At 45.8% G+C, this 124,271-nt stretch overlaps 2 protein-coding genes and 1 non-coding gene across 6 annotated transcripts; all 3 read right to left on the bottom strand.

Moving 5' to 3' along the window:
* Nucleotides 1–31,522: 31,522 nt before the first annotated feature.
* On the bottom strand, nucleotides 31,523–56,557 carry Ythdf2 (YTH N6-methyladenosine RNA binding protein 2). Its single transcript, XM_028888121.2, has 5 exons — nucleotides 56,312–56,557; nucleotides 55,839–55,863; nucleotides 55,176–55,255; nucleotides 48,575–50,158; nucleotides 31,523–32,409 (listed from the first exon to the last, which is right to left on the bottom strand). Exons 1-5 carry the CDS (start codon nucleotides 56,336–56,338, stop codon nucleotides 32,386–32,388), a joined length of 1,740 nt encoding a protein of 579 aa, XP_028743954.2. The 5' UTR covers nucleotides 56,339–56,557; the 3' UTR covers nucleotides 31,523–32,385.
* Nucleotides 56,558–66,961: 10,404 nt separating this feature from the next.
* Nucleotides 66,962–111,904, bottom strand: Gmeb1 (glucocorticoid modulatory element binding protein 1). Of its 4 annotated transcripts, XM_028888133.2 has the most exons (11): nucleotides 110,190–110,204; nucleotides 103,523–103,625; nucleotides 102,820–102,977; nucleotides 93,050–93,132; nucleotides 89,748–89,872; nucleotides 86,623–86,726; nucleotides 83,701–83,858; nucleotides 80,347–80,478; nucleotides 79,269–79,406; nucleotides 74,351–74,473; nucleotides 66,962–70,431 (listed from the first exon to the last, which is right to left on the bottom strand). In XM_028888133.2, the coding sequence occupies exons 3-11, from the start codon at nucleotides 102,945–102,947 to the stop codon at nucleotides 69,734–69,736; spliced, it is 1,689 nt and encodes a 562-aa protein (XP_028743966.1). In that variant the 5' UTR covers nucleotides 102,948–102,977; nucleotides 103,523–103,625; nucleotides 110,190–110,204; the 3' UTR covers nucleotides 66,962–69,733. The 4 variants fall into 4 exon arrangements, with proteins under 4 accessions (XP_028743966.1, XP_028743965.1, XP_028743968.1 ...); XM_028888132.2 differs by lacking the exons at nucleotides 103,523–103,625; nucleotides 110,190–110,204 and adding an exon at nucleotides 111,801–111,904; XM_028888135.2 differs by lacking the exons at nucleotides 103,523–103,625; nucleotides 110,190–110,204 and adding an exon at nucleotides 111,801–111,902 and having other exon boundaries at nucleotides 102,820–102,974.
* A 9,107-nt stretch (nucleotides 111,905–121,011) lies between these two features.
* On the bottom strand, nucleotides 121,012–121,146 carry LOC114706021. Its single transcript, XR_003736468.1, has one exon. It is a non-coding gene; the product is annotated as a U11 spliceosomal RNA (small nuclear RNA).
* Between the last annotated feature and the right edge of the window lie 3,125 nt (nucleotides 121,147–124,271).

Below are 124,271 nucleotides of genomic sequence, written 5' to 3' on the forward strand. Positions count from 1 at the left end.
TTTTGGTGTTTGTTTTCTGTTTTGTTTTGTTCCTATTTTTCCTAAGATTTAAAAGAAATTATATGTAGGTGTGTGTGTCTATGCATGAGTACATGCACACGAGTGCAGGTACCTACAGAGTCCAGAGGAGGGCGTCAGATCCCTGGAGCTGGAGTTTCAGGCAGTTATGAACCACCAGTATACTCTCAACCACTGAGCCATCTCTTGACCCCCTTGTTCCTCTTAAACAAAACAAAAAAAAAAAAAACAGGGCGCCGGGCAGTGGTGGCACACGCCTTTAATCCCAGCACTTGGGAGGCAGAGGCAGGCGGATCTCTGTGAGTTCTAGGCCAGCCTGGTCTACAGAGTGAGATCCAGGACAAGCACCAAAACTACACAGAGAAACCCTGTCTCAAAAAAAAAAAAAAAAAAAAAAAAAAAGGCATTGCCAGGCAATGGTGGCACACGCCTTTAATCCCAGCACTTGGGAGGCAGAGGCAGGTGGATCTCTGTGAGTTTGGACAGCCAGAACTGTTAAACAGAGAAACCTTGTCTTGAAAAACAAAAACGAAACAACAAAAGTGAAGTAGAAGCTGGGGAGATGGCTCAGTGGATTAAGTATTTGCAAAAGAGGAAGACCTTCAAACCCCAAAAAGACACTGGAAAAGAGCAGAAAAAGATAAGATGACTAAGGGCTTGAGAGACAGAGAAGCACTTAGGAGCGTGTACTGCCTCAGTTTCTAGCAGCCCCATCAGGTGGCTCACAACCATGTGTAACCGAGTTCCAGGTGATCCGATGCCCTCTTCTGACCTCCATGGGCACCTGCACTCACGTTCACAGACGCACACATATACACAGAATTTCACAAGTAATAATAATAATAATAATAATAATAATAATAATAATAATAAAGTAAAAACGAAGAGTAGTCTCATGTTTGTAGTCTGCTGGAGGCCTCGCTCCAGATGGGTTCAATGACCTGGGACAGATGTGTGAAGTCTGTGCCAAGAAGGGGTTGTGACCACCTGTTGTTGTTCAAGTGGCCCCAGGGTTTGCATGAACAGTTTTACAACCAGGTTTTACTTCCTACGTTTCCAAAAATGGTTACAATAATCACCAATTTGTTATCACCTTGCCTCTTTCCCCTTCCATCGCCCAGCTCTCCCTCTGGCAGCCTCTATCTTTTTTACCTATAGCTCTCCTGTCAGAAGCATAAGCAGTCTAGTAAGCTACAAAGGAACTTTCCTGAGTAGGCACACCTACAGGAAGAACAATGCGCCCACTTGGCAGCGTATGTATGCAGTTACAGCATCGTGCAGGATGAGAGAGTTTTGTCTTTGTGGCTAACATTTACATCTGGTAGGGTCTGGGTTCTCACAATCAATTCACCAGTCAAAGCTGGATCAATCCATTCTACATTCTGTACTATTCTATCGTCTCTGGGGATCTACCAGGTTTTTCCACTTATCCTATAGGAAACATAACTTGGAAATGAATAGTTGGTACTGCTTGTTCCTGGGTGTCCTAATGTCCATCTCTCTTAACTTCTTAGGGTATTGCCACAGTTATCAGAAGTGAGGGAACTGTGGTTCTCTATGATTTTGCTTCATTCCCTGTTCCTTGAATGTTCCCATTAACTTTTTTGTTTGTTTGTTTGTTTTCCCGAGAGAGGGTTTCTCTGTGTAGCCCTGGCTGTTCTGGAACTCCCTCTGTAGACCAGGCTGGCCTCGAACTCAGAGAGATCCACCTGCCTCTGCCTCCCAAGTGCTATGATTAAAGGCGTGCGCCCCCACTGCCCAGTCTCCCATTAACTCCGGATACCATCTATTTAATAGCATTTCTTTAAAGCTCTTACGGCTAAAAGTCATTCTTTCCAGAACAGTTATGTAGATATATAATATTGCAGTTCATGACCTACTGTGACTCACTGAGGCCAGCAGCGTGGCTAGCTTAGTGAGAGCAGGGAGAACAGGTAGCAGATACGCTCCTGGGGTCATACCCAAAATTACGAAGTGAACTGTCCACAGGCCCAGTGGTCAGGGCCTCCGGGGTCTTGCCACAGGAGAGCCGTTCTTGCTATTCTCAGGCATTGTCTGCTGCCAGTAGTCACAAACTCACACGATCCAGTTGGCTCCTGTTTATGGAGAACTTGCTTTGATCAAGTGCATTGTGGGTGGTGTCACTTGGTCCTCAAGCAGTCCTGTCGCCATGAGCGTCTGCTACTATCATTCCATTGGGCGGAGGTTACGTCTGCTTCCTGCCCAAGCCAGCTTTCACATCTATCTTGCTCCTGAGCCATGGATATATTCAGCGACATAAGACCTGCCTGGCGACATGAGGCCTGAGTTCAGTCCCTTGTGCCAAAAGAAGAAAGAAGAGAGAAAGCGTGAGCTCACTCTTCTCATCTCGGGTTTTCCTGGGTGGCTCTGAGGAATCTGACATCATTAGGTTGGCTGGATTCGGAACACAGCTGCCAGGTGTGTGTGACCCAACACTAGTCTCCTGCCTCCCAGAGCAAAGTCTGGAAAGTTCTCCAGATTTGCCACCTGCCCATCTCTTCCTCCATACTTAGGGGATCACTCTTTTGCAAATCAGGAACTTCTGGAATCTATCACCACTCTTTTTTAGGGGATGAGAGAATGTCTTGCTATGTAGCCCAGGCTAGCCTCGAACTCACAATGCCCCTGTCTCAGTCTCCTAGATGCTGTGAATGTAGGTGTGAACACCACACCTGTCTCCATCTCCACCTCTGCGACAGTACAGAGCAGACCACGCCCTCCACGTCTAACTGGAGAATTTGGTCTGGACTTGGTGTTTAACCCTATCCCTGCCTACAGGAGCAAAACCGAAACTGGATGGGAAATCCGGGGCCACCCCAGGGCATCAGAAGGCGTCAGCCATGGAGCAACAGAAATCACAGAAAGAGTCAGAACAGAAAGGAGACTCCCCAGGGAAGCTATTAGCAATTTAGTACGTGGGAATGTGGCTCCCACCTGCCAGAGAGACGATCTGCCTGATGAAAAATACAGCATCTGGCTTGCCTCTCGGCAGCTCCCCTGGGCTGCCTTTCAGTCCGGCTCCATCTGCGAGCCCCAGGAGGGAAGAGGAGCGCAAAGATAACTGTAAAATAATAACCACTTTGATTTGCAAAGTACTTTTGACTCCACAGAGCACTTGCAGATTAGCGGCTGCAACTTCTCTCGATGCTATCCCTGACACCGAGGTCAGGTTTTCTTATTTCATCTTACGGCCAGAAAGACATCTTCAGAACCCAGATGAGGTGCTGAGAGCAGCCAACAATAGAGAGTAAGAATTAGGATTGGCACCCACCATCAGGTTGCTGGCTGCAGGAGCTGAGACTCAGGGAGCAAATATGATCAAGATCCATGGCATACACGTATGAAATCCTCAAAGAATTAATAAAAATATTACATTAAAAACAAAACTGACCTGAGGCTCATTCTTTCTTGTTTTGTTTTATTAGTGCTGGGAACTGAATCCAGGGCCCCTCGCCTACTAAACATGCACTCTACCATTGAGTCACACTTTCAGCCTCTGGGACTAATTTTTCTTCTTTAGATTTTATTATTATTTTATGTTCATGGGTGTTTTACCTGCTGTATTTCTATCCACCATATGTGTGCCTAATGCCTATTAGAGACCAGAAGAGGCCATTGGGTCCCCTGTAACTTGAGCTACAGACAATTGTGGTCTACTCAGTATGTGGATGCTGGGAATTGAACCCACATCCTCTGGAAGAGCGGCCAAGGCTCTTAATCACTGAGCCATCTCTCCAGCACTGAGAATAATTCTTGACTACTCCCTTTTTCCATCTTCAAAAATTGTTTTAATTACATCTTATTTGTGTGTATGTACATGTGTTTATGTATGGTGCATGTGTGTACATGTGTTTATGTATGGTACGTGTGTGTGCATGTGTTTATGTATGGTGAATGTGTGTGTACATGTGTTTATGTATGGTGCATGTGTGTGTACATGCGTTTATGTATGGTGCATGTGTGTGTACATGCGTTTATGTATGGTGCATGTGTGTGTACATGCATTTATGTATGGTGCATGTGTGTACATGTGTTTATGTATGGTGCATGTGTGTGTACATGTGTTTATGTATGGTGCATGTGTGTGTACATGTGTTTATGTATGGTGCATGTGTGTACATGTGTTTATGTATGGTGCATGTGTGTGTACATGTGTTTATGTATGGTGCATGTGTGTACATGTGTTTATGTATGGTGCATGTGTGTGTACATGTGTTTATGTATGGTGCATGTGTGTGTACATGTATGTATGTATGGTACATGTGTGTGTACATGTGTTTGTGCATGGTGCATGTGTGTGTACATGTGTTTATGTATGGTACGTGTGTGTGTACATGTGTTTATGTATGGTACGTGTGTGTGCATGTGTTTATGTATGGTGCATGTGTGTGTGCATGTGTTTATGTATGGTGCATGTGTGTGTACATGTGTTTATGTATGGTGCATGTGTGTGTACATGTGTTTATGTATGGTGCATGTGTGTGTACATGTGTTTATGTATGGTGCATGTGTGTGTACATGTGTCTATGTGTGGTGCATGTGTGTACATGTGTCTATGTATGGTGCATGTGTGTGTACATGTGTTTATGTATGGTGCATGTGTGTGTACATGTGTTTATGTATGGTGCATGTGTGTGTACATGCGTTTATGTATGGTGCATGTGTGTGTACATGCGTTTATGTATGGTGCACGTGTGTGTACATGCGTTTATGTATGGTGCATGTGTGTGTACATGCGTTTATGTATGGTGCATGTGTGTGTACATGCGTTTATGTATGGTGCATGTGTGTGTACATGCATTTATGTATGGTGCATGTGTGTGTACATGTGTTTGTGTATGGTGCATGTGTGTGTACATGTGTTTATGTATGGTACGTGTGTGTGCATGTGTTTATGTATGGTGCATGTGTGTGTACATGTGTTTATGTATGGTGCATGTGTGTGTACATGTGTTTGTGTATGGTGCATGTGTGTGTACATGTATTTATGTATGGTACATGTGTGTGTACATGTGTTTGTGCATGGTGCATGTGTATGTACATGTGTTTATGTATGGTGCGTGTGTGTGCATGTGTTTATGTATGGTGCATGTGTGTGTACATGTGTTTATGTATGGTGCATGTGTGTGTACATGTGTTTATGTATGGTGCATGTGTGTGTACATGTGTTTATGTATGGTGCATGTGTGTGTACATGTGTTTATGTATGGTGCATGTGTGTGTACATGTGTTTATGTATGGTGCATGTGTGTGTACATGTGTCTATGTGTGGTGCATGTGTGTACATGTGTTTATGTATGGTGCATGTGTGTGTACATGTGTTTATGTATGGTGCATGTGTGTGTACATGTGTTTATGTATGGTGCATGTGTGTGTACATGTGTTTATGTATGGTGCATGTGTGTGTACATGTGTTTGTGTGGTGCATGTGTGTGTACATGTGTTTATGTATGGTGCATGTGTGTGTACATGTGTTTATGTATGGTGCATGTGTGTGTACATGTGTTTATGTATGGTGCATGTGTGTGTACATGTGTTTATGTATGGTGCATGTGTGTGTACATGTGTTTATGTATGGTGCATGTGTGTGTACATGTGTTTATGTATGGTGCATGTGTGTGTACATGTGTTTATGTATGGTGCATGTGTGTGTACATGTGTTTATGTATGGTGCATGTGTGTGTACATGTGTTTATGTATGGTGCATGTGTGTGTACATGTGTCTATGTGTGGTGCATGTGTGTGCCAGGTCAGAGGAGTTGTGGGAGTTGGTTCTCTCTACCCTGTTTGACCTGGGGTTCAAACTTAGGCTGTCAGTGGCTTCTAGCTGCTGAGCCATCTCGCTGGGCCTGTTTCCCCCTCTCAACAGCCGCCAGCTGCTGTCCATACCCTTCATTTCTCACTGAAACTGTTACCATGGACGTTGTCCCTGCATGCGGACTTGCGGCCTGTTAGGCAGTCACCTGACTAAGAGGGCCCCATGGTTTCACCTCTTTCTACCTTTAATGTCTGACACTTCTCAGAGGACACCGTGAGCAACCATCGGCTCACCTCAGATAGGCAACAGACCAAAGTAACTGTGCCACCGACATCCTTCTGGGTGAAGCAGTGAGTTTTTGGGGTTACCGATAGGAATATGGGTGAAGGGTTACTCACAGGAGTATGGACAACTCCGAGGCATCCCTGACAGCCACCCAGCATGAGGGACGACTCTCAACTCCAGATCGCTGGAACTCTCTGTGAGATTGCAGTCAAATCACCGGGTCCGAGAGCTTCTCCCAAGCCGCGCCGCTGATCTCAGTTTCCCCCAGCAGTCCTTCCTGCGTATAGAACCTTGGAGAAGGAGGGGGCCTGTGTGCTCAGGAGTCGGTGGCCGAGTGCAGTGTGGAGGTGAGAGATACGCAGGAGTCGGTTCCCCCTTCCCTCTTGTGGCTCTCAGGGACCAGATCCTGACCATGACACTGGGCAGGAAGTACCTCTACAGGAGCAAGATCCGGATTGTTGGCTCTTTTGTTTGGTGTAGGGTGACAGGGCTTGCAAGGAAGGGACAGCCTGGGAGCAGAGCATCAGTCACAGACCTGCCAGCCCTGGGACTCACTGGCGCCTCTGGGGGTGGAGGCCTAGGTGCCGTGTGCAGAAGGTAAGGCGCCCTGAAATTGAGCCCAGCAACCCAGGCCGCCATGTGTGGGGAGAAGAGCCTTCTCTAGATTTCTCCATGGAAACAGTATCTGAAGTCCCCCTAACAGCCTCCTGGGGCAGCAGGCAAGCAGCCTGAGGATGGAGGGAAACACGCCTCCCTCCAGCCCCTGGCTTTTCGGTTTTCGGCTACAGAAAACAATTCTCTCCCTTTCTGGGTCCTTTCTTTGTGGATCCCCTTTGGCTTCCCGACCCTCTCTGCCACATTCGGGGATTCCTGTCTTCCCTGCTGGGATCCTAAAAGGGCGTGCCGCTCCCTTCTCTCGCCTTCTTCCGTCCGGAGTGGAGTGTGGATGTGCCCAACCTCTGATGTCCACGCTCTAATGCGCCAGGTCTACCGGAAGTGCTGGCTGTTGGCCTTGTCAGCCAGGTCCTCCCAAGACACTCTTCTTTCCTTCTTCCTCAGCCCCTTCCGAGGGAGCTTGCGCAGGGCCCCAGGCCTGAAGCAAACACTAGGAAGTCAGATGATAGACACCCCAAGTTGACTTCCTGCCTTTGGTCGGTCCGCTCCCAGTCCCGGCAGTGAGCCAGGGTGGTGTGCCACAGTAACCATAGTGCTAGAGACCTTGGGATTCGTGTCCCGTCACCAGACACACGGAATGGCAGCATCAGAAAACGAGCTCGGGCAGCATCCAGCGCCACATTCCTTCGGCCTCCAGAAACAGAGGCTGAGGTCCAGAGTGTTAGAGGTACGCGCGGTACATGGAGAATCAGCAGAATACAGAGGACAGGTCCCCTGAGTCTCATATCTGTAGTGGGTAGCCATTCCAGCTTGGATCTGGAAGTTCCAACCCCCATTGAGACTCTGGCAACTGTCACGCCTACGAGGTGGGGCCAGGGGAGGCGCCTGGAGACCCGAGACCTGGATGGGCCAGCGCTCTCTGTTCCGGGACCCTAGACGGTGGAGGTTGACCGAGCAGAGCTCCAGAGAACACCGCTGGACTTCGATACACCTACCTTTCTTTTTTTTGAAAGTTACCCACTAAATAAATCTTCCTTTTAACTACGTGGAGTGGCCATAATAATTTCACCAATACATATCACTGTGCCTGACACTGAGTGGGGTGACGGCAGACAATTGTACATCCTTACCAAAGCAGCAGGCAGTCTGTGAAGAGCATGGTCCTCACTCAGAGAGGAGGAATTCTGGACCCAGACCTTCAAACTTCTTTCTGCTCTGCAACACCACACAAGAGTGGAAAGTTCCCAATAAACACAAGAATGTTCCCATGCATACAATAGTTGAACTGAGGGCTTCTAAGGGGCTTGGCCACATGTCACATGATCCCTACAAGGGCTAGATTCGAACCCAGATCTCTAGTTCCATAGATCCTTTTGGCCAAGGCATAAACCATTTTGGGAAACACTGAGTACCTGGGGCCGTGGTTTCCTCTCGTGGGGAATGATAGCATCTGGACCCCAGCCCTTGGGGCCCACCTGCAGGGCCTTGGGAGGGATTCTGAGATTAGGCTGTTCTTTGATGTTGGAGCCAGCATCAGCAGGAGAATTTTTCTGTTTTCCCTGTTTGCTTCCAAACAGCTCGCCCCCAGGTTTACACGGAGAGGTACCCAGGAAGGTGCCATGGCAACTGTAGCGACTCCAGGGAGCTGGAATTGCCTGACTTGGCCAGACTGACAAAGCATATCACCCACAGCCTACTCTCTTACAAGAGTGTCAGGCTGGATCCCAGGCTGGTCCAGGCAATCAGAAGCAGACCGTCTTGTTCTGGAGCAAATCACTTTCTCTGAGCCTTGAGAGTGCTCCCGCCCTCCTCACCTAGCACAGAAAATATAGACAAAAGAAAATATCCTGTATTATGATTAATGGAATCCAAATTCTGAAGAATTTGATGCCCAAACGATAATGAATTTGAAAATGTCATCTGTAGTGCCCCACTCTACCGTGTGAGAGATTCTTGCTGCTTAGTAAGAATTTTCACTGTCCTTGGGTGTGCAGACCTCTTTATATGCATAGAATAATTGGCCCTCGCACTTCCTGTAGAAAGGGTACATTAGACACCATGGGGAGCGATTCAGTGAATCACACAGAAATCTGGACAGCCTGGAAGACACAATGGTAGCTGGTGGATTAGGAGACCCATTGAGAAAATTGCTGGGACTTCAGAGACTGAGACAGACCACGGATGGAGTCAAACAGTTGTGGGGAGGTTTGCCTGGGGAAGAGCCAAGTGGGCAGGAAATTGATCCCATTGCCACAGCTGTACCCCCGATACAGCCGCCTCCGGGAAGACACACACTTCCTGGATTCCAGTTATTTATGGCTATTGTCAACTGGGACTCTGGTAACACAAGCTAGAAATCCATCCAGCTAATTTAAACAGACAAAGGGGCTGTGTTTATTGTAAGGGAGCATGTTTATGAATCCCCAGTAGGGATACAGACCCAGAAGCAAGAAGAACGTCTCTGCTACTCACCTGCCCATCCCCCAGCTCGACCCTACCCCGCTCCACTTTGCACAGGCCAGCCCCTCTGCACTGTAGACACAGTGGTGCGTGGTGCATCTGACCCACAGCCGGGGGTTCCCATTCAGCCCTCGCTCAGGAGGTAGGATAACCCATCATGGTTGCCCAGGGCTTTCCTGGGGTTCCCACGGAGCCTTCTCAGCCCTGAAAACCAGGGACAGTCAGTCATCCTGTCAGTGCTCAGGACAAGTTTAGCCAATAAGTATTCAGGGTAGGATTTGAACAGCCACTTCAGCAGGCCGGGGCCCGAACTAAATCCCAGCCACCCCACTCTACGCTGTCTTTCACTTCCTGTGTGCAGTCTTCTCTGGCTTCCTTCCCAACACCAGTTACCTCGAGATTATCCTGGTCACTTACAAGCTTCTGCTCTTTCCCCGGCACCGTCATGTGAACCCAGAAAGACAGGATCTCGTCCCCCTGATTCCCCACTGTGTCCCCAGGACAAAGATAAAGAAGGCCTCCTCATAGATATTTAAGAAATTCCCATTGGCGGAGGCTGGAGACACAGCTCAGTGGACGGGAGCTCTGGCTGCCCAAGAGGACCAGGGTTCAATCCCAACAGCCACATGGAAGCTCACAACCGTCTGTAACTCCATTTTCGGGGATCTGACGCCCTCTTCTGGCCTCTGATGACACCAGGCACATGTGATGCACAAGACGTAAAAGTAACCAAACACCCATACACAAAACATAAAATTAAATTTTAAAAAGCAGGGCATGGTGATGCACTCCTTTAATCCCAGCACTCCAAAGGCAGAGGCAGGTGGATCTCTGAGTTGGAGGCCAGCCTGGTCTACAGAGTGAGTTCCAGGACAGCCAGGACTACACAGAAAAACCCTGTCTCAAAAAACAAACAGGAAAGGAGGGGGGGGAGGAAGGAAGGAAGGAAGGAAGGAAGGAAGGAAGGAAGGAAGGAAGGAAGGAAGGAAGGAATGCTTGTTGGATGGGTTAATGTAAATGGAAAAACTGAGCAGAAGAGGAAGGGAGTCCCATGTGCTAGAGCGACAGCAAGCAGAACTCACAGAAGGGACTCGGGGATAGTGGCACATGTTTGTAATCTCAGCACTTGGAGGGCTGAGGCAGGTGGATTCGAAGATTTGGGCTATCTTGGGCTACATAGTCAGTGTGAGGCCAGCCTGAGTAATAGAACAAGAACTCATTTCAAAAGAAATTAAATTGAGTGGCTGAAGAGATGGCCCATTGGTTAAGAACACTGCCTGCTCTTCCATAGGATCTGGGTTCAATTCCCAGTGCCCACATGGCAGCTCACAACCTTTCTCTATATTTCCATCCTCTTCTGGCCTCCTCAGGGCACCAGGCACACAAGTGGTGCATAAACATTGTATGTAGGCAAAACACTCATATACATAAAATGGATAAAAATAAAATAGGGTCAGCCATGGTGACATAGGCCTTTAATCTCAGAATTTGGGAGGCAGACAGAGGTGAGTTTAAGCCTAGCCTGGTCTACATAGTGAGTTCCATGACAGTCAGGGCTATGTAGAAAGATTCTGCATAAATTAGAAACTAGATGGATAGATAGACAGACAGACAGATAGATAGATAGATAGATAGATAGAGAGGAGGGAGGGAGGGAGGGGGGAGGCAGAGAGAGAGCTAATAAAATAATTTTTTTTAGGGCTGGAGAGATGGCTCAGAGGTTAAGAGGACTGGCTGTTCTGCCAGAGGTCCTGAGTTCAATTCCCAGCAACCACATGGTGGCTCACAACCATCCATAATGAGGTTTGGCTCCCTCTTTGGCCTGTGGGGACACATGCAAACAGAACACTGTATACATAATAAATAAATAAATCTTAAATAAAATAATAATAATTTTTTGAAAAAGCTACAGCGCAGACATAAATATTACATAATGATTTCATGTGCTATTGCAGACTTTTCTTTTTTTTTTTTTTTTTTTTTGAGACAGGGTTTACTCTGTGGAGTCCTGGCTGTGCTGGATCTCACTCTGTAGCCCAGGCTGGGCTAGAATTTGGAGATCCGCCTGCCTCTGCCTCCCAAGGACTGGGATTAAAGGCGTGCGCCACCACACCCAGCTTTGCAGACTTTTTTTTCTTCAGATGTATTTTTATTTTATGTACATGAGTGTTCTGCCTGCATGTGTGGAAGTACACCACGTTTGTGTCTGGCGACTGAAAAAAACGTAACACAAAGTAACACCGACTTATGTGGCAACTTGGCTGATGGCCAGAAAGGAAGAACTCCTACCCCACCCCCACCCCTGGCTTTTGAAACAAGCCTTCCCTGTGTTACTGAGTCTGGCCTCAAACTGTGTGTCCTCCTGCCTCAGCCTCCCCAATTCTGGGGTTACAGGCATGCACTCCTCTATCAGACCTGCTCTGGATGGTACTGTGCTTCAAATAAGATTATCGTGCAAATCAGAGGCTTCTGGGTAAAGCATGATGTGGTGGGCCTCATCAGTCACGTGAAAGCTGCCAAGAGCAAATGAAGTCTGGCTCAGACCGACAGACAGACAGCTAGCCTCTGGACTCAGACTTCTACATCAGCCCTTCTCAGGGTCTCCAGCCTACTGGTCTACCTCACAGACTTGGGTTTTGGCAGACTCCATGATTTCATGGATCAATTTTTAAAAAAAGATTTATTATGTGTATGTGTATGTGCCTGCATGGGTTTATGTGTTCCATGTGTGTGCAAGAGTCCATGGAAGCCAGAAGAGGGAGTCAGATCCCCTAACCCTGGTATTACAGGTGGTTGTGAGCTGCCATGTGGGCGCTGGGAATTGAACCCAGGTCCTCTGCAAGAACAGCCAGTGCTCTTCACCATTGAGCCATCTCTCCAGGCCCCTGAGCAGTTCTGTTTCTCTGGGAAGCCATGCCTAACAGAACTTACTACGCACTCGATCCCCAAGACAGGCCATCCATCGAGCAGGACAAATGTGCCCAATCCACATTAAACACACTAGTGCTGAATGGCTGCAAGCATGCTGAGGGGTAAACCTCCCACTGACCTGATGCCAGGGGGGAGGAACTGAGCAGAGAGGCCTTGAGAGAAAACCGAGGACTTCACCTCCGTTTCTTCGTTCTTAAAATGGAGAGAAAGAATCCGAGCTCTGGTTGTCACGGAGAATGCATGGGATGAACCCATTTTTGTTTAAAACAAGGGGTAGGGAGGGACTGCAGATGTGGCTCGGTTGGTAGAACACTCACATGAGCATGCATGAAGCCCGGGGTTCAATCCCCAGCACCAAACAAACTGGGTCTAGTGGCACACTCCTATAATTCCAGAACTTGGGAGGTGAAGGCAAGGAGGGTCCCAAGTTCAAGGTCATCCTTGCCTATATCGCAAGAGTTGAGTCCAGTCTAGTCTCTATAAGACCTTGTCTCAAAAAGAAAAAAAAAAAAAAAGAAAGAAAAGAAAAGAAAAAAAGTGTGCATGGAGGGCAGGGAACTGAGTGGTAGAGTCCTCGCTCAGCATACCCCAGGTTCTAGCCTCCATCCCTAGCACTGGCACAAACAAACAAAACCAAATAAATGTGTGAAGGATGTGTCTAGTGAGCTGGAGGGGCCCGGGGACTTATATTTTTTGAAATTCACTTTTGATGTGAGCATAGAAATGTGTGTGTGCATCTCCTAACCCCAGGCATGCCGTGGCACACGTGGAGGTCAAGGACAATTTTCAGAAGCCAGTCCCTCCTTCCACCATGTGAGTCTCAGGGGTTGAACTCAAGTTCAGTCTTTGCAGCACGCACTCACCAGATCACCAGCCCAGGGCCTGTGTCTTCACAGCCAGGCACAGCCTCTTCAGGGATGCATTGTCTGGCTTTCAGATAGCATTCTGACGAGCGTGCCAAACCAGGGCACCAGCTCGGACTGCTCTCTGGTTAGAAACAGCATGAACTGAGTGGGGCTGTCTGGAAGAGAGAAAGCGGGGAGGACAAGGCACAGCATGCCTCTGAACAAGGACCTAAGAACTTTCTGGAACAGTGATGACCAGTTTTAAATTGCTAGCATTTTTCAATGAGGCAATCTGGTCCTCCCTTGCTTTCTACCCTAGCGATGTTTGTAACTCTTGTTCTTCCTGCTAAAGCATTTTTTTTTTTTCTGCAAATGGAGGAAGAGAGATGAATTCTGAGTCTCCATTGAGCCCAGGCTGTGTGGCACCTGAGCCACATAGCAGAATAGTGGGCGGGCTGATGAGCTGACTGTTAGGGTGAGTTAGGATGTGGCAGCTGGGGGCAGCTATGCCAACTTGAGCCCCTTGGAAATGCATGCAAGTTCCCTTTTAAAATATCTTTATCGTGAGTTCAAGGCCAGTCTGGTCTACAGAGTGAGTTCCAAGACAGCCAGGTCTGTTTCACAGAGGAACCCTGTCTTGAAAAACAAGAAACAAAAAACAAAAACAAATTAAAAAAAATTATTAGTTTTTTTTCATGTTAGTGTACAAATAACTGGGCTTTACTGTTACATTTTCAGGCATGGCATTTTCCTCACACTTCCCCTTTCCCTCCCTCATCCCCTCTCTCCCAAGTAGTCCTCCTGCCTTTATGTCTTATTTATATATTTATCTCAAATTTTATTTTTATTTGTGTGTGTGCTTGAGTGTATGTGCATATGTGTATGGTAGCGCACCTGCAGAGGCAAGAAGAGGACATGGAATTTCTGAGGGCTGGAGACACAGGAGTTTGTGAGACACGTGGCTGTTATGCGGAGGCTGGGGTCTGAACTCCGGTCCTCATGATTGTACAGCAAGCACTCTTAACCACTGAGTTAAGAGTTCTCTACCATGCTGTCCTTCATTCCTACAATCTCTCTCCCTCCCTCTCTCTCTCTCTCTCTCTCTCTCTCTCTCTCTCTCTCTCTCTCTCTCTCTGCCTTTGAAATGGGGTCTCATATAGCCCAGGGTGATCTCAAACTTGCTAAGTCAGCAAGGATGATCTTGAATTTCAGATCTGCCTGCCCCCACCTCCCAAATGCTGGCATTAGAAACGCCTACTTCTTGTGGTACTGGTGACCTAGCCTAGGGCTTCGTGCATGCTTTTTCATTCTACAGTCATCCCAATGTGAGAGAAAATGCCCTATTTCTTCCCCCTTATTCTCGTTCCCCCTTCGTCCCTCCAAAAGTCCCCTTCCTGAGGAGACAGTGGGAATCCCCACTGAGCAGCAGCAAAGTGACAAAGACAGATCTGGTCACATCTTTTTTTTGGGGGGGGGGTTCGAGACAGGGTTTCTCTGTGTAGCTTTGCACCTTTCCTGCAACTCACTCTGTAGCCCAGGCTGGTCTCGAACTCACAGAGATCCGCCTGCCTCTGCCTCCCGAGGGCTGGGATTAGAGGTGTGTGCCACCACTGCCCAGCTCTAGTCACATTCTTAAGACCCACCTGACACACACACATGCACATACACTCAAGCACACACACACAAATAAAGATAATAAATGGAAAAAGAAAAATATATATAAATATGACATAAAGGCAGGAGGACTACTTGGGGGAGAGGGGATGAGGGAGGGAGGGGGAAGTGTGAGGAAAATGCTGTGATAAACTCTGGGAGCCCTGGACACCAACAACCCTAAGAGAATGAAGTATGGAAAGGCACCACTAAGCAGCAAGCAAGCTCCTTCTGGATAAAGCAACTGTATGTGACTTGTTTGGTTTTCGATACAAGGTTTCTCTGTGTAGCCTTGACTGTCCTGGAACTCCCTCTGTAGACCAGGCTGGCCTCAAACTCAGATATCCACCTGAGTTCTTTTCCTCTTTTAAAGAAATAGAGGCATAAATCTTCACATGGCAGCATCTTGTGGGAGGGCTGAGATGCAGGTCCCTCCTCACCAGGAGCAGATGGCAAAGGGGCCGAGCAGAGGGTCTGGGCTGCGGTCCTTCCCGCATTTGGAATCGTGACTCACTTCAGACTTCCCTGAAAAAGACAGGCAGGCTCCCAAGGCGACTCCAGATGGCTCATCTCTCCCTTCTGTTTCTACAGTGAGAGAGACACAGACTGCCCAGTCCTCCCCTCCACAAAGCTCACTCCACCTTCTGTCTCAGCTGCCTGAGGCTGCCCTCAGGGCCAGGCAAGTTAACATCCCCTGGCCTGGGCTCCTCCCACCTCCCACCCCACATCAGTCTTTGCTGACTCTGGGCCCTCGGCTCAGGGAGGACAGAGAAGCCTCCCTCCTAGAAATCCAGACCTCAGCACCAGCCCGACCTTGGCAAGGTCCCGGCCACAGTCAGGTTCTTGAGGCTCGCCCCTCACTGTGTCCACAGTCACTCTGGCCGAGAGTTTGAATTCCTGGCCTCCACTTCCCTGGGATCTTGCACTTGCTTTGCATAACCAGAGCCCGGGTAGTTGTGTGGTCCAGGAGAGGCAGCTTCCCTGCACAGGTAGATGCTCACTGTGGAGGATGTCCTCAGCTTCCTCCTCTTCTTCCTCCTTCTTTTCCTCCTCTTCTTGTCTTCTTTTATTTATTTTTATTTCAAGTGCATTAATGTTTCACCTGCATACATGTTTGTGTGAGTGCCAGGTCCCCTGGAGCTGGAGTTACAGACAGTTGTGAGCTGCCATGTGGGTGCTGGGAATTGAACTCAGGTCCTCTGGAAGAACAGCCCATGCTCTTAACCACTGAGCCATCCCTTCATCCCAAGGTGCTTCTTTTTTAAAAGTCAACTATATGTAAGATTTACCACTTCAGGCAGCTTTTTAAAATAATGCTCTTCGAATCTGCATTAGTCTGTTTTCTGTTGCCAATAACGCAGGAGCAGCCTGGAAGAGTTTCAGCAAAAAGGTTGTTTTGTCTCACAGTTCTGACTGTGTGAGATTGAAAGGCTGCGTTAGGTGGTGGCCTTCTTGCTTGCAGGCTTTGCTATTATCATCTTTATCTTTCTATCTGTGCTCGCTCTCCAATTTGAGCGCATGTGTGCCGTGGTGCTTACATGCAAGGCAGGAGACAACCTCAGGTGTTGTCAGAGACAGAGTCACGTGATTTTCCCAGTGTTGACGCGAGGGCTCCTGATGCTGCTCCTGGCTTCACATGGGTTTTAGGGAATCAAACGCCATCTCCCAGCCTACCTGCCTACCTGCAGACCTTGTAGGCAGTGCAAGGCATTATGTGAAAGGAGACAGGGAGTGTGCATACATGTGTGTGTGCGCGCGCGCGCGTGCGTGCGTGCGTGCATGTGTGTGTGTGTGTGTGTGTGTGTGTGTGTGTGTGTGTGTTCTGGTAGCTCCACCAGGATCATCAGGGTCAATCTCAGGCCCCACCCCCAGAGCCATACATCATTCCACTCATCTCCCAAGGCCGCAGCTCTAAAGCCCACATTCATATTTGATTTCTACTCCCACACAATGGGGATTAATTTTCAACTCCTGAATCCTTGAGGGACACTCAAACCATATCCAGACCACAGCACCATCCCCGGCTACAGGGTGAACCAATCAGAAACATGAAGTCTAAGCAGGGCTGAGGCCAGAGGGACTGCGTGCCAGGCAGAGGGTTCTCCGTGACCCAGAGGTGGCAAGCACTTCTCCCTGGTACTTTCCTAGTTACTAATTTCTAAATTCCGCCTCCGTAAGTACTTACGTATAAGGGAGAAAACAACAGCAACAGTGTCTGTGAGGTGTGGTACCCTGGCTTCAGACACTGACTGGCAGTCTGGGAATGTATCCCTGGAAGATGGTGAGCGGGGAGATGCAGGCTGTATTCACAGCATCTCCTGGAGCCAGCTGCAGGCTGAGCTAGAATTCTCCCGAGAGCTGCAGGGTCCGAGGGGACAGAGGACTGGCACAGAATCTTTGCTCTATGGTTTCCCAGAGTGGCGGTCTCATGCTGAGCACTGTGGTGCCTCGAGGGTCAGGCACAGGGTCACAAAAGCAGCCTCAGTGACAACAAATCCCCAGTGGGCACCCAGGCTCCTGCCCTGCTCTGTGCATCCTCCATCCTGGACCCAGAGGTTCTCCAGCAGAGTCCTACAAAAGGCTCAGGAGGAGATGCCAAGGCTGAGGCTGAAATCGGACGGTTTTTCTCCAAGTTGCCAACTGAGGAATTTCAAGTCTGCCACAAGGTGGAGGACTCAGTTGTAAGGGAACTTGCATTGCAAGCCAAAAAAAAAAAAAATTTGAATCAGCCAGTGAACACATGATACAACAGAATACAGACACACCACTACACTGTAAACTAACCAACAAAGGGGGCTGAGTCAGGGATGGTGTCTCAGAAGAGCTGTCTCTCACAGGGTTATCTCAAAGACCCCTGGGTCATAGAGAGGGAACAGAGCATTACTGGCTGTAGGTCCTCATCAACCCTTCTCCTGCCTGAGCCTCCTCCTTCACATTTTAAAAACATTATTTTAAAATTTTTAGCCAGGAGATGGTGGTACATGGCTTTAATCCTAGCACTTAGGAGGCAGAGGCAGGCGGATCTCTGAGTCTGAGGCCAGCCTGGTCTACAAAGAGAGTTCCAGAACAGCCAGGTCTGTTACGCAGAGAAACGCTATCTTGAAAAATAAATAAATAAAATAAAAATTGTGTGTGTATGATTGTTTTGTATGTATGTATGTATGTATGTATGTATGTATGTATGTATGTGCACCACACGCATGCCTGGTGCCCACGGAGGCCAGCAGAGGGCATTGGAATTTCCAGAATTGGAGTTACAGAAGGCTGTGTGTTGCCATGTGGGTGCTGGGAACAGAACCTGGGTCCTCTGGAAGAGCAGCCAGTGCTCTTAGCCACAGAGCCATCTCTCCAGCGTCCTCCTTCACATCTAATGTCCCTTCAGTGTCAGACTGAAGGACAGGCTCCGGGAGATGGGTCCCAGTGCAGAGTTGAGCTCTGAGGAAGGGCATCCATGGCAGAGGCTGGGCACCAAGAAGAAAGACCACAGGGTCAGGGAGAGCCTGTTCCTTGACACCTTGGTCTCATCCCCACTCAGTCCCTAATTTGCAAATGGACTACAGCCAGAGGACACCCCAAAACAGCTTCCTCTATGAGTGACCCAGCCACCAGAGCCCTTTCCTGGTCTCACTCTTCAGCCCCTCAGGAGCAACTGACATTGTTGCAAAAAACACTTCCCAAGAAGGACACAGCGGCAGTGGTACACAACTGTAATTCCATCACTAAGGAGGCTGCGGCAAGAGGCTGTCAAGTTTGAGGGTAGCCTGTGCTACAGAATTCCTGGCCATGTCATTATTGAATAGGGCCCAGCCTTCCACCTGCTGGCCTGCCAGAAGCATGGAGCCACCGCCTACAGCATGTGCTGCTCAGCCTGCTGGGAAGAGGGGAGCCCAGGGCTGCAAGCACTACAGTAGGTCCAGGTGAGCCTCGGGGCGGCTGGAACCATGGGCAGGGAGGTGTGTGGTGGCCCAGAGCTCTTCCAGATCCCGCCCTTGGACACCCTGCCTAGCTACAAGATCAGCCTGGCTTGGGGCTACCTGAGAATAGTCTCTGCAGTGGTCCAGTACTTATGGTACTTCAGAAACCTTGAACCAGACCAATGACTCGTTGCAATGACTATTTTCATTAAAGCTGTTTGGGGGGGGGATATATATATGTATATGTATACACACACACACACACACACACACACACACTGTGCGACACACTGCAGTTTGCAATACCACTTTGACTAACAAATATACAATGGAGAAGTGGGAAAGATGGAAGAATGGGGCGGCAAGTGTGCAGTGGAGAGAAGAGGAACTAGGGATGCGGCGGTGACAGGTGTGGAAGAAATCTGTCATGGGTGGGGGAGTATGTCGCTGCCAAGTAGGGCTGGCAGGGTGGTGTGCAGCCGCCTGAAGCTTGTGCAAGCTCTGCCCCAAACACGCTGCCCAGCCCCACAATCCCCTTGGCTCTGAACAACAATAGGATGTCCAAGATGGAGAATGGTTCGATTTCTGGATCGGGATTCCTCGAAGAACCTCCAGGGTCCCCCGGAAGCCATGTTGGTATCTGTGATCTGTGCTACGGCCTGAGGACATGCTGCTTTCCGTGATCCATGCTGCCACCCCAGGCCACGTTGATGCCCAGGACCATGTTAATGTCCATGGCCTGTACTGTTGCTGAGGGCCATGGCGGTGTCTGTGGTCCGTGCTGTGGCCAGAGGCCATGTGGATGTCCTGATCTGTGTTACCACCAAAGGCCATGTGGATATCTGTCGTTTGTGCTGCCAACAGAAACCATGTTAAGGTCTGTCATGGTCTTTGCTGCCACCAGAGGCTATGTGGCTGTCTATAGTCTGTGCTGCCACCTGACGTCATGTTGACGTCCTTGGGCCCTGTTGCCGCTGGAGGCCACGTTGATGTCTGTGGCCTGTACTGCCACCAAGAGCCATGATGTGAAACAATCCTTTTCTACACTATGAATATGTATTACTCTCACTGGTTAATAAAAAGCTGACAGGGCAAGAAGTTAAGTGGGAAAGCCAAATTGAGAATGATGGGAAGAAGGATGGCAGAGTCAAGGCAGATGCCAGCCAGCCGCCAAGCAAGCAGGACACATAAAAAATGAGGTAACAAGCCATGAGCCACGTGGCAAGGCATAAATAGAAATATGGGTTAATTTAAGGGTAAGAGTTAGCTAGTAACAAGCCTGAGCTATCAGCTGAGCATTTACAATTGAATATAAGCCTCTGGAAGTGGATGGGAAAACTCCGCCTACAATGGTATCTGTGGTCCGTGCTGCGAACAGAGGCCATGTGGCTGTCCATGGTCTGTGCTCCCACAGGGAAACCATGTTGCTGTCAGAGGCCATGTGGATGTCCATTGTTCATACTACCACTGAAGGCCATGTGGATGTCCATGATCTGTACTGCCGCCAGAAACCATGTGGAAGTCCATGACCCACGCTGTCACTGGCTGTAAAGAGCAAGGAAGCTTCTTTTGCAGTGATATTGATGACTGCAGACTCACAGTTAAGAGTGAGAGACATTGAAGGCTTCTGTGACAACCTCTTCCCCACCCCTCAAAAAAAAAAATAAACAGTCTAGACAGGAAGCCATTGAAGAGAAGTCTTAAAAATTGTGACAGGGATGCTGAGGTGTAGCCCTTCATGGTTGACGATGTCTGATGGGGGTAAGGTGGGGAAGTTATCTTTATAGGGCTGGACACTGGGAGTTGGACCACGCTCCAGTGAGTATAGGGAAAACAGAAATTGGACTTGGTGGGATTTTTTTTTTTTTCCTTTGGAGGAGGTCACAAGGGAAGTGGGACCTGGGAGGACTGGAGAGTTAATCCAGATGCATTGTGTGAAACTCCCTATAATCAATAAAAATATCATGATGGGAAAACATTAGCTTAGGAGCTGGAAAAATGGCTCAGAGGTTAAGAACATGTAATGCTTTTGCAGAGGACCCAAGTTCAGTTCCCAGCAACTACATTTGGTCATTCACAACTACCTCTAACTGCAGCTTCAGTGGATGTAATGCCTCTGGCCTGGGGGTGGCCGGGGGTCACCTGTGCTCACATGAGCACACACCCTGACAGACACACATATACACACAATCAGGAATAAAAATAAATCTTTAGAACTTTACTGATTTTAAAATGGTCCTTCCCGTGTTCAAATCCTCCTTACTGCTACTGTTTAGGTGCAAAGTCTTCACGCAGAGCAAAGTTCTTTGGCAACAGGGCCTCCAAGCCCCCAAACCTACCCCAAGTCGTGCCCCAGCCACACCCTGGCCACCTCCTCCAACTTCCCCCCTTTGCTCATGCATCAATTCTCTCTTAAACACTCTTCCCTCTGCTGATCAAACTACTCCATCATCCAGGTCCATGCTACCATACCACATCCTTAAAACTTGGATTGGAGCCAGGCATAGAGGCACACTCCGGTAATCCCAGGGTTTGAGAAGCAGAAAGAGGAAGATCAAGAGTTTGAAGCCAACCTGAGCTACACAGCAAGATCTATCTTTTTTGTTTGTTTGTTTGTTTGTTTGTTGAGACAGGATTTCTCTGTGTAGCTTTAGAGCCTTTCCTGGAACTCACTCTGTAGCCTAGGCTGGCCTCGAACTCACAGAGATCCGCCTGCCTCTGCCTCCTGAGTGCTGGGATTAAAGGTATGCACCATCACCACCTGGCCTGCAAGACCCATCTTTAAAAAAAAAAAAAAAAAAAAAAAAAAAGGAGGGAGGTGTTCTAGCGGTGGGTCAGAGGTTAGGACCACTGAAGTGCAGAACCGTGAGTACTGGGGTTTGGATTCCGGCACGCAGGAACATGCTAAGCACCCTGAGTGCGCCTGTGGCTCCGGCTCAGCTGAGCAGAAACAGAAGGATCAATGCGGCTTGCTGGCTTCCAGACCAGGAGAGAGAACTTGAGCCCCAGGTTCAGGGAAAGCCCCTGCCTCACGGGAATAGTCAACGATAGAAGACATCTGACACTCTTCTGGACTCTATGTGAGTCCAGATATACACAGACACAGATGCACATACACTCACATAGGCAGGCGGGCAGGCAGGCATGCAGACAGACAGACAAGAAGACAGACAGACAGAAAAAGTCTCAAGGGCTAGAGCGATGACATGATAGCTCTTCTTCATGATAGCTCTTCTTCTACAGGTCCTGGGTTCAATTCTAAGCACTCACATGACAGCTTACAACTAACTGTAGTCCCATGAGATAGATCCAGTGCTGCCTTCTGGTGCACAGATATACATGCAGACAAAACACTCATATGCATAAACAAATAAATCTTAAAAGGAATTTTTAAAAAAGTCTTGATCATGCTGAAACCTAAGTGTAAAATGGGTAATTTGGGGGTTGGAGCAGGGCTCAGTGGTAGAGCACTTGCTTAGCATACACAAGGTCCTAGGTTTCATCCCTAGAATCAGAGAAAATAAAATTAAGGCTGGAGAGGTGGCTCAGTGGTTAAGAGTACTGGCTGCTCTTCCAGGGACCGGGGCTCAGCTCCCAGCACCTATATCGTGGGATGGACACCCTCTTCTGCCCTCTGCAGGCTCCTGCATGCATAGTACACATACATACAAAACACAATAATAGAAACAAATCTTAGCCGGGCAGTGGTGGCGCAGGCCTTTAATCCCAGCACTTGGGAGGCAGAGGCAGGCGGATCTCTGTGAGTTCAAGGCCAGCCTGGTCTACAGATTGAGTTCCAAGACAGGCTCCAAAGCTACAAAAAGAAACCTTGTCTGAAAAACAAAACAAAAAATCTTAAAACTAAAAAAGGATAGGATAGGTAAGTTGCAGAAACAAACAATACAGGGGGCTTAGTGAAGCCTGCTTTTCAGGCCTGATTCCAGTTTTCTCTTTGATTTCGTGATCTCTTGGACAACCTCTCTTCTCAGGCTAAGTTCCTTAGTGGCCTCTTCCATGTTGCGGTTGGGAGCCCTGACGGATGATGCCTTGCCTCCCTCCGACAACGGTGCTCTGTGCATCGCACAGCCCGGCCGAATAGTGACTCCACATCCCCTCCCCACCCCGTCCACTCTCCATCTCCCCCGTTGGTGTCGCCTCCCACCATCCAGCCGCCTCCCACAGAAAAGGTCCAGCAAAACAAGCCGCAATCACATTAGCTGAAGGGGATGAGGGCCAGAGAGCCAGCAGTAAGGCCCCAAAATAGAACACTCCTGTTACACTTGATAATCACCTCGCTCCCCACCACTTGGGCAATCATGTAATCCCAAAGTTGTTGGCTTTTTTCTCACACTGCAAACAGACGGCAAACACTCCAAAGCCATTTACTGCTGACTCCTGACTCCATTACAGGACCTTTAAATGCCGCCTCTAGCTCCTTGTCTCAACTTCTCCCTGCAGTTCCTCCGCCCACTATGGGTCTGTCCTGTTGTTTTTGAGCTAGAAGAAATCATCCCTTTCTAGAAACTTCTCTAGCATTTTTTTTTTCTGACATAATTTCTAAACAGTAAATTACACACATCTTAGACAAACTTTTTTTTCTTCCAAATGCTCGGAATTGAACCCGTGGCCTGAAGCATGTGTGTTAGATACGTTTTTCTCATGCTTTGCATATGCTCAGCTGTCCTCTCTCAGATCCAGACCCCAGAAAAGTCCCTCTGCCTCACCCCCCAACTCAGTGTCTGACTGAAACCACCCTTCCCCCTCTGTCACCACAGATATTTTTGTCGGTTCTAGAACTTCACAAAAAATGAACTGTGTAGTATCCCAGTGCTCAGAGACTGGGACAGGAGGATTGCCTGATTTGGGGGCCAGCTTGGATCACTGGGGCTCACTAGTGCCAAGTTCAGTGAGATACCATGTCTCAAGTTCAGTGAGATACCATGTCTCAAGGAAATAAGGTGAAATAAGACAGAAGCGATGGAGCAGGAGACCCAAAGGTCTCTGAACACTCACTGGTGTGCACATCACTCAAGCACACACACACACAAGTGTACATAACACGCACATAAATTCTCCACAGCAGGACTTTTTCTCCACTTTCATCTGCCCCAAATTCAGGCTAAACCAGGCATTCTTCCCAGTTCCCCCAGTTTCTCAGGAGTCTGTTCCCTCCACCTAGAATATCCCCCAACCAGATAAAACCTCCCGGTTTCTAGGCCCTCTGAACCACGATGCTATATCCCCAGCCCATTTCTAGGCGCAGTTCAAAGGTCACTTCTGTGAACCTTTCCCCAAATGCCAAGTGGAACCTGCCTTTCTCCAGCTCCTAGCGGAGAATAGCATGCGTGCTCTTCTAGAGAGCTGATCAACCTCTAGGGTTACAGTCTTCCTGGCCGGCCGATCTGGGTCCCTAATTAGAAGTCAATGAATGGGGGCTGAGGAGGGCTCAGTGGTTGAGACGCTCCCCGCTTGAGCCTTGACTACCTGAGATCCATCCCTGGATCTCGTGGTAAGAGGACCCGCCCAAAAAATGCATGTCTGAACTCACAGGTACAGAGCGTACACAGCAATGAGATCAATAAATAAAATAAAAATGGCCAAGCAGTAGTGGCCCACGCCTTTAGTCCCAGCACTCAGGAGGCAGAGGCGGGTGGATCTCTGGGAGTTCGAGGACAGCCTGGTCTGCAGAGCGAGTTCCGGGACAGCCAAAAATACACAGAGAAAATCTGTCTCAAAAAGCCAAAATAACAACAACAACAACAACAATAATAATAATGATGAAATAAATGTGTGAAAAAAGAGCTACTGCACCTCAGACTGCAAAGCCAGGGCCGAAGGGCTCAGAAATGCTACCTTAGTGCCACCTACTGGCCTGCTGGTGCATAACAGTTCTTGGTTTCTCTGGAGTCCAGGAAACTAAAAATCTTTTCATTTTCTTTCGTTTTGAGTGTGTATGTGCATGCAAGTGCGCGTATGTGCACGTGTGTGGGCATGTGTGTAGAGGCCAGAGGTCAATCTTGAGTATCATTCCTTAGGAGCTGTCCAGTGTTCTTTTTTTTTAATTTCATTACACTAATAATATGTGTGATTGAGAGAGCAATAGAAAGACAGACCGACAGAGAGGTGGGTGTGGCTCACATGCCACAGCACACACGGGGAAGTCAGAGACAACATCTGTGGAGTGAGTTCCTTCCTCCTTTGTGTGGATTCTGGGAATTAAACTCTGGTCATCAGACTTGCGGTATCGGGCTCTAAGCATCTTCAGCCAAACCGCCGGCCCCACTTTGATCTGGGAGACAGCCTCTTTCCTGGAACTCCCTCTGTAGACCAGGCTGGCCTCAGAACTCACAGAGATCCACCTGGCTCTGCCTCCCGAGTGCTGGGATTAAAGGCGTGCGCCACCACTGCCTGGCTTTATCTTCATTTTTTGTGTGCTGCATACATGTTGTGCCAGAGTGTGCATGTAGGGGTCAAAGGACAACCTTCAGGAGTTGGTTTCTCCTATCATGTGGGTTCCCAGGGTCACACTTGGGGTTATCGGTTTTGGTAGCCAGCACCCTTATCTGCTGAAACATCTTGCTACTGGCCCTATTTTCTGGGTTTTCCTCACATATTTGGAGCCTTATTGTGGTCCTTTGCTGCAGCAGAAGCCCCAGACCTTCCTCCAGTACAGGGAGCGCCCCACATGGCCCCCAACTTGGATCTCAGCTAAACCTAGCTAGCCAGAAGTCAAGAGGAAACTAAATTCCACTGGAGAGACCCAGACCCAGGTTGAGTGATACAAGACCCTAGCTCAACAAAATCCAAAGGCTGGAAAGACAGTGGGTAAAAGCATTTGTCACCAAGGTTGATGACTGAGTTCAATCCCTGAAACCAACATAGTGGGAGGAGAGAAGCTCCACTTCTGTGACATACAGCACGCGCATCCACCCACACAATCAACAAATGTAATTTTAATTTTCTGTTTGTGTTTTTCAAGACAGGGTTTCACTGTGGAGCCTTGACTGTCCTGGAACTCACATGTAGAACAGGCTGGCCTTGAACTCAGAGATCCACCTGCCTCTGCCTCAGGGGGCTGGGATCAAAGGTGAGAACCATCACCTAAACAAATGTAATTTTTTTTATTTTTTTATTTTTTTTGGTTTTTCGAGACAGGGTTTCTCTATGTAGCTTTGCGCCTTTCCTGGGACTCACTTGGTAGCCCAGGCTGGCCTCGAACTCACAGAGATCCACCTGCCTCTGCCTCCCAAGTGCTGGGATTAAAGGCGTGCGCCACCACCGCCCGGCCAACAAATGTAATTTTTAAAAGGCATGTTTAGACTGCTTCATCTATCACATGCATGCAGTATCCATGGATGCCAGAAGAGGGCGCCAGATCCCTTGGAACTGGAGTTAGATGGCGGGCGCTAGGAATCAACCGCAGACCCTCGGGAAGAGCAGTTAGAGCTCTTAAACAGTGAGTCATCTCTCCAGCCCTCCATAAAGAAGTTTTAAAAACGGCCAGGAAGAGCTGTGGCTGCCATTGGTAAAGGCAGCACCCGTGAAACTTCTTAGTCCTAATGACCCCTCTGCTTATTATTTCTGTCTTCTTTTTAGACTAAGGAGACAAGGACAGGTCTCCAAGATATTTGGGATTAGAGTGGATTTTTGTATGGTAAATTTCTAAGGTTATAAAGGTATACTCAGGTTAACAAGAATTAACTTAGAGATGTATGTCTAAAACTGTAAAATCCTAATTTTATACAAACTAATAACTTGCTGTAAACTGTTAAGGATAATTAAGACGTGCAAATGAGTGATTACCTTATAAATGATAAAAATTTCTTAATGTGCTCAAAACTAAATTTGTAGTCATACGAAGTACAAATATAATTTCATTTAAAGAGAAAAAAGAAGTTTTAAAAACGTCCCTCCACACCTCCCCAAAGCTGGGACCCAGCTTTTTGCAGGTGCTGAGGACTCTAACTCAGGTCCTCACACTGGCATATCAAGTAATTGTCTCAGCCCCTAAAATTAAAGCTCTACAAAAGATATCACAAGCGAGTGCTTCCAGGAGCCATTTCCTTTTCAGTGATGAAACTTATGCAGAGGCTTGCCCAGGATCACTTAGCACAGTGAGGATGGAGGGTAGGAGCCGAAGCTGTGAAAGATGAAAAGAAGCCGCACTGTGAAGTCCAACTGTGAACAGTTTGTGGGTAGACCCCTCTCCACCCCGCCCCTGCAATCCTGGGGATTCAACTTCGGTACACTGACATGCTGGGCAAGTGCTCCACCCCTGAGCACTTCTTTACTTTTTCAGACCCGGGAGGTGAGTGTATCACTAAGCTGCCCGGGCTGACCTTTGAACTTGTGATCCTCCTGCCTCCACCTTCCAAGCAGCTGGGTTCCAGACCTGTACCACGTTCATCTTTTTCAGCACTCAGCATTCTCTCCCAGAACTCTAAGCTCAGTGCATTTCTTACTTCTTTGCCCCGGTGCCCAGCAGGAGCCAGAGGTGCACAAAATGCAGGCTGGATGACTCATACGGGGAGAATTGAAACAGCTGACCGCAAAACTAGGTAAAGCAGCAAAACTGGGAGTTTCGTGAGGGTGCTGCTCATTTAGAGGGCAACTCGGCCAGCAGGTGGAGCCTTCCAACCTGAAGCGTTGTGGAGAAGGCTGAAAAGCATTTGAGAATGTCATCTTTGGGGGCGCAAAAGACAGTTCGGCGGGTCTAGGGGTCTGCCAAGACCGACAACCGCAGGTCGATCCCGGGGCCCACATGGTGGGAGCAAAGCACCTACACCTACACGAAATAAACAGAGGGAAGCAAAGACAATCTTTGCCTTGCAAACAAGGTGAGTCATTTGGCTAGAAGAGACTGCGCAAGCGCAGAAGCAGCGCGGGACAGCCCCACAGAACTGTGCGGCTAGGGGTGAAGTGGACAGCGGCAGAGTCTGCAGAGCACGAGGGAACTGGATCAGGGAGAGGCGGGCACCAGAACCCCGCGGAGTTCCAGGGTCATTCCAGAGCCAGCCGGGTGGAATCCCCACCTCCCTTAGCCTAGCCCAGGGCGCTCTAGCAGTCACTCGTTTTCTGGTGCAAAACCAACAGCTGTTGAGCGTCTTGCGTCTATTCCAGACGCTTCAGGGTTAAGGAGTCTCACAAATGGATCCCAGCCTGTGGCAATTCAACTCAGTGCAGGGTAAAAAACTTCGATGGACTCATCTGATCCCAGGTCTAAGGACCTTTTACCTACACTGTCCTCTTCAGTACATTTCTGACCAACCGTTTTTGAAGAACCAAAGTACGTGATAGTATTCACGTGCTCTCCGAGCACCAAGATGGAGCAAAAAATTACTGTATACACACACACACACACACACACACACACACACACACACATATAATGAAAACCAATGCATGCTTCCTGAGCCCTCTCCTAGAATAAGGCCAAATAAAAGTACCCTCCTAACCAAACCCACTCACACAGGTAGGAAGGTGAGAAGTGTTCTAAGTGTCTCCATTAGGCTAAGAAATTCTCTACCCTACCTAGGATCAACTGATTTAAAAATGGAAAGGAAAAAAAAGAATTTAAATCCCAGCACTTGTGAGGCAAAGCTAGGTGGAACTCTGTGAGTTCAAGGCCAGGCCTGATCTACAGAGTGGGATCCAGGACAGGCACCAAAAACTACACAGAGAAACTCGGTCTCGAAAAACAAAACAAAACAAAAAAAAAAATATTTTCTATTTTATGTGCACTGGCGTTTTGCCTGCAATATATGAGGGTGTCAGATCTTGAAGTTACAGACAGTTGTGAGCTGCCGTGTAGGTACTGGGAATAGAACCCAAGTCTTCTGGAAGAACCAGCCAGTGCTCTTAACTGCTGAGCCTTCTCTCCAGCCCCAAGCTGAAACAATTTAACAATATAAACTACAGAACTGATATTAATCCATAATGATATAACGGAATAAATAAATGGGAGTAGCACCACATCCTCCTTACTGATTATAATTAGTAAATGACAGAATAGAAGTAGCGAATTAACATTTGGCCAAATCCACAGTAGTTTGTTGCATTCAGTAGCAATTCACAGATGCCAAAATTTGGGTCAGAGAACACAGCCTTAAGTATATCCCTCCCTGCAAGTTACTCCAAAGGGAAAACAATTTACAGTGCAGAAGTCGAGCAGACATCACCTTACACAAGCCCGCTAGGGTTCTCATTGGTACTAAGTCTAATCAGCATCATGAAAGGGATACAATGCACAGAAAGACAATGGAGCTGCATGACTCAATCTAATAACGCAAGTTATCAGGTGAATAAACACAAACACAACTTAAAAGGCATTCTGTAATGCCAGGCGGTGGTGGCACATGCCTTTAATCCCAGCATGCAGGAGGCAGAGGCAGGAGGATCTCTGTGAGTTGGAAGCCAGCCTGGTCTACAGAGAGAGTTCCAGGACAGGCGCAAAGCTACACAGAGAAACCCTGTCTCGGAAAGGAAAAAAAAAAGGCATTCTGTAACTGGCTACCACTCCTCCAAGTGTCAAATCTGGAAAAAGCTGACTAAAGCCAGCTGTGGTGATATCTATCTGTGTAATCCCAGTTACTGGGGTAGCAAGACAGGCAGTCTTACAAATTCAATGTCAGGCTGCACAATTTCAACCAAACCATCTCAGGATAAATAAAAGGGGTTAGAGAAGTAACTCTCTGGCAGGGTACTTACACACATAAGGTCCTAGTTCAAGCCCAGCTCTGTGGAAAAAGCCAAGGACTAAAGAACAGCCAAGGCTAAAATGTAAAGGCAACAAAATGCATTGTGGGATTTCTAGATACATGCCACACCATAAAAAGGCAGCAGGCACAATTCAAGTTCTGTCTGTAGTGACTAGTGCTTTATAAAAATTAAGTGGCCTGGATAACTTTATTATGGTTATGCAGAATGTTAACATTTAGAGGGAAGCTGAGTCAACAGAAGAAACTTCTATTATTTTTTGAAGGAGTAAGTTTTAAACGATGGGACATGCTGGGAGTACACAGCTAAAATTCAAGTGAGCAAATTTCAGAGATTCATGCATTTTGTTTATATTCAAATTTTGAAATTCTCTGAACTCTGACACTAAATTGCTTTCCCTCGTTTCAACAAAAGTAAGTAAAATAGCTACCCAAAGCTGTGACAGTCACAGAAGACAAAATACAACCAAGCTGTGCAAGTAGTCAGTGAAAATTTGTTTTTAATGGAACTACTTTCTAGACCAGCCTCTTCAGCACTCAGGAAGCAGCACCATCTCCTCCCCAGGGTTTCACATAGCCTAGCTAAATCCCCAACCCAACCTTCAGTTTCTGATCTTCCTGCCCTCACCTGCAGTGCGGGGATTACAGGTGTTGCTACCATGCTGTTTATGTGGTATTAGGAATCAAACCCAGGGTCTTCAATTACTAGACAAGTACTCTGCCACTGAGCTTCATCTCCATCCTGAGTCTAACATTTTAGATGGGAAAAAAAAAGGTCAATGAAAGGCTTTGGAGACTTTTTTTAAATAGACAAAACATAAGCTAAACTCCTCCAACATCCAGCAATCTTGAGGCCCTCAATACTCAGGAAGGTTGTAGAAGAGTCACCTTCTTGGGAGCATCCAAAGCCAGAGACACTTTGTATGTGATATGAAGAGGGGGAAGGAACAGCTTAAACCACCGAAGAGCTAACGTTTCAATTGTAAAAGGTCATCTTGAATAATCTCATGTCCAACTTAAATAAAGTAGGGGAAAACACGGGTAAAACTGCCTTTCTCTGGATATTTTCCCACTTGAAGGCAAATTACTCAACCAAGTGACCGGTGAGAACCCTGTTCAACCAACAGGACTTGAGATAAATGTGGGGCTGGAGAGATGGCTCAGCGGTTGAGAGCACCGGCTGTTCTGCCAGAGGACTGGGGTCCAATTCCTAGTAACCACATGGCAGCTCAGTTCCAGTGGATCCGACTCCCTCACACAGACATACATGCAGGACAAACACCAATGCACATTTAAAAAAAGTTAAATGTGAAAAAATGTATATATTCAAACTAATGAAAACACTGAGAACTCTAATTGGGGGAGAGTTTATAAAAAAAAAAAAAAAAAGTTTAGCAGGAAAAAAATATCCAGAAGATTCTACTGTGCCTTTGATATACAGTGCTGACTATAATGCTAGGAATCAGCCCTGACTTTCCTTCCTAGGGACAGGAAGCGTCTACTAACTGAGCTATATCCCAGTGTTATTGAGCTCGCCTACTTAGCAGCCTGGATGTGTGGAACAAAGCAGACCCTAGTAATACTGTCCACAGTATTAACTCCATTTTCAGAATCCTCTTAGTGTAGTTTTTACACATTTATTTCTCTAAAATTGGGACATCTTAAGAGCAAAATTCTCTAAAGCAGAGAAGCCCTTTAAGTCTTAGGGAATAAACAAATTCCACTGTGGTCAAAGTGTACAAAGAGCTAACCACTGGAATTTCACTTTTGAGACCCAAATCCCTGGGGAATGCTGTCTAAACTAATCATATATTGGATTAGACACTTACATCCTTGGATACTGGGTGCTACCTCTTTTTGTAGAGTGAGGTTCCTATGGAATTAGCTCAGTAGCTGACACCTGATGAAACACAAATACCACTGAGTGGTTTAGCAGTGCTGTGCTTGCTATACGAAGAACCACATGGCAGCTCAGTTCCAGTGGATCCGACTGGATACAGATACTGTCACACCTTGGTTTACAGAAGTCAGGACTTCCAGGCCTTAGGTACAAAGCAAGTCCCAACTATGTCCTTTCGATACAAACTTTTTTGATGACTGGCCTCAAACTTGCTATGTGGTAAGGACAAGCTCTGACTTGCTCCATCCTGGGCCCCCTCCTAAGTGCTGGGAGTATAGGAATGCAGCGCCATGCAGTGCTTTAACAACTCTCTACAATGAGTTGTCATTTCACCTCTCAAAACTCCTTACATGCCAAAATCTTTCCCCAAAATACAGCAGACAAATAATACTAAATGGTACTAGAAATGATGCTCAACAGGATCTCACGTTTATTGAGAAGTGATTAATGGTAAAAAGAAAGGCAATGCCCTTTCCTCATTGGCTGAACAAGAAACTGAAGAAACATTCACTACATGTTTTACAATATTTTCTCTTCCAAAATGCATTTCTGAAAACAAGTTTTTACCACTGTTCTTAGCTTTGAAATCAAATTAATCCTGACTTAATCAGTATAATGTACAAGAACAGAACATTTCTTAGGACTCCTAGTACTTTACTTTGAGTAACAAAGGGTCAGAGAAAATGAATCACCCTTACAGACACAACCTTGGGTAACACTGTTATTAACCTCTCCTAGACAAAAATTCTTCATAAAAATTTTCTTCCAGTTCGGAAGGGAAAAAATCAAATTCCCACTTTCTGGGGTGGACACCCAAAATCTGTGTAACTCAAGTGTTCTCCAAGTGCAAATGTCAAAATGGGAAGAGGAAAGGGTTTAAAAATTAGAGAAAAATTGTATGCACTTACGGACTTAAAAATCCGAAAAAATAGTAAAAAGACAAAAAAAAAAAAAAAAAAAAAAAAAAAACCAAAGCATTATGCTCTGAATCACAACCAAAGCCAAAATAAAAGGGACATTTTTTTTTTTACCTAAACTACCTAGAGGGAATTTTTGTTTAGGTTTTTCTTTTTTTTTTTTTTCCTTTTTTTCCCCCATTTTCCAGTTAAGTCCTATGTCTTTTGTGAAATTCCAATACTTAAACTGCAAGTCTGCAATCGTCTCTGAAGTCAATGAAATTAAGAAAGAAGTCCTAATTTTCTTGAAGGTCATTGTGTCCTCTTAGGATAAGCAGATGCAACCGTTGCTGCCGTCTGTGCAGAACCGCTTTTTATTTCCCACGACCTTGACGTTCCTGGGGAGGTAAGAAAAAAGTTGAAAAAGTTAGCTAAAACCTATCTAAATGAAAGTAATAATAAATAAACAAATGCAAAAACTACAATCATTTTAAAAGGAAAAGGCCTGGCCAGCTGTGGTGGCACATAACTTTGAGCTCAGCACCTGGAGGCAAAGGCCAGGAGGATCTGTGAGTTCCAGGCCAGCCTCGTCTACAGAGTGACTCTAGGATAGCCAGGGCTATGTAGAGAGACTCTCTCAAAACACCAAAACGCCGGCCGGTGGTGGTACACGCCTTTAATCCCAGCACTCCGGAGGCAGAGCCAGGCGGATCTCTGCTAGTTTGAGGCCAGCCTGGGCTACCAAATGAGTTCCAGGAAAGGAGCAAAGCTACACAGAGAAACCCTGTCTCGAAAAAAAACAAAAAACAAAAAACAAAACAAAACACCAAAACAACAACAGAGTGCACAGTCCTAAACTTAGGTATTTGCTCCCCTTGATCTTGTAACTATGGTTCTGATGTAAGCAGGAATCCCAGAAAGAACCCTCACATTTGGACTTCCATGTCCTGGGTACTGTTAACTATTAATCATCTCTGTATTTTCCCTCCAAAGACTGTATTTACTTCCAAGGCTTAGACTTTGTTATTGTTTCATTTAAGATAATCACAACCCGAGCTGGTCCCAACTTGGACTCCTCCTGCCCTTAACCTTCAGTGTACTAAAGAGGCACACTACACCAAGCCATTATTCCCATTAAACTAAACTTCAAAGAAGTTACCTACCTGTCCAAGACTATCTACCCAAGATGGACCAAGGCCTGTGCAGGTACTGTACCAACCTTTGAGAAAAACTAACAACTTTAATCACCATCACTCAGGAGGCAGAGGGGGGATTCCCAAGGCCAGCTACCTGGCTAGCTGGACCGGAAGCTTAAGGTTTACTGAGAAAGCCTGCCTCAATAAAGTGGAGATCAAGCAAGAAAGACACCCATTGTCACCACTGGCCCTCTACATGTGTGATAAAGTACCTTACATACATGTATGAAAATGTCACAAGGAGACACTACACTTATCAATCACAGCAGTAAACATTATAACTAACCCATATATTCCAATCTGAAAATCAGCTAATTAGGAAAAAAGTTCCATCCAATGTAACAGAAACTTAAGTTTTAATGTTCCTAGAATTTTTCTATTAAACTCTCCTAAAATTTCAAGAACAGACACTATGATGGTTTGAAGGAGAACAGACCCCATAGGCTCATGTTTGAATACTAGGTCCCCCGGCTGGTAGAACTGTTTGGGAAGGATAAGGAAGGAAGTGTGTGGCCTTATTAGAGATGTGTTACTGGAGAGGAAGGCTTTGAGGTTCCATTCCCAGTGTCTCTGTCTGTCTGTCTGCCTCCAACTTTTGTATCAAGATGTGAGCTCTCAGCTGCTCCTGGACTAAACCTTTGTTCCACCATCTCTCAAACCTAAATTAAATGCATTCTTTTTTTTTTTTTGGTTTTTCCAGACAGGGTTTCTCTGTGTAGCTTTGCGCCTTTCCTGGGACTCACTTGGTAGCCCAGGCTGGCCTGGAACTCAGAGATCCGCCTGGCTCTGCCTCCCGAGTGCTGGGATTAAAGGCGTGCGCCACCACCGCCCAGCTTAAATGCATTCTTTTAAAGTTGCCTTGGTCACTGTTTTTTATTACAGCAACAGAAAAGTAACTAAGACAGACATATTGCTTTACAGTAGGAAAACAGTTTTAAAAAGTAAAATGAAACTGCCAGGCATCATGGCACAGGTCTACAATCCCAGCACTCAGGATACTAAAGTAGGAGGATCACCAAGAGTTTGAGGACAGCCTGAGCTGCTAGAATGTGACACTGTCTCAAAAAATAGTAATTCTGGCCAGGCAGTGGTGGAGAACAGCTGTAATCCCAGCACTCAGGAGGCAGAGGCAGGAGTACCTGAGTTCAAGGCTAGCCTGGTCTACAGAGCGAGATCGAGGACATCTAGGGGTACACAGAGAAACCTTGCCTTGGGGAAAAAAAAAAATAATAATAATAATAATAATAATCCTGAAGTTAACCAATCTTTCAACAGCACCTTGTATCAATCTTTTATTCAGAGATGGGATGTAGCTCACCCTTATATGTAGGGCTCTCGGTTCAATCCCAGCATCAGGAACAACAAAATCAGCTGGTACACAAAGGCAATCTTAGCATTTGTGAGACGGGGCAGGACTGGGAATTCAGACAGCCAGAAGTATACAGCAGTTGTTCAAGGTCAGCCTGAAAATTTAAAACTAGTCTACTCCTTCACTTTCAAGCACCATTAAATCTAAAAAACAAAACAAAACAAAAACCCTAAAAACAAACAAAAACAGGTCTTCACTTACCTAACTCATGCTTATTTGCTTTACAAGGTAAATTAGGCTAATTGACTATTAAATAAAATGGTGCTTGTTATGTCTTTTTCTTTAAAGATTTATTTATTTATTATGTATACAGTGTTCTCCCTAAATGTATCCCTGCATGTCAGAAGAGGGCACCAAATCTCATTATAGATGGTTGTGAGCCACCATGTGAGTGCTGGGAATTGAACTCAGGACCTCTGGAAGAGCAGCCAGTGCTCTTAACCTCTGAGCTATCTCTCCGGCTCTGCTTGTTATATCTTAACAAACACACAGAAAGTTTTAACCTGTTTTCCTTATACTGTAAGAAACCAAACCCTAACATATACATCTAATTTTACCAACATGCTTAGTCACAACACTTAAAGCTCAGCATGGTGACACAAGTCTCTAATTCCAGCACTCAGGAGGCAGAGGCAGGAAGATCTCTGTGAGTTCGAGGCCAACCTGGTTTACATAGTGAGCTCCAGGACAGCTCCAGGCTACAGAGAGACCCTGCCTCAAAACAAAACAAATCAGCACTTAAAATATTTAGTAAGAAAGAAAAAGTAGTCAGGCGCACGCCTTTAATTCCAGCACTCGGGAGGCAGAGCCAGGAGGATCTCTGTGAGTTCAAGGCCAGCCTGGGCTACCAAGTGAGATCCAGGAAAGGCGCAAAGCTACACAGAGAAACCCTGTCTCGAAAAACCCCCCCAAAAAAAAAAAAAAAAAAAAAAGAAAGAAAGAAAGAGAGAAAAAAATAAAATCAAGAGATAAGGTCAGTTGTAGGATCTCAAAAATGAAGCTAGCAATTTCAGTGTTACAGTTAATGAGCCAGCCTAAATGTTCAATTTCCAAACACAGCTGTTTTGATCCGCATACAAAAAATAAATAAAAATAAAGATTAAAGTCCTTAAAGGTTATAAAGACGCTTTAGAATTTACACCAAAGCATCTTAAAAAGTAAATGATTTTGGAACTAGTAAATAATTCACAGAATCTTAAATACTAAATCATATTTAGAATAGTTTTGAGGAACTGGAAAGAAATGGACTCTGGTTAACAGCACTAGCTACTTTTCCAGAGGACTGGGGTTCAATCCCAGCACCCACAAGGCAGTTCATAACCATCTGTATCCAGTTCTAACACCCTCTTGTGACCTTTTCAGACCTCTTCAAGTCAAAATATACACAATACACAAAAATACATGCAGGCAAAACACACACATAAAATAAATCAATCCCTTAAAAAAGTAGAGCATTATTTTGATTAAGAAAAAGTACAGATTAGAAAGAATAAGAATCACTAGGATCCTGCTTGAAGAGTTTCTCAAGGGCCAACTTTTGCAATGCATGGATTAATTAATAATTAGCATCTGAACCAAGCAAGAGTTATCAATAAATATTTAAAGGGGTGAAAGTCTGATAAGAAAAAAGATATTCATAGTCTCCTGCTTATGAAAAGGAAAAAATATTTTTGATACAAGTTTTTTAAGATTTTTATTTATGTGTGCATGCATGTATGTGCATGCTTGGGGAGGCCAGAAGACAGTGCAGATGCCCTGGAGCCAGAGTTACGGGGTTGTAAGCTGCCCAGCACAGGAGCTAAAACTGAACTAATGTCCTCTAAAAAACTTCAGCAAGTTCTCTTAACTGCCAAGCCATCTCTCCAGCCCCTGGACACAGCGTTTGATGTCATCCAAGGTGCCTTGAAATTACAATCAACCCTCTTGCTTGGTCTCCCAAATGCTGGGATCATAGGTATACACCCTCAGACCTAGTAAAAATAGCAAATAAAAATGGAAACCCTGGCAGGGAACAGCTTACATGAAGTTACAAATAACGGCATGAACAAACACCATCTACCTAGTGACTGACCCACTGAGGGCATACTATCTCTTGAAATCACTATAGTTTAAAGCAAATGAAACTCAAGGATCCCAGACTAGAACCCAGACAAAAGAAAACCGCTATATAACATGAAGAACATTGGAACCAGGCACTGTGGCAAGTGCCTGTAGTACATTAACAGCCAGACATGGTACCATAGCACACACCTGTCAACTCAGCACTAAAGGCTGAGGCTGAAGTCTGAGACCAAGCAGGACTACACAGAGACCTTACCTCTAAAAACAAAACAAAATAATACTTTTTCACACCACATACAATGGGGCACACTTGTCATCCAAGAACATAGAAGCCTCAGGCAGGAGGTTCCTGAGGTCAATGCCAACCTAAGCTATATATAGAGAGATCCTGTCTTGAAAAGTTAAAGCCAGCCAAGTCTAAAAACCCACATGTGAGAGGGAAAAATAAACTTATTCTCTGACCTCCAACAAAATCTAAAATTTTAGATTTTATGTGTGTTGTTTTGCCTGCATGTATGTATGTGCATCATGTGAGTGTCTAGTAGCTGTGGAGGTCATAGGAGGGTATCAGAGGAGCCACCACATGGGTACCAGGAACCCAGCACAAACCCTCTGCAAGAACAAGAGCTAGGCCAACTCCTCAGAACCCCCATGTCTTTGAGGCATGGTCTCGTGTACCTAAGGCTGGCCTTGAATTCACTGAGGATGACCTTGAGCTCCTGATCATCCTGCTTCCACCTCCCAAGTGTCCTCTTCAAGTATGTGTCATCACATCTGAATCTACTTGTCATTTCTGTGTGTGCTCCTGTAAAGGCCAGAGGTCAATCTTGAGTATTGTTCCTGAGGTGCCATCTACCTTTTTCAGTCAGCATCTTTCACCAAGGCAACCAGGCAGGAAGGCTAGCTGGCCAGTGAGCCCCAGGGATCTGTCTCCAACGTCCCACCAGCTTTTATTCATGTAGGTCCTGGGAATTAAAATCAGGTCCCTGTTGTAGGGTAAAAAGGTCAGCCAAAGAACACACTGGCCCTGAAACCAGAGCCAAAAGGTTAAAAGGGGACAATGAAATACACTTTGGCCCTGAAACCAGAGCTAAAGAAACACATTCTGTCCCTGACCAACACAATACAAAAACCAACCAATCCCTGAGCACAAAATCCAGCTAGTCTCTTGAGCTTATCCAAACTCAGGGATTGAAATCTGACCAACTCCCACCCTAAAAATCTTCACCTGGAAAAAAACCTGGCCCTAAGAAGTCCTATATAAACCCTGTGCCTGTTCGGTTTGCTGTTGCCTTTTTCCACTATGGCAGAGGCAGCCACCCTCCTGGATTCTTCCCTCCCAATAAATCTCTTCAATGAGGCTTTGGTGAGACCTTCTTTGCTGGAAAAGAGCAGAGCAGAACTGCAACACTTTTGCTGAGGAAACCTTCCCCTAGAGAGCAGAGTTGTTACACACTGGGGGCCCTGAGTAGAACTGTAACAACTTTGGTGGGAAAATCCTCCCCTGCCGGAGCAGAGTTACTACATTGGGGAAACCTTTCCCTGCAGCAGAGTAAGTGGCTAAGTTTACAGTGACTTTGTGGTATTCCTTGGCTCCTAAGTACCCGGAACCTTTCCATCTGCTCTATCAGATGAACTACACACCAGTCACTTTGTTTGACATTTGTGTATTTGTATGTGTGTGTGTGTGTGTGTGTGTGTGTGAAGTGTACATATATGCCTATATATGTGTTGAAGCCAGAGATTAACATCAGGTATCCACTCTCCCACCCTTTTATACTGAGGCAGGGTTTCACATTCAACTCAGCTAGTCTAGCAAGCCAGCTTACTTCAGGGATCCTTTTTTTTAAAAAAGATTTATTTATATTTTGTTATGTATATAGTGTTCAATCTGCATGATGCCTGCACGCCAGAAGAAGGCATTAGAGCTCATTGTAGATGGTTGTAAGCCACCATGTGGTTACTGGGATTTGAACTCAGGACCTCTGGAAGAACAGGCAGTGCTCTTAACCTGAGCCATCTCTCCAGCCCCCCTACTTCAGGGATCTTGTCTCTGCTTCCCGAGTTGTGGGATTACAGGTGGGCTGCCACACACACCTGTTCAGAATATTTGTCCCCTGTGAAGGTATGTCTTTGCCAAGGCATCTTCTGATTGGTTATAAAGAGCTGAATGGCCAATAGCCGGGCAGGAGAAGATAGGCGGGATTTCCAGGGAGAGAGAAGAAGAGAAAGAAATCTATGGGCTCAGATTTGCCAGAAACTCCGACGAAGTCGGACATATGGTTACAAAACAGGTAACCGAGCCACATGGCAAAATATAGATTAAAAGAGACAGTTGGAAAAAGGCTAAGCTGAAGCCAGGCTTTCATAATTAATATTAAGTCTCCATACCGTTGTTGGGGAGCTGGTGGGCTCACAAAACAAAAGCCTGACTACATTTGAGAAAGCTTGTTACATAAGCCCAACATTTACATGGGGCCTGGGGATCCAACCTCCAGTCATCTTGCTTGCCTGGCAAGCATTTTACCCTCCACTGAGCTCTTTTCCCCAGCCCTGTACTTATCTTTGATGATACCATTTACTCTGCTTTCTCAAAATTACCACACAATGCACCATCATTAACTATCACACAATGCAATAAATCTCTTTAAATTTAGTCCCCTTGCAGAATATTCCTTTACATTGTAAAGATGTGTCACTGTGATTGGTTTAATAAAAAACTGAATGGCCAATAGCTAGGCAGGAAGAGATTAGTTGGGACTTCTGGGGATAGAAAGGACTTGGAGAGGAAGAAAGGCAGGGTTGTGAGCCAGACTCAAAGAAAGCAGCATGCATGGGCAGTACCAAGAGATGAGGTATTGAGGCACACAACAGAACATACGTTAAAATAAATAAGTTAATTTAAGTTGTAAGAGCTAGTGGGACAAGCCTAGCTAAGGCCAAGCTTTAATAATTAATGTCTCTGTGTAGTTATTTGGGGAGCTGACAGTACAAAGAAAGACTTGCTACTTTTTTTTTTTTTTTTTTTTTTTTTTGGTTTTTGAGACAGGGTTTCTCTGTGTATCTTTGCGCCTTTCCTGGAACTTACTCCGCAACCCCGGGCTGCCCTTGAACTCAGAGATCCACCTGCCTCTGCCTACTGAGTGTTGGGATTAAAGGCGTGCACCACCACTGCCTGGCAGCTTGCTGCATTTTTAACCTATTTGTAATTATGTATCCTCTTACCAACATCTCAAACTTCCACCTCTAATATTTAAAGGTGTTTTTTGTTTTGTTTTGTTTTTTTTAAGTTTTTTGAGACAGGGTTTCTCTGTGTAGCCTGTTCTGTAACTCCATCTGTAGACCAGGCTGGCCTCGAACTCAGAGATCCACCTACCTCTGAGTGCTAGGATTAAAGGTGTGCGCCACCACTGCCCAGCTTGATATTTGTTTTTTAAAATAACTATAATCTTGAATGTTTCTAAGCCTCTACCTCTAGTCTTCGGCTTAAATAACTGGTTCCAAGTAACACCCACACCTCTATTCAAACCACTTCAGCCCGCTCCTCACTTTCAATCTGTTTACAGAACTGGAGACATGGCTGTGGTAGAGGGTTTGTCTAGCACCCACAAGGCTCTGAATTCACTACCCAGCACTACAATACAAAACTGATTACAAAGTTTAAAATTTGCTCACAAGAATACCTTGCAGCCACAAGGTGGCAGTGTTCAATTTACTCTATGAAATCTTAAGCTGGCTGAAATCCCTTTGCCTTAGCCTCCTAAAGGCTGGAGTTAGTGGATTGGCCCACCACACTTATCCAGCCCCAGTTCATTTTTAAAGAGAGTGTTGATGACACAGGCTGTGAGATTTTTCAATCTCCTAGACAGTATGCCATCTTGTCCAATTATTTATCATTTGCTTATTCTCTCTTCTACTTTCCCTTTCTTTTTGTGGTATTGGAAATTAAACCCAAAGCTTTGCACATGCTAGGCAAGCTTTACCACTCATCTATACTCCCCAGGCCTCTCTCCACTTCTAAGTGATGGGATCAATAGACAGAGAGAGGCATTGACTACTCTTCCAGAGGACCTAGGTTCAACATATGGCAGCTCACAACCACCTGTAGCTCCAGTTCCTGCACACACTTGCTGCACAGACATACATGTAGGCATACATGTATGCATACTCATACACATAAAAATTAAACACACATACAAGGGGACCCCATGAGATGGCTCAGCAAGTGAAGGGATTTGCTTCAGAAACTTGAGGACTGCCGGGTGAGGTGGTGCACGCCTCTAATCCCAGTACTTGGGAGGCAGAGGCAGGTAGATGTCTGTGAGTTCCAGGCCAGCCTGGTCTACATACAGAAAGACAAAACTAAAACAAAACAAAGTCTGACAAGCAAATTTAATCTCCAGAACCTACATGAAAGTGGAGGAAGAGCCAACTTCACCACATTCTTCTCTGACCTGCACGTGTGCTATAGCACACTGCTCCAAACATACACACTAATGCTTGGGTTTTTTTTTTTTTTCAAATTAAAAAAAGAAATCTTAAATCAGTATTTTTGGGAGATGGAGAGGATTTATACTGTGATACTTTCTCCACATCTACCCAGTGTCCCACCTCCTTATCCCTTTGCTGGATCATGAACCTTAAGTAATGTAACTTTTGACATAAATGACTAAATTACCCAATAACTTGTCTAGGCTCTAACTCTGCCAATGAGGTGATGTAACCTTATAGTGTTGGTGTAAACTAGAAGTGAGTAGACTATAGTCTTCCACTCAGTCTTAGGACATCTCAAAACCATTTGCATTCCTTTTCCCACTGCCTATCATTAAATCACAACCCTTGAAACTCTCATCAAATGGACTTTAATTCCAGAGGGATCTGACATCTTTTCTGACCTCCTCAGGTTCCTGCATGCATGTGGTGCATTCAGGCTTACATATACATAAAAACATGTGATTTACTTTATTTTTGGGTCATGTCTCCTGGAACTGAGTTAAAGATGACTGTGAGCCATCATGTAGTTGCTGGGAACTGAACCCAGGTCATCTGCAACAAGTGCTCTTAAACCTCTTGAGCCATCTTTCCAGCTCCATAAATATTTTCTTTGAAGTTCACATATCATGCAGTGGCGCACACCTTTAACCCCAGCACTTGGGAAGCAGAGGCAGGTGATCCCTGTGAGTTTGAAGGCAGCCTGATCTACACAGAGTATTCTGGGACACCAAGACCTTGTCTCCAAAATAAGTAAATAAACAAGTAAATAAATTCACGTCAAATTCAAGTCAAATCTTACATGAGTCTATCTTCTCTAAATGACTAAATTTGTGTATGTAGTAGGCAGTTTCTGATGTTTGTGAAGACCTACCAGAAGACTGGGATGTAACTATGCTGGTAGTGCTTGTCTGCACTTGTATGCACAAAGATTCAAGCTCCAACACCACATAAAATCAGGTACAGTAGCTTATGTCTGTAACCCCAGCACCCAGAAAGTAGATGCAGTATAATTATAAGTTCAAGGTCATCTTTAGCTACATAACAAGTTCTGGGCTGTAAGACCCTATCTGAAAAATTAAATAAAAATTACAAACTGAATAATTCACAGGGGTTCTAGGGAATCTCCCCCATTGGCTAACAAAACCAGAGATGCTCAAATACCTTTCAGAAAATGGCACAGTATAAAAGTAAACAATAACAAAGGACATGGTAGTGTCTACATACAACCAACACTTTTTTTTTTGGGGGGGGGGGTCAAGACAGGATTTCTGTGTAGTTTTGGTGCCTGTCCTGGATCTCGCTCTGTAGACCAGGCTGTACTTGAACTCAAGAGAGATCACCTGGCTCTGCCTCCCAAGTGCTGGGATCAAAGGCCTACGCCACCACCGCCAGCCCTTAAATATTTCTAATCCAATCAGCTGAATCAAAAGATACAGAAGTATTTGTTTTGTATGCACAAAGTAAGCTCCAATACCACATAATCAGGTATGGTAGCACATGCCTGAAACCCTAGCACCCAGAGAGTATATTTGGGATAATCATTAAGTTCAAGATCAAATAAAGTTGAAAAGAGCAGCTTCCTCTATTTCTAACAGCTACATAGCCCTGACTGGCCTGGAAATCACTATGGAATTAGGCAGGCCATTATCTTTCCCTACTCATCCTCCTTCCAGGTGTACATGGAATTAAGTGTTCCATAAAACTTGAGTGACACTAGTCTTAGCTGGTCTTGCTACTCTCTTCTGCACTTGGTCACATACTGTAACATCAACACTAAAAAAGTGACTAATTTCTGCATGGGGGAGCTGGAGAGATGGCTCAGAGGTTAAGAGCACTGGCTGCTCTACCAGAGGACCTGGGTTCAATTCCCAGCACCCACATGGTGGCCCACAACCATCTGTAATGAGATCTGGTGCTCTCTTCTGGTGTGCATGCATACAAGCAGGCAAAACACTGTATACATAATAAATAAATCTAAAAAAAGTTATTTGTGTGCATATAATGTATGTGCAGGAATGCACATCTGCAGTGGTCAATTTTGTAAAATGTTCTCTCCTCCATATTTTTAGTGTTTCCCATGTATGCAGTGTACAGCTTAGTGTGTTGTAGGTGTGTTTGTCTGTGCCAAAGGTTGACATCAAGTGTCTTCCTCTATCATACTCTACTTTTTTTTTTTTTTCCTGGTTTTTCGAGATAGGGTTTCTCTGTGTCTCTGTGTAGCTTTGTGCCTTTTCCTGGAACTCACTTGGTAGCCCAGGCTGGCCTGGAACTCACAGAGATCCGCCTGCCTCTGCCTCCCAAGTGCTGGGATTAAAGGCGTGCGCCACCACCGCCCCGCCCATATTCTACTTTTTATTAAAAGTTTGTTTTTTTTTTTAAATTATGTGTGTCTATGCAAGTGAGTGCAGATGCCCCCAGACACCAGAGGCATGGACCTCCCTGGAACTGAAGTTATAGGCATTTGTCAGCTACCCAGCATGGGTACTGGGACTGAAGAGCAGTACATGCTCTTAACTGCTGGACCATCTCTGAAGTTTTTTTGGTCCATCTTTAAAGCGATCAACAACATGGATTCTAGGGACTGCACTCAAGCTCTTAGGCGAACACAGGGTGCACTTTACCCACTGAGCCATCTTGCTGGCCCAGTGTCAGCATTTTAATATACACTGTTCTGTAACATTTCAAGTGACCTCATGTTCTAATTATCCCTAACACCAGGTCTGCTGGAGCTTGTTTACTCAGCAGGGTGGAAAGTATTACGCAGATACTTGCACTACCTTTGTTGGAGCTATAATTGTGTCCAGAAGGGGGCAGCAACAACTTTACAGCCACACTTTTCTTCTTGGCTCATTTGCAGACTTAGGGGTCAACAGTGAATACAGAAAAGCAGAAAGAGAGAACCGTTGCTTGCCTTACTTCACTAGTTTTTTTTTTTTTTTTTTTTTTTTCCTTCTTTCAAGAATTACAATCAGGTCAACATTGGAACAGCCTGCCAGCCTGAGTATGATCCCAGGGAACCACGTTAGCAGAGAACTAGAGCAGACTGCCCTGACCTACACATGTACACTGTGGCTCATGCACCCACATGTGTACACAAACACAAAATAAGTGACAATAACTAAAGAGCTATAGAAAGTCCTTTATCCCTTGAACTAGGACATCCAATGGGAATTCAATGCAGTGCTTCAAAAGCTGTAGCCACCTCTACAACACAACAGATTCTTCACTCACCATACCCCACACTAAACAACCCAACACACAGCAGAGATGCTGAACCTGCAGAATTTCCACTCACATTCCTCCACTTCTCTTTTGTTTTAGATCAAGAGTGCCATGTAGCCCAGGCTAGCCCAGAGGTAACACTGAACTTCTGCTCCTCCTGCTTCCACCCTTCCAGTGCTGGGATTAGAGGTGTGGACCACTCAGTTTATGCAGCGCTAGGAGCTGAACCCAGTATTTTGTACATGCTGAACAAGCATTCTACCAACAGAGCTACATTCCCAGACACTGGAAATAGAGATCTGACTCCCAAAATTTGTCTTCTGACTTTCAGGCACGTACATGTTGAGTACACAAATACACCCACACACAGAAGGGGGTGTCCACTCAGGAAGTGTGAGGAGGAACTAACTTCAAGTGTTAAAGCAGGACTAAATGGAAACAACAATTAGTATGTCTGTTTCTTTTTCCTTGGACAAGGCCTCAATGTGTAGCCCTGGATGTCCTGAAGTCACTACCAGGCTAGTCTCAAAGCGGATCTCTGCTTCCTGAGTGCTGTGAGTAAGGCAGGAATGGTTATTTCTATTCTAATCATTTAGTAAAAAAATATAGAACCTGGGTGCAATGGCTCACATCTGTAATCCTGAGAGGCTAAGAAGGACGGCCAGTCTGTGCTACAGTCAGGCTGTCCCAAAGAACAAAATCAGTCAACACACTTATAACAGATTACAAAGCCACTAAAAGTGATGTCACAGTATCTGGTGTGGTATAAGTGAACAACACTCATGGCTAAAAAGATGTTTTGAACCAAGCCAGTGGAAGAGCTCAGTGGGTAAAGGAAGCCTGAAGACCTATGTGGTGCAGATCAACCCTAACCTCTAAAAAGTCCCCTGACCTCCACTTTCATGCATGGGTATGTGCTTGCTCTCTCTTACAATTAAATGTTTTAGATACAAAGTTTAAAAAAAAAGTTACAAACCAGGACATGGCTGGCCTCTAATCCCAGCACTCAGGAGGTGGAGGCAAGAGGATCAGGAGTTCAAGGCCAGCTGGGCTAGATTGGGGAGGAGGGAGTGGAAAAAAAAGACACAAAGATATGGCTAAAATTTACTGGACATGTCAAGCCAGACAGATGCAGTTTGAAGGTTTCAGAATACTGAATTACATCAGGTGACAGAAGGATTCAGTAATAATGGCTGGCTGTCTCTACTTCAGTGTGGTCTGCCAGGATCCATGTCTGGTCACGGACCTTCAGAACAGCTGTGATGTCATCCTAGAAGTTTTAAGTGCTGCCTAGTTACGTCCAAGTCGCTACATTACCACCCTCCATGCCATCCAGGCTTCTGCCATCTTGTAATTAACACAAAGCACACACACACACACCTAAAGTAGTGCCTTGATGAGCTATGAATCCCATTCTCACAAACGTTCTTGGAAGTCTAATAAACTACTAACAGATTATAGTCAGTTATGCAAGGACAGGAGGAACCAGCATCAGAGCAGACAATTCAGACTGAAATGGAAAAGGGCTAGCATCGAGCTTTCCTGAAACCCGAGTCTCTTCCCAAAGAACATTACCTCAAACGCAATGGGGCACAAATATAATCAAAGCTTTAACTTTTATATGGTGTTTTGTTCACCAACCTGAGAACAATTAGGATACTCATCCATCTAAGTCTTTATGTGTGGTTTTGAAAATAAACCATTACCTTATTATTTAAAGGGGGATAGTGCTAAAGATAGAACCCAAGGTATGGTGTATGCTCCCCAAACATTCTACCAGAGTTACATCCCTAACTCTAGACACTATTTAACAACTTTCATTATTAAGTTCATTCTAGGAAAACAGTAAAAGTCTAGTCAATCCTAAGATAAGAATCTCACATCTAATTATACAAAGTTCATTATCAGAACTGGCCGGTAACTCAGTGGAGCTCTTAGCCTGCATAAAGCTCTGGGTTCAATTCCAAACAATGTATAAATGGGTTGTGGTGGCAGTCAGTGGTAGTAGCTATAACACCAGCACTTGGAAAGTTGAGATAGGAGGATCAGAAATTCTAGCTCAACGTGTAAAGGTGCTGGCCATAACCCACGATAACCTAATTTGATTCCTAGAACCAGATAAAATAAAGGTGGAAGGTATCCAACTGTGTATCTGTGTGCTCCTACTCCAAAGCAGGCACAGGAGGCAGAGGCAGGAGGACCATGAGTTCAAGGCAAGCCTAGGCTACATATTTATTGGGGCTAGAGAGATGACTTAGCAATTAAGAGCACTTGTTCTTACAGAGATCAGGGTTCAATTCCTAGCACCCACATGGCAGCCTGTCACAACCATCCATACATACACTGTGGTACACAGACATACAAAAGCACAAAACCTAAAATAAATCTAAAAACTTGGGGGGGGGACCTAAAATATTAAAAAAAAAAATTAGCTTCAGTACTGGAAATGATGGTACGCCTCTTTCCCAGCAGAGACAAACAGATCTGTGAGTTCAAGGCCAGCTTGGTCTATATAATAAGTTCCAGACCATGGATGACTACACAGTGAGACCCTGTCTCAAAAGTCAAACAAAAAAATTAGTCTCAGAGATTCAAAGTCATCCTCAGTTAATGAGTTCTGAGGTCTAAACTACAAGATCCTCTCTCCAGGTTCAATTCACTCACAACCACTGCAGTGAATTTAATCCAAATACACCCTTGACTAAAAGTCAACAGATCCAGGTACTTAGCTCAGAGATAGACTGTTTCCCTAGCATGCTCAAGGTCCTCGTTCCATCCAGAGCACTGGTTTAAAATAAAAAATAAAAACACAAATTCACCCTGAGTTCAATCACCAGCAGAACAAAAATTAAGCCAGCATAAATCAACAGGAAACTCCAGTTTCATGGGATCTGAAACCCTCTTCTGGTTTCTGTGTGTACACCAGGCTTGCATGTAGTACACAGACACACATGCAGGCAAAACACCTGTACACAGAAAATAAGTTAGTAAAATATGAGTAACAAAAAAGGTGGAAAGAAGGCTCAGTGGTTAAGATCACTAGCTGCTCTTCTCAAAGACCTGGACCCAAATGGCAGAGCCTACAAACACCTGTAACTCCAATCCCAGGGTACCATCACCCTCTTCTGGTCTCTGCAGACCTCATGCATACATGCAGGCTCATATACATACATATAAAAATTTTTTTTTTTCGAGACAGGGTTTCTCTGTGTAGCTTTGCGCCTTTCCTGGAGCTCACTTGGTAGCCCAGGCTGGCCTTGAACTCACAGAGATCCGCCTGGCTCTGCCTCCCAAGTGCTAGGATTAAAGGTGTGCAAAAAAAAATAATTTTTTTTGTTCTGTTTTTATTTTCGAGACAGGGCTTCTCTGTGTAGTTTTGGAGTCTGTCCTGGAACTCACTTTGTAGACCACGGTGGCCTCAAACTCAGAGATCCGCCCACCTCTGTCTCCTGAGTGCTGGGATTAAAGTCGTACGGCACCACTGCCCAGCAAAATAAATCTTAATAAAACAAACACCCCCACTGTGGTCCTAAAATTTATATATACCTAATACCCTCAGAGCAAACACTGTGTATTTCAAATAAAACACTCTAGTTTGGATCCATTTTCTATCACTTTCTACCTGATACAAAAAAAAAAAAAAAAAAAAAGATAAAATGACTGAGTAATAAAATGTTAAAACCAAGTTTCCCCAATCCCTTTAACGCTATTTTTAAAGTTTTATATAATAAAGTTTTATATATATAAAACTTTCCTATGGCTGGGGATGTGGAGCAGTGACGAGAGGGCTTGCCTAGCATATCCTTGTTTCAATTCCTATCACTGAAAATAAAATAAATAAATAAAGTGAACACTACAAAGAGTAAAACATGGTCCAACAAACAATGTCAATTCTTGCATAGCGTGTTCATACTTTCTGTATATTACACCCTCCATCCTTCCCTTTCTCATCATACCATCACTTCAATTATCCCTTTTGTATCTTTACAATTATCTGTCTCTATCAGTTAAGTTCAAACTGTATTGTTTCTGCTCTCCACTAATGCTCACATTCCTTCACACTAGGGTTCAAAAGACCAATTATACTCCCTCCCATAAAGCCTTAAGCTGCTAAATGACACCATTATTTCCAGAGCTTTTATTAACCATTCACTCACTGCAATACCTCTCTTAGCCTCTGTAATGCCTCTTCCTTCCCCATAGTCCGAATAAGCTCATTACCTTTTTAACACTTTCTTCTTCCTCTTGGCGTTTCTCATAGTGTGAGAAGTCATCAAAAATGGAAGTGGTGTGCTTGTAGCTGGCTATGATTTTCAACACCTGCTTAGCTTTTTCCAGAGGCACTTCCTGAGTGTCCCTAGAGTTGGTCACTGGTTTATTCTCGTTGTTCTCTAGACGAATGTGTCGCAGTTGGCTATTGGGAACGTCCTTCACAAAAATCCATCTGACATCAAAACGACCCTTCCATTTGTCCTGGGACCACACACCTGCACATGTGTTGTAGTCCACAGCAGATTTCATCTCTGCAACTCCACAGAAGTGTCCACTGCCGTTGACACTGAAAAGTAAGTAAACGGGACCTTTCCCGTTCATGGAACGATAGGCAGCATCCAGTCTCTTGTTACCGTGCTCTGTGCTGCACCAGATATTGTACTTAATGGAACGGTGGATATCGTCCTCAGAGTAGCTCTTAATGATGAAAACCCGGCCATGTTTCAGATTCCAGTCGAAATCTTTAGGGTTATAGTTATTAATGGACCGAAGCTTCTCCAACACTGGGTGAGGCTCTGAAGGAGCAGATCCCGAGCCTGCCTGAGACTGTCCTACTCCATTACCATCCACCCCATTAGGACCGAACCCACTGCCACGGTTCCGAGGTGCTACCCAGCGAGCGGGCTGAGCTGCCTGTTGCTGGACTGAGAGCTGGGCAGGCTGTGGTGGAGGCGGAGGCAATGGCTGTGTCTGTTGCCCTACTGATGTCTGAGCCACTGGGGGGCTATTATTGGCCTGCTGTCCTACAGGCTGAGGAGACCCCTGGGTTGGCTGACCTATATTTTGAACCAAAGCCTGTGAGGGAGCTTTTGCCACGGGACCCTTGTTATCCCAAGTTCCAATATCCATGTTATGCTTTATTGGGGGCGGTGGAAGACTTGATCCTGCAATGCCATTCTTGGTCTTCAGTTTAGGTTGCTGTTTTGCAGGCTTGCTAGCAATATCAGCCCAAGACGCTGGTTTTGGAGGAGCAATAGTAGCTGGAGGCAAACTGCTGGAAGCCACAATGTTACTAGTGATGGACCCACTACCAACAGCAGAGCCTACAACTTTTGGAACACTGCTTGCAACTTCTGTGCTACCCAGTTTCAGTGCCGCCATCCCTTGGTCTATAGTATTCATGCCAGGAGCTTTATTGAGGGTCTCATTGGCAAAAGCTGACTGTCCATCAATCATGGCTCCACCTAAGGAGCTGGGTGCATAAGCATAATTGCTACTATATCCAGAGCTTTGAGTAGACTGTCCCTGAGAACTGTTATTTCCCCATGCTGAGAAGTCGATCCCACTGGGAAAAAAATTAAAACCATGCTGACCAAGAAATGGAGTGCTACCCAGGGCTCCTGGCTGTCCAAACATTGCGTCTGGAAGGAAGTGGGGCTCTCCGTTGCTCAGTTGTCCATAGGAAGTTAGATAGGGCATGGCTGTGTCACCTCCAGTAGACCAAGCAGCTTCACCCAAAGAGTAGGAAAAGCCAATGGAGGGGCTGTAGTAACTGGGTAAGTAGGAGTCTGACATGGCAGTATATGCATTATTCTGTGGAAGAAAAGGCAAATATATCAAAACAACATATATATATATAAATAATATAAATAACAGGACATTTCCTTCCAAAATTACAACTCAAGTATTTGAGCCATCACTACAAAAGGGAGTAGCCCATATACCTTTCTGTAAACTTCTTGGCATTTTTGAACTATATGAAGTTTTGATGTGATATCTGCTGGTTTTTTTATGTGCTATGTAGCCCAGTTGGCCTCAAACTTAAGGCAATCTTCCTGCCTCAGGTTCTAAGTGTTGGGGTTAAAGACATGTCACACCATACCTAAAGGTCCTGTGTAAAGATAAGTTGATACATATAGTAAATACAGTTGTTTTGTTGTTGTTGTTGTTATTTGTTTTTGAAACAGGGTCTTAATAAGTAGCTTTGGCTGTCCTAGAACTTGTTATGCATACCAGGCTGGCCTAGAACTCAGTGTGGTGGGATTAAATAAAGGTGTATATATACTACTAGGGCTGGAAAGTAGCTCAAGAGTATTTGCAGTACTTCCAGAAGATCCAGATTTGGTTCCCAGCACACACATGGCAGCTAACAACCATCTGTTACTATAGTCAAGAGATCTGATGCCTTCTGTAAGTAATGTAAACACGTGGTACATAACATACATGCAAGCAATACGCCCATACATACCACAATAAGGCAGGGTGGGGGGTGTCCCTATACCCCATCATGCCTGGCCAGTTGTTCCTTTTACACAGGTTCTCACTATGAAGCTCTAACTGGCACAAGCCAGGCTGGGCCTTGAACTCCCAGAGATCGCCCTGCCTCTGCCTCCCAAGTCCTAGAATTAAAGGTTCTTACTCTACATCCCAGAGAGGTAGGAACTATGTGCCCCAGGCTTACTTCTAATTCCTGCCAATCCAGGCCCAATGGAGATGATGTCTTTATTAAAACTAATTAGTTTTGGATTTAAAAAAGTGGGAATTTTGGGGACTGGAGAGATGGCTCAGCAGTTAAGAGCACTGACTGCTCTTCCAGAAGACCTGGGTTCAATTCCCAGCACCCACGTGGCAGCTAACAACTGTCTGTAACTCCAAGAGCTGACACCCTCACAAAGACATACATGGAGACAAAAACACCAATGCACATGCATACACGCGCACACACACGCACGCACACACACACACACACACACACACACACACACACAAAGTGGGAATTTTGCAAGATCAGTGTTCAAGAGCTTCCCAGCAAAAGAGCCAGACTTCCTGGCACATGCTTGTAATCCCAGCAAGTAGGAAGTACAGGTATGAAGGTAGAACTCAAGAGCTTTCTTAGCTATACCGTGAGTTTGAGAGCAAACAAAACCAGATTCTAGTGGTGATGCACACCTTTACTCCCAGCACTCAGGAAGCAGAAACAGGTGGATCTCTGTGAGTTCGAGGCTAGCCTGGTCTACAGAGTGAGTTCCAAGACAGGCTTCAAAGCTACAGGGAAACCCTGTTTCAAAAAACAAAAACAAAACAAAACAAACAAACAAACAGTCCAACAAGAAAAAAAAAGTAGGGCTGGAACAATGACTCAGTGGCTAAAATCACTTAGGTTCAGTTCCTAGCACCATGTGGTGGCTCACAACCATCTGTAACTCCAGTTCCAGGGAATCTGATGATGTCCTCTTCTGACCTCCACAGGCACCAGGCACACACTCACTGTACACACACACACAGAAAAACAGATGGCTCAATGGGTAAAGGTGTTTGTCACCATGCTTAATGACCTGAATTCAATCACCAGCACCCACAGGGCCAAGAGAATTGACACTACTGTCAAGTTGCTTTGACCTCCACATACATGCCATGGTAGCCCCACACCACATTAAATGCTTAAAAATAAAAAAGCCTAGCTCAATGAGCAGTCAGGTCAAGAACCTGAGTTAGATCCCTGGAACCCATATGGTGAACAGAGAGAATCAACTCCTGCAAACTGTCCTCTGCCTCCAATCTGTATGGTGGCACACACATGCCCAGTTATTTATGTTGTATGTGTGTGTGTAAGAAAATTTTGGAAGGGGATAAAAAAAAAAAAAAAACCAGAAAGGACTAAAAATTTCAAGTTCTAGTCCAAATGTCTATCCAAGCATTCTTCCCTCATAAACTAACAATGTTCACTACATAAACTCTACAATAACTGGAAGGGAAATAGTGGTTTCCAAAAGACTTAAAATATGGGTGGGAATAGAGGGATTACTTCCTGTCTCATTTCACCTATAAAATGAATGCCAATCATTTGAAATTTATACTACCTTTTGCATTATAAGTATAAAATTATGACATAAGTCTATAACCTTAAACAATCAGAAATATGAAATGTGTACAATTACTCTTCACATCAAGGATATAGATTGTTTTGTGAGAGCCTTAATCATTCTTGATCTTAGTTTGTGATTTTTTTTTTTTTCAATAAAAACCCTACAGCACTGCTGGACACAGTGATGTACACCTGTCATCCCAGCACTGGGGAGGCAGAGGCAGGAAGATCTCTATCAACTGGACGCCAACATGGTCTACACATACATAGCTCCTGGCTGGCCAGGGCAACACTATCTCAAAACTAAACTAAATAAACCCTACAGCACACAGGATAACCTCAAATGAAAAGCAAGAGGTACATGAAATTGATCTCCATAAGTACAGAGCTCAATTCATATAGTCTGCCTTAGTTGTATAGTTCTAGTAATATAAGACACTCATTATTTACCAGTCTATTAGCTACTTAATAGGTAGATCTGACCTGAAGAGACTTGGAAACAGTAAGTACCTTAGGACTTGAACTTGTATTACCAAGGCCAGGAAAGAGTATAAACAGTATTCTTTAGCCTCTAAACACATCTACATAATAAAATTCAACTAATGGAGTTTGAGAAGGCCAGGTGTGGTACCTTATGCCTTTAATCCCAGTACTCAGGAGACAGAGGCAGACAGATCTCAGCGAGTGTAAGGCTAGTCAAGATTACACAGGGAGACTTCAAAAGACAAACAAACAAAGACAGAAAGAAAAAAAGTTAAAAATTACATTAATTAGCTGGGTGTGTGTCAGTGGGCACGCCTTGGGAGGCCGAGGCTGAGGCCGGTAGGTCTCTGAGAGTTTAAGACCAGCTTGATCTACAGAGAGTTCCAGGACAGCCAGGGCTGTTACAAAAAGAAACAGTGATCTACACCCAGCTCTAAGGCTTTTACTCTTGATGACTGACCACAAAACAAACAAAGAGCCACCCTTCTTCAAGGTTTATAACTACAGCCCAATTTTTTTAAAACGGTCCTTTAAGCTTCAGCTTACTTCTGAAAGAAAAACAAAATGCTCTTATTAGCTCGGACTAGGCCAAGACATCCGTGAATGTCTATACCTGTAATGACAAGTCCCCACATGCTGCAGAGCTCAGAAATCTAAATTACACAATACTGCCTAGAATTGGTTCCCACTCTCTGGTAAAGTGATTAGGAAAGCAAACTACTTCATTAACAGTAACTAATATCAATTCATTCCTCTACTTCCTTCCCTGATTTTCTTGATTTAGCTGGTTGTCCTCTGTGGATACTTTCTGTGACCCTTTTGGGGGTCCCATTATCAGATATCCTGCATATCAGATATTTACATTATGACTCATAACAGCAGCAAAATTAGTTATGAAGTAGCAACAAAAATCATTTTATAGTTGGGATTCACCACAACATGAGGAACTGTATTAAAGGAAGGTTGAAAACTACTCTAGATGGTTTTTGTACTCTTAACTATGAAAATTTTTAGATACGCCACCTCAAAAATCTTACGTAAGATCAGATCCAAATCTGAGTGTACGTGTACACACACACACACACACACACACACACACACACACACACACATCAAGTTACTGAGAATCAACTCTATTTCCTTCCTACAGGGTATGTTCACAATTTTATATAAATGTTGCATAAACTTCTTAATCTATGTTACAATAGCTTAAAAGTAATACCATCAATTCTTTTGATGTATACATTTTGATGTATGAATCTGTGGACTTATGTTAACTAAGACTTTGTGACCGTCACGAGACAGGAAAACAAAATTGGTGAATCAAACAAACCTCCACATGTACAGTTCATATTGGAGTATCTGAATATATATGCAACTAATCTTTCTATCAGAAACATTAAGTACATCTCAAACTTTTTTGTCAGTGATGGACACTACACTAGAAGGACACACTGGTGCAAAAAAGCCCTCTCCATCACTAAGGAAGTTCCTGGCCCACCTGCAACTGCAATCATCATTCTTTCTTTCTTTCTTTCTTTTTTTTTTTTTTTTTTTTTTGGTTTTTCGAGACAGGGTTTCTCTGTGTAGCTTTGCACCTTTCCTGGAACTCGCTTTGTAGACCAGGCTGACCTCCAACTCATAGAGATCCACCTAGCTCTGTCTGCCTCCCGAGGGCTGGGATCAAAGGTGTGCACCACCACTGCCCGGGACTGCAATCATTCTTGATCTGAGCATCAACTGTGCTAAAACTTTAACTCCATTTCTCTTCCAGAAGAGGTAGGTATACAAAGTTGTTCTCTATAGATATTAAATAAAAGCAAATCAAAATAGCAAGCATCCCACTTTGTCTCACTTCAAAATTTTAATACAGGAAAGCTCATGAGAGACCAATGGATGGTAGTTTTGTATCAGTGAAGTTCAAGTGATTCTACACTAAAATTTCCTCACTACATCAGGAACCCAACTTTCCTAAAAGACAAGGTTCTGTTTCCTTCAGTGCAGTCAGAACATTAAACTCTAGCCAATATTCTAAATTTTGCACTGACATATTCCTGGCAAATGAGGGACAATTACTCAATTATTGTTCTTACACAACGAAATGTTATCAGTACTATAGCCTATAACATTTGTATGTTCTATAACAAGTTAATAAGTATTAAGAGTAAACTCCCTCCAACACAAAAGTGAGACTTACTGATAGGGCAGAAAGTCTAACAGTACACTACACCCTCAGATAATAGAAAATGATCAGTTACTCACGGGCCTTGCCTGTGGACTCAAGTAAGGTTCAAAATCATCATCATTTAGTCCATCCTTTTGATGCACAGATCCATTTTGTACTAGAAGGAGAAAGTCAAATTAGTAATGTCCTGGCCGAGAGCTCCCTCCCAAGTTCAGCAATTACATTCTCACCGGGAAGAGATCACGCTAGTTCACAGAGCCACCAAACTCTTAAAGGGATAACATGAGCGCCAAGGCTCAAGCAAGCAAGATTCCCCAGTGAAAAAAGGCTCTCTCCACCCGGAGCAAGCTGATCTTCTTAAAAGGTCAGTTTATTGGCTCCTCGGAATTTCAATTCCCTCCGGCTTTCTCTCCCCCCTCACATGTGAGTTACTTCCAGAAAGTGATCCACGAGGAGGAAACACAAAGGCCTCCTAAGACCTACGGGAAACTAAGGACCTGGTGCTTTTCAAAACGCACTCCACCCCCACCCGCTCATGAATTACTCCTTGTTAACGAAAAAGCTGCTCGCCAGCTGCAGGAACACACCAAAAGGGCCGAGCACCCCGCGCGGGGCACCTGCGAACCGGGCCGCCTCGGAAAGGTCCTTTCCCCGGGGCGCGTCCCCGAGACCCCGCCCCCACTGTCCGGCGTGCTCGCCCCCCCATGCCGGCCCGCGGCCACCGGCGGAGCCGGCCTTACCTTTGTTTCCTTGACCTTTTGGTCTCTGCGGGAGGAGGGGACGTCGGCGAGCAGCAGGTCGTCCGGGAAGAAAACGGAAAAGGAAAGACAAATGAGACCAGGGCCCGAGCCGGGAAGAAAGGAGCAGGCAGGCCCGAGGGGACGCGTGGGGAGGGGGAGGCGGGCAAGAGCGCTGGGCCGGCGGGTCACCCGGGCCGGGCCAGCAGCGACACGAGGGAAGGGGAAGGAAACGAGGAAGGAAAGCCCGGGCCGCTAAGGGGAGGGAGCGCGGCGCGGCGCGGCCGGCCGGCGAGGTCCGGGGAGGAGCGGGAAGAGCGGGCCAGACCGGGAGGCGCAGGGCGCGGCCGGCCTCAGGCCGGAATCCCAAGCCGCGAGAGGCGCCGCCGCGGCCCGGCCAGGAGCGGCGGGCCCGGGCCTAGTCGGGCTCCGTCTCGACTCACACAATGGCCGAGGCATGCGGGCTGGGCCTGTACCTGCTCCAAGAGGCTGCTGGCCGACATGGCTCTCGGATCCTCCCTGGTGACGACGGCGGCGGACTCCTCCTCAGGACGGCGGCAGCGGCGGATGAGCCCCGGCGGCGGGAGCAGAGGGTGCGGCGGCGGCTTTTGTCCCTGACACTCGGAGCCTCGGCGGACGCAGCGGAGACACAGCGCGCGGCTCGGGCTCCGGCTCCGACTCGGCGACGCTCTAGCCGGGCAGCTCAACGCCCGTCTCTATGCCTCGGCGCGCGCGCCCGCCCCTCGCCGCCGGAGTTATGGGCGCCGAGCAGCAGAGCCGGGCGGCGCGCGCGGCGCGAGCGCTGACTCTCACATTCACTCCCCCCCACGCGGAAGGGACCCGGCGCGGAGCACCTCGGGAAGGCAGCGCTGTGCCCGTGGCGCCCTCTGGTGGGCTGGAGGAGCGGAAGCGGCGGGGCGCGCGCGCGCGCGCGCGGCCTCCCCGCCCCCACCGCCGCCGCTTTTTGGGGGCCTAGGAGCGCTGGGTGGCCGGGGTCCGCGACTGGAGATTTTGGGCAAACACCTAGAAAAAAAAAAATTGCTTTGTCTGAAGAAAAGAAGCAAAAGTCAGTTTCTTAACGATGCAGAGGCCTCTGCCGCATGCAAGGCTTGAATCGTGATCCATGAGTGCCTTTGACAACTCTTCCCCCAATTTGAAGGGGAACCTGGTGAGAGGTCCTTGAGAGCTCCTAGGGAAAACTTCATGGAGGTCAGCCCAGGAGACGGGAGCCCTTCCCTAGGAGTACTGTCACCTTCCTTCCTCAGGGACTTGCAGAGAGCGCCCAGGAGCAGTACATCTACTAAGCATGAAAACCCCCGACCCCCTTCGCCCTCCACAAAAGACATTCGCCCCTTTGGCTTTTGAGGGAGAAAAATATACAGTCCCTTTGCAGAGAAGCCACTGACCCCAAAATAATCCACCAAACTCTGGGCTTTATTTCCAAGAAAAAGACACCTCACAAGTGTGCACACAAATTTCACACATACTTCCACGGGGTCCGGCGCACCTCTAAAGTCCTGTGGGACTTTAAGAGGAAATATCCTTGATCTGAGGGCAGAAAAATGAACTTTATTCTAGGACTTGCTGTGTGGAGGGCTTTGTCATTAAGTGCTTTCCAACATATGAAACTTAAGAGGCTTTCAACAAGTTCAAAGTGACTATCAGTCTCCCGTGTTACAGCTGGGAAAACCGAGATTAACTATTCTGCCCAAAGTTACTGAGCTATTAAATGGGCCCGTGCTTTTGACACAAAGAAAAACATAATATCATCCTTCACCCGGCGGTAGTGGTGCACGCCTTTAATCCCAGCACTCGGGAGGCAGAGCCAGGCGGATCTCTGTGAGTTCGAGGACAGCCTGGGCTACCAAGTGAGCTCCAGGAAAGGCGCAAAGCTACACAGAGAAACCCTGTCTCGAAAAACAAAAACAAAAACAAAAAAAAAAAAAAAAAAAAAAAAATGGGCCCGTGCTTTTGACACAAAGAAAAACATAATATCATCCTTCAACCGCTCGTCTTCAGGATCCAAGATCCCGAGGAGATCCAAGGGATGAGCAAAGAAGTTTTTTTGTTGTTTATTTGTTTGTGCTTCTACAAAGTCTCTAGCTGTCCTGGAACTCATGAGGTAGACCAGGTTGGCCTTAAACTCATAAATCTGCCTGCCTCTCCTTCCTGGATACTGATAGCAATGGCATGCACCACCACTCCCAGCTAGCAAAGACTTTTTGTTTTGTTTTGTTTTTTTGTTTTTTTGAGACAGGGTTTCTTGGCTGCCCTGGAACTCTCTTTGTAGACCAGGCTGGTCCCGAACTCACTGAGATCCACCTGCCTTTGCCTCCCAAGTGCTTGCTAGATAGGGAAGGCTTTGATGGCTTCATGAGTGAATAAAATCAAAGCATCCTGCCAGGCAAAGTGGCACTTGGGAGGCAGAGGCAGGTGTATCTCAGTGAGTTCGAGGCCAGCCTGGTCTACAAAGCAAAGTTCAGGGACAGCCAGGCTATTACACAGAGAAACCTGTCTCAAAACAAAACAAACAAAAAACTCCCAAAGAATCTTGGATTTTAATTCATAAATCTGCTCAAAGTACAAAGCACTTATTTTCTGCCTGTTCTCACATTTACGGTCAAAGTGAACAAGAGCAGGCATCAAAGGTGAAGGACTTCCAGTAGGGATGGCGAGGCTGGGGCTGGAGATCTCACAGAGGGAACGAGAGAAGTCTAATAAGTAAAGGAAATCAGCCAGTTAACCCCACAGCCCAGGTTTGTGTATAAATTGTATCAGCAGTTGCCTACACTTGGAGGCAGCATGGTTTTGTAAAAAGAATTAGATCAGGAGTCATATCCTGAGAGCAAGAGAGTCTAAGTACTGATCTCCCTCGCCCATGTACAACACTGGGAAATTATTACACCTGTCTCGGATTCCTGCCTTTAAGGCAGAGGCTAATACCACCTGCCTAACAAGTTTGTCACAAAAATAAAGGTTAAAAAAAACTGCAAGCATTAGAAAATGTCTGGTACACTGTAGGTTCCTTTCCTTTCGAGTGATCCCATTAAGAGGTGGAGGCGGGGCTTCCAACAGTATCTTCATGGTACAGGAAGTTTTGATTAGCTCCTGTGAGATCACCTTCTCTGCAGGAGTCCCCAGTTAAATGCTAAAATCTCCCTTGGGGGTAAGAGTAATACTAACCCTGGGTTAGTTTACCAGATTGGCTTTCAAAGACTCCTGAATAAACAGAACATAACAAACTGATATATGTCTAATCACTGGGAAGACGGAAGGGAAGTCTGGGGTGAGTGATAGTATTTTAGGGCTTGGAGAGAGGAACACTGTATGGTTTAGGTTCTAGTGTGAGCCCTCCACTGGAGCTTTTTAACAGGAGCCTACCGAGGGCTAGGCAATGTGCTGGGAGAAAGGCTTACAGGTCACTTTCCCTTGGAGTTCATAGGCTAGTTAAGGAAATTGAGACCATGCAAATAGTTATGCAAAGTGATTCAGTTATAGCTGTGCAAAGGGCAATGAGGAAGCACAGGCAAATGACCTCTTCAGAAGAACATGGAAGTTGTCACCAGGGAAGGCGCTTTAGCTCAGACCTGAAGGACCATGAGTTATTGGGCAGACAAGGAAGGAAGCCAGCAAGAGTGTGTGCAGAGACCCTAAATGAGGAAGAGGCTGGCACTGGTAAGGACTGATAGGTTGCCACGGCTGGCACATGATGACAGAGAGGGTGGTACCGGATGAAACTGGTGGATTAAGCAGAAAAGACATAAGGACTTCATTCTTTTTTGTTTCCGTTTGTTTTTGTTTTTGGTTCTTTGGGTTTTTTGTTTGTTTGTTTGTTTGTTTGTTTGTTTTGAGAAAGGATTTCTTTGTGTAGTCTTGGCTGTCCTGTAGACCAGGCTGGCCTTGAACTCACAGATATCTGACTACCTCTGCATGCTGGGACTAAAGGAGTGTGCCATCACTGCCCAGCTAAGGACCTCACTCTTTTGTTACACATTTTTTTTTTTTTTTTTTTTTTTTTTTTTTTGGTTTTTTGAGACAGGGTTTCTCTGTGTAGCTTTGTGCTTTCCTGGAACTCGCTCTGTAGACCAGGCTGGCCTTGAACGCACAAAGATCTGCCTGCCTCTGCTCCCGAGTGCTGGGATTAAAGGCATGCGCCACCACCGCCCGACACTTGTTACAAATTTTGATAAGCCAATAAAAGGTTAAGAGCATAAGAGGTCCCAGTGCATTGTGGGGGAAAAAGAGATGAGGAATTAGGAAGATCATTCCACTGAATCTAGACAAAAAATACTGGCAGCAAATTCAGTGGTCCTGTGAGCTGACTTGTAGACAGACCAGAAATCTAAGCAGGGATGGTGGGCCAAGCTTGTCATACCAGTACTTAGGAGGTAGAAGCAGGAAGATTAGGACTTCAAGGCCAATCCTGTCTGCATGAGAGTCTCTCTAAAACCTACAGGGACTAGAGAGATTCTGGTCTCCACAGACAACAACACATAGACATTTGCACGCATACACACAGGATTAAAAATTAAATAAATTAGGCTGTGGTGGTGCACGCCTTTTATCTCATCACTTGCGAGTCAGAGGCAGGCAGATCTCTGAGTTCGAAGCCAGTCTGGTCTACAGAGTGAGTTCCAGGACAGCCATGGCTACACAGTGAATTCTGTCTCAAAAAAACATAAATAAATAAATAAATAAATAAACTCAGTTGTGGGTAGAAAGATTAGTTGCTTCTGTGGGTTTTCTTGTGGTAGCTGTCTCTGACTTTTTTTTTTTTTTTTTTTTTAGACCAGGCTGGCCGCCACCACAGCCCGACTCTGACTCTGACTCTTTTGCCTGCTTTTGGGACCCCTTTCCTCTTTCTGGGTTGCTTAATCCAGCCCTAATATGAGGGGAGATGCCTGGCCTTACTGCAACCTGACATGCCATGTTAGGCTGATATATATCTATGGGAGTCCTGTCCTATGCTGAAGAGAAACTGATGAAGAGTGAGTTGGGGGAGGGACAGAGGTGGGCGGGGGTAGAAAATGGGAGGAGAGGAGGGAAGGGAAACTGTTGGGGGAAGTAAAAGAATTGATAATAGCTGGGTTGGTGGTGGTGGTGGTGGTGGTGGTGGTGGTGGTGGTGGATCCCAGTACTCAGGAGGCAGAGGCAGGAGGATCTCAAGAGTTCAAGGCCAGCCTGGTCTAAACAGCAAGTTCCAGGACAGCAGGACTAACTACAGAAATCCTGTCCCCAAAATCAAAAGAAAGGAAGAAAGGAAGAAGAGCACTTATTGCTCTTTCAAAGGCCAAGGTTTGATTCCCACACAGTGGCTCACAACCACCTGTAACTCTAATTTCAGGGGATCTGGTGTATGCGTGTGGTCCATTTACATACATGCAGGCAAAATGTTCTTTCTCATGGTTTTTTGGTGTGTTTGTTTTTTCAGAGAGGATCTCTCTATGTAGACCAGGCTGGCCTCGAACTCACAGAGATCCACCTGCTTCTGCTGCCTCCTGAGTGCTAGGACTAAAGGCGTGTGCCACCACCCAGTGGTTTTGTTTTCTGTCAGTGATGTTGGGGATAGGACCCCAAGGCCCTGCCCATGGTAGACAGCACTCTACCACAGAGTTATGTCCTCAGTTTTTTGTGCCTGAAATGTAATCTTTCCTCAGAGGCCATACCACCCTAAACGTGTTTGATCTTGTGTGAAGTATATCATCTTTCTTACCCCTGTTTATCCTCCAATATCCTTGATAGTGCAGTCTGTTTCTTCTCCCATACAGAAAAAAAAAAAAAAAAGGTGTTTGATACTTTGTTAAAGTCTATGGGAAGTTGTTTTAGGATTTAAAAACTGTTTCCCTGCTTGCCCAGAGGACCCAAGTTCCATGAAGTTGTGTTCCCAAAACTGATGTCAAGCAGCTTGGGAACCACCTGTAACTCCAACTCCAGGAGAGATCTGTCACCCTCCTCTGGCCTCCCAGGACACCTGCACACACATGGCATATACATATACATAAATAAAAACTGTTTACAATAGTATTTGCTTTTCTTTTAAAAGTATTGGAGTAACACACACACACACACACACACACACAAAAAAAAAAAAAAAAAAAAAAAAAAAAGAATCCATCCACTCCTGTCTCCAAGCTGGTATTAAAGGTGTGTACCATCCTGCGCTGCTCAAGAATAGCCTGGGTCAGGAATAGGGACACATGGGAGGCAGGGGCAAGCAGATCTCTGTGAGTTGAAGGCCAGACTGGTCTATATAACAAGTCCCAGGACAGCCAGAGATAGAGAGAGACTATGTCTCAAAACAACAACAAAAAGCAGGATGAAGGAAAACAGGAAGCACAGAGCAAGGGCAGGAGGAAGCCGCCGTTTTTCTTGGGGTGGGTGCTTAGGAAAGCCCTCTCTGAGAAGCTAACATGTGAACAGGGATTTGAAAGAAATGGAGATGAGCCTGGCACTTATCTGGGCGAAGACTGACTAAGGGGATGCGGAAGGAAAACAATATCCTGCCAATATAAGGAAATGGTGGTTTGTCGCAGCGGTTGGTGGCAGCTAGGAAGAAGCCAGGCCCCAACTAAGCCATGTCTCAAGGGCTCTGTGAGGAAATACTGTTATCAGAACTTCTGGTGGTTGGTTTTGTTTTTGCTTGTTTTGAGGCAGGACCTCACATAGACCAGGCTAACCTCCAACTCAGGATATAGCAAACACTGTCTTTGAGGTTCAAGTCCTGCCTGGAGCTCCTGAGTGCTGGGCTTACAGGCATGCAGCTCACCTGCCTTTTAGTTTGGATTTCTGGGAACGAATGTTTGGGATTTGGGATTCCAGGTGTGGGATATATATATGTTTATATATCCAAACATATTGTTCATCATTGTTCCCACACGGGTGACAGACCATACAAAGCATGTTCTAAGCTGTGGCTATCAGAAGACTGGAGATGCGTGAGAACACAGAGGCAATTTTACAAGGCAGAGTTCAGTTACAGCTGAGCAGCTTACAAGAAATAAGAGAAATTTCAGGTAATTGCGAAGTAGGAATTCTACCCAGCAGAAGTTATTTATCCAGAAATCGAGGTGTGTCTACACAGGTCATGATCCTGGGTAGAAAATGAAGCGGATGTAAAGGATAGGCTTTAGTGTGTGTGTGTGTGTGTGTGTGTGTGTGTGTGTGTGTGTTCTATACTTGGACATGCAGGTATACATGAGTATGCGGAAATGCATACCCGAGGAAGAGGTCAGGGGTACTGCTGTGTTACTCTTCACCTTATTTCTTTGAGGCAGGGTATTTCACTGAGCCTGGAGCTACACTCACAGCCTGCAAGCCCTACCAACACTCCTGTTTCTGCCCACACAACAGTGGGGATATATGTGTGCATGAGGCCTCCTCAAGCTTTTGGTGTGGATGCTGGAATTCAAACTGAAGTCCTCAAGGCTGCACAGTAAATACTCTTACCCTGGGAGTCATCTCCCCCGGCCCAGATATGCTTTCAGAATCTGTTTGTTCTGGGAAACTTACTGTGTATACACAGTACATGACAAGAGGTATTTCAAAACCAGGCCTGGCACGGGCTGCTCACTACTGCTTCTTAGGAACTCCAAGGTCAGCCTGGGCAACTTAATGAGATTCTCTCTCTAAAGAGGTCTGGAAGTGGGGCAGTGGTGGTACAAGCAGTTAATCCCAGCACTCAGGAGACAGAGGCAGGCAGATCTCTGTGAGTTCGAGGCCAGCCTGGGCTACAGATCGAGTTCCAGGACAGCCAGGGCTAGACAGAGAAACTGCTTAAAAAAAAAAAAAAAAAAAAAAAAAAAAAAGACAAGAGGTCTGTAGCCAGTAAGGTGTCTCTTCACAACCATAATGACCTGATTTCAATTCATATTATATATATGTATATAAATACAGATACACAACACACACAAAAAAACACACACACACACACACACACACAAGGGGCTGATAAAAGCACTGGATGCTCTTGCACAGGTTCTGAGTTCAATTCCCAGTCCCCATGTCCCCGTCCCCATCCCCCCCCCAGCAGCTCACAACCATCTATAACTAGTCCAATGGGATGTGATGCCTTCTTCTGATGTGCAGATGTACATGCAGATAAAACACCTATCCTATATACATAAAATATATAAATAAATGAATCTTAAAAATATACTAATGAACAAACATAGACATACAGCTACTAACTCGGCAGAACCTGGGAATCAAACTATGGCTCCTAAAAGCAAGAGCTGAAGAGGAAGGATGGTATAGAAGTGTGGATTGGGCGATTTGAAAATAAATCTTCCAATTGTGTTAACTCAAGCTGGGGAAGTGCTTCAGGACTGAGAAGGACATGTGGCAAGGACTCAGAATGGAGAACAGATGTTGCAGAAGATGTGGTAGAAAGAATCCCCTGGAGTTACTGGCAAACTTGGTTCTTGGTGCTTGCTTGTTTAAAACAGGATTTTCCTGTAGAACCCAAGATCCTGTAGATCTTAATTCAAGCTCTTCCGGCTTCTGTTTGGAGAGCTGGGTTTCAGGTAGGACCCACCCCACCTGGCCTACCTTGGTTGTTCGTTAGCACATTACAGACTGCATTAGAATTCCAGTGCTTGCCAGGCAAGGGCTGTTGAAGCATCCTCCTGTCTCTGCAGCAGGATTTCCCAGGGAAGAATGATTCTAGGTGGACGGGATCTGTCTCGCCTCCCAGTGATCATCACCTGTACTAGGAAACCTTCTGGAAGTGCAGGGGGTAGCCTGAGTCTGACTTCCTCTCACTGACTTGATCCTCAGTAAATAGTGACCAAAACAAACCACTTCATTCTTTTTTCAGAATTCAACCTTTTTTTTAGGGGGGGTGTGCCTTTTCTACCCCCTAGATAGTCCTCCATTCTGGATCAGTTCTGACTCGGGGACTCAGTATTTCACGATGGACTTTTGCTACTTAAATATCACCTGAAGAGATGGTTCAGTGGTTAAGAACATTTGCTCTTCCAGAGAACCTGGGTTGGATTTCCATCACCCACATAGTGACTAACATCACTAACTCTAGTTCCAGGGGATCTGAAACCCTCTTCTGACCTCCTCAGACATCAGGCATGCATATAGTGCACATACATATTTGCAAGGAAAAAAAATTTTTTTTTTTGAGACAGGGTTTCTCTGTGTAGCTTTGCGCCTTTCCTGAAACTCACTCTGTAGCCCAGGCTGGCCTCGAACTCGCAGAGATCCACCTGCCTCTGCCTCCCAAGTGCTGGGATTAAAGGCGTGCGGCACCAACGCCTGGCACAAGAAAAAAATTATAGACATAAAATAAAAATTTAAAAAACTAAAATAAACGTCTTGGGCCAGCAACAGTTCAGTGATTAAAAGTGTCTGCCTAGGGTTGGGTATTTAGCTCAGTGGTAGAGTGCTTGCCTAGCAAGCACAAGGCCCTGGGTTCGGTCCTCAGCTCTGGAAAGGAAAAACAGAAAATAAAAAAATATAAATAAATAAATAAATAAGTAAGTAAGTAAATAAAAGTGTCTGCCTGCCAAGCCTGGTGAACTGAATTTGATGCCTGGAACCCACATCGTGGAGGGAGCACACTGACTCCTGAAAGTTATCATTTGACCAAGACACTGTGTACCCTGGCATCACACACACACACACTGTAAATTTTTAGTAAATAAAACCAGTACTCTCCATACACACTTACCTTCAGTGTCTTTTGTGACCTGGGATAAAACAGCAACATTAAAAGAATCACCTGAATATTAATTTCCAAGGTATTTTCATTAATACTGGTTCCCCCTACTACCTCGGCAGGGTGTGGAGGGAAGTACACACTGAAGTGGCTTTGAATCTTGAATGGCTATTGTCCATGGGGGAGGCACAAAAAAGCAGAGTAGTTTTTTGTTTTGGGGTGTGGGAGCCTAAATTTTTGTTTTGTGAGGCAATGTCTTGAGGCTATCCTCCTGCATCTGCCCCCTAGTGCTGGGATTATAGGTAAGCATGCCACACCACCCCCTGGAAGCCTAGAAATTGAGGAGTAACAGGTGTGGTGAGCACATGCTTTAATCCCAGCACTTGGGAGGCGAGACAGATGGATCTCTGAGTTCAAGGCCAAGCTGGTCTACAGAGCTAATTCTAGGTCAAGCAGGGCTACACAGAGAACCTGTCTAGAAAAAAAGAGACAGAGACAGACACACAGAGAGAGAGAGAGAGAGAGAGAGGGAGGGAGGAGGAGGTGGCAAGAACAGGACGTCAGGGCAGGAGCCAAGCAGCCAAGCAGGATCAGGGACTAGACAAGTGCACAGTAAGGCCTTTTTGAAAAACACTTAGCAGGGCCAGGCAGTGGTGGTGGCACACGTCTTTAATCCTGGCACTTGGGAGGCAGAGCCAAGCTTTCTGTGAGTCCAAGGCCAGTCTGGACTACCAAGTGAGTTCCAGGAGAGGTGCAAAGCTACACAGAGAAACCCTGTCTCGAAAAACAAAAAACAAAAACACTGGCAGTAAAGTTCAGAGATTCACCTCTACCAGGGAAACCCCAGCCACGCCCCAGATCAAGCTCCAGGTCCCATCTGATGGTTACCAGCTCAGGTGTGCCCCTTTCTCCAGTGGGTGATTCCAGTAGACACTGTGTCACTGACTGAGGAGGACCTGGGTCTCCGAGCAGAAGTAGCAAGCGGGGCTAGAGAATTCTACTCTTGTATACGCAGCCCACAGTCCAAGTATTTGAAAATAAGCTTGTGTACACATCTTCTCCAAGAGACTGTCTCAGATTTGCTGATCCCCATTCACACTCCAAGCTGAGTCAGGCGCTTGATCTTTTGTCCTTAACTCCAGGCCAACAGCCCAAGGCTACACTCACCCCAACATGATGATTTGATGTAGTAGCTCTCTAGGAGTGGCTTCACCTCTGTGACTTTGCCAGCCTGCCGAAACCTAGGAACTGAGGTCTCAGAAGGTTTCTCAATGCTGAAGATAAAATAGGATTACAAAAGAAATCAAAGACACTGAAGTTAACTGCAGATGAGGTCTGGGTATGAACCCCTTGAGAACAGGGATTGTCTGCAAAGTCAATGTCTAGCATAAAAGCTGCATCTTCATGGTACTTCCTGAGGCTCCGGTGGCGCAATCGGTTAGCGTGCAGTACTTATACATACATGGTACTTACAAATGTTTATTTAATGAATGGCTAGAGAAAAGATAGCTACCATCAAGTCAGCCTGAGGAGTAATTTCATTGCAACTGCCTATTCACACATCAGTAACTTGCATGGGTCTCACCCCATCTGAAATAATCTAGACCAGGGCTGAGAGATCTCTTCCTCACGAGTACCACAGCAGCTAGCAATGACAGCATTTGGAAGACCAGTAAAATAGCAAAACTCATGTAATCCACCTGCCAGAATGATTAAAGTAAACAGGCTCTGTCTCAAGAGGACATCTGACTTTGGAAGCATGGTGCTCACAAGACCTTTATTCTCCAACAGCTGTAATGAGCAAAAGGAAGGACCTGAGCAGGACTGTCTCTGTTCTCTAGGGCTCCTCCCTTGTCCTGAATTGGTCCTCTCATCTCTGGGAAAGAAAAATGACCTAAAGAGCACAACAAGAATGAGATGTGGCTTTCTAGGTTCAAGTAATAGTTTCAGACTTAGCCTGGAACTTTTAGGGCTGGCAAGATGGCTCAGAGGACGAGGGTGCTTGCCACGAAGCCTGGCAACCTGAGTTCAATCCCCAGGACACACATGATGGAAGGAGATTCCTGCAGGTTGTTCTCTGACCTCCACATAGACACCACAGCAAGCTCTCCACCACACTCACACGCACATACACACACACATACACACACTCACACGCGCACACACGTGCACACACGCACACGTGCACACACGCACACGTGTGCACACACACACCACACATAAATAAGTGTAATAAAAATTCTTATGTATTAACAGAAAACCTAAGGAAGCAGGGAAATAAATTCCAGTTCCTTCACTAAAAATGTATAAAGGACCAAAAGCTTGCTCAAAACAGATTTTTGTTTTGAGACAGCATTTTATGTATCTCAGGTTAGTCTTGAACTTGCTAGAGAGCTGAGAATGACCTTGAATTTCTGAGTCTCCTGTCTCTACTTTCCAAGGATCAAAGGCTCCCCCGCCCCACCCCTGGGCTGTTGACTTCACGGTGGAGACTGAAGCTAGGGTTTCATGCATGCTAGGTGAGCTCTTTACCAGATGAGCTCTGTCCCCAGCCCAACTCAGTGTTCTGAAAAGTCCAGCTTTAAAGCTGAGGGCTTCTCTGGCTATATATGGCCATCTAAGAGATGGAAGGACGTTTTCAGTTGATTATAGTTTCTGAAACCTGCAGGTAGGAAGACGGGTTTAGGTAGGCATCCTTCTCTAATTTGTTTTTAAGAAACTAAGGTCAAAATTTTACTTTTAATAATAAATAATAAATGTCCCAACTCCTAAGCTGTGTGCTTTTCTGGCTATTCTTTAAGTCATCTGTAGAGTGTCTATATTTTCTCTAGGACAGTAAGCAATATAATTAAAGAAAACAAACTGTCCACTCTTCCCCAACACTGAAAAGGGTCTAGAGAAAGGATCACACGTGGAAAGTGACCCGGGTCTAAATGGACAAGCAGCACTTGGGGAGAAGCCCTCACCCCAGACGGTTGTCACAGACAAAGTTTCTTTCCCAGGAGTCCTGCTCACTCAGGAGACATCTAGTCCATGCCTCAGGAAAGGCTAGGGGTGTTTCCAGTCTTCCCTGCCAAGCCTAAGCCTTTTTATGAGCTCGGTATCTCCCAGAAGCATCTGCGGCATAAACAGAAGTGACTCTCACAGGGAATGACGCAGGCAGGCACCTGTCCCTGTTCTCCAAATCAGCCAAAAAGCTGCAGAGCATGGGATCTGGAGACTGCAGGATGAAGAGAAGGGGAAGCACCAAGTGAGTGACTGCTTTTGGTTCCAAAGCCAAATATGTACACACACACACATACACACCACCACACCACACACACACACTTGTAGGCAGGGCTCCCAGAAATAGCAGCTGGTCGGCATGAGGAACTCTGCTATTCCTGGAGTCAAGAAACCAATATGATGGATGGCCTTGAAGCCCCACCCCATGAAAGCCACAGTCCAAGAACTAGAGCAATTTACACCATATCACAGTCTGCAAAGGAATGGACTAATAATCCTCAGTGAGGAGGGCGAGCGCTTTGACAAGGCTGGAGGCAAGGTGAGCTATCCCAAAAGCACAGCTGTGACAATCCCTTGATTGCTGTGTGGCCTTCTGCATATCACTGGCCTCTTCTCAAAATGGTACCCAACCCTCAAAGGGCTTGAGGGGCATCAGATGCACCCCTGGAAGATCATTCCTTGCCCCCTCCTTGTCAAAGGACTTCCCGTTTTAAGCTGCTGATGACATGCTGCTCTCTGCTCTAAGCAGAGTTCAACTTCCTTTTGTTTCAGAGTTTTGCATTGGCCTCTGAGGCCATATCCAGGATACAGAGGCAAGTGCATTTCTGTATCCATGCGAGAGCTGGTCGTCTTCTGGTGTCAGGTCTGTGTTCCAGAGTTTGGTCAATGCATCTTTACAAGAGTGAAACCATGCATGTGTATACAAACAGACTATTCTGAAAAGGGTTCCTGGTACTTTGACACCTCCCCTAAAAGCAATACCTTCCTTGGGGGAAGATGAGTAGGACACCGGATGACCTGTTCCTAACTTCTGGAAAGGTAGCTTGTTCTGTCCATTTGTCAGTGAAGGGATAGGAGGAACCCAACATTTTCAGTTACAACAAGATTTTGTAGTTTGTTTGTTTTTTTAAAAAAAAGGTTCTATGTGGAAATGAGTGGGACAATGATAAAAATAAACATAATTAAAATCCCAAACCAAAACATAGCTCTCGGCCCCCATCCCCAGTTAGTCCTCCAAGACCACAATCTCCACATTGTGGACTTGATGCTGGTGTTCTTCCATCTCAGCCACCACTTTCTCCTCAGTCCTCAGCTCTGTCTCCAAGATGACCGCTTTGCCCTCAGTGTCTTCAGCCTCAGGGTCTGGGGCCGGGTCAATCTCGATGATGGTCTGCCCGTCCTCCGAGGTGCTTTCAACAGCCTGGATTGCTGAAGTCAGGCCAGACTCCATGGCCACCAACTCCACGGGGCTCACCATGGTGGCCATATTGCCCAGGGTACTCCCATCCTGCATAGTGGTGGAGCTTAACAGTGCCAAGCTTGATGAAGGGTGGATGGTCACTGTGTCTGGTGAGCTGCTCTTGGCAGAGGAAACCACTGTGGCATAGCGGAAGAGCTGAGGGCCAGAAGGCAGCGTGTGGACAGTCACAGGACTGGAGCCCTGGCTGAGGGTAGCCACCGGAATATTGCCCATGGAGAAGGACTGCCCCACGGGGGTGATGGTGATGGGCGAGATGACAGTGAACTGAGGCTGCTGGACAGGAGAAGGACTCAGGACAGTGGTGGAGGCCGGCCGCTGGAGCCGGGGTCTTTTCGGAGGCTTTGGGGTGCTCACAGGCATTAGTACCACATTTTGAACTGTCTGGGATTTCAGTCTAGGATCTTGGGCTTGCTTTTTTTGCTCTTCCAACTGCCGTTCCAAGTCTATGGGGGAAAAACAAAACAAAACATACAAACAGCTAGAGTTTGTGGAAAGAAATCATCTTGGGAACATGAGCCAGGGGGTCAGGAGGCACAGGGTCCTGCCATGCTTTTACACTGTGTAGCCTCAGGGAAGTCACACCACTGTTTCCCGAATGACTTGTGGAGATGATTTTTTTTAACCCTTCAGTAATTGCAATGAATGGCATGATTATGGGCAGGGCAACAGTTCAGAGTCTTAAAACTGATCTGACTTGACTCACCCAACATGCTCCTCTACAAACTTTTCACCTCTTGGCAAAATACAAATCAAAGAAATCTCATATGGTCTTTTTCCTTTTCACAAGTATGTGATTTACACCCAGGGTCACAAGCATACTAAGGACACGCTTTAGCATTGAGCTACATCTCCCAGCATACACATATATATTTTTTAATTAATTTTTTTTTTTTTTTTTTTTTTTTTTTTTTTCGAGACAGGGTTTCTCTGCGTAGCTTTGCGCCTTTTCCTGGAACTCACTTGGTAGCCCAGGCTGGCCTCGAACTCACAGAGATCGCCTGGCTCTGCCTCCCGAGTGCTGGGATTAAAGGCGTGTGCCACCACCGTGATTAAATTTTTTTAAAGGATAATTTATTTAATTTTATTTTATGTACATTGGTGTAAGGGTGTATGATCCCCTGGAACTAGAGTTACAGGTCATTGTGAGCTACTATGTGGGTGCTGGGAATTGAACCCTGGTTCTCTGGAAGAGCAGTCAATGCTCTTAACCCCTGAGCCATCTCTCCAGCCCAAATTTTAAACTATTTGTATGTGTGTGCCTGTGTGTACATGTGAGTGTACACGATGAGTGCAGGTGCCTGCCAGGCCAGGGAGGGCATTGGATACTCCAGAGCTGGAGTTATAGATGGCTGTGAACCACTAACAGAACTAAGATTCTCTGGAAGAGGAGGAAGTATACTGCTAAAGGCTGAGCTGTCTTTTTAGCCACACCTGTATCTATTTTCAACTGTACATAGTTATGAGGCATAGTTGAACATTTTTCTTTTACCTTTTGTGGTTTGTTTCTGTGTATAAGTGGACATGTATGAGCATGCATATGTGGATGCACATGCAGACAAGAGGACAAACAAGTGTCTCTCTCCTTCAAGACACAGTCTCTCATTGGCCTGCAACTTACCAATACCAAAAAATAAGCTACACTGGCTGGCTCCCTGACTTTACCAATTAAATCTATCATGGCTGGTTCCCTGACTTTATCAATTAAATCTATCATTTAAGAACATTTAAAGCTGGGTGGTGGTGGTGGTGACACAAGACTTTAATCCCAGTACTTGGGAGGCAGAGGCAGGCGGATTTCTGTGAGTTCGAGGCCAGCCTGGGCTACAGAGTGAGTTCTAGGACAGGCACCAAAGCTACACAGAGAAACCCTTGTCTCGAACCCCCCCCCAAAAAAGAAGAACATTTAAAACGGGGGGGTGGGGGGCACGTGGGTGGGTCACATGCAGGCAGAACACTGTATACATAAAAAATATATAAATCTTTAAAAAATAAAAAAAAAAATAAAAAAATAAAATAAACCAGCTGGGGGAGTGGAGGCACATACCTTTGATCCCAGCAGAGGCAGGCAGCTCTCTGTGAGTTCAAGGCCAGCCTGGGCTACAAAGCGAGTTCCAGGAAAGGCACAAAGCTACACAGAGAAACCCTGTCTCGAAAAACAAAAAAAAAAAAAAAAACAAAAAAACCCTGTCTCGAAAAAAACAAAAAAATGGAAACTGGATAAAACCAACCCTCAAGCATGCTGGGAACATAGCTCTGGACAGAGTTTTTGCCTAGCATGAAGGAAGTCCTTGGTCTGATCCCCAGCATGGGGGTGGGGAGCAGGGAACACTTTAAAAACCTCAACTATTATCTCCTTCCCTATTTTTGCCTTAAAAGGCCCCTCAAACTCAACAGGGAGCCAAGGATGGTCTTGAACTTCTGTTTCTCCTGGCTCCACCTCCCTACTGCTAGGATGACAGCCATGCATCACTACACCTGATCTTTTCCTAGAAGTTGTTGGCATTTACTTTGCAGGGAACTGGGGTATATATCTGTGCCGCCACGTGCATTGGCGGTCAGAAAACAGTCTGCAGGAATCTGTTTCCTCCCACCATGTGGCATCAGGTCATCAAGCTTGGTGGCAGAACCTCCACCCTCTGAGCCATCTCACTGACTCTTTTTCTTGAAAGACAGGCCTCTGCCATGTGACTCAGGCTGATGATCTCAAGTCCCCCTGCTTCAACCCCTCAACTGCTGGCATTATGGGTGTAATACTCAGCTTACTTATTCTCCTTTCTTTCTTTTTTAAATAATTCTTTAAAAATTTCTTATTTTGTATTTTTTTTTTTTTTTTTGAGACAAAGTCTCTCTATGTAGCCCTGGCTGTCCTGGCATGCCTGTGCCTCCCCAGAGCTGAGATTCAAGGCATGTATCACCATGCCCACTGGTCTCCTCTTTTTATGTTTGACAGTACTGGCAGTTGAACCCAAGGGTTCTGTATAGTGAGTTACTCCATAGCTTCCTCTTTACATTTTATTTTCATTAAAGACAGAGTTTCACTAAATTGTCCAGATAGACCTTGACATTGCTATCTAGACCAGGCAGACTTTGAACTCAGGTTCTTCCTCCTCAGTCTTCAGGGCAGTGGGGAAGACACAGGTGTGCACCACCAGACCAATGCTAAAGTGATTTGTCTTTCCTTTCGATTCCCAACTGTCTGGAAGGTAGTCTGCGGTGTTACTGAAAGGCTGCTCATCCACACCTCTACTCAATTTACACTGTGAACCTGTTTCATCTCCCCCGAAAATTAGTCTCATATTCTCTCCTTCCCTCTTCCTATCTCTTGTGCAGTGGTTGGAGGTCAAACCCAGGGCACTGCAGATGAAAAGCACACGGTCTACAGTGGAGCTCTAGCTCCGTCCTCCAACTCTTCTCAGTTCTCTCCAGGTCTAAGGGAAAGTTCCTTTCTTCTCCCATCACACCTACAACCCGACTGTTTTCTTGTGTTTATTTGTCTCTGTATCTGTTTTTCCTTAAGTTCTTAAAGAGCCTGAAGAGATAGAGACTGTTTTATGCCATATTGTAGTTTTTCTTTTTTGTTTTTTGAGACAGGGTTTCTCTGTGTAGCTTTGTGCCTTTCCTGGATCTCGCTCTGTAGACCAGGCTGGCGTCGAACTCACAGAAATCCACAGAAATCCACCTGGCTCTGCCTCCCGAGTGCTGGGATTAAAGGCGTGCGCCGCCACCACCCCACCCCACCACCACCACCACCACCACCACCCCAGCCCCATATTGTAGTTCTAAACCCTTGTTTCGAAATGAACAAAGTATCTGCGTTAAAAGACCTAGGTGCTCATAGCTTCTGACTGCTTTGTTTACGGATTTATTGTTGGTGGTGTAGGGATGTGTTTGTGTAGGGGTGTACCGATGTGTGTAGGTACTAGATGTTTTCCTTGGTGATTCTCTACCTTATTGTTTGAGACAGGGTCTCTCACTGAACCTAGAACTCCTCAATTTGGCTAGGCTGGCCAGCCAATGAGTTCCAGGCATCCACCTGTCTTCTTTTCCCCAATACTGGGACTGCAGATGCATGACCTGAACCTGAATTTTTCATGTTTGTATTGGGGATTCAAATATAAAGTCTTCATGCGTACAGGGGCAACATTTTACCAACTCAGCCAGCCATCTCCCTAGTCATAGTTTATGACTATGACAAACAATGGAAAATGTACAAAATCTATAGTTAGCTAAAAGAGCCCTATCAACAACGTAATAAAAGGAAAGCTGATGGTGTCTCCTGCCACCAACTTCCCGAAATTAATAGAATACCTAGTGACACATCAACCCTCCAACAGCACGCAAGACAAGCACATGCCCACGTACCTGCCAGGGTGTAGAGAAACTGGCCCTCTCCCTGCTCCACTTGCTTCCGTCTGTTGTCCAAAACTCTCTTGACTGTGTCCATTAGGCCAAATGTATGTGCCACATTGTTTAGAACAGCAGCATCTGTTTGAAACAAAGCACAGGCCTCCTGTGGAGTCTAAACAGCCCCTGATATGATCGTCATAGATCTCAAAGAACCCAGAAACCCAGAGTGGGGCTGCATGCTTGTAATCCCAACATGGGAGATGGAGGCAATGTGATCAGTAATCAAGGCTAGCCTAAGCTACAGAGTGAGTTCTAGGCCAGCCTGAGCCTCTGATTTGATCACACCTTCCCTCACCCCCAACAAGGAAAAGAACAAAGAAATTATGGAACTCTCTTGAACACATTTCAGTAATTGTGGTGGTGGTAGTAGTTTTCAGAAAGGATCTCATTGCCCAGGCTGGCCTCAAACAAGCCAAGGATAGCCCTGAACTCCTACTTCTACAACCTTAGTTCTGGGGTGATAGGCACTTAGCACCATGCCTGGCAGTTCGTTTGTTTGTCTGTCTGTCCCATTTTGGTTTTTTGAGATAGGGTTTCTCTGTGTAACAGCTCTGGCTGTCCTAGAACTCCTTCTATAGACAAGACTGGCCTCAAACTCATAGAGATCTGCTTGCCTCTGCCTCTTGAGTGCTGACATTAAAGGCATGGATCACCACTGCTTGGCTAGCAAGTTTTTTGGTGGTTTTTTTTTTTTAAAGATTTATTTATTTATTATGTATACAGTGTTCTGCCTGCAGGCCAGAAGAGGGCACCAGATCTCATTATTGATGGTTGTGAGCCATCAAGTAGTTGCTGGGAATTGAACTCAGGACCTCTGGAAAAGCAGCAGCCAGTGCTCTTAATCTCTGAGCCATCTCTCCAGCCCTCGCTAGCAAGTTTTTTAAGACATATTTATCATATGTATTTAATTTTGGTTTTGTAACAACCAAAGATCTTCCTACGTAAACAATCAAACAGGGATGACACAGTGGTAGGGTAGCAGCAGCATGCTGCTCCTGTCCCTACCATTGCAGAGACAAAAAGCAAAAATACAGAAATAGGTGAAATAAATAATCTTAAAAAAAAAAAAAAATCCAGGCATAATGGTGCATGCCTTTAATCTCAGCACTTGAAAGGCAGAGGCAGGCAGATCTCTGTGAGTTCAAGGCCAGCCGGGTCAACATAGCAAGTTCCAGGATAGCCAAAGCTAGATAGTAAAACCCCATCTTAAAACAAACAAAAACCCCACAAAAGAACAACAAAAACTCTAAATTTTGCATCTAGTTATAAATTCTGACCCATGTTTAGAAAACAGGATGGTAAAATCTGGGTGTGGTGATGGACAGCTCTAGCCCCAGCTATTCTGAAGGCTGAAGCAAGACAATTTGAGATCAGCCTGGGCAACATGATGAGACTCCTTCTCCAAATAATCTAATAGGCCAGGTATGACAGCTCATACCTGTCATCCAGCATTTGGGAGGCTGGGGTGAAATCACTGTCTGGAATTGAAGGCCAACCTGATTTATAGATGAAACCTTGTCTCAAAAACAAAACAAACAAACAAACAACAACAACAACCCAATAAATGGCTGGGTGTAGTGGCACATACCTTTCCCAGAACTCAGGAGGGAAAGCCTGATCTCTATAGTGAGTTTCAGGACAGCCAAGGCTATGTAGAGACCCTATCTCAACAAACAACAACACAGGCCCTACCCATCTGCACCCTCAGCCTTACCAATGCAGTTGCAACAGTTACACTGGGTTTTCCCATAATTGTGTGTGTGTGTGTGTGTGTGTGTGTGTGTGTGTGACAGCCCTGAACGTCCTGGAACTCAATTTGTAGACTTTGTAGACCAGGCTGGACTCAAACTCACAGAGATCTGCCTGCCTGTGCCTTCCAAGTGTGAGATTAAAGGCGTGTGCCACCACCGCCCAGCCTCCTATAATTCTTTGTAATCGCCAGACATTGTCACTCCAAGATCTTTGATCTCTCTGCCTGAAAGTTTCTTTCTCCCAGCTCATTACATGCCTAACTTCTAAAATTCAGATTCTGCTCAAAGGTCAGTGTCCTCAAAGGCCTTTCTTAACTACTATGAAAACAATCACCTCAGCTTTCTGTATTATCTGCGTGTGTTACATTCCAAGCACACACTGATTTACACGAGGGTGGGAGTTAGCTCTGTGACAGAGCATTTCCTTGGTATATGCAAAGTCCTTACTTTCATTTCCAGGGCCCAAACAATAAGTAAAAGGGCCAGTGAGAGGGCTCAGCAGGGAAAGGGGCTTGCTGCCAAGCCCAAAGATCTGAGTTTGATTTTGGGACCTGCTTGATAGACGGAAAAACTGCACATTGTCCTCTGGCCTCCACATATGCACTATGGTATGGATACCACCCTGTGCCAGGAAAGAAACAAACAAACAAATAAATGTAAGTAAAGGTGGATTTCCTGGCTCAGGCCTCTAGGTAGCACTCAGTAGGGAAGGTCAGAGGATGGAAATTCAAGGTTGACCTTGGCTATAAAAAGTCAGAGGACAGCTTGGGACACATGGGACACTGTCACACAAAAAAACAAAAAACAAACAAACAAACAAACAAAAAACAACGTTGAAGGGGGTAAGGTGGTGCACAACTTTTCTTTTGTTTTCGAGACAGGGTTTCTCTGTGTAGCTCTAGCTGTCCTGGAACTCACTTTGTAGACCAGGCTGGCCTCCAACTCACAGAGATTCACCTGCACTTGGGAGGCAGAAGCAGGAGGATTCCTGGTCTACACAGAGAGTTCCAGGACAGCCAGGGCTGTTACACAGAGAAACCCTGTCTTGAAAAACTAAAATAACCAAACAAATAAAGAAGCAAATAAATCTAAAAAGAAATAAAGTAAGAACAAGTCGAAGAAGTCAGGGAACATACAAGCTGTGAGGCCTCATCATAACCTTATTTGTATGAACAAAATACCCTTTATACTCAGTACAACAGCAATAACCTTGAGAATATCTAAAATAGCTGTAAGTGAACACACAGTTCACAAGGCCTTAATTAATAGACTGTGAGGCTAATCTAAACCCTGTGGATTTCACCTATCTCCAGATTATGCATGTTTCATGTGTATATGCATATATGTCTATATGTACACACATTACACATATATCAAAAGAAAGGTAAAAGGGGATGGGGAGAGAGTGGGTTTTTTGGCACAACTTAAAAGGACAAAGCAGACATTTGGGAGAGACTCAAGGAGGGGATCAGGTGTTTACAGCCTGTGATATGTATAGAATTCAGTGCCAGCCTGGGCTACATGAAGTCCTGCTTCAAAACAACAGGGCGTAGGGAGACAGGACAGCTCAGTGGTTAAGAGCACACACACAATGCTCTTCCAGAAGACCTAAGTTCCCAGCACCCACATCAAGTGGGGCACAACTGCCAGCTCCAGGGCGACTGACACCTCTGCCCTCCACGAGCACTTGTATTCATGTGCACATACCCACACACAAGCACAGACACACACACACCTGTCTACATAAGCCACGCAACACAAGCTAGAATCATTTTGGAAGGGAAAAACCACAACTTAGAAAATATTCCCATCAGAGTGGTCTGTGAGCAAGCCTGTTTTTCAAAACAGGGTTTCTCTGTGGCGCCCTGTCTATCCTGGAGCTCTGTAGACCAGGCTGGCCTCAAATTTGGAGATTTGCTTGCTCTACCTCCAGAATGCTGTGGTTAAAGGCGTACGCCACCACCATGGCCTAGCATAAAGCATTTTCTTTCTTTTTATCTTAAATTTTACTTAAGTTCACTGGTGTTTTGCTCGAATGTATATCTGTAAGGGCGTTAGATCCCCTGGAACAGGAGTTACAGACAGTTGTGAGCTGTCATGTGGGTGATGGGAATTGAACTTAAGTCCTTTGGAAGATCAGTCAATGCTCTTAACCACTGAGCCATCTCTCCAGTCCATGAAGCATTTTCTTGACTGATGATTGATATGAGAGAGTCCAGCTCACTGTGGGCAGTGTTACCCCTTGACTGGTGGTCCTAGGTGCTCCAAGAAGGCAGGTTAAACAAACCATGAGGAGTAAGCCAGTAAGCAGCCCTCCTCCATGGCTTCTGCTTAGGTTCCTCCCTGTCTGAGTCCCATCCCTGACCTAGAAGCATATGATAAATAAACCCTTCCACCTCATACACCCAAGTTGCTTTTGTTATGTTGTTTTATCACAGTAATAGAAACTTTAAAAACAACGTAATTAAAAAATAAAAATAATCCTAGCCTTGGGAGGCAGAGCCAGGCGGATCTCTGTGAGTTCGAGGCCAGCCTGGGCTACCAAGTGAGTCCCAGGAAAGGTGCAAAGCTACACAGAGAAACCCTGTCTCGAAAAACCAAAAAAAATAAAATAAAATAAAAATAAAAAATAAAAATAAAATCTTTATAACAAGGTGTGACCAAACTAAAGTTTTTTTTGTTTTTTCCCCCCCGAGACAGGGTTTCTCTGTGTAGCTTTGTGCCTTTCCTGGAACTCGCTTTGTAGACCAGGCTGGCCTCGAACTCACAGAGATCCTCCTGGCTCTGCCTCCCGAGTGCTGGGATTAAAGGCATGCTCCACCACCGCCCGGCTCAAACTAAAGTTTAAAACCCAGTTAATGAACAAAATAACATAAGGCTGGGGCTACACACACCTCAGTAGAAGAAAGAGTGCTTGCCCAGTGTGCTGAGGCCACATTAAATCCCTAGGACCACATAAATGAGCAAAACACTGTCAGGAACCACAAAAAATGATGACTTAACTTTTATGAGCTTTACTTTTCTTATCTGTAAAACGAAGATAATGATACCTTTGCCTCGCAATTGTGAGACAGTCGTGAGGCTTCAAAACTGAAGGCTATTACCAGGCTCAGTGCACTTACCTGTGACCTGGAAGGGAGCCTGGAGGAGGCGCTGCTGCACGCCCCTGAGCAGCTCTTCTATCTCCTTCTGGATATTACAGACGACCTCCTCCATCAACCCCACGTCAGCTATTCCTTTCCAGAACATCAAAGTGTCCTCTGGTGCAAGAGGGAGGAGACAGAAGGTAGACAGAGATATTACCCAGACGCCTCAGCACCTGTCTGTAATGTTCATTCCAATTCCAAAGGATTCTGTACTAAAACGTGGAAGACTGGCTGCCTCCAGGAGGTGGAAACTAATTATTAGCCCCTTCAGTCACTAGGGGCTTGGGATAATTGCCTGCCTCAATTTGTCATGCCCTTGATTTGTTATGATTCTGGCTATCAAAACAGACATCTCAGTCCAATAAAGATATTCAGTTAAATATTAAACAGGCATTCAATATTTAAGACTAAGTATTACTTGAATAATTCAATTTTAATTTTGCTTTCAATTAGATAAGACTTAATTTTATAAAGGTTAGCTAATAAAGATATTAAGCTAAATATTAATTAAAGATATTCCCTCTAGTTCTACACTAAACCAAACAGCTGGGGGGAGGGCCTGCAGGTTTCCCTAGGGTGGAAGCTAAGTCTCTTCATGTATGTATGCAGCAAGTAGCAACAGTGTCAAACAGGCAACAGATATTTATTAAATGAACCATGAGAAAAAGAGAAAAGTGATGAAGCTTTTCCTGGTCCCCTCTAAGGGAATTAACAGTCATACACTTTATGCTACCCGCTACCTAATTTTTCCTTCTAACATCTCCAAGTTTGATTTACCTAAGAAATGACCCAGAGATGGGGACAGCTGGTAATAGGAAAAGCATGGACAATGGAGTCCAACAAGCAAACAGTTCAGCTCTGACAAGTACTGTATGACTAGTCTCGGGCCACCTGAAATCTCAATCCCTCCACGTGTAAAATGAGATTTAAAAGGAGGTGATCCCAGCTATAGTTAGTAGTCATCTTTTCCGGAAGACAAGCAGACATAAGAAGAGGTCCTACACCAACAGGAAGACAGGGCTACACGGGAGGGCGGGGCTACACAGGAAAGTACCTGAAATTTCTTCCGATTCTTTTTTGATGCCCTCCTCTGTGGCCATGGTGACAGCGGCAGTGAGAGCCGAATTCCACTCCAACCCAGCCTCTTCCATGCTCTCCTCTGAGATGGCAATCTGTGTGATGTTACCTAAGCAGGGTCCGTTAGAAACAAAGCCATCAATTTTATGAGGCAAAGTCAGTATCCTCTCTCATAAAGACAGAAAGACCAAGTGATTTTTAGCATGCTGCCTCTTGCCTAGTGTCTATATTTTAAAATCCCGATCTCTAGGTAAGTCAGGATGTACACAGAATTTTCTAAAGAAAATTTGCCTTTCAAAGAAAAAGCTTTCTTTTTACTCTGAACAGAAAAAGAAAAAGAACAACAAAACCTTCCAAGAGCAGTCTGCTTCCTAGGCAGGCAGATGTTTTTGAAAGTGACGAAGGGTAGATATGCCTGTCAGGCCACCCACTGCAGACTTCCTGAGGATGAGAAAGACCTAGGATCATTTCAAAGTAGTGTACTTGTCATGAGTCCTACTACAAACATGTTTGAGAGTAAGCATCTGGAATATCTGAAGTTGTCATAGCTAATGAATCAGCCTGAGCTAATGAACCAGCCTGGGATGAAAAAGTAAGAGAACAAGAGAAAAAAAAAAAAGATCACAGAAGATATCCATGAATAATAGACACAGATATGGAACTGGAAAGACGGCTCAGTGGTTAAGAACACATGTTGCTCTTGCAGAGGACTGGTGTTTCAGTTCCCAGCACCCATATCAGGCAGTTCACAACTGTCTGTAACTCCAGCTCCAAGGGGATCCAACTCTGTTGGCTTCTATGGGTACCCACATATACATGCACATACCCACACAGACACACACCCATACACATGCACAAAAACCACAGACACACATATACACACACACACGATTCAATAAATCTTAAAACACACACGGGGCTGGAGAGATGGCTCAGAGGTTAAGAGCACTGACTACTCCTCCAGAGGTCCTGAGTTCAATTCCCAGCAACCACATGGTGGCTCACAACCATCTGAAATGAGATCTGGTGCCCTCTTCTGGCCTGCAGTCATACATGCTGTATACATAATAAATAAATAAATCTTTAAAAAAAAAAAAAAACACACACACACACACACACTTTACCTTTCAATTGTCTCTAAAAAGCTGAACAAAAACTAAGAAAAACCAAAGTGGCTCAGACAGCAATACAGACACATGTGAGCTCTATATACCGGAGGACAGCAGCAACCAAAGAAATCGTAGGACATGGACAATCAAGTAAAGTTTGACGAATAAAAATCAATCAGTTTGGAATATTCTTCCTTTTCTAAGCAAAAGAGTCAAATACATGAAAATTCTCCACTAGACACTTTCCTGAAATAGCATTTAGGCTCTGAGAGATTTGGTTTTTACTCTCCTATTGGTTACTCTCAGAATTTGTGAGTTCACCGAAAACTAAACCAAAATTAACCCCACAAAGACATGTGAGGTGGGTCAGGACTATATATAATCCCAGCACTTGGGAGGATGAAGCAGAAAGGTCGTTGTGAGTCCAAGGCCAGCCTGGTGCCCTCATACCCAAGGCTTTATAATAGCAGCTGAGACATATTTTACACAACTGTGATGTCTCCAGAGGCCGTGACTAAATCCACCAGAATTCATATTCATATATATTCTCCTTCTCCCTCTCTTTTCCTCCCTCTTCGCTCTCCCCTAGATGATAAGAAGGAGCCCCAGACCCAAATTCAAAAGCACTAGAAGTTAGTTGAGCATAGTATCACAGGCCTGGAACCCCAGCACTCAGGAGGTGGATGCAGGAGGCGTCCTAGGCCAGCTTGGACTACATGATCAGACTACGTCTCAAAACAAATCAAATCAAAACAACAGCAACAACACAAAACAGAAGGTTGGCCCTAAGTTTGAGCTAGTCCACATAGCAAATTCAGGCCAGTCAGGGCTCTATAGGAAGGCCTCCTGTAAACAAACAAAGCCTGAGGGTCAGTGCGGGCCAGATTTACTCATCTGTGAGGAAGTCTAGGTTGGTAAGCTGGGGCTCACTCAGGCGGTGGTCTGCTCAGCCCGGCCACTGATACCTGCCTCTTCAACATTTGAAGATGTTTGTCATCCTAATCTACCTTTCTAATCTTACCAAGGCTCCACTCAACCTTGACACGCCTGGAGATTGGCAGGAAAGTGAGAGCACTGATAAGCCCTGTAAGTACAGAACATCTCTCTAATGCTTGGCACGCACTGTAAGGAAGAAGAATGCTGGAAATAAGCCAGGTGGTGGCGCATGCCTTTAATCCCAGTACTGGAGAGGCAGAGGCAGGCAGATCTCTGAGTTTGAAGCCAGCCGGGTTCACAGAGCTAGTTCCAGGACAGTCAGGACTACACAGAGAAACCTGTCTCAAAAATCAAAACAAAGCCAAACAAAGAATGCTGGAAATTTAAGTTAGAGATAGAAAATCTGCCCAGCATGCACAGACAGTATTGATGATGATGATGATGATGATGAAAAAAGAAAAGAAAAAACAAGGAAGAGAGTTGGCCAACAAGAATCAATTAAAGCCAGGCGGCGGTGGCGGCGCACACCTTTAGTACCAGCCAGCAGTCGCGAGGCAGAGCCAGGCGGATCTCTCTGAGTTTGAGGCCAGCCTGGTCTACAGAGCGAGATCCAGGACAGGCACCAAAACTACACAGAAAAACCCTGTCTTAGAAAAAACAAACAAACAAAATACAATCAATTAAAATAGCCAGGCATGCTGAGTATAGTGGCACATGCCTTTAATCCCAGCACTTGGGAGGCAGAAAGAAAGGATTGCTGGGGGACACAGAGAAACACTGTCTTGAAAAACACCCCCCAAAAAAAGAGAGAAAGAGAGAATAAGCTAGGCATAGGTGATTCAAGCCTGTAATCCCAACATTTTAGAGGTTGACAGAGGAGAACAACCATGAATTTAAAGTCAGCCTGGGCTACAAAGTGAGTTTCTAGATAACCTGGGCTACAAAAACCTAGTCTCAAACTGAACAAAATGAGTCATTTTAAGAGGAAAAAGGAATCTGTTTCCAGGGCTTAGACTCTAGCCGAGATTGCTGTAATACCTTACAACACAGCACAAAAGCACATCAATGCTCACAGGTACTAGAAAGAGAAATACCAGGACCCAGGCATGGTGGTTTGTTTGTTTGTCTGGGGAGGCAGAAGAAAGAAAATCACAGGAAGTACAAGTCCAGCCTGGGCTACATGGTGAGACAGGGTCTCAAAACCAAAACCCTAAGGGAGACCCGATGAGCGAGGAGGGAAGGGCTGGTGTAAGCAGTAGCTTTCCGGGTGGTGTCCTACCCCCTACCATCGGCCGAGGTGGGGGTCTGCACCACACTTGTCTGCTGGCCTGGCACGGGGGCTCTCGCGCTGCTGATGAGGAGGTCGAACTTGGTGCTCCTGCAGGTATTGGAGCAAACTTTGTCATGCTGGTAAAAATCGATCTGTCCAGAGTCCATCATTTTCCTGTCCAGAGACAAGAAGCAGTTGAGCCTGCGGTTCACCTATGGGAACTATGGGAACTATGAGAACTAAGGGGTAGATGGAACAATCTGCTGAGTCCATGATGAAGACTAAAGGGGCCTAATATATCTGAAGCCACTGCACTGTGAAGATTCTAATTGGAATTATAAAACGTCCATCGGTCCTGCCTACAGTGACCACCACTTCTCTTCTGAGTTTCCTCAGCATCAGTACTCTTCACCAAGAATGTCAGGAATGTCATTAAAAAACCAAAGCTCAAAGTCCCGGCACTTGAGAGGCAGAGGCCCAGTGAGTTCAAGGTCAACCTGGTCTACACAACAAGTTCCAGGCAATGCTGGGCTACACAGTGAAACCCTGTCTCACAAACAAACAAACAAACAAACACAAGCCTGACAGTGGTGGCGCACGCCTTTAGCCCCAGCACTCAGGAGGCAGAGGCAGGCAGATATCTGTGAGTGCGAGGCCAGCCTGGGCTACAGAGCAAGATCCAGGACAGGCACCAAAACTACACAGAGAAACCCTGTGTAGGAAAAACAAAACAAAACAAAAAAAAAAGAACTGAGATAAGAGACAGGCACCACCCACCACACCTGGCTGTATCAGGTCCAGAATGCCTAGTTTATTGCCACTTTTAGAGATAAAACATTTCAGAAGACAAAGAGGCCAAGAGAGGAATGAAGGGAGGGGAGGAAGGAGAAGGGAAAACAGTGAAGGACTAGAGTCTAGCTGCTAGAAGCCATGGTACATCGGCAGACTCCTTGTCCAGCATGTGGGAGGCTGTCAGTTCAATCGAACAGCAAAAAGTAAGTAAAATTTACAAAATCAAGAAGTCTCCTAGAGATGGGTCTAGAGAGATGACTCAGCAGTTAAGAGCACTGGCTGCTCTTCCAGAGGTCCTGAGTTCAATTCCCAGCAACCACATGGTGGCTCACAACCACCTATAATGAGATCTGGTGCCCTCTTCTGGCCTGCAAGGACACATGCAGGCAGAATACAGTATACATAATAAATAAATAAACCTAAAAAAAAAAGAAGAAGTAGAAGTCTCCTAGAGGCAGGGCAGTGGTGTCGTGGGCCTTTAATCTCAGCACTTAGGAAATGAAGGCAGAGGCAGGTGGATCTCAGGGAGTTCCAGGCCAGCCTGGTCTACAAAGCAGGTTCCAGGACAGCCAGGACTTCACAGAGAAAACCTGTCTCAAAAAACAAACAAACAGGGCTGGAGAGATGGCTCAGAGGTTAAGAGCACTGCTTATTCTTCCAAAGGTCCTGAGTTCAATTCCCAGCTACCACATGGTGGCTCACAACCATCTGAAATGAGATCTGGTGCCCTCTTCTGGCCTGCAGGGATATGTGCAGACAGAACACTGTATACATAATAAATAAATAAATCTTAAAAAAAAAGAAAGAAGAAGAAAACAGAAGGCCAGGAAAGGCATTCCTCTCAAATCTTCAACTATCATGAGCCCAGGGCCTAGGATCTGCTGAGGATGTGTCTCCACCCCTGAGAAATTGTACCCATTGGAAGCAGCCCCTTGTCTGTGTGTTCTTTCTACGCTTGACCTTAAACTTGACATCTTCCTGCCTCTGCCTCCCATGTGCCAAGATTAAAGGTGCCACCGCACCTGGCTGGACACTTCTAATTCTCGACCTTAAAATTTTGGTTTTTAAGGGGGGCTGGAGAGATGGCTCAGTAGTCAAGAGCACTGGCTGCTCTTCCAGAGGACCTGGGTTCAATTCCCACCACCCATATGGCAGCTCATAGCTGTCTGTGACTCCAATTCCAGGGGACCTGACACCAATGGCAAAATACCAATGCACATAAATTAAAACAAATAAGAAAATTCTTTAAACTTGTTTTTTAGAATTCTATGTGTATGGGTGCTTTGCCTGCATGCATATCTATGTACTATGTGCACATCTGGTTTCCATGAAGGCTAGAAGAAGGTGTCGGATTCCCCTGGAACTAGAGTTACAGAGAGTTGAGAGCTGCCATGTGGGTGCTGGAAACTGGACCCAGGCCCCCTAGAAGAGCAGCCAGAACTCTTAATATCTGAGTCATCTCTCCAGCCCTAGGCTTTACATTTACATTTTTTGTCTATCAGCAGGTGAACATTCAAGGCAGACTACCTAATGCATTCAAGGAGAAAACTACAATGGTAACTTGCTGGCGAGGGCTAGTCCATACGCTGACATCTGTCTGTCAGACCAGGAGGGTGAACGGCAAACATTACGCCTGGTCTTTCTTTCTCAACATGGTCGTCTATTTGAACAGGCTACCCCAGGCTGTCAGTCCCGCTGGTGCATGTACTCAGCACCTCGCTTTGCTCTCTCTCTGTGAGGAGGACAGGCAGGACAGTCAGCTCCTCGGAGCTGCTCTGCCAAAAGAAGATTCTGTCCAACCTCCTGACATCAGCACCCTAAGCCAGCATGCTGGTGTCAGCCTTGGCTACACAGCAAGTTCTGGGCTAAACGGACCTAAATGAGACTTAAAAACCTAAAAAGAAAGAATGAGAAATCTAGTGTAGATGCTGGGAAAAGTTACTTAGTTTGATTTAATAGTTAGAGGCTACAGGGGGTGTAATTCAGTGGTAGACTGCTTATGTAGCATGTGCAAGGCCCTGGGTTCCAACCCTAATGTCACAAACAAAAAAAAGGTTATGGAAAAGTTGAGGAAGGTCAAATGGTGTGTAAGGTTCTCCCCTGACTAAGTGCTGCACTGAGATGCATGTGATGTCCTAGCACTCACCTGAGCATGATGCCGCCTAGACGGATGGCTCTCTTCCAGTCCTTCAGAGTGGACTTGCCAGCCAGATGAACAAAGTGCTTGGGGCTGATCAATTGATCATTGAACTACAGTAAAAAAGAAGAATCCAAAGTGGGCCAGTGTGAACTTAGAATGAAATAACGCCACTTGCTCTACACAAAACCCCAGACGATGCTATAAGCCATATCAGTGCCACTCAAGCCCCTGTCCTATGGTACCGAACATTCTCCCCCTCTGAGTACCTGTCCTTTCCTAGGACAGAGTTACAGAGGGTGAGTGAGGACGAGAAATAAACACGCTAAATAGTATCTACAAATCCACTTATACTCTGAAGCAGGGGGATGGGTCTAGTGTTCCAGAGGCTGGTCAAGAAACTGAAGAAATCTAAGTAGCGCTAAAGATGGATGGGCCAGGGAGATAACTCACAGGTAAAAGTGCTAATTGCACAAGACTACACACTGACTTCAATTCCAGAAATCACTTAAAAAGATGAACTGCATCTGTAGTTCCAGCACTGTTACTGTGAGATGGGAAGCTGGAAGACTGGTTAGCCTGGAATACTCACTACAGCAGCAGAAGTCACACACACACACACACACACACACACACACACACACACACACACACAAACACACACAGAAGATCCTTTTAAAGACTGATGTTTATCTTATGTGCATGGGTGTTTTGCCTACATATGTGTCTGTATACCACACACATGCACTGCCCACAGAGGCCTGAAGACGGTGACAGATCCCTGAAACTGGAGTTAGAGACTGGTTCTGAGCTGCTATATAGGTGCTGGAAACTGAACCCAGGTCCTCTGGAACAGCAGCCAGTGCTTTTAACATTGCACCATTTCCCCAACCACTATTTTTTTTAGGGATTCAGGATGTTAGAAAGAGTCAATATAGTAGAAACCAAGAACACCGCAAAGCCTCAGACTTTGCAGCCCTTCTTAGCCTAGGCTGGTACCACTAAACTCCCATGGTGAGGACAACATGACAATGTGCATGGATCATCACTGTGGCCACCAAAGGAGGCAAAAGGAACCACTGTGGCCACCAGTGGAAGCAGAATGAACAGCTACTTACAGATGTTCTGAGAGATTTTTCTTGATTAATTTTTTTTTTTTTTTCTTGAGACAGGGTCTCACTGTGCAGCTCTGACCGACCTGGAGCCAGGCTGTCCTTGAACTCACAGCAATCTGCCTGCCTCTGCCTCCCAAGTGCTGGAATTAAGTGTGTGTAGCAGCATGCCTGGCTCTCATGAGATTTGTTTGTTTTGTTTTTTGGGGGGTCAGGGTTTCACCATACAGCCCTGGCTGATCTAGGACTCCGTGAGTGTAGACCAGGTTGGCCCTGAACTCACAGAGATCCACCTGCCTCTGCCTCCAAGTGCTGTCATTAAAGGCATGCGCCACCATAACTGTTGGGTTTTTTGAGACAGGGTCCCACTCCATCACCTCTTAGCCTCAAACTTAAATCCTACTGCCTCCATGCTGGGATTACAGGCATTACACCTTCCTTATTCTTTTTTTTTTTTTTTTTTTTTCGTTTTTCAAGACAGGGTTTCTTTGTGTAGCTTTGTGCCTTTCCTGGAACTCACAGAGATCCGCCTGGCTCTGCCTCCCAAGTGCTGGGATTAAAGGCATGCGCCACCACCGCCCGGCCACCTTCCTTATTCTTATAGACAACAATTCTGAATGCGTATCAGTTCAAGGCATGATACATATATGATCTTGCTTACTACAGCACAGTGTATGTGCTGTATAGCCATATGTATATTGATGAGAATGATTACTATTTTAATACATAAGGCTCAAGTTTCTTTGTGCAACCCCAGCTGTCCTGGAACTCACTTCATAGACCAGGCAGGCCTCGAACTCAGAGATCTGCCTGCCTCTGCCTACCTCTGCCTCCTGACTGTTGGGATTAAAGGTGTACACTACAATGCCCATCAAGGCTCTGAAATTTTAATTATTAAACTTGCTCAAAATCACATGGCTAGGCAGAGATAGAGAAGGGTTCTGGCCATTCGTTCACTTACCTGTTGAACACTTATCAAACACTATTATGTATCAGGCACCACACAGGATCGGCCTTTGTCATGACATAAGGTCCTGCCACCACCACCAAGGCATCATATGGACTAGGTTTATCTTGGTGAAACAGACAATACTCTCTGCTTGCACAAAACCCATGATCCAGTGGAACTAGGCCGACCCATTTTATTTCAAAATCCTTAGGTTTTCTGCTGTGACACCGTAAGAACAAGGCTGTGGGGACATCGAGACGGCTCAGCAGATGAAGGTATTTGCTGCCTGTAGGAAGTGGCAAACCCTGAGGGAGGGAGTGAAGTCCCGAAGGAATGGGTATTTTTGCTGTCGTTGTTTCAAGACAGGGTCTCACTATGAAGCCCTGGCTGTCCCGGAACTCGCTCTGTAGACCAGGCTGGCCTCGCCTCTGCCTCTCAAGTCCTGGGATTAAAGGTGTGCACCACTATGCCCGCCGGCTGAGGATATATATTTTGACATGGGTGCAGTCATGCCAAGAAAGCCCAAAGCCTCAGACCAGGGGCAACTGGCAAAACCCTTACCCACGTGGCCCAGGCTTATAAGTCCAAGTGCTTATGAATGAATAATCGGTCAGTGTGAGCCCAGACTAACAACTGCAGCTTCCTCCTCCCAGATGTTTACACCTACAGAGACCTACTATACCAAGACTACCTAACCTTCAATACGCTGAGGTTCCAGGTAGCAGTTAAGAGAATCCCACCTGACCCCGGCTTTACTGTACATGGTTGTCTTTCTTCATCCCCTTGATGGCCCTAGCCAGGGTTCCAGGATCCAAACCATGCAGGAGCGGCAGCTGCCAAGCCTGCCAAGCAGAGTTCAATCCTCCAATGAATCCACATGGGGAAAGGAGAGAAGAGACTGCTGCAAACCTCCTCTGCCCTGCGCATGGGCGCCATGCAAAATAACTAAACAAACAGCACTTGCCCAGCATGTTCCAGACCCCAGATCAGAGCCCTCCATTTCCCTGCAGAAGCTGATCTGGTGAAAGACAGAGAGACGTCACTGAAACAAAACCTCAAGAGGAGACAATCACCTTGACGCACTTGACATTTATTCCTGGACACACAAACTTCTTCCAGAGGAGGATGGCTTTGCTCTCTCCACAGGTTATAGGGTACGCAATTTCCATGTCCTCATTCGCTTCTATACTACCTGCATCTGAAAATGGAAAAAAAAATCCACTGTTACTGAACAATTCTTCCCTAAACTTAAATTCCAAATGTACAGTTTCCGGGTTCCTTTCAAGCCATTTTTTTTTTTTTTTTTTTTTTTTAAGATAGGGTCTCATGTAGCTCAGGCTGGCCTTGAACTCAGTGTACAGCAATGATGACCTCGGATAACTGATCCTTGCACTCTACCAACTGAGCTATATTCCCACCACTAACAAGGTACTCTTTAAAAAATAAAAATAAAAATTGCATGGGTGTTTGGCCTGCATGCAAGTCTGTCCACCAATTGTTTGCCTGATGCCTGCAGAGACCAGAAGAAAGCACTGGCTCCCCTGGGACTGGAGTCATGATGGCTGTGAGTTGTCCTGTGAGCTCGAATCTAAGCCAGGTCCTTGCAGCAAGTGCTCTTAACACTAAGTAATCTCTCCAGCCCCAGGAAGACTTTTGAAGTTCGACATAACAGCTATGTCTTACTAAGGCACCAATGTGTTAAGACACTATGACACAGCCGGGCAGGGGTGGCGCACGCCTTTAGTGCCTGCCAGCAGTCATGAGGCAGAGCCAGGCAGAACTCTGTGAGTTCGAGGCCAGCCTGGTCTACAGAGCGAGATCCAGGACATGCACCAAAACTACACAGAGAAACCCTGTCTCGAAAAACAAAAACAAAACAAAACAAAAAAAGACACTATGGCATATTCTCTCTATATATTTTTTAATTTAAAAATATTATTTGCTGGGCAGTGGTGGCGCACGCTTTTAATCCCAGCACTCAGGAGGCAGAGCCAGGTGGATCTGTGAATTCAAGGCCAGTCTGGTCTACAAAGCGAGATCCAGGACAGTCACCAAAACTAACATAGAGAAATCCTATCTTGGAAAAAAAAAATTATTTATTCTTACTGGGGAGGGCATGCGCATCACTCTGTGGAGATGGCCAACTCTGGAGAGTGTTCTCTCCTTCCACCTTTATGTGGGTTCTGGAGACTGAACTCAGGGTGCAGTTCTGCCTACATATACGGCCAGCCATTTTAATGGCTGAGCCGTCTCTCCAGCCCTCAGATTTGTTTGTTTTGCATGTTGTTGAGGAAAAACCCAGGGCATTATGCAAGCTAGTTAAGTGTTGTACCGCTGAGCTACATGGCCAACCCTACCATAAACCTTTGCGTGTGCTACTGTAATTCTTTTGTTTGGTTGTTTTTTGAGACAGTTTCAAACTGCCATGAACTTATGTAGCCAAGGATGGCTTTGAAGTCCTGTTCTTTTTTATTTATTTATTTATTTTTATTTTATGTGCATTGGTGTTTTGCCTTCATGTGTCTCTATGCGAGGGTGTCAGAAGCCCTGGAACTGGAGTTAAAGACAGAGCTGTCATATGGTTGCTGGGAATTGAAACTGGGTCCTGTGGAACCAACTAAGCCTTTCTCCAGCCCCTGAACTCCGGATCTTGCTAATTCCAAAGTGTCAAGATTGTAAGCATGAGAAAAAACACCCAGCATTTTAGTTCTTATTATAATCTTGTGAGATAGTAATTACTTCCTGTGTTTTACATATAAATACATGGGCTTCAAAAGAGAAGTGAGTTTCTCTTTTTGTTGTTGTTGTTTTTCAAGACAGGGTTTCTCTGTGTAATTTTGGCACCTGTCCTGGATCTCGCTCTGTAGGCCAGGCTGGCCTCGAACTCACAGAGATCCACCTGGCTCTGCCTCCCAAATGCTGGGATTAAAGGCATGAGCCACCACCTCCTGGCTAAAGATTTATTTCTTTATTATGTACACAGTGTTCTGTCTGTCCGCCAGAAGAGGGCACCAGATCACATTACAGATGGTTGTGAGCCACCATGTGGTTGCTGGGAATTGAACTCAGGACCTCTGGAAAAGAAGCCAGTGCTCTTAGCCTCTGAGCCATCTCTACAGCCGAGAAGTGAGTTTCTCAAGAACACTGAGTGAGAAAATGTAAAAAAGTCAGATTTGCTTAGATTCTAACTTTTCTTTCATTGACAATTTCCCAGTCAATACAATGCCCTCAGTCTTCACCTGCAGCCTCCCCTAATGACAGGGATCCATCTAAAAGCTCCCTTGCATTGTGGGATAACTTTTTCAAGGCAGGGTTTTGCTATTCAGCCCAACCTCAAACATAATCTTCCTGTCTCAGCCTCCCAATGTTGGGATTACAGGTCCGCCTCACCATGCCCAGTGTGATGAGGGGGTGGAAGTGCGGATGGCTATGGACTGAATCTAGGTCTTTGTACATGCTAGGCAAGCACTTTACTACTGAGTTTATATACCTAATCTTCTGGCCTTGAACGTGCTCTATAGTGCAGATAGGCACCCTAAATCTATGATTCTTTTTTTTTTTTTTTTTTTTTTTTTGGTTTTTCAAGACAGGGTTTCTCTGTGTAGCTTTGCACCTTTCCTGGAACTCACTCTGTAGCCCAGGCTGGCCTCGAACTCACATAGATCCGCCTGTCTCTGCCTCCCCAGTGCTGGGATTAAAGGTGTGCAGCACCAGCACCACCAGCACCACCAGCACCACCACCACCACCCGGCTAAACCTGTGATTCTTTTGCCTCAGCTTCCCAAGTAGCTAGATTTACAGATTAACATCACAGGCCCCATGGTTTTTTTGTTTTGTTTTGTTTTCAACCCCACCCCCACCCCAATGTGGTTTAGGGATCCCACATAGAGACTCAAGCTAAATATTTTACCCCACACCTCTTTATAGGATTTTTATAGACAAAAACATTTTTTTTGGCTCTTGCAACATATTGATATTAGGTGATCAAGTGACAGGTCTGCAATCTTGTTGGTTGGTTGATTAGTTTTTTGAGACAGTTTTTCTATGTAGTCCTGGCTGTCCAGGAACCTGGAACTTAGAGATCTGTCTGCCTCTGCCTCCTGTGTGCCAGGATTAAAGGCACTCACCACCATGCCTGGCAAGTCTGCCATGTTAATTGGCAGTATTAGTAGGCACACTGCATTGGTGGGGACACAAAATAAGACATAAAAGGCCAGAAATCACAGGCTGGGGGCACAGCTCAGTAGTGGAGCACCAGCCTGGCTTGGACAAGATCCCAGGTTTCATCCCCAGAAATTTAAAAGCAAAAATATACAGAAACTCACAACCACCAAGCTGAAGTCAAAGTTCTGGATAGAACAGCAGAAAGACTTACCAATTCCTTCTTCAATTTTGTGTATTGTGTGGGTTTCTACAGCTACAACTGCTGCATTGTTCTCCGAGCCAGCATCATAAAGCCTGTTGTAAGAATGTCCATCGATAAACAAGCTACATAGGTCATGAAAACATTAATACTCACAGCACAGAGTTCAGACATTTGTGTTAATCTATCCCCAAACGAGTAAAGTACGTATATTTTACAACACTACCATAGTACTTTGACAAGTTTTCCACTGTACTTAAACTCCAAGAGGCCCAGAACTGCTTAGCAGTTAATGCCAGGAAAATGAAAACAACTCACTTCACCCCAAGTAAATTAATATTTGCTATGTGTACTCCCCTTGCTGCTGTATTACAGAATTTTTCCGTAATAACGTTAAAGATTTGTTACTTACATGTACAAAACTGTGTGCTTACATACACACACACACACACACACACACACACACACACACACACTTGTGTGTGAGAACATGCATGCATGTATGTATGTGCCTAGAAGAACAGAAGTGGGTGTCAGAACCCATGGAGCTGGAGTTACAAGTGGCTGTGAGTTGCTTGACATGAGTACTGGAACTGAACTTGGGTCCTATAAAGGGCAACATGCTCTCTTTAACTACTGAGTCAGCTCTCCAGCCCCTTCCTCATTAACTTTAAATCACTGGTTTTCCACCTTCCCAATGCTGCTACACTTTAATAGAATTCCTCATGTTTTGGTGACCCCTGACCATAAAATTCTTTTCTTTTTACTTTTTTTGTTTTGTTTTGTTTTTCGAGACAAGGTTTCTCTGTGTAGCTTTGCACCTTACCTGGAACTCACTTGGTAGCCCAGGCTGGCCTCGAACTCACAGAGATCCGCCTGCCTCTGCCTCCGGAGTGCTGGGATTAAAGGCATGCACCACCGTCTGGTATAAAATTATTTTCATTGCTATTTTATAACTAATTTTGCTACTGTTGTGAATTGTAATGTAAATATCTGTGTTTTCTGATGCTCTCAGGGGACCCCTATGAAAGGGTCATTCAACTCTCAAAGGGGTCATGACCCACATGTTGAGAACCACTGCTTTAAATGTTCAAGATACAGGAGTGCTGCTCCAAGGACAAGATAGACTTTTTCATAAAGCTCATCTGCCAAAAGTAGAGCCGGCAGACAGTACAAGACAGGAAGCAGCTGATGACCCAGACACAATGACCCTTGCTGAAATCTGGACATTTTAGCTTGCTTTATTTTTTAGTGTTTTAGCCTTTCAGGGCATCAGAACTAAATTATTGACATAAACCAAGTATACAGAAACAAACAAACATGGAACTGGCCCAGGTAACCAGCAATCACTAGAGGCTTCGCCAAACAGGAGGCTATGCAAAACACCACATGAACACACCCAATGCCATCGGCTCTCAGCAGCTAGTCAGGACTGGGCTTATTTGGGACTTTGATGGGGTAGGTTAGGTAAAGCAGATCTTCCTCAATGTACATTACGGGCTCAGGTAACCTAACCCCTCAGATAACCTAACAGGACACCCAAGTGTCCTTCCTTTCATTTCTGTGATCAGCCTAACCGTTAATTTCTAGTGGTATTTGCTCCGCCCATGACCTTGGGCTATAGGTCTGGAAGGAGGAGGCGGTGCTTCCGCCATACGTGACCTCTTAAAGGAAAAGGAGAGGGGTCACATGGTCCCTTCCTTTTATTTATTTATTATCCTGGCATGATTGGACTCCAGAATGATGGACAACCTGGGAATTGAACCCTGTTCCCCTGGGACATCAGTCAATGCTCTTAACCACTGAGCCATGTCTCCTCTCCTCTTTTTTAATGGGTAATAGGGATTATTAAGACATAAATTGAGGAAATACACTCACGAATACAGACAGCTGAAGTCGTCCTCTGATCTGACCGGGAGCGAATCCACCTCGCAGGCAACCGGAAAAAGAGGCATGTGACCCTTCTCCATTTCCTTTTAAGAGGTCACAAGGGCAAGAAGCACCGCCTCTTTCTGGCCCTATAGCCCAAGGTCATGGGCGGAGCAAATCCCACCACTTTAATCCTTCCACCTTGTTATCTGAAAGCATGGCCTGCACACTCTTCTCTGCACTGTGCGGGTCCACCTCGTGGTGACACCTGGAGTGCAGACCTCCCCTCTGAACTTCAACCACAATGCAGCTAGCTGCTAAGTGAACAAGCAAGCACCCTGGGACATTTTTATCTCAAAGAGCGTGGCTGCACTCATTATGCTTGCAATAATCACCATGCACTTTGATTCCTGAGCTGGGTGTAGTGTCTGTCACACACCTGCAATCCCAGCTCTTGGGAGGTAGAGGCAGGAGGGCCAGGAGTTCTAGGTCAACCTAGAATACACAGGAGACTGTCTCAAACAAAACCAAACAATACAAAAGCTGTACTCTGGGCTGGAGAGATGGTGCAGCAGTTAAGAGCACTGACTGCTCCTCCAGAGGACCCGGGTTCAATTTTCAGCACCCACATGGCAGCTCACAACTTTGTGTAACTCCAGAATCCAACACCTTCACACAGACATGTATATAGGCAAAACACTGATAAAATAAAAATAAGTAATTAAAAAAAAAAAGCCACCCTCTTGTCTCTTGTCTCCCATACTCTCCATCCTTGTCACCGGTGTCACCTGGCACACTGGATGGGACCTGGGCACTGCACTAGACAGACCTCTTCCTCTCCTTCCTGCTTTAGGGATGGGGTGGCAACTGCTTTTATTTCGTCCCCTTTCTTGAATTTTTTTTTTTTTTTGACTAGTGGAGATTAAATCTAGTCCCTTATGCATGCTAGATAGGCACTCTGTGACAAAACCACACACTCAGCCCTTCTGCTGGAGTTCCCCTCAGTTCCTGCGAAGTTGTCAAATCTTGCCAGACAGACCTTTTTAACACCAGTTGTCCTCCCTGCCTCTAATGCCACTGCTATTCCTTTGACTCAGGTGTCATTATGTCCAGCCTGGAACAGCTTGCTCACCCCATTTTATCAATCCTGTACACTCCAGCAGAGCCATCATGGGATTCTCCTCTTAAAAACACTGGAAATTTGTGTTTCTTTGTTCTTGCAGTTCTAGGGACTGAACCCAGAACCTCTCAGATGCTAGCCCAGGGTTCTATCCCTGAGACAGATACAATTTTTATTTATTTGTTTGTTTGTTTATTTATTGATTAATTTGTTGATTGATTGATTAGACAGGGTTTCTCTGTACAGCCCTGGCTGTCCTGGAACTTGCACTATAGACCATTCTGGTCTTGAATTCACAGAGATCCACCTGCCTCTGCCTCCCAAGTGCTGGGGTTAAAGGTGTGCACCACCACCACCTAGCTTTTTTTTTACTTTTTATTTTGAGATAGGTCATAGTAATTTGATCAGGCTGGCCTAGAATTCAAAGTGATCCTTCTGCCTCAGACTCCACAGTGTTGAAATTACAGGCATTGCCTTCATTCCCAGCTTTAGTATGGTGTTTGTTTTTATTTTCTGCATTGCTGGGGTTAAAACTCAGGACCTCATGCTCATAGCCAGCACCGAATCAACTGAGCTCCACTCTCCACCTGTCTTAATAAACAGTTCACAGATCGGACTGCTACAAGGTAGCCCAGCCCCAGGCTCGTCACAGCTACTCACACTGATACAGGATAAGGAGACACAGAGAAGTGGGAAGCGGTCCTTCTCCAGACAGGTATTCCACCTGCCTCAGGAGATCAAGACATCACCACGATGGGAACATGATGGGAACTCACTGCAGTGACTGACATTCAATGATCAGAACCTGTTAGTGGAACTCACTGCAGTGACTGATACCCAAGGCTCCACCCTGGGCTCTTACTTACCACAGTCTTCAGAATAAACTCTTTGTCTGTCATGTGTCCCTCCCTACTGAATGTCTCCCCAGTGTGTCACTGACTACAAAAGATGTCATTCTGCACTAATAATTATTTGGACCAGAAAGTAAGTCATCAAAGGAGTGCAGTGCTTCAGGGAGACAAGAAAAGTCAGGAGCCATGCTGCTCAGGCCTCACTCAAATGTCAGCTTGTGTGTTCAGACACACTTGTCACAGTCACGTGCAACTGTGTTACCAATAGTTGTCAGGTGTTGCCCACGTTCAAGATGTAGACTGAGCTAAGGCTGGCTAAGATATTTACTTATTTTCTGTATGAATTAGTTATTGATTCTGTGCATTCCAAAAGCAGAACTGGATGCTGAGGTTAAATGTACAACAGCTGTCTTTAGGATTGTGATGTGTTTGATGTGTTGCCAAAGTCTTTGAGTTCTGAACATAATTTCAATAGTAGTTATAAGACCATATGAACAAATCAAATAGAGGAATGCTAATTAAAAAAACTGGGATTAAAGGTGTTCGTCATAGTCAGGTGGTGGTGTCCCATGCCTTTAATTCCAGCACTCGTGAGGCAGAGCCTGGTCTACAAAGTGAGTTACAGGACAGCCAGGGCAACACAGAAAATCGCTGTCTCAAAAAAAATCAAAAAAGGGGGACTGGAGAGATGGCTCAGAGGTTAAGAGCACTGGCTGCTCTTCCAGAGGTCCTGAGTTCAATTCCCAGCAACCACATGGTGGCTCACAAACATCTGTAACGAGATCTGGTGCCCTCTTCTGACCTGCAAGTGTACATGCAGGCAGAACACTGTATACATAATAAATAAATAAATCTTAAAAAAAAAATCAAAAAAGAAAAAAAAGGTGTTCATCACCATGCCCACCTGAGATTCCATGTTTAGTCACCAGCACCTAAATATAGGTTAACAACCATTTCTAACTCCAGGTCCTCTTCTGGTCTCTGTAGACACATTGCATGCACTTGGTGCTCAAACATCCATGCAGCCCAAACATCCATACACATTAAAAACAAACAAAGAACAACATCAACACAATGAAAACAAAAACTGTTCATTATGAAATCCAAAATGGCCTGGAAAGTCAAGAATGGTGACAGAATCTTGGGACCTTCGTTTCTTTTGAGAAATCTAAATATGTTATAAAAGAGATTTATTTGAAAAAAATTAATAACCATTTTGAGATGGTTTTATTTTATTTGAAATGCTGGAGATGTAACTCAGGGCCTTCTGAATACTAAGTAAGTACTGGATCACAAAAGCATACCTTTAATCCCAGCTCTGGGGAGGCAGAGGCAGGCCAATCTCCTTGAGTTTGAGGTCATCCTGGTCTACAGAGCCAGTTCCAGGACAGGCAGGGCTACACAGAGAAACCCTGCCTCAAAAAACCAAAAAAAGAAAGAAAAGAAAAACCTAAAGTATCATCTCACACACTATGCAGGCTTCTTTGTGCACACATGGGAAGATTGTTCCAATCTACCTTTGCTGCCTAATGCATTCCTGCAAACATGTACATAACAAATACCTGGAAAAGTCCAAAGAGAAGTTTAGTGCTGCATGCCTGTAATTCCAACACTTGGGAAGCTAAGACAGGAGGATTTCTAGTTTGAGGTCTGGACTTCATAGTGAGTTCAAGGACACCCTGAGATCCTACTTTCAAAAAAGAAACAGTACTGTTGAAGAGATGACTCTGAGGTTAAGAACACTGTGTTTTTCCAGAGGACCTGCCTACATTTGGTGGCTAACAACTGCCTGTAACTGTAGCTCCACGGGATCTCACTGCCTCCTCTGGTATCTATGTGCACTACATCCATATGCACATCCCTGTGCAAATATATACCCAAAATTTTAAAAATTAAATTACAAATGCTAAAAACAAAAAGCTGGAGGCAGTCTTGTATACCCTAATACCAGCATTTATGAGGTAGAGGCAGATGGCCGGGAATACAAGGCAAATCTGTGCTACCCAGCAAGACTGTTTCAAAAGAAACAAACAAAAAAGTATAAAGTATAAACTCTCCTCCACCTCCTCACCTCAACTCCACCCCCAACTTTGGAAGCAGCTACCCTACCTTGGTTGTCCTCAAACCACAAGTCTCTTTCTTTGTTTGTTTCCTCTTTGGTCCAGTTACACCTCAGTGTTTCTTGGTTTGGTTTGCTTTTGTGATTTTTTTAAAAACAGATTTACTTTTATGAGTAAATACCTGCATACATGTACATCACATGCATATAGTGCCCAGTACCATGTGGGTGCTAGGAAATGAATCAGGGTCCCATTCAAGAGCAGTCAGTGTTCTTAACTACTGAGCCATTTCTCCAGTGCCAAATTTTATACATTGAAATGTATGTGTGCACTCGGGAAGCAGAGACAGGCCAGCCCGGTCTACAGAGTGAGTTCCAGGACAGCCAGGGCTACACAGAGAAACCCTGTCTTGAAAAAAAAAAACAAATGTGTGTATGTTTTGGCTTTGTTTTGTTTTGATTTTAATTTATGTACATATTTTTTAGGTATGCGTGCTCCATCTGCATGTATCCCTTACACACCAGAAGAAGGTATCAGATCTCATTACAGATGGTTGTGAGCCACCATTGGTTGCTGGGAATTGAACTCAGGCCCTCTGGAAGAGCAGCCAGCACTCTTAACCACTGAGCGAGCTATCTCTCTTTTTTTTTTAGTTTTTTCAAGACAGGGTTTCTCTGTGTAGCTTTGTGCCTTTCCTGGAACTCACTTGGTAGCCCAGGCTGGCCTCGAACTCACAGAGATCCGCCTGCCTCTGCCTCCCGAGTGCTGGGATTAAAGGTGTGCACCACCACCACCCGCCCCCTTTTTTTTTTTTTTAAGATCTTAATTGGCTTTAATATTTTCAGTTCTAGAATAAGTGTATTCCATTTTTTTTTACTTTTTAATTCACTTTTTATTTAAAAAAATTTTTTTTTTCTTTTACATACCAACTCCTGTTCTGCTTCCCTCCCCTTCCCCCATTCCTCCCATCTACCCCCACCCCACCCTATTTCCTCCTAAGAGAGGGTAAGGCCTCCCTTGGGTAGTCAACACAGGCTGGCACACCAAGTTGGGGCAGGACCTAGCCCCTCCTCCTTCCATCAAGGCTGAGCAAGGAATCATACCATAGGGAATGGACTTGAAAAAACTAGTTCGTGTACCCAGGATAAGTCTTGGTTCCATTGTCAGGGGACCCACAAACACATCAAGCCACGCAACTTTCACCCACATTCAGAGGGTTTAGTTCAGTCCCATGCAAGTCCCCAGCTGTCAGTCCAGAGTCCATGAGCTCCCACTATCTTGGGTCAGCTCTCTCTGTGGTTTTCCCCACCATGATTCTGACTCCCCTTGCTCTTATAATCCATCCTCCCTCTCTTCAACTGAACTTGAGGATCTTTGGCCAAGTGCTTGGCTGTGGGTCTCTGCATCTGCTTCCATCAGTGACTGGATGAAGGTTCTATGATGACAATTAGGGTAGTCACCAATCTGAGTATAGGTGAAGGCTAGTTCAAGCATCCTCTCCACCATTGCTATGAGTCTTAGCTGGGGACAATCTTGTGAGTTCCTGGGTTTTCCCTATCTGCAGGTTTCTCCCCATCCCCTTAATGGTACACTCTGTCAAGATATCTCTTTCATTGTTCTTCCTCCCCGTCTCTCCCCCAACTAGGCCATCTTGAGCCCTCATATTCCCACCTCCCATCCCCTCCCCTCTACTCCCTCCTCCAAGTTTACCCAGGAGATCTTAACCCTTTCCCTTTCCTGGGGCGATCCATGTGTGCCCCTCTTAGTGTCCTCCTCTTTACTTTTAGCTTCTCTAGGGTTGTGGACTGTAGCCTGGTTATCCTTTGTTTTGCGTCTAATAATCACTTATGAGTGAGTACATATCGTGTCTGTCTTTCTGGGTCTGGGTTACCTCACTCAGGATGATATTTTCTAGTTCCATCCATTTGCCTACAAATTTCATGATGACATTGTTTTTTTACCACTGTGTAATACTCCACTGTGTAAATGTACCACATTTTCTTTATCCATTCTTCGGTTGAAGGGCATCTAGTTGTTTTCAGGTTCTGGCTATTACGAATAATGCTGCTATGAACATAGTCGAACAGGTATCTTTGTGGTATGATTGACCATCCTTTGGGCATATGCCCAGGAGTAGTATTGCTGGGTCTTGAGGTAGGTTGATTCTCAATTTTCTGAGAAAGCGCCATACTGATTTCCAGAGTGGCTGTACAAGATTGCATTCCCACCAGCAGTGGAGGAGTGTTCCCCTTTCTCCACATCTTCTCCAACATAAGCTGTCATCTGTGTTTTTGATCTTAAGCTATTCTGACAGGCATAAGATGGTATCTCAGAGTTGTTTTGCATTTCCCTGATGGCTAAGGATGTTGAACATTTCCTTAAATGTCTTTTGGCTATTTGAGATTCTTCTGTTGAGAATTCTCTGTTTAGCTCTGTAATTTTTTTTATTCATTTTATATACCAACCACAGATCCCCCTCTTCCCACTCCCCCTTCTTGTTTGGCTTTGAGACAGGGTTTCTCTGGGTAGCCCTGGCTGTCCTGGAACTCACTCTGCAGACCAGGCTGGCCTCGAACTCAGAGATCCGACTGCCTCTGCCTCCCAAGTGCTGAGATTAAAGGTGTAAGCCACTAATGTCTGGCCTAATTTTTTTTTTAAGATCCCCTTTAAAGTTAGGCATGGCAGCACATACCTGTCATCCCAACACTGAGAAGGCTAAGGCAGAAGGATAGTTAAACTTAAGTCCAACCTGGGCTATGTAACAAAACCTTGCTGAGAGGGGAGAGAGAGAGAGAGAGAGAGAGAGAGAGAGAGAGAGAGAGAGTGTTCTTTTTCTTTTCCACCCAAGACAGGGTTTCTCTGTGTAGCCCTGGCTGTTCTAGAACTCACTCTATAGACCAGGCTGGCCTCGAACTCAAAGATCTGCCTGTCTCTGCCTCCCAAGTGCTAGGACTAAAGACATGTGCCACCACTGCCCAGCTTGAAAGAAAAACTTGTTAAATTGTATCTCTTAGGGCTAGCATATAGCATAACTCAGTGGCGGATGATCTGTGCAGCATGAGAAAGGTCCCAGGCTTGACTCTGGACATTGCCAAAGCATCTTGGTCAACTTTCCTTTCTAATTGATTGTGATCCTCTGAACTCCCAGGCCACTCCACTCGTCTTAGTCTTCACTATGTAAGGATTCCATACTATATATACACGCACTTTTGTTTTACAACTAGACGGCAAGCCTCATGCTGGCGAGGACCTTGTACTCGATTCTTCTAACGCATCATCATGGCGGCAGTGGACAGACACTTGTGATAGACTCAGCGCGATAAGTGCCGATCCAGGAGAATTTAGAGCTTGTAGCAGGAATATCTTTCGGAGGTGCCTTGCTTAGTCTCCGAGTCAACACTGCATTTGAGAAACATGCATTTGGGCCCTGTGCTAAATAGTGTGGACAGAGAAGATGAGGAGCCGTGTAACTAACTCACCCTCAGAGAGCTCACACTGTAAAGACAGAGAGGGACACTAGGAAACAGCTGCTGTAGTAAGAAGTGACAACCTGACATGGTTGCGCACATCTGTAATCCTAGTAACTGGGAAGAAAAGGTAGGAAAATCAGGTGTTCAAGGCTACCCTTTATAACATAGTAAGTTTGAGGCAAGCCTGGAGCTACATGAGACTGTCTCAAAAATTACAAAAACTAAAACTAATTAAATAAAACAAAAAGCCCTAAGATGACAGAGGGAGTACCTATTCCTGAGATGAAAACTCAGCCACCTCTGACTGATGCCAATGGTCACGTTGTACTTAAACTCCTGCACAGTTCTTATTCCCCATCCTTTTAATCTCCCAATAATACATTTCAGAACAGCCAAATCTCCAGCTACTTACCCTTGCTGCACAGGCTGTAACTGCAAGATCACTTGGGTTTTAGTGTCTTCAGGGTTCTCCCCTTCATTTCCTTCAGTGGGTACCACAACCACATCTCCCACTGGGACACTCACTTCCGCATTAGCCATCTTTCACATGAAGTCAGCTAGCCGGGACTGCTGTGAGAAACAAGAAGCGTGATTACTTCATCTTTGAAAGAAAGGGATGCCGAGATAACCTACAGTTCTGAGCGCCCCGGCATCACCATCCTCTGTAAAGAATGAGGACTGAGAGGGAGCTGACAGAAGCTGTCCCAGGCTCTTAGTATGCTTTCATAGTACATGTGACTCACCCAGTAGTTTGCCAGAGCCAACTCTACCAGCCTCTCAGACCTAATGGTGCATCTCCTCTCCTCTTAAGTTTAGAGACATCAAATTGGTAGCTTGGGATCACAGAACTGGGATTACACACTGCACTGAAATTAACAGCACTAGATTTAAGGTTTTTCTGTTGTTTCAGGTTTTCTTTGTTTTGTTTTTAAGACATAGTCTCACAAAGAAATGCTGTCCGACCTGGAACTCAATATGTGGACCAGGCTGGCCTCAAACTCAAAGATGAGCCTGCCTCTGTCTCCTGCTTCTGAGATCAAAAGCCTTTGTTTTTTTTTTGAGAAGGGAATATCAATAAGAAGTCCAGGCTGGCTTTAGATTGCTGATCTACCCACCTCTGCCTCCCAAGTGCTGGCATTACGAGCATGCACCACATCTGGCTTGTTTTTCTGTGGATCAATTTACAACATAGACTAGTTCCATCCCAAAGAGTGGGCCCTGAAAAGTATGAATTATACCTATTTTAATACCAAGTAGCCATTACATATCAACTATATGACATGGTTACAGTACTATCATTTATATTCAGTATCTGAGTGTCAGCTGCACAGCTGTTAATAAATGTTGAATTCACTGTATAATCTCTAAGAACCTTTCCTTCCTTCCTTCCTTCCTTCCTTCCTTCCTTCCTTCCTTCCTTTCTTCCTTCCTTCCTTCCTTTCTTCTTCCTTCCCTTCCTTAGACAAGGTTTCTCTGTGTAGTCCTGGAACTTGCTCTGTAGACCAGGCTGGGCTCAAACTCAGAGATCCTGCTGCTGGGATTAAAGACAAAGCCCCGGGCAGTGGTGGCGCATGCCTTTAATCCCAGCACTCGGAAGGCAGAGGCAGGTGGATCATTGTGAGTTCGAGGCCAGCCTGGGCTACCAAGTGAGTTCCAGGAAAGGCGCAAAGCTACACAGAGAAACCCTGTCTCGGAAAAAAAAAGACATAGACCACCACCAAGAGGCCAAGAACTTTTCTTTTTGAGACTAGGTCTCATTCTGAAGCCCAGCCTAGTCTCAAACTCAAAGCAATCCTTCTGCCTCAGCTTCAATGTGCTGGAATTACAGGCTGTGAGTCACCAAGCCTGGCTCTAAGAACTTTATGTTCTTGTTTATTTTTAGAGACGGAGTCTCAGATGGCTGACTTGGAACTTGCTATGGAGCTGAGAATGACCTTGAACTCCTGATTTTCCTGCTTGCCCCGGGAGTGCTGGGACTAAGGTGTGTCCCTCCAGGAGGGTCACAGGAACATCTCAGCTCCTCGGTGTGAATGGGGTGACCCTGTCTGACAGCTCCTTGCAGAGCTACTGAGGAAACCACCAGCAAGTAGCACGTGCTCCTTCACTCTGAAGTACTAACCCACTCTTTTTATTATTGCTGTTGTTTCTGTGTTTTGTGCACATGCCACAGCACACATGTAGAAGTCAGAGGACAACTTTCAGAAGTCAGTTCTGTCCCTCCACCACGAGATTTGGGTATCAACATCAGGTCATCAGGCAAGCACTTGTCCCATTGTCCTAATCTTTATGAAAACACAGAGGGTCTCAGGATATCCTGCTGCTGTTAGCCTTTAGAGTTCAGGAGAATTGACTTTTTTCAGTGCCAGGGACCCAACTCAAAGCCTCATGCATGGTGGAAAAGGGCTCTAACACTCGAGCTCACCCTGAGCTATGCCTGCAATCCTTTACATGTTACAGTTGAAAAGCATGGGGGCCAGGTGCTGTGAGTCACACCATAATCCCAACACTTGGGAGGCTGAAGCAGGAAGATTATGGCGCATTTGAATGAATACAGCTTGAGCTACATAAATTGAAGGCCAGCCTGTCTTTAAAAAAAAAAAAGTTACTGTAGAGAGTATAAGAAAAAACAATGAATTTACTAAATGAATATATGTGAACATGTGAAGGTGGGCAGGGGACAGCCGTGTTGATCACAGATGCAAACTGGAATATGTAACTGGTAGCCAGAGACTCAAGTCATCCCTCAGCTCTGCCAGTCTTGAAAACACACATAAGCCAGGCGGTGGTGGCGCACGCCTTTAATCCCAGAACTCGGGAGGCAGAGGCAGGCGGATCTCTGTGAGTTCGAGGCCAGCCTGGGCTACCAAGTGAGTTCCAGGAAAAGGCGCAAAGCTACACAGAGAAACCCTGTCTCGAAAAACAAAAAAAAAAAAAAAAAAAAAGAAAGAAAGAAGGAAAGAAAAGAAAACACACATATGTAGGCTAAAAAGATGGCTCAGAGGTTAAGAGCACTGGCTCCTCTTCCAGAGGTCCTGAGTTCAATTCCCAGAACATGGTGGCTCACAACCATCTGTAATGTGATCTGGTGTCCTCTTCTGGCATGTAGGCATACATGCAAGCAGAACACTGTTTACATAATTGGTTTTTTTGAGACAGGGTTTCTCTGTGTAGTTTTGGTACCTGTCCTGGATCTCGCTCTGTAGACCAGGCTGGCCTGGAACTCACAGAGATCCACCTGACTCTGCCTCCCGAGTGCTGGGATCAAATGCGTGTGCCACCACCTCCCAGCCTAAATAAATCTTTTTTTAAAAAAAGAAAACACACGTACGGAACGTGGAGCTCAAAGTGGACCTCACTGGCCTCGGAATACTCCAGTTTAGCTACAGCATTACTCCCTACCACATCAGCCACTCACAGAACTCTCAACACTTACCAATGGGCTTCCAGAGCTCCCAGCCGTTCTGTGCTCTAAGCTCTACGCATCTTCGTCCCTAATGTTCACTCCTCCATGAAGCCATCACTACACTTGCTTTTCAGAATGTCCCCCTAAATGTGGCCTGTCACTCCCTCCTGGTCTTTACACACTGCCCTTCACTGCAGCTCCCCATGTAGACCTTGACAGTCACAGCTACCCTGCGTCCTCTTGTGGATTTGTTCTGTTGCTTCTAGGGATGGAACACAGAGCCGTGCACACATCAGCAAGTGTTTCACAACTGCACTATAATCCACAGCTCCTGGTTCCTTCATTCCTTCCTCTCTTGGTTTGTTTTTTGGTTTTGTTTTCCTCTCTTGGTTTTTTGAAATAGAGTTTCTGTGTAGCCCTGGCTGTCTTGTACTTTGATCTGTAAAACAGAACCTAAGAGATGCCCCTGCCTCTGACTCCCAAGTGCTGGGATTAAAGGCGTGGACCACCACTGCCCTGCACTTAGGCACTATTTTATCTAAACATCTTTGTGCCCCCCTCACTCTCCTCAACTTTGATGCTGACATGTTGATTCAATCATAGTCAAATTTCTTCTTATCTGGCTTTTTTATCTCATTCAATTTTTTTTATGAATTCTATATCCCTGTATTTATCAGTCTCTACTACATTAAACTAAACCATATTTCCTCAAACCTGCTCCTAGATTTCCTGTTTCCCTAAGTGATGCTATCTTCCGCCCGTTTTCAAAGAGGGAACTCAGAAGTTATTTTTGCCTCCTCTTTCTAAATCCAATCAGTCACAAAATCCTATCCAGTCTACCGTGTGTGTGTGTGTGTGTGTGTGTGTGTGTTCCTCACATACTCCATCTGTGCTGTCAAAATATATGTGGGCTGCCACACTGTTACCTGGGTTTTTTCAGCTACTTTCCCATATCCTAACCTTTGGTCTTGGATTCCTCCAATTCATTCCCCACATAGCAACCAAAGTAATCCTACTAAAGGCCACAGGCCACTTTCCCACTTAAAAATGTCTTACTGTATTCCTGTTGCTGTGAAAATAAAGGCAAGCATTTTAGCGTGGCCTCCAAAGCTTCCAGGTCAGCGCCCCCCCCTCCTGGCTGGCACACTGTCACTGTTCTCCAGTTCTCAAATGTACCACCTTTCCTAGACTGAGCCTTTGAACTTGCTTCCTGTCCCTAGGGTTCTTCCCTTCCTTTTGGGCTAGTCTCTGTCAACCCTCTGAAGCATCTTTCTTTGGAAAGGTCTTCTGGTGGCTTCCATCACTAGGTTCCAGCTTATGCTCTAGTTTCCCATCATGCGTTTCTTTCTTTCTTTCTTTTTTGGCTGTGGGGAGGGGGACTGTTGAGGATTGAGGTGAAGGCTCTTCTGCACAGCTTCAAGTTCAGGCTGGTTTGTTTGCACAGGTGTGGTTCTGCTGTGTTGACCAGGCTGGTCTCCAACTCCTGGGTCAGAGAGGGCCTCCTGCCACAGACTCCAGAGTAGCTGGAGTTATACGTTACTAATTTTGGGGGCTACTTGGGGGTGGCCTTGAAAATCACTATGTCATTAAGGATGATCTTTTTGTTTGTTTATTGAGACAGGGCTTCTCTGTGTAGCCCTAGCTATCCTGGAACTGGATTTGTAGACCAGGTTGGCCTCGAATTCGAGATCTGCCTGCCTCTGCCTTCTGGGTTTAAAGGCATGCGCGCCTTCTTCCAGGCTTAAGGATGATCTTAAACTCCTGATCCTCCTGTCTTCACTTCCCAGATGTTATTACAAATGTATGCCACTGTGCCCAGCTTTGCAGTACAATTTAAGAAGAAATCCTGCCAGGCGGTGGTGGCACACACTTTTAGTCCCAGCATTCAGGAGGCAGAGGCAGGCGGATCTCTACAGAGCCAGTTCCAGGACAGGCAGAGATACAACAGAGAAAACCTGTCTCAAAAAAACAAAACAAAACAAAAAAAAATCCTGAGTTTGTTGCATGCTGAAATAGTAGTCTCTTGAAAGTTTGAAGCAGGGCTAGAGAGATGTATCATCAGGTAAGAGCCCTTTTTGATCTTATAGAGGACCCAGGTTGGATTCCCAGCACCCACATGGGGGCTCACAACCACCTTAACTTCAGTTCCAGGGGGTCTGATGCGCTCCTGACCTCCCTAGGCACACATGTGGTACATATGCATACATGTAGGCAAAACACTAATCGTCATTAAAAAAAAAAAAAAGCAAATATATCTTTTTGTTTTGTCTGAGACAGGGTCTCAGTATATAGCTTTGGCTAGCTTGAAATTCACTGTATCAGGTTGGAGTAAACTAAAGTAAATCACCCCCTGCCCTACACACACAGGGTTTCTCTATGTAGCCCTGGCTGTCCTGGAGCTATGTAGACCAGGCTGGCTTCAAACTCAGAGATCCACCTCCCTTTGCCTCCCTAGTGCTGGGATTAAATGCATGTACCACCACACCCGTCTAAGAAAGTAAACCTTATAAAATAAAACAAAACATGTTTTTAGTAACAGAGAAGAGAGTACACGCCAACATGGTGATTCATAATTCTTTAGTAAATGAACTTTAGCTTCAATCTCTCTCATTACCTTAAATATCACATTTCTAGTGAGTAACCCCAAACCAACCCCAAACAGCAGACTACAGCAAAGTCATCTCTGTAAGCTGTGTACACAGAAAACTGCCCCTTGTTTATAACAACACAAACTCCTGAGACAAGGTGAGGGAGCTGGTCCCGTGGGTGTTTCACAGAAAAGACCTTGCAATATCCCTTGTGAAATCAGTGTGTGCTCTGTAACTCTATGAGAACATACAAAAACATGACAAAATTTTGTTAAAACTTAGTCAACTGATGTGGAAAGAAGTATTGCAAGGGGAGTACAAACAGCTCATAGCAGAGGCCTGGCATGAATGTGAGTTCAACCTGCAAAAAGAGAGCTTCTCTAGTTTTGTTGCCCTTGCTTTGGGTTTTTGAGACAGGGTTTCATGCAGCCAAGGCTGGCCTCAAACTCACTACGTAGCAGAGGATGACCCAAGCTCAGGAATTGAATGCAAGAATCCCACACTTGGAGGTTCTTGTTTCTTTTGAGACAAGAGATAGTTTAAGACTGGACTTGAATTTTCAATCCTCCTGGTTCAGCCTACAGAAAGCTGCGTTTCTAGACAGGTGCTAATGGGCTGCCGCTCTGTAGTTCTTTTCAAGACAAAAAAAAACTCTTGAAAGGTGCTTGCTCGCTGCAGGCCTGGTTACCTGAGTTACATCTCATCTCTAGACCTCATTCATATAAAAGTAAAGGAGACCCAATTCCATAAAGTCCTCTACCTCTGGGCTGGAGAGATGGCTCAGAGGTTAAGAGCACTGACTGCTCTTCCAGAGGTCCTGAGTTCAATTCCCAGCAACCACATGGTGGCTCACAACCATCTATAATGAGATCTGATACCATCTTCTGGCCTGCAGGAATACATGCAGGCAGAACATTGTATATGTGATAAGTAAATAAATCTTAAAAAAAAAAAAAAAAAAGTCCTCTACCTCCATCCACATGCACACCATGGTACATACACCCCTCCCAACATCATGCACACAGAATAAATTTAAAAATTTCAAAGTGAGCATGAAGCCAGGCATAGTGGGAAAGTCTATAAACCAGCACTTGGGGAGAAGGGTCAGGGGTTCAAGGTCTCCCTCAGTTACATAAGAAAGTTGAGACTATATGAAAACTTTGTCCCAAAAAAAGGAGGAGTGGTGCCTGGTGGGATGGATGCCTGGTGAGTCAGCTCAGCAGGTCAAAGCGCTTGTGGTCAAATATGGAAACCTGAGTTTCATCTTCAGGGTACACATGGTGGAAGGACAGACTCAAATCCTGTGTTGTCCTCTGACCTCCACAAGGACACTGTGGTACACAGATCCTGCCACACACACAGTTTTTTTTGTTTTTTGTTTTTTTTTTGAGACAGGGGCTTACTATGTAGCTCTGGCTGTGGAACTTACTCAGTAGACCAGGCTGGCCTCAAATGCAAAGACTTGCCTGCCTCTGCCTCCCAAGTGCTGGGGTTAAAGGCGTGAACCACCACCACCTGGCTTCTATTTTTTTTCGACGGTCTCATTATATAGTCCTGGCTGTCCTCGAACTCACAGAAATCCACCTGCCTCTGCCTCCCTAACAATGCCAGGCTGTTGTGTATGTTTTTTGACGCTGGGGCTCACTGTATCCCATGTTAGCTTTGAACTCACTATGTAGCCCAGGCTGGCCCTGAGCTTTTGGCAATCCTGTCTGAGATGCTCAGGTGCTTGAATCATAGGTGAGGTCATACCAGGTTTTTGTGCTTTGCTTTTCTTCCTTGCCATCTCACCTTGTAGCCCTGGTTTGTCTGGAACTCGCTAGGTAGCCCAGAGATACACAGAGAAACCCTGTCTAGAAAGAAAAAAAAAAAAAAAGAGAAAGAAAAGAAAAAAAAAAATGAACATAACCGCCTGCTCTGCCTCCTGATGCTGGGGTTAAAGGTGTACACCATCACTGTTGGACGGAAAAAAAAAAAAACTCAAAACAAAACAAAAAAATCTCCAAGATGCAACTTTATTATTTAAGAAAAAACTCATTAAATCCACCCCTTTGTTATGAACTTAATAGCTGAGCCAGAGTAACCTCAGATATAATGAACCCAAGGATTACAGAGAACCACTTTGCAGGAATTATCCAGAGGAAATGAAGTTCTATATTAAATCAGATTGGAAACTTCTATGTAGGTGTTTGGAGGAATCAATGGATATGATTTTTAAAGTCATCTCTCGAGAGTTTAAGGAACCAAAAAACAGGGCCCAAACTAACCAAAAGACACTCAGGGGGACGCGGCTAATCAATGGACCTGATCAAGTACAGATGAAAAACAAGTTATTATTAAGACTAAATATTATTAAGACTTGAGCAGGCCCAAGCCCTCATGAAAACGTTCCCTAATACTAGCTAAGGCAATGGGAAGTCTCCAGACATGGAGGAAACCGCCACTTCCTGGTTCTCTTGGACAAGTCTCGCTTTGAGAGTTCCCCGGCTCCTAGGACAGCCAAACCTTCCTTCCTTCCTCTGATTCCTAGGTCAAGACCCTGGGTAAGATTCTGCCCTCATTCCTCTTACCTCTCAATTAAAGGACACCTGGCCAATTCCTCTGTCATTTCTGAAAACAAGGGTTCCCTAGGCCCGTCATTATCTTCTCACCACCCCTCATAACCATAGGTTTCCCCCTCTCCCGGAGCAGAGGACCACCCTGCTCTCCACCGCGCCCGCGGAGCTGCTCCATTCTGCGGCCCTCGGCGGACCCCTCTGCTTCCTACTGCCCTCTTTGGGAAGGCGCCCCTTCCTCCCCTAGTCCTCGAAAGGACCTGCCTCCTCCTCCACAGGTCCGACGGCCCAGGCCTCTCCCCTCCGGCCCCGGCTGGCCCCTCACTCCCCACCCTCGGCACACACACACACCCCCGCCCAGCACGCCGCCCCCTTGCCCTGGGCGCGACCCAGGCCTGATCCAGCTCCTCCGCGGAAGGCCCGAGCTCCCAGACCCCAGCCTTTGGGTGGTGGTGGGAGGACCCCGGCTCCCCCGGCCCCTCCGCGGGACTTCCGGGCTCCTCGGTCCGGGGGCGCCGAGCCTCCCCCCCACCCCGCCCGGCACGCGGCTCGAGGGGCCGGGAGCCCAGGCCCTGCCGGCCACGCTGGGGGCGGCCCGGCTGCTCGGGCGGACCCAGCGGCAGCGTCCCCCACCCCCCGCGGCGCCGCGACGTCCGCTCGCTCCCCGGCGGCGGCGGCGGCACGCACAGGGCGTGGGGAGGCGCCCGCGGAGGCAGCAGCCCCCCGCCCCCTGCGCGCCCGCCCGCCCGCCCTCGCCGGCCGCCGCGCGGCCCCCGCGCCCGCCCCCCCCCTCCGCCCCCAGCCCTCGCCGCGCCCGCGCCGCGCGCCCACCCCTCCCCCTCCTCACCGTCTCCGTCGGGCGGGCGGGCGGCGAGCGGCCAGGGCGGGCGGGCGACGGAGCATGCGCACAAGCCGCCACGGCTACCGCCGCCACCGCCGCCGCCAAGCCGGGCTCCTACACTTCCGGCCGCCGCTGCCGCTGAGCTGGCGCCTTAAAGGGGACGCGTCCCTATTGTGGGCCGCTGGGAGGATGCACACCTCGCTCAGCCAAGCGCTTTGGGCGGGTCGGGAGCTTAGGCCTGTGGCTGTTGAAAGGGCCGTGTTGGAGGGATCGCGGGAGACCCCTGGGACTGAATAAGGCCTAGATGCAAAGGTCAACTCGTCTTGACTCTTGTGGAGGGCTAGGGTTTTTCTCTCCCCAAATCTGTGTATTGACAATTACAGTTTATCGGGGTTTCAGGTTACCAATGTGGAATCAAAATAGGTAGCTGAGCATAGATCAGTAACCCCGTCCTGCGTTTGAACCATGGCTCTTGGCCCAGGCTTTCCTGCTTGTGCGGGTTCTGGGTTCAAGTTTGTGCTTATTTGGAACATGTACAACTGTAGAATGACTTGACAACTCTAAGCCTCTTATTTCTCAAAAGGTACATGTCGCACGTGTTCAATGAAAAGATACTTGAAAAGTACTTAGGAAAGTTCTTGAGGCCAGTAGTATTAACTGACAAGCGTTAAGACAATGTGGTCAGGCCTTGGGGAAGATGCTTTGGGTTTATAATCCTCACAGCTCTTTACCTTTCATTCTCATCTTAAATATTAAACATAAGCATTTGGGCATGGTGGTGCATGCCTTTGATCCCAGAACTCAGAGGCCCAAGTAAGAAGAGTTCCTGGAAGCTACACAGAGAAACACTGTCTCGAAAAACCAAAAAAAAAAAAAAAAAAAAAAAAAAGAGTTCCTGGCCAGTCCAGTCTACATAGTGAGTTCTAAGCCAGCCAACACTACCTAGAGGGACCCTGGCTCAAAAAAGCAAGCAAAAAGAACAGATAAGAGATGTGAGGAGAGAAACAGATCGGTGGTAGAATACATGCTGAACCTGGGTTCCTTCCACAGTTTGGGGGGAGGGGGAAGCAGTGTCAGGCAGTTTTTGTTTTTTGTTTTTTTTTGAAGAGCTAGAATTGAATTGTTTCTCCATCTTGCTTCTTATACATTGTATCCGTCTTCTTTCCTTTAAGAAAAAACGTGGCGGGTGGAGATGGCTCGTCCTTTACAGGCTGGTGGAGACCTGAGTTCCATCACTCCAACCCACAATGATGGAAGGAGATGCAGCAGACACACTCTAAATAAATATAATTTTTAAAAAGATACATAAGTATGTGTGATGGCTATTTTTGACTGTCAACTTGACTGTATCTGGAATGGGTTATAATCCAGAAATGGAGGGCACACTTGTGATCCGGATGTTGAGGCAGGAAGACTCATTTTTTTTGTTTGTTTTTTGAGACAGGGTTTCTCTGTGTAGCCCTGGCTGCCGTGGAGCTTGCTCTGTAGACCATGCTGGCCTCGAACTCACAGAGATCCTTCTGCCTCTGCCTCCTGAGTGCAAAGTGCTGAGGTCAAAGGCATGCGTGGTGGCACAGGCCTTTAATCCCAACACTCGGGAGACAGACTTAGATGTATCCTGAGACATCCAGGACAGGCACCAAAGCTACAGAGAAACTGTCTTGGAAAAAAAAAAAGGCATGTGACACCACCACTCACCTAAACATACCCTTTTGATCAGGATCTTGAGGCAGAATGACACAGGCTTTTAATCCAGATCCCGAGGTGGGAAGGTACATTTTTAACCTGGGCCACACCTGCTGGAGAACAGAAGAAGGAAGGGTTCATTCATTCCCCTGCTTGCACTCCCTCGCCTTGTCCGCACATCCATTCCTCCACTGGCATTGGAGCCTGCTTCTTCGGGATCCCAGCACATACAGAAGACCAGCCGAGACACCCAGCTGCAGCCTGAAGTCATTCCAATATTCCAATAAAATCTCCCTCTCTCCCTCTCTGACACACACACACACACACACACACACACACACACACACACACACATTTATTCCATAAGTTCTGTGACTCTAGAGAACCTGACTAATACAGTGTGTGAGAGGGTTTTAACAGGGTTTTTATTTGAGAGCAAGCAGGAAAGGCTAGGAATCACTGGGGGCTGGAGAGATGGCTCAGCAATTCAGGGTACATATTGTACGTGCAGAGGACTCATGCGGGCTGGCTCATGATCCCCTGTAACTCTATCTCTAGGGGACCCAACCCCTATTGTGGTCTCTAGTGACACTGCATTCACATGCACAATAGATACTTACAATGAAAAATAAGAAATAAAAATTTGACCTCCCCCTCCCCCAAGGACGGGAATTAAACAGTAGAACTGGGTTGGGGGAGGAGGGGGGAGACTACCGGAATTCCAGGCTTGGTGTTAGCTGCTCTGGATCACGGTCATGTCACACCTCCCTTAACCCTGCTGTCTTCACCTATAAATGGTTGTCCCACAGTGCTCAAGTCTGTCACCGGGGCCCAATAAAAAGATTCGGTACTATGTTAAGTCTGTGTTTGGGAGATCAGCACTTTGTAGTAGAAGGTGACTTTAAATACCTGTTCCTCCTTTCCTCTGCCTCCCAAGTGTTTCAAATACAGCCCAACACCACCAAGCCCAGTTTCTGCAGTAATGGGGATAGAACCCAGGGCTTTGTAAATGCTAGTCAAGCATTTTACCAACTGAGCTTCATCAGAAGCCCCAAGTCTTTTACTTGTTTATCTTTAAGATTTATTTAGTGTGTAGGGTATTTGAGCTGTCCTACAGACGAGACCACCAAAGTCAAAATGGATGGGGTCACCCAGAAAAGAACAAACATCCAAAAATAGGGTGGGAACCAGGAGCCCAAACTTAGAGAGCACTGAGCCTGAAGGCACCCTCAGCCAGCCAGAGTGGTAGGAAAGGTTGGGTCCCTGGGCAGAGGGAGAAAGGAATGCCACAGAGCAGACCGGAAGTTCCTAGGAGGAGAAGATGCCAACAATATCAGAACTGCAGAGAATTCAGGAAGGGAAAAGGAAGAGCCATTGGTTCGGCATGTGAGAGCTGATCCTGCCGGGGTAGCGTCCTTTCTGAGGCTGGGAAGGAGGCTAGATGGCGTAAGTGAAGCATGGACAGAAAACACTGAGTAGAGACAACCTGAACTGGATTTATATGTATTTTTCTGGAAGGAAGGGAACAATAAAACAAGGCAATAAGATGACTGTTGAGGCTTTAAGAGGAAAATGGTGTGAAAGCCCCTCCCCCACCAACACATACTCATTCTTCCTGTAACTAAATGTTCACTGTGGAAAACTGCAGAGCACATAAAGGATGGAAAAACACAGAATGTATTTCTATTTATAACTGATGTGATTCCTTCCAACCTTTTTCTATTAATTTTCCTCGTTTACCTTCACGATTTATTATAAACATATAATTCTGAAGTATACTTCTTTTTTAGTCCACTAAATGCTGTTTCTTAAGCATTGAAGAAGTGTCAGTACAGTTTAGTTTTGAATTGGTTTTTGCAGTGCTGGGATCAAATCCTTTGCCTGGTGCATGCTAAGAAAGTGCCTCACCATTGGTCTATACTCCCAGCCTTCTTGTCTCTTTACAATATGAAAGATGCTTGGACCCAGCCTGGTAGCCCAGACTGCAATCTCTGCTACTGGGGAGGTTGAGGCAATAAAGATCACAAATTCAAGGTTGGCCTGAGTTGCACAGTGAGTTCAAGGCTAGTCTGGGTAACTTAGAAAACCCAGTTTGAAAATAAAAAGTAGAAGCCAGGTGGTGGTGGCACAGGCCTTTAATCCCAGCACTCAGGAAGCAGAGGCGGGTGGATCTCTGAGTTTGAGGCCAGCCTGGTCTACAGAGTGAGTTCCAGGACAGTCAAGACTACATTGAAGAACCCTGTCTCAAACGCCCCCTCCAAAAAAAGATAAGAATAAGAAAGAAAAAAGCAGAAAGGGGCCCCGTAGGACCTCTCACCAAACACACAACACAAAGGAATAAAGATACCCAATGCCCAATCTGGTTCTATTCTACCTGCCAGCATTTTGGGATTCTGATAGCTGATTTTTGTTTAGGAGATGATTCTGTTTATTGAGTAAAAAAGGCAACTGAACAATGGAACAGCCAAATTTTCTAAAGGAGTAGCCATCAAGGCTGAGAGACGACATTTCCCGGTGAGATAGTAAAGACCTCCCAGGCCCCACTGAGGAGATTACGGGGATAAACTGGACATAGGCCCTCCATGGCTGCAAGTCAGTTTGTCAGCAGTGAGGACATGAGGGTTTCTGCTCAGGCTTGCTTCCAGCTTGCTAGATTCCAGGTCCTGCCCTAAACACTGGATCTACCCAAACTCAAGGGCTCTGTTACTGCTTTGGGGGTAAGAAGCGAGGCAACTTCTTCAAGTTCCCAGTTGTGAGATCTGAAGATAAGTAGGTGACCTGCAGAGCCCCCCCCCCCCAAATGTCCCTGGCTGCATGGGGAAATACCTGGGGAGACTGTGTACACACATCCCAGGGCACTCCAAATGACCCCAGGCAGTATCCTTGGAGGGCGAAATGAGACATTAATGTTTTACATGTATTTAGTGTATTTATCTGATTTTTGTTTTGACATAGGCTCTTCTCCAGCCCCTATAAATACATTTTGTTTATACATTTAATATATATTGAAAATACATATATATTTTTCCCCAACATCTGGGTAGGCTGAGGCAAGAAGTGTTATGACTTTGAGACTAGCCTGGGCTACACAGTGAGTTCTAATCCAGCTCATGAGATTAGAACTGTCTCAAAAAGCAAGTAAAAAACAAACAAACAAAACAAAAAAACACCCCTCTTCTCTGTACCCCTACTTGGTCTTGACTTCTCCCTAACAGTCAGAGAGCCCCCTGGTGGTCTTCTCACTTCCTGTCCTGCCGCAGGAAGTGAGAAGTATTTAGCCTTCTAATGTGTCCCCATGGCCTTAGAACCAAACTTGGGCTTCTCATCAGGCTACCTGACCTTGACTTGTTTTCTTTCTGTCCCTCTGTGGTCTTACACTGGCTTCCCTCCCCCCACTTCCCACTGAACCACACCCCAGCCCCACATTGGCCCTCTCATTCCAACACAGGAATTCCACAGCCTTCGAAAGTACGCAGTTTTCCCATGCCTGGACACTGGTCCAGATCAGCAGCCTCCTTCCCGGGCGGAGCCTTTCTGGTCCTCACTGACCTCATGGACACTCCCTTCCACATCTGTTTACCTATACCTGACCGAGCTCCCTCCTGCCTGCCCTGGTCCCCCCTCCACAATACACACCCTCAACAGACTCTCTGTGAGGGCAACAACAGCTTACATTCATCACAGAGGACACCCTGGTACACAGAACTCTCCAAATAATTTGTTGCTTAAGGACGACTGCACTTTTGTCCCTACCTCCCCGCCCCCCACAGCTTGTCCCTCCCTTCCACGCTCTCAGAAACCAGAAACTAGTAACAGATGGGGCGTGAATCAGAAAAGGAGGCAGAATCAGAAAGAGAGGAAGCCCTGCAGCTGATGAAAAAAAAGAGAAAAAAATCGGAGACTAATGTAGATGGAGACAGGTGAGTCACTGCCTCACCCACCCACCCCACCCCTGCCCCATCTGCACCCCGCTGTCAGGACTGACTTCCGGCTCAGGAGTCAGGTAAGAGTCAAAGCCTGCTGGAGCTGCGCTTAAGAGACTCTGCAACTACAGTATCCTTACATATAGAAGGAAGATGGAGGTCGGAGTGGTAGCCCACACCTTCAATTCCAGCATTCAGGAGGCAAAAACAGGAGGATCTCTGTGAATTTGAGGCCAGCCTGGTCTACAAAGTAAGTTCCAGGACAATAGAAAGACCCTGCCTCAAAAAAAAAAAAAAAAAAAAAAGGGGGGGGGAGGCAGTGGAGGGATGAAAAAAAAAGCACCTCAGACATAGGTGTGTGTGTTGGGGCAGGGGTTGTAAAGAGAAAATGAGTACCGCACACGTGCATCTTAGAACATGTCGAGAATGTCGTAAGCACTCTAGAAATGCCAATGGGAACTGGTGTGTTAGCACAAATCTTTAACCCCAGCAGATCTCTGTGAGTTCTAGGCCAGTCTGTTTACATAGTGAGCCTTTGTCTCAAAAAACAAAAACACCCCCAACAAAAAAGAAATTCCAGCTGGCACCACTATTAATATCCCATGGGCACTTGCCACCTACCTACCCACCTAAGTGCTCAGTGCCCAGGAAGTGCTGCTTCAGCTACCCATGGGACCTTGGTTAAGACCAGAGTTTCTTCCATAGCGGGGTATTAAGTGAGCCAGAGCCATACATGCAGCTTTGTCCGCTGGAGGATGAGCTCCTTGAGCCCGTGACCACCTTCCGGCCCAGGGCAGGAACATCAAAGCCCATAGGAAGTCCAAATTCTTTTTCTTCGCCATTTGCTTTTCTCTTTTCTTTCTCTCTCTATCTCTCGAGTTTAATCCCAGCACTTGGGAAACAGAGACAGGCAGATCTCTGTGAGTTTGAGAAGATTTTTTTGTTTTTTTGTTTTTGTTTTTGTTTTTGTTTTTCGAGACAGGGTTTCTCTGTGTAGCTTTGTGCCTTTCCTGGAACTCACTCTGTAGACCAGGCTGGCCTGGAACTAGCAGAGATCCACCTGCCTCTGCCTCCTGAGTGCTGGGATTAAAGGTGTGTGCTACCACCACCTGGTTTATTTCAAAGATTTTTTTTTTTTTTTTTAAGATTCATTTATCTTTAAATTGCTCCATCTGCATGTATCCCTTACACACCAGAAGAGGGCATCCGATCTCACTACAGATGGTTGTGAGCCACCATGTGGGTTATGGGAATTGAACTCAGGACCTCTGGAAGAACAGCCAGTGCTCTTAACCTGTGAGCCATCACTCTAGCCCCTATTTCAAAGATTTTTAAATTTTTATGGGATGGTGGGGCACACCATGACTGACCTCTGAAGGTCAGAAAACAGCTGGTAGAGGCTGATTATTTTCTTCTACCACGTGGATTCATGAGGAGCAAGATCCTCATGAACTCACACACGGCATACACACATACACACATACACATATATAAAAAAATCTAAGCACTCAAGGGGCAGAAGCAGGCTGATCTGTGAGTTTAAGGTCAGGCCTGATCTACAAAGAGGGGAAAAAAAGGCCAGCTGTGAGTACTACACAGTGTGATCCTGTCTCAAAAATAAATAAATAATTTTAAAAAGGGATAGGGATCAGCCTGGTCTACAAATTGAGTTCTAGGACAGCAGAGCTGTTATAGAGAAACCCTGTCTCAAAAACAAACAAACAAATAAAACAAAACAGAAAAGGGATATGACACATGTACACATCAAAATATATATCTATACACATTAGGAATTTTTTGTTTTTTGAGATAGTGTTTCTCTGTGTAGTTTTGGTGCCTGTCCTGGAATCTCAGGATGGCCTTGAACTCACAGAGATCCGCCTGCCTCTGCCTCCCGAGTGCTGGGATTAAAGGCATGCACCACCATTGCCCGGCCACATTGGGATATCTTTTTCTTTTCTTTTTTTTTTTTTTTTTGGTTTTTTGAGACAGGGTTTCTCTGTGTAGCTTTGTGCCTTTCCTGGAACTCACTTGGTAGCCCAGGCTGGCCTCGAACTCACAGAGATCCGCCTGGCTCTGCCTCCCGAGTGCTGGGATTAAAGGTGTGCGTCACCACCGCCCGGCAGGATATCTTAAATATAAATACACATATGTATATGAAATATATATCAAAGGATGAAATTTTACAGTCAAGTGTCATGTGATTCCCTTACTCTTACAGGAAGGCATTTTGAAGTGGGATATTCCTTTGCGCGCATAATACAGCATAACTAACCCTTCATTTTCTAACCTGTGTAGAGCCATACACACTCCTCTTAAGAATCAGTTGGGGGCCGGGCGGTGGTGGCGCATGCCTTTAATCCCAGCACTCGGGAGGCAGAGCCAGGCGGATCTCTGTGAGTTCGAGGCCAGCCTGGGCTACCAAGTGAGTCCCAGGAAAGGCGCAAAGCTACACAGAGAAACCCTGTCTCAAAAAACCAAAAAAAAAAAAAAAAAAAAAAAAAAAAAAAGAATCAGTTGGGGGCTTATTGGATAAGAGCATTGGCTGTTCTTCCTGAGGACCCAGGTTTGTAGCATGAATCTTAGACGGTCTTATTAATAAAATCAAACCTGAGCCAAGTATTGGGGTGAACACTGGAAGATCAGAGAGACAGAACAAGCCACAGCTAACCTCACCTGGCCAACTTCTCAGCTGATCTTGTTTACTCAGACTGGAGCCTCTGTGTCCTCATATCCGAATGGCTCTCAGCTCAACTGTGCTGCTCAAAACCTAAAAGCTTAACCAGGCCAAATGCTTCTAGTTTCTGGTCCTCACGCCTTATATATCTTTCTGCCTCACTCCCTGGGATTAAAGGCGTGAGTCACCATGCTTGGCTATATCCTTGAGGCTTTCTGCCTCTGGAATGCTAGAATTAAAGGCGTGTGCTACCACTGCCTATCCTCTATGTTTAATATTGTGGCTGTTCTGTCTCTGACCCCAGATAAGTTTATTAGGGTGCACAATATTTTGGGGAACACAATACCACCTCACAGGCTCAATTCCCAGCTCCTACATAGCGGCTCATACCTTTCTGTCCTCTTTGTATTCAGGCAAAACACTCAGAGGTGAAGAGCACTTGCTTGCTCTTCTATAATACTCCAGTTCCATTCCCAGCACCCATATGACAGAACACAACGAAATATAAACTCCAATTCTAGAGGATCCGATGTCCTTTTGGGCTCCATGGGCACTATAAAGCATGTAAGTCCAGGTGTCGATGAGGGCAAGATACTTATGCATATCAAATACATTTTAACTACAAATCAAGACTTGAGCCAGGTGTGGCATAGATTTGTAACTGACACGCCTAGGAAGGTGACAAAGTTGTCTTCACAAATTTGATAAAAGTCATGTTTAATATTAGTCTTTAGTGAGAGCGGGGCAACATGTCAGACTACATACAGCCTCCTGCACTTTTGGTAGAAAAGGCCGCCTTCCCACAGCCTTCCCACAGAGAAACATGTGGCTACAAAGAGAAAAACAGCAGATTCACAATGGTAAACACAAATGCTGCAAAAAAGAAAACTCTCGGGAGGCTAAAAACATCTGTTATTTTCCCACTGAAGGTGCAGGCGCCGGGACCAACGATCACCAGCTGCCCAAGTACCAAAAAATTATGCTTCCGAAATCTCTTGATGTCGATTCCGCACGCAAGAGCAATCGAGTTGCCCTACGTGTGCCACTCACGACAGAAGCCCTTTTTGCCCGGGCGCTCCCAGGAGCAGGTTGGCACTGTCGGTCCACCCATCTTTGAGTAAAGGTGAAAATGAAGTCCAGCCGACTTTCGATTCTATATTGCTGAGGCTAACGACAAAACTCTGGATTCTTCTGAGGCAGAGGGAAGCCTTCACAAGAGAACTGTTGTTTTTAGATTTTTGAATCGAAGGGAAGGTCGTGAGTGATTATGCAAATAAGAGCAGTGCTTGTCGGGATGGCGCTGGCGGCGGGGGAGGGAAAGGTAGGCGGCGCTGCCGCCAATAGCGGCTTCCAGCTCACGGTGGGAAGGTCCGCCCAGGGAAGCCTAGCACTAGGAGACTGTGGGTAATTTACTGGGGAGCACTGAGCCCAACCTATCAAAACTGAAAATATGCAGTCCAGTGCCACTCGTAGCCGTCCACCCTGGGCCACACACAGGAGGAAACAGAGACTGTCAAAGCAAAAACGGAGCAAACTGGAACATCTAGGACCTCCATTCTAGGTGATAGGGAGGGATAAGCAAAGCCAACCCTTATATATATATGTACACACACACACATATATGTACACACACACACACAAACACGCCCAATCCATCCCACCCGTTTTTCGGTACAGGTTTCTCTGTGTAACCCTAGCTGAACAAGCTTTGTAGACCAGGCTGAGCACAGCCATCTGCCAGCTCCTGTATCCTGAATGCCAGGATTAAAGGCATGTGCCACCACACCCGGTTCATATATACCAAACATATATTTGGTTTTCGAGACAGGGTTCTCTGTGGAGCTTTGCACCTTTCCTGGAACTCACTCTGTAGCCTAGGCAGGCCTCGAACTCACAGGGATCCACCTGCCTCTGCTTCCCAAGTGTTGGGATTAAAGGCGTGCACCACGGCTCTGATATATTTTTTATACTTTTTTTTTTTTTTTTTTTTTTTGTTTTTTCGAGACAGGGTTTCTCTGCGTAGCTTTGCCCTTTCCTGGACTCACTTGGTAGCCAGGCTGGCCTTGAACTCACAAGATCCGCCTGGCTCTGCCTCCCGAGTGCTGGGATTAAAGGCGTGCGCCACCCCGCCCGGCTCTGATATATTTTTTAAAAGAGAAGTTGGGCAGGGCGTTGGGGGCGCACGCCTTTGATTCCAGCTCTTGGGACGCAGAGGGGTGGATCTCAGTAAGTTCGAATCCAGCCTGGTCTACAGAGTGAGTTCCAGGATAGCCAGGACTGTTGCAGAGAAACCCTGCCTCAAAAAAACCAAACCAAACCAACTCCCCCACAAACCCCACCCTCCAAAAAATTTTGCCTGGTGCCTTATTCCTAATTCCTTCACTCAAGAGTGTGATGATATAGTGTACCCCAATATATTGTGTACAATAATAAACTTATCTGGGAATCAGAGGACAGAGCCAGATTAGACATAGAGGCCAGACAATGGTGGCACACACCCTTAATCCTATCACTTGGGAGGCAGGGATCTTCTGAATCTTTGAGTTCAAGGCCACACTGAGAACAGAGTCAGGCAGTAGTGGCACAGCCTTTAATCCCAACATGAGATCTCATGCCTTTGCTTGGGAAGCACACACGCCTTTAATCCCAGGAAGTGCCATGGCTGGGTGGAAAAGGGTATATAAGGAGTGAGGAGACAGGAACTAAAGCAGTTCAACTGAGACCCTCAGGTGTGAGGATGCAGCTTTCAGTCTGAGGATTCGTGGAAACAGGATCAGGTGAGGATTTGAAGAGATGAGGTTGGCTGTGGCTTGTTCTATTTCTCTGGTCTTTCAGCTTTCGCCCCAATATCTGGCTCTGGGTTTTTTATTAAAAGATCATCTAACATTCGTGTTACTCAGGAGGCAGAAACAGGAGCATTATAGGGAATTCTAGCTAGGCTGGAGTAATGAGTTCCAAGCCAGCCTGGGCTACAAGACACCCTACCTATCTTAACCAAAAAAAAAAAAAAAAAAACAAGCCGGGCGGAGGTGTGTGCATGCCTTTAATCCCAGCACTCGGGAGGCAGAGCCAGGTGGATCTTTGTGAGTTCGAGGCCAGCCTGGTCTACAGAATGAGATCCAGGAAAGGCGCAAAGCTACACAGAGAAACCCTGTCTCAAAAAACCAAAAACCAAAACCAAAAACTTAAAACCATTGGGCCCAGCTTAGGGGTGCACGTAATCCCGCATGGGAGGCTGCAGCAGTCCCAAGTAAGCCTAGGTTACATGGGGAACCCGTGTCAAAAGACAAAGCACCCCAAAAATGACTGATGAGTTTTTAATCTACTTATTTCTGAGACAGGGTGTTGCTCATGACTAGACCCCAAGCCCATTAATCACCATCTTGGGGTGTTCAGCTGAGCCCACTTGCTAAAGATCATACCAGTTAATTAACACCCCCTAAAGGAGAGGGTTGGGTTGCTCAAAACCACCTGTCACATGCAGTTCTTCCTTAATTGCATGTGGTGTCCAGCAAAGGTGACAGTACACAGGCCAAGGACCACCAGGGGAGGGGCTCATCCATGCACTATAGGAGAGCCCTTATCCCTGCTGAGTAAAGATTTTAAGGTATGACTTCTGGGGGACAAAAATACCCACACCCATGTTGCTAACCCCTCACCTACTCTGTAAAGAAGCCCAATAAATTAATAAACTAATTGGCTGCCCAGAGTGAACTTTGATGGAATCATGCCTCAGTTTGGTTTGCCTTTGGGACTTTGGGAAGAAAGGTGGATGTTATGTCTGCTCTTAAAAGTGTCTCATTGTGGCTGCTGCTTCAGCCTCCAGAGTGCTTTTTAAGGAAGACAAAAAAAAAAAAAAAAGGCTCTCACTGTTGGGCAGGTCTCTGCATCCCTCTAACTCTGAATCCAGCAGCCACAGCGATCGGGTTACTGTAAGTCCCAGTAACGCTCAGTGTACTGTTTGCATAGGCCAGGGGTCAATGTCAGATTTTCCCCCAATCATTTCATTTTTTGAGGCAGGGTCTCTCACCTAACGATCCTCAATTCATGTAGATTGACCACAGGCCCCAGGAATGCTCCTGTTCTCACCTCCTCAGAGCACACAGGAGCAGTCTGGCGCAGCTGTCTGAGGACGCTGGGGTGGAGTGCAGGTCCTTATGTCTGCCGAGTCCTTTGCCCACCTAGTGAGCC

The sequence above is a fragment of the Peromyscus leucopus genome, chromosome 2 (genome assembly GCF_004664715.2).
Source record: "Peromyscus leucopus breed LL Stock chromosome 2, UCI_PerLeu_2.1, whole genome shotgun sequence".
Lineage (NCBI taxonomy): Eukaryota > Metazoa > Chordata > Mammalia > Rodentia > Cricetidae > Peromyscus > Peromyscus leucopus.

Excerpts from the sequence above, each read along its gene's own strand:
- Ythdf2 (XM_028888121.2), bottom strand. The coding sequence starts at position 56,338 with ATGTCGGCCAGCAGCCTCTTGGAGCAG. Across the intron at positions 55,256-55,838 it reads AAAAGGTCAAGGAAACAAAG|TACAAAATGGATCTGTGCAT; the intron begins GTAAGGCCGGCT and ends TTCTCCTTCTAG. Across the intron at positions 32,410-48,574 it reads AAGAAGAAAGTGTTAAAAAG|GAACGTCAAGGTCGTGGGAA; the intron begins GTAATGAGCTTA and ends TTACCTCCCCAG.
- Gmeb1 (XM_028888132.2), bottom strand. The coding sequence starts at position 102,947 with ATGGCTAATGCGGAAGTGAGTGTCCCAGTGGGAGATGTGGTTGTGGTA. Across the intron at positions 89,873-93,049 it reads CAAAATTGAAGAAGGAATTG|ATGCAGGTAGTATAGAAGCG; the intron begins GTAAGTCTTTCT and ends TTCCATTTTCAG. Across the intron at positions 86,727-89,747 it reads TAAATGTCAAGTGCGTCAAG|TTCAATGATCAATTGATCAG; the intron begins GTGATTGTCTCC and ends TTTTTACTGTAG.